General features: G+C 32.4%; 1 protein-coding gene and 2 pseudogenes across 3 annotated transcripts; 2 read left to right on the top strand and 1 right to left on the bottom strand.

Moving 5' to 3' along the window:
* The first annotated feature begins 55,824 nt into the window (after positions 1-55,824).
* Positions 55,825-125,011, top strand: LOC141543514 (solute carrier organic anion transporter family member 1B3-like). Of its 3 annotated transcripts, XM_074268877.1 has the most exons (15): positions 55,825-55,890; positions 62,890-63,021; positions 74,458-74,599; positions 77,555-77,687; positions 82,239-82,360; positions 82,555-82,701; positions 86,354-86,452; positions 89,666-89,911; positions 91,726-91,890; positions 97,809-98,004; positions 103,979-104,144; positions 107,197-107,381; positions 113,280-113,344; positions 119,073-119,190; positions 124,001-125,011. In XM_074268877.1, the coding sequence occupies exons 2-15, from the start codon at positions 62,893-62,895 to the stop codon at positions 124,215-124,217; spliced, it is 2,130 nt and encodes a 709-aa protein (XP_074124978.1). In that variant the 5' UTR covers positions 55,825-55,890; positions 62,890-62,892; the 3' UTR covers positions 124,218-125,011. The 3 variants fall into 3 exon arrangements, with proteins under 3 accessions (XP_074124978.1, XP_074124980.1, XP_074124979.1); XM_074268879.1 differs by lacking the exon at positions 113,280-113,344 and having other exon boundaries at positions 124,001-124,292; XM_074268878.1 differs by lacking the exon at positions 62,890-63,021 and having other exon boundaries at positions 55,843-55,890.
* Positions 113,608-113,976, bottom strand: LOC141542706 (large ribosomal subunit protein eL34-like; annotated as a pseudogene).
* An 8,679-nt stretch (positions 125,012-133,690) lies between the features above and the next one.
* LOC141543919 (ataxin-3-like) lies at positions 133,691-137,024 on the top strand (annotated as a pseudogene).
* The last annotated feature ends 7,155 nt before the right edge of the window (positions 137,025-144,179 follow it).

Here is a 144,179-nt window from a genome sequence, read left to right as displayed (position 1 = left end):
TTGATAATTTTGCTAAAGAAGGACATTTTTTTTTAAAACGAGGTAATGTATATATTGTGATCTTTGGTCCCATTGTGCCTTTTTATCCATTTCTTTTAATCCAGGAATAAATCTCCAAATTAAACCCCCATTGTGATTAGCTCATTTCTGTTTTGTTTGAAAAGTACAGCTTTCTTCTTTTCCTTATCCCTAAAGATAGAATATTTTTTGTAGAAGGAAATCATAAATATTTAAAGTATTTTATGATCATATAACATGAAGAACAATATAGATGGTTAAACATATAAAGGACACAATAACAATTCTGATTCTGTATTCAGGCCCTGTATTGCAAGTCTTATATTTAGAAAAAAACTTATTCTTCCTAAATTCTTTCTTATCTTCCTCCTTGATCCATCTTCTTGATTTTATCTGGCATTAGCAAGTCCAATCTTGTTTCATAAGATTTATACTAAGTTTCTCAATGAAGATAGACTTCTTTCTTGAACTTTAGCTTTGGGTATGTAAGCCATAAGAATCTGAGAGGCTACTTTTAAAATCTGTCTCATCTTACTTTTCTTTTCCTTCTTGCTCCCAGATAAATGTTTCCTTGGCCTCTAGCCTGTACAAATCTACCTTCTTATCCTTTATCCCAATTAAAACTTTTAAAAATCATATTCTTGCCCCTAATACCCTGGATGAACAATGGAATTAAATACTTAAGTCAGAACCTTCCTGACTTAATTTTTGATAATCATCTCCAATATCTTCTGAAGTTGTTAATGTCAGATACGCAGGATCTTTCCCTTAGCTTGATCCTGATTGAAGCAAATAACAAAGCTAGTTAAAAAGGTGATTGCTCACTAAAAACAATTTCTTCTTCTGTTTTCTATTGTAGATTAGTCCCCATATTCCTTATTCTCTAAAGGTCATGTAGCCTAAGGCCATAATGTAAATCTAGTGATGATTTACCATCTATATCCTTACCTGTGTCTTTTTTTAAATCTCAAATGCTTATAGAAATAATTGTAGAGTAAATAAGACAGATGAATTCTCACACTAATCATTTGAATTTAGAGTCACCATAGTAAAATGTATGATAATTATCACTGTTTTAAATTTATTCATACCTTAATTCCCTTTCCATCAATGTATTCTTTTGATAATTAAAGAATTGTTTTGAAGGAACAAAGAAATATTTTAAAGATTTTCAGTAAATAATAATCTAGCATTATATCCACAAAAATGATCTATTTACAATAAAGTGAAAATATATTACTTGGAATGATTTAATTATCTATAATTTTTCAGGTATTTTACATATTTTTGGAATGATGGGCCCAAAAATAGGAAATATGCTGGCATCTTTATGTACAAAACCGTATGTAGATATTGCATTCATAGATCTAAGTAAGTACAAGTGGTTAAATCAACAATTCCAGAATTTTATTAAATAGCCATCATTCTTCCAAAGAATTAATTTTCTTAACCTACTTTACACTATCTCAGAATTGTGATATAAGTACATATTATTGTTTTTCTATTTTACCATTTTATTTTTAAAAACCATGGCAAATGGTAACAAGAGTAAATTTTCAATTCCCTTTCTGTATATACACCTCTGATATGGATAAGTCCCTTGGTCTCCTCCCAATGTCTTTAATATTTAGAATGTGTTTTCCTCAAAATAATACTTGTAGCGAGCTGTCGTCTCTAGAAGCTGCCGGATCACTCTCTGGGAAGAGATCTGCTGTGTCTTCTACTCAAATCTCTCCGACAGATTCTTCTTCCTGTAACGAACCATTGTCTCCAGGCAGTTGCTGTTAACTCTTGTCCAGAGAAGTGACTTCCCTTCCTGCAGGGAGCCCCGTCAAGCCTGATGCAATGCAGAGTCTTCTTCTATCTCTGGGTGTCCTCTCTTTTATTCTCCCAGAGAATGGGCGTGGGATAATGCAAGGGCTTCTGGGAAGAACCACTTCAGCCAATGAGCTTGCTCCTTCTATCAAGTCAACCTGAGTTCTCACCTTGTAATTGTCCAACCTGAATTTTCACCTTGTCACTATCCAGACAACCTGAGTTCTCACCTAGTAATCCTAACATCTCCCCCTTTCTTTTGATTTAGAACATAGGACAGTCATGATCTTGAAACATAAATCCATCAATATGGGAAGTATTACACATAATTACATAAATTACATAAGCACATAGTAACATAGTAACATAACACATGCTAGAAGTATATGACAAATAACATAATCAAATAATCATAAATTGAAAATTTATAAATGTCCATAAGTCCATTGTCCGTTAGTCTCATCTTGTGTTAGGAAATCCAATGATTTCTGCTGGTTTTAAAGTTCTTTAACAGTCTTTTTATTAGCCATGCTCTTTCGGTGTAAGATGTTTCTTAGATCTTCTCCTTTATTTTGAGGTCTTTCTCTTTTTCTGTCTCTCTCTGATGGACAAGGCGAATATGACTCGTTGGCACCCATCTGATTCCTTCTCCTGCTGAAGAAATACAAGCAAACCCTCTCTCCCAGGCAGTTAACCTATCTAATTACCTTCTATTTACCACTTTCTAAATCTCTTCTCATCATCTGGCAATTACATTGGAATTGTTTGCACTGGACACAGCCCTGTTGGTTTAAAAGGCCTGTATTCTCCCCAAGTGTAATCCATTTTTGCAATCTGATTGCCTTTTGATTCACTTATCAGGTAATCCCTTTCTGCCATGTGATTGCTTTTCTGCTGGTTGATTAAATCAGAGTCCTGGCCTTCTAAAGGTTCTTGGGTGTAACATCAGCTGCCATCATGCCCCAAGTCTTTTTTCCTGGGGCCCTGGACCTGGGCCCCTCATCCCATTTCCCTGAATTATTCTACACTCTGATGCCCAATGGAATCCTCTGTTGCATTTTGGACATGGAGTTTTAGGTCTTCTCTCACCCCGTCTTTTCACTGTATCTCCATATCTACACTGAGCTCTTAGATGCCCAATTTTTCCACATTGAAAACATCGCCGAGTTTCTCTAGAAGGCCCTTGCCAGGAGGGACCCTGTCTTTCCACGTTCATCATTGTCCGGGTGTAAAAAGCATTTGTTCCCACTGTAGCACAGCGTCTTATGATCTCCTCTAAAGGAGCATCTTTGTCTAATCCCCATATAATTCTTTTGCAAATCTCATTGGCATTTTCCTTAGCCAGATGTCTGGTCATTATTTCTGTAGCTGCATTTTCTCCAATAGTTCTTTTGACAGCAGTTTGCAAACGTCCCACAAAATCTGCAAAAGGTTCATTGGGACCTTGCTTTATTTTAGTGAAAGCCTCTTCGCGATCTTTCTGTCCAGGGAGGACACCCCAAGCTTTTATTGCAGCCTTAGCAATTTGCTCATATATTGTCATGGTATAATTAATCTGTTCCGAATTCTCTCCATACTGACCTTCACCAGCTAAGTGCTCAAAAGTAAATTGTGTGTTAACTCCTATTTCCAAATTGCATCTGACTTGAATTTTACATAATTCATGAAATTCCACAAGCCATAATAAATTTTCTCCAGGTTCCAGGCATATCCTTGCTATGGATTTCCAATCATTTGGGGTTAGGACTTCATAAGACAAACCATCTAGTAACATTTTAACATAAGCTGATGTAGCCCCATAAAGGGTACAACCTTTTTTCAAATCTTTAATTTTATTCAAATCTAAAGGTGCATATCTTCTCCTTTTTTGACCTACAGAGTCAATATTTTCAATCACAGGATATGCATGTATAAAATCACTTATATCCTGTCCTTCTCTCTTAGCTTTAACCAATGCTTTTTCTAATCTTGTCATAGGCTTAGGCTTCTTCACAGGCAATTCTGTTTGTGTTTCTGCCTCTTCCCCTCTTTCTTCCTCCATCTCTGAAGGTGGGGTTGAGGTGGGCCTGTCAATAATCTGTTCTCTAGGCAGGGTTGAAGCTTCTTCAAGAGAATCATACCATAATTCCTCATTTAAATCCTCTTGCTCTAGGGAAAGATCTTGATCTTTCCTTTTTTCCTCACACTTCCTCCTCTGTTCATTTTTAGAACTTTTCCTTCTCCTACAACTTGCTTGATAGTTTAAGGCTAATTGAACTATGTTGTAGATATAAAATACTTCTGCAGAAATTGAACGAGGCCCATTTTTTGCTTGAAATTCTTTCATTTCATATCCCACTAGCTTCCATTTATCTACATCTATCTTTTCTTCCTCTAAGAACCAAGGGGATGTGCGTCTTAATGCAGCCAAGAGTTTAGCAATCTGTACCCAGGTTAGAAGTAAACTCTGCTCCTCAATTATCTTGATTATACTCTCTATAGTACCACTCCTGAATGGGGGTGGAGCTGAGGTTGCTTCTGGGGCTGGGGTTGAGTCAGCTGAGGTCCAGGGATTGAATATAGCTAACATCTGCCCCATTTCAGCTATAAGAGATTCCTGGTTTAGCCCTTAACAAGTTAAGTTCCTTATTTATCTATTAGCACTCTCACTTAATCTTTAACAAAGTTTCCTTGTTACTCACGGTTCTGGGTCAGAGAGACTGAGATCTAGATCGGAAGCTTTTCCACTGGAATCAGGACTGTGTCTGTCCCTGTTCGGGCGCCAAATTGCAAAGGTCTGGTCTAGCTCCTCTTGTCAGGATAAGCAAAAGTCCTTGCCCCACGTGTGGACGCCAATTGTAACGAGCTGTCGTCTCTAGAAGCTGCCGGATCACTCTCTGGGAAGAGATCTGCTGTGTCTTCTACTCAAATCTCTCCGACAGATTCTTCTTCCTGTAACGAACCGTTGTCTCCAGGCAGTTGCTGTTAACTCTTGTCCAGAGAAGTGACTTCCCTTCCTGCAGAGAGCCCCGTCAAGCCTGATGCAATGCAGAGTCTTCTTCTATCTCTGGGTGTCCTCTCTTTTATTCTTCCAGAGAATGGGCGTGGGATAATGCAAGGGCTTCTGGGAAGAACCACTTCAGCCAATGAGCTTGCTCCTTCTATCAAGTCAACCTGAGTTCTCACCTTGTAATTGTCCAACCTGAATTCTCACCTTGTCACTATCCAGACAACCTGAGTTCTCACCTAGTAATCCTAACAATACTTGCACAAATATCACTATCCTCAATTTTTTAAAATAATTTTTAATGACATATTCATGGGCAATATTTTACATTATCCCTTGCACTCACTTCTGTTCTGACTTTTCCCTTCTTTCCCTCCACCGCCTCCCCTAGATGGCAGGCAGTCTTATACATGTTAAATATGTTATAGTATATCCTATTTACAATATATGTGTGCAGAACCAAACAGTTCTCTTGTTGCACAGAAAGAATTGGATTCAGAAGAAGAAATAAACTGAGAAGAAAAACAAAAATGCAAACAGTTTATACTTGTTTCCCAGTATTTCTTTTCTGGATGTAGCTGATTCTGTCCATCATTGATCAATTGGAACTGAATTAGATCTTCTCTTTGTCGAAGACATCCAATTCTCTCAGAATACATCCTCATACAGTATTGTTGTTCAAGTGTATAATGATCTCCTGGTTCTGCTCATTTCACTCAGCCTCAGGTCAGGTAAGTCTTTCCAAGCCTCTCTGTATTCATCTTGCTGGGCATTTTTACAGAACAATAATATTCCATAACATTCATATACCACAATTTGCCCAACCATTCTCCAATTGATGGGCATCCATTCATTTTCCAGTTTCTAGCCACAACAAAAAGGGCTGCTAGAAACATTTTGGCACATACAGGTCCCTTTCCCTTCTTTAGTATTTCTTTGAGATACAAGCCCAGTAGTAATACTGCTGGATCAAAAGATATGCACAGTTTGATAACTTTCTGGGCATAATTCCAAATTGCTCTCCAGAATGGTTGGATTATTTCGCAACTCCACCAACAATGTATCGGTGTCCCAGTTTTCCTGAATCCCCTTCAACATTCATCATTATTTTTCCCTGACATCTTAGCCAATCTGACAGGTATGTGGTGATATCTCAGAGTTGTCTTAATTTGCATTTCTCTGATCAATAGTGATTAGGAACACTCTTTCATATGAGTAGAAATAGTATAAATTTCTTCACCTGAGAATTGTCTGTTCATATCCTATGACCATTTATCAATTGGAGAAAGGCTTGATTTCTTATAAATTAGAATCAATTCTCTATATATTTTGGAAATAAGGTCTTTATCAGAACCTATAACTGTAAAAATGTTTTTCCAGTTTGTTGCTTCCCTTCTAATCATGTTTGCATTAGTTTTGTTTGTACAAAGGCTTTTTTATTTGATAAATGTTTCTATTTCATGATCAATAATGAACTCTAGTTTTTCTTTGATCACAAATTCCTTCCTCTTCCACAAGTCTGAGAGGTAAACTATCCTATGTTCCTCTAATTTATTTATAATCTCATTCTTTATGATTAAATCATGGATCCATTTTGATCTAATTTTGGCATATGGTATTAAGTGTGTGTCCATGCCTAATTTCTGTCATACTAATTTCAAGTTTTCTCAGCAGTTTTTGTCAAATAATAAATTCTTAAATCAAAAGTTGGGATCTTTGGGTTTGTCAAACACTAGATTGCTATAGTTATTGACTACTTTGTCTTGTCTAAGGTCATTAAAATAGTTTCTTGGGAGCCTGATTGGTATAGCACTAAATAAATAGATTAGGGAGTATTGCCATTTTTATTATATTCACTCAGCCTATCCAAGAGCACTTAATATTTTTCTAATTATTTAAATCCAACTTTATTTATGTGGAAAGTGTTTTGTAATTTTGCTCATATAATTTCTGACTTTCCTTTGATAGATAGATTCTCTATGATATGGATAGTTTTTTTGGATGGAACTTTTCTTTGTATCTCTTGCTGTTGGATTTTGTTGGTGATATATAAAAATGCTGAGGATTTATGTGGATTTATTTTGTATCCTGCAACTTTGCTAAAGTTGTGAATTATTTCTAATAGCTTTTTAGTAGAATCTCTGGGGTTCTCTAAGTATACCATCATATCATCTGCAAAGAGTGATAATTTTATTTCCTCATTACCTACTCTTCTTCTGTTAATCTTTTTTTCAACTCTTATTGATGAGGCTAGAGTTTCTAATACAATATTGAATAATAATGTTGAGCAACCTTGTTTCACTTCTGATCTTACAGGGAAAGGTTCCATTTTATCCCCATTACGTATGATGCTTACTGGTGGTTTTAAGTATATGCTACTGAGTATTTTAAGGAAAAGTTCATTTATTCCTACACTCTCAAGTATTTTTATTAGGAATGGATGTTGGATTTTAATAAATGGTTTTTCTGCATCTATTGGGATGATCATATGGTTTTTATTAATTTGGATATTGATGTAGTCAATTATGCTAATAGTTTTCCTGATATTGAACTAGCCCTGCATTCCTGGTATACATCCTACTTGACCATAGTGCATTATCCTGGGGATGATTTTCTGTAATCTTTTTGCTAATATTTTTTTTGAGATTTTAACATCAATTTTCATTAAGGACATTGGTCTATAATTTTCTTTCTCTATTTTCAACCTACCTGGTTTAGGTATCAGTACCATGTCTGTGTCATAAAAAGAATTTAGTAGGACTCTTTCAATCCCTATATTTTTTTCAAATAGTTTATATAGCATTGGAGTTAATTGCTCTTTAAATGTTTGGCAGAATTCACATGTAAATCCAACTGGTCCTGGGGATTTTTCTTAGGGAGTTGATTAATAGCTTGTTCTATTTCTTTTTTTAAATGGGATTGTTTAACCAATTTATTTCTTCCTCTGTTAATCCGGGAAAGCTATATTTTTGAAGGTATTCTTCCATTTCATTTAAGTTATCGAATTAAGTTAAGTAATTGTCATAAAGTTGGGCAAAGTAACTCCTAATTATTGCTCTAATTTCCTTTTCATTAGTGGTGAGTTCTCCCTTTTCATTTTCAAGCCTAACAATTTGCTTTTTCTCTTTCCTTTTTTAAATCAGGTTTACTAAGGGTTTGTCTATTTTGTTGGTTTTTTCATAGAACCAACTCTTAGTTTTATTAATTAATTCAATAGTTTTTTTGACTTTCAATTTTATTAATCTCACCTTTTCATTTTAGAATTTCAAGTTTAGTGTTTGACTAGGGGTTTTTAATTTGTTCCTTTACTAGCATTTTTAGTTGCAAGCCCAATTCATTGATCTTCTCTTTTTCTATTTTATGCAAATAGGCCTCTAGAGATATAAAATTTCCCCTTATTACTGCTTTGGCTGTATCCCACACATTTTGGTATGATATCTCATTATTGTCATTTTCTTGGGTGAAGTTATTAATTATGTCTATGATTTGCTATTTCACCCAATCATTCTTTAGTATGAGATTATTTAGTTTCCAATTATTTTTGGTCTATTTTCCCCTGGCTTTTTATTGAATGTAATTTTGATTGCATTGTGGTCTGAAAAGGATGCATTTACTATTTCTGCCTTACTACATTTGATTTTGAGGTTTTTATGCCCTAGTATATGATCAATTTTTGTATAGGTTCCATGAACTGCTGAGAAGAAAGTATACTCCTTTCTGTCTCCATTTAGTTATCTCCAAAGATCTATCATATCTAACTTTTCTAGTATTCTATTTACCTCTTTGACTTCTTTCTTATTTATTTTGTGGTTTGATTTATCTAATTCTGAGAATGCAAGGTTGAAATCTCCTACTATTATAGTTTTGCTGTCTATTTCTTCTTGCAGTTCTCTTAATTTCTCTTTTAAGAATTTAGATGCTGCACCACTTGGTGCATATTGTTCATTATCTATACTACCCTTTAGCAAGATATAGTGACCTTCTTTATCTTTTTTAATTAGATCAATTTTTGCTTTTGCTTGATCTCAGATCAGAATGGCTACCACTGCTTTTTTGACTTCACCTACAGCCTAGTATATTTTGCTCCAGCCTTTTACCTTTACTCTGTATGTATTGCCCTGCTTCAGGTGTGTTTCCTGTAAACAACATATTGTAGGATTCTGGCTTTTAATCCAGTCTGCTAACTGTTTCCTCTTTATAAGGGAGTTTACCCCACTTAAATTCTGTATTACTTACCATCTTGTTAACCCCTGCTTATGCTTTTCTCCTTTCCCGCCTCTTTACCCCCTCCCCAGTATTAAACTTGTGAGCATCACTTGCTTCTCACAGCCCTCCCTTTTTAGTATCCATCCCTCCACCTTAGAGTTCCTCCACCTATCTTTCCCCTTTTCCTCACAATTTCTGCATTCCCTTCCACTTAGTTTACTTCTTCCCTTTTCACTTTTCCCCTCCTACTTTTCAATGAGGTGGAAGAAGTTTCACCATAAATTAAATATGTCTAATATTTTTCTCTTTAAGCTAATTCTAATGTAAGATACACACTATGTTCATCCCCCTCTATTCTTCTCTCAGATATAATAGGTTTCCTTTCCCTCTTTGTGAGATGTAGTACCCTCACTTTACCCTTTTCCAGGTACAATTTCCTTTCCACCTCTAGTTTCTAGAACAAAGCATATATGTGTTCTTTATATATCTTTTTAGCAGAAATATATTTCACAAGATTTCTTTTTTTACCTTTTTAGGTTTCTCTTGAGTTTATTTTATTGGGTTCAGTTTATTTGGAGATCAAACTTTCTTTAGTTCCAATTTTTTCATCAAAAATAGATGAAATTAACTTATTTCATTGAATGTCCATCTTCTTCCCTGGAAAAAGATGATCATTTTGGCTGGCTAAGTTATTTTTGGCTGCATACCAAGTTCTTTAGCTTTTTAGAATATTAGAATCCAGGCCCTTCTATCTTTTAATGTGGAAGCTGCTAGATCCTGGGTAATCCTATTGTGGCTCCTCCATATTTGAATTGATTTTTCTAGCAGCTTGTAATATTTTTTTCCTTGGTTTGATGTTCTGGAATTATAGGGTTATGGTCTTTACCTCCTATATTTACAGCTCCTATGCTGATCCACTGGATTGCTGCCAAGGCAAAGTAACTACACTGGTAAAAGATCTCCCCGCAGAAACGGCTGAGATCACACCCCTCCCCCCTCAATCAGCTCCTTACTCTCACTGTCTGCCATGCTCTCGCTGCCTGCCTTCAGTCTTTGCCCAATCTAACCATCCCCACCCACAAGCAAAAAACAGACCTTTTCTGGCGAATTTCAAGGATGTCTTCTGTTGGTAATTATTATTTTGTTTGTTTGTTTGTTTGTTTGTTTTTCGGTCAAGCACTAATTCCCAGGCCTTGTCATGAGATAAATTCTGAGAGGAAAAAAACGAAGATTAAGTAGATGTGTGTGTCCTCTCCACCATCTTGGCTGGAAGTCTATCCTCAATTTTTATAAGAAAATTTATGCAGGTAAAACTATATGTGTGTGTGTGTTTGTGTGTGTATAAACAAAACCAGTTTCAAGCAAAACATTCAAATAATCATTTTTTTTAATATGTTCCCACAATTTCAAAAGTTTTATTTTTTTTTTTATGTTGAACTGACTTGGCATTTGTTTGAATAAAAGTTCTTTTCATACAAACTGAAGGATTTTATTAATGAATAGAAAATAAATTTGCTTAGATAATTTTTACACTTCCTGTGCAATTTATAGTTGACTATGAAAGATACATCTCTCTTTCTTTTTAAGTTACTATGAAGAGAATAGCTTCCATAAGTTGATTAGGGAAATTTTTCTGATTCTGGTTCTGAAATTTTTATGACTAATCCCATATTACTTGGGGTGGAAGGCATTTATCAACAAATTGTTTATTTCAGGATAGTTAATTTCAGTATTATTATTATTAACCCCTTCCACCGATCAAATCTTAAGGACAGCATTCTTTTCTTTAGGGAAAAAATAGCTTTAAATACTTTATGAGGAGGAGTTTATCAATCAGAATCCTATAAATTGAGTAGTGGAAGATGATCTGAACTGAGGAAAAAATGGATTGTAAACCCAGTTCTGACACTATGTATGAGAACTAGAATTACTTGTTTCACCTCCACAAATTTTCTCATATAATTTGAAGATAGTAGTATTTGTACAAGTATTATTGTGAGGAATGTATCTTATAACAATTAAAGATATTGGGAGGGAAGCAAGAAAGTTACCCATCCCAGAGGTTAAATTAGTGCTGAGATATTCCAGTTAACATAAATCTGACCTTTAAAAAAGATCAGGCATCAAATACAGCATGATATATTATATTTCTAAAGTACATCAATGTATTATTAAATTTTAGTTAATTGATATAGATATATTAAATATTAAAGATTCATTAAGAATATATATTTCCTATAAGAAATGATCAGGAGGATGATTTTAGAGTGGCCTTGAAAGATTTACATGAACTGATGCAAAGTGAAATGAACAGAACCAAGAGATCATTGTAAATGGAAACATCAATGTTATACAACATTCAATCCTAATTGACATGATGCCAGTTCCAATGATGTGATGAAGAGAGCCATCTACACCCAGAGAGGGCTGTGGGAACTGAATGAGGATCAAAACATAAGATTCTTACTTTATTTGATGTTGTTCACTTGAATTTTTGTTTTCTTACTCATTTTCTTTCCTTAATGATCTGATTTTTCTTGTGCAGCAAGAGAATTGTATAAATATGTTTACACATAAAAATGTCTTTAAAAAAATATAGAATTCTATGCCGTAATTTGGACTATATTCCCCACCCCCAGACATTTTTAAGAATGAATGGTTTGGCTTTCAATAAGACTGAATGTCAATATTTGAAAACAGGGTCAAGCACTAATTTCATCTTTGTATTCTCAAATTTAATAAATTGTTACTTATACATAGCAGAATGTCAATATTTGTTGCTCTATGTGGTGCTGAATTTTGTAAACAGAATTACTCCCTCCTATTGCCACAAAGTTTTACTAGTATCAAATATTTCTCATTGATTACATTGCTTTTTATATTCCATACTAATCTATTTTTAAAATTGAATTTGTTTTATGAATAAGTTTACTCATAGGATTAAGATAAATGGAATGATTTAAACTTCAGTGTAAGCAAATGCCAGGAAATCTTAAAATAATATATGTTCATGTTGTAATTTTAATGGATTTTAATTTTTTTTTTATCATAAGCACTATAACAATTAAGCCAACTGATTCCCATTGGGTTGGTGCTTGGTGGCTTGGCTTTCTTATAGCAGGAATACTTAATATTGTTTCTGGGATGCCATTCTTTTTCATTCCTAAGCATCTGAAGAAAACAAGAAGGTAAAGTATAGGATTAACACCTTTGAATGTACCTAATACCAATGACGATAAAGGCCAAAAGTTGAATTTTTTAAAGTCTGAGCAACCAAAGGAGCCTACAGATTTGGCAGATGATTAATTCACAAATGGAAATAACTCTTATTGATTTGTGCAAACTAAGAAGAGAAAAGAAACTCTTCCCTTACACTTACTTTAAATATCAATAAAAACTCAATGTGCAAAGCCCAGTATAATAATGATTTCCCAACTTAAAACTGGCAACAACAGTTTCCTTTAGGCAACTATTGAAATATTAATTTGAATGTGTGTGTGTGTATGTGTGTGTGGCAAGTAGAAGGAGAAAGGGAAAATACAAGTTTTCATTGAATAGCTGGAGAATAAGAAAAATAATTATTCCTATTTAATGTGTGATATATATACATAGAATGGAACACAATCTTAAAACTGAAAGAAAGTTAAAGATGATCTAATACATTCTTTTAATTTCATAAGTGAGAAAACTGAGGCAGAAAGCGTGAACTTAATTCTTTTTTTTATAATAATAACTTTTTTTTTTTGACAGTACATATGCATGGGTAATTTTTTACAACATTATCCCTTGTACTTACTTCTGTTCAGATTTTTTCCCTTCCTCCCCCAACCCCCTCCGCCAGATGGCAGGCAGTCTTATACATGTTAAATATATTACAATATATTCTAGATACAATATATGTGTGTAGAACTGAATTTCTTGTTGCACAGGAAGAATTGGATTCAGAAGGTAAAAATAAGAGTTTACACTCATTTCCCAGTGTTCCTTTTCTGGATGTAGCTGATTCTGTCCATCATTGATCAATTGGAATTGGATTAGCTCTTCTCTATGTTGAAGATATCCACTTCCATTAGAAAACATCCTCATACAGTATCATTGTTGAAATTTATAATGATCCCCTAGTTCTGCTTGTTTCACTCAGCATCAGTTCATGTAACTCTCTCCAACCCTCTCTGTATTCCTCCTGTTGGTCATTTCTTACAGAACAATAATATTCCATAACATTCACATACCATAATTTACCCATCCATTCTCCAATTGATGGACATCCATTCTCCAATTGATGGACATCCATTCATCTTCCAGCTTCTAGCCACTATGAAAAGGGCTGCCACAAACATTTTGGCACATACAGGTCCCTTTCCCTTCTTTAGTATTTCCTTGGGATATAAGCCCAGTAGTAGTATGGCTGGGTCAAAGGGTATGCACATTTTGATAACTTTTTGGGCATAATTCCAGATTGCTCTCCAGAATGGTTGGATTCTTTCACAACTCCACCAACAATGCATCAGTGTCCCAGTTTTCCCACAGTCCCTCCAACATTCATCGTTATTTGTTCCTGTCATCTTAGCCAATCTGACAGGTGTGTAATGATATCTCAGAGTTGTCTTAATTTGCATTTCTCTGATCAATAGTGATTTGGAACACTCTTTCATATGAGTGGAAATGGTTTTAATTTCATCATCTGAAAATTGTCTGTTCATATCCTTTGACCATTTATCAATTGGAGAATGGCTTGATTTCTTATAAATTAAAGTCAATTCTCTGTATATTTTGGAGATGAGGCCTTTATCAGAACCTTTAACTGTAAAAATGTTTTCCCAATTTGTTACTTCCCTTCTAATCGTGTTTGCATTAGTTTTGTTTGTGCAGAAACTTTTTAATTTGGTGTAATCAAAATTTTCTATTTTATGATCAATAATGGTCTCTAGTTCTCCCTTGGACATAAACTCCTTCCTCCTCCACAAATCTGAGAGGTAAACCATCCCATGTTCCTCCAATTTATTTATGATTTCATTCTTTATGCCTAAATCTTGGACCCATTTTGATCTTATCTTAGTATGTGGTGTTAAATGTGGGTCCATGCCTAGTTTCTGCCACGCTAATTTCCAGTTTTCCCAGCAGTTTTTTGTCAAATAATGAATTCTTATCCCAAAATTTGGGATCTGTGGGTTTGTCAAACACTAGATTGCTATTTTTATTCACTATCTTGCCCTGTGAACCTAACCTATGCCACTGATCAACTAGTCTATTTCTTAGCCAATACCAAATGGTTTTGGTGACTGTTGCTTTATAATACAGTTCTAGATCAGGTACAGCTAGACCTCCTTCACTTAATTTTTTTTTCATTACTTCCCTTGAAATTCTCAACCTTTTGTTGTTCCATATGAATTCTGTTGTTATTTTTTCTAGGTTATTAAAATAGTTTCTTGCAAGTCTGATTGGTATAGCACTAAATAAATAGATTAGTTTAGGGAGTATTGTCATCTTAATTATATTTGCTCGGCCTATCCAAGAGCACTGAATGTCTTTAAATTATTTAAATCTGACTTTATTTTTGTGGCAAGTGTTTTGTAATTTTGCTCATATAATTCCTGACTCTCCTTTGGTAGATATATTCCCAAATATTTTATAATATCGACCGTTATTTTGAATGGGATTTCTCTTTGTATCTCTTGCTGTTGGATTGTGTTGTTAATGTATAAAAATGCTGAGGATTTATGTGGATTTATTTTGTATCCTGCAACTTTGCTAAAGTCCTGAATTATTTCTAATAGCTTTTTAGTAGAGTCTTTGGGGTTCTCTAAGTACACCATCATGTCATCTGTGAAAAGTGATAGTTTAATTTCCTCATTTCCTACTCTAATTCCTTGAATCTCTTTCTCGGCTCTTATTGCCGAGGCTAGAGTTTCCAGTACTATATTGAATAGTAATGGTGATACTGGGCAACCTTGTTTCACTCCTGATCTAACAGGGAAAGGTTCTAGTTTATTGCCATTACATATGATGTTTACTGAAAGTTTTAAATATATGCTCCTTATTATTTTAAGGAATAGTCCATTTATTCCTATACTCTCAAGCATTTTTAGTAGGAATGGATGTTGGATTTTATCAAATGCTTTTTCTGCATCTATTGAGATGATCATATGGTTTTTATTAATTTGATCATTAATATGGTCATTTTTACTAATAGTTTTCCTAATATTAAACCAGCCCTGCATTCCTGGTATAAATCCCACTTGGTCATAGTGTATTATCCTGGGGATGATTTTCTGAAGTCTATTTGCTAATATCTTATTTAAGATTTTAGTATCAATATTCATTAAAGAGATTGGTCTATAGTTTTCTTTCTCAGTTTTCAATCTACCTGGTTTAGGTATCAGTACCATGTCTGTCTCATAAAAGGAATTTGGTAGGACTCCTTCAATCCCTATTTTTTAGTTGTTCTTTAAATGTTTGGTAGAATTCACATGTAAATCCATCTGGTCCTGGGGACTTTTTCTTAGGAAGTTGCTTAATAGTTTGGTCTATTTCTTTTTCTGAGATGGGACTATTTAGACTACTTACTTCTTCCTCTGTTAATCTGGACAAGCTATATTTTTGAAGACATTCTTCCATTTCATTTAAGTTATTGAATTTATCAGCATAAAGTTGAGGAAAGTAGCTCCTAACTATTGTTCTAATTTCCTCTTCATTAGTGGTGAGTTCACCCTTTTCATTTTCAAGACTAACAATTTGCTTTTTCTCTTTCCTTTTTTTAAATCAGGTTTACTAAGGGTTTGTCTATTTTGTTGGTTTTTTCATAGAACCAACTCTTAGTTTTATTAATTAATAATCTCACCTTTTATTTTTTGAATTTCAAGTTTTGTGTTTGTCTGCGGGTTTTTAATTTGTTCCTTTTCTAGCAATTTGAGTTGTAAGCCCAATTTGTTGGCCCTCTCTTTCTTTATTTTATGCAAGTAGGCCTGTAGAGACATAAAACTTCCTCTTATTACTGCTTTGGTTGTATCCCACACATTTTGGTATGATGTCTCATTATTGTCATTTTCTTGGGTGAAGTTATTAATTATGTCTATGATTTGCTGTTTTACCCAATCATTCTTTAGTATAAGATTATTTAGTTTCCAATTATTTTTTGGTCTATTTTCCCCTGGCTTTTTATTAAGTATAATTTTGATTGCATTGTGGTCTGAAAAGGATGCATTTACTATTTCTGCCTTACTACATTTGATTTTGAGGTTTTTATGCCCTAATATATGATCAATTTTTGTATAGGTTCCATGAACTGCTGAGAAGAAAGTATACTCCTTTCTGTCTCCATTTAGCTTTCACCAAAGATCTATCATATCAAACTTTTCCTAGTATTCTATTTACCTCTTTGACTTCTTTCTTATTTATTTTGTGGTTTGATTTACCTAATTCTGAGAGTGCAAGGTTGAGATCTCCCACTATTATAGTTTTGCTGTCTATTTCTTCTTGCAGCTCTCTTAATTTCTCTTTTAAGAATTTAGATGCTGCACCACTTGGTGCATATATGTTTAATATTGATACTGCTTCATTATTTATGCTACCCTTTAGCAGGATATAATGCCCTTCCTTATATCTTTTAATTAGATCAATTTTTGTTTTTGCTTGATCTGAGATGAGGATGGCTACTCCTGCTTTTTTGGTTTTGCCTGAAGCATAATAGATTCTACTCCACCCTTTTACTTTTAGTTTGAAGTATCATCCTGTTTCAGGTGTGTTTCCTGTAAACAACATATAGTAGGATTCTGACTTTTAATCCAGTCTGCTAACTGCTTCCTCTTTATGAGGCAGTTTGCCCCATTCACATTTATGGTTAGAAGGACTAATTCTATATTGCTTGCCATCCTATTAACCCCTGCTTATGCTTTTCCCATTTCCTTCCCTCTTACCCTCCTACCCAGTATTAAACTTGTGAACACCACTTGCTTTTCACAGCCCTCCCTTTTTAGGATCCCTCCTCCACCTTAAAGTTCCTCCCCTTATTTTTCCCCTTTTCCTCACAATTTCTTATTCCCTTCCCCTTAGCTTACTCCTTCCCTTTCACTTTTCAATGAAGTGGAAGAAGTTTCACCATAAATCGAATATGTCTATTGATACACACTATGTTCATCTCCCTCCTTTCTTTCTATCAGATATAATAGGTTACCTTTGCCTCTTCATGAGATGTAGTACCACCACTTTACACTTTTTTATGATATAATTTCCTTTGCACCTCTAGTTTCTAAGACAAATTGTACATATGCTTTTTACATATTTTTTTGGCAGAAGTATAGTTCTCAAGATTTCTTTTTTACCTTTTTAGAAATCTCTTGAGTTCTGTATTTGAAGATCAAACATTTTATGTAGTTCTGGTTTTTTCATCAAGAATAGATGGAATTCATTTATTTCATTAAATGTCCATCTTCTTCCCTGGAAAACGATGCTCATTCTTGCTGGGTAAGTTATTCTTGGCTGCATACCACATTCCTTAGCTTTTTGGAATATCATATTCCAGGCCCTTCGTTCTTTTAATGTAGATGCTGGTAGATCCTGGGTTATCCTTATTGTGGCTCCTCCATATCTGAATTGATTTTTTCTAGCAGCTTCCAATATTTTTTCCTTTGTCTGATGGTTCTTGAACTTGGCCACTATATTTCTTGGTGTTTTGATTTTAGGGTCCCTTTCAGTAGGTGATCAATGACTTTTTTCAATGTCTATTTTACCCTCTGTTTCCAAAATGTCTGGGCAGTTCTCTTTGATAATTTCCTCAAAAATGGTGTCCAAGCTCTTTTTTTCCTCACATTTTTCAGGGAGTCCAATTATTCTCAAATTGTCTCTCCTGGATCTGTTTTCCAGGTCTGTTGTCTTTCTAATAACGTACTTAACATTCTTTTCAATTGTTTCCTTTCTCTGGTTTTTCTTGACTACCTCTTGGTTTCTCCTTGAGTCATTCATTTCTACTTGTTTGAGTCTAATTTTCAATGATGTATTTTCTTCACTCACTTTTTTTATATCTTTTTGTAATTGTCCAATTGTGTTTTTAAGTGAGCTTTTTCCTTCTATGGAATTTTTTTCCATTTTATCCATTTTATTTTTTAGAGAGCTGATTTCTTTATCCATCTCACTAATCCTGTTTTCCTTGGAGTTGTTTACCTTTTCCAGCTCACTAATCCTGTTTTCCTTGGAGTTGTTTGCCTTTTCTAATTCACTAATTTTATTTCTCAATGATTTGATCTCTTTATCCACTCTGGATAACTTCTCCAGGCTCTCTTTCCAACCCTCCCTTTCCTTTTCCAATTTCTCTTCTAGCTCTCTTGTGAGAGCCCTCTTGATCTCCTCCATGAGATTCTTTTGTATTGAGGAGCAGCTCATATCCCCCTTAGGGGATTCCTCTGGGGACAGTCTTTTTAGTCTCCTCAGTATTTGAAGTCTGCTCTCTCTCCATACAGAAGCTGTCAATGGTTAGAGCCCTTTTGAATTTTTTGTTCATTTTGTCAAGAGCAGAATCGAAGAAAACAAATTGACAAGAGAAACAATAGTTCTGTTTTTGGAGGGATGGGGCTGGATGGTGTTAATGGGCTTCCTCTACAGACTGGGGGTAGGGCAGCAGAGAGCCACTAACAGGACAGCATTGGCTGCACTGAGTCTGCACTCTGAGGCTCTGAGAACACACTGAGTCAGTCCAGGTTGGGGTTGGGGTGGGGGTGGCCGGTTCCAAGACACGCTAGCTTTCCCAGGTTTTAATCTTCACCTCCGGTGTTTACACCCTCTCCACTGCTCCTGTCTTGCTGCCAGGACGGAACATCCACACTGGGGTAAAAGCCTTTTCACAGCAATGGCAGAGATCGTACCTCTCCCCACTCCAGTCTGAGCTGTGTGAGCTGTCTGTCTCACTCTGGCTGCCTGCCCTCAGTCTGTGCCCAGTCTGTTCGACCCTCCCCCAAGCAAATACAGACCTTCTCTGGCGAATTTCAAGGATGTCTTCTCTTGGTGATTATTTGTGGGTTTCTTTTCTGGTCAAGCATTAACTCTGAGGCTTGTCATGAAGTAAGTCTTGAAAGAAAGCTCGGAGCTCAAGGAGCTGTCTGCCTCCACTCCGCCATCTTGGCCGGAAGCTGAACTTAATTCTTTAAAGACACAGAAAATAAATAACTAACCGAATTAGAACCCAAGTCTCCTGATTCAAGATAAAATAAGCTGAAAGGAAAAACAGATCTCAAGATATAGATTGCCTTAAACACTGTCAAGAATTTTATCCCTTCCCCTGCTCAAATATGTTTCTCTTTTATGTAAATTTGTCAGGCAATATATTTTGTTTAAGATATATAAAGCATGTTGTCTTCTTTGGACCATATGATTTAGAGTTTAAAAGGACCTAGTCCTTCCTCCATATACTTAGAGATTAGGAAGCTGAGATCCAAGGAAGACAGTGATTTGCCCAAAGTGATACATGGTCAGGCACTCTTACTCCAAATCTAGGTGAGATTATCACAACTTCCTAGATACAGTCTGGTTTAATTTTAAATTTTAGTTTCTCTGAATATGTGTGTATATGCATATATATATACAGTGATACATGTATGTATATATGCATGTGTGTGTATGTTTGTGTATGTGTATATTATGTGTATATGTGCATGTATGTTTATATATGTATATGTGTGTATTGTGTGTCTACAAGTGTATTATGTATGTGTATGTATATATGTGTATTTGTATGAATGTATATATGTGTATTATGGATATTTATTTATTTATTTAATGTCTATGGACAAATATGGGAGCAGTTATTGGTGCAACAGGTAGAATGTCTCCCTAGAGTCAGGAAGACTCATCTTCCTTTAGTATAAATCTGGCCTCAGACACTGAAGAGTTGTATAAGCTTGAGCAAGTTAATTAGCCCTATTTGTCTCAGTTTCCTCACCTGTAAAATGAGCTGGAGAAGGAAATGGCAAACCACTCCATTATCTTTACTAAGAAAACCCCACACGTGGTCATGATGAGTCAGACATGACTGAAATATGACTGAACAACAACATGGATGAATTTTCCTTGTTCTGTATTATCATTCCTTTCCATGAACACCAATACCTTTTTACAAAATCAGATCCCATACTCCTTGTATCTTATTCCAGTTGTAATTATTTAATGGATCCCCCACCTCTTTTGCTCCTTTCCCTCTTCTCCCCAACACACTCCTTAACACAGAGAAACATGCACATTAGACAACTGTATTCTTTGGAGAGGATACTGTGCTACACTTCATCTGTAAAAGAGCCTAAAAGCACGTGGATGTTTATAATAGTGGATGCACGGCAATGAACCATTTGTATAATCACTATGGTCAGGCAACAGTATATTTCCAGTGATCAATAAATAAAATAAGGAATATCATCAAAAGAATTTATACACCTAAAATAAGGGGAACCAGTCATATGGTGAGCACAAGGTATAGTATTTAAAAAGCCAACATGCTATATTAGGATCCACAAAATGAAAAATGGTCCAGAGGAAAGGGAACTAGAAATGGATATGACAATCTCACAGAATAAGAGTTTCCAACTATAGACATAATATTCTTAACAATATCAACATCAACAAAATCATAGAAATTTTAATGGGAGTATTACCTATCTTCCAAAATATTTAAAACAACAATATGATGTATCTCTATCTAAATCTAACTTTCTTTTTGTTAAGTCTTGCTATTTGGCTTTTATCATATCATACAAAGTAAACCATTGCTTATAGAGTAAATGTTAACTTCTTTCATAGTATTCAAAGTTATCCAAAGTGTGTCACCACCCTCGCTCTCTAGCGTTACCTTATGTTATTTCTTTCCAAAAAGTTTTATGTTCTAAATCAAATATGTGATTCTCTTCCTAACATTGCTTATGTTACCTTTCTTTTGTTTCTTTGCTCTATCTCTTCTTTATACTTGTAATATTCTTTTTTCTCCATTTAAATACATTAAATTCCAATTTATCCTTTAAAATCCAACTCAAATGCCTACAGAAAGCTTTATCCCTTTGGTGAATAATGACTTCCTAGTTCCAATGCCACATAGTATTCATTTCATACGTTTTTTTGGATTCAAGCACATAATATACCATATACCACTTATATTACTGTCTCATTTCTACAGTAGACTTTTTGAAGACTCATAGAATAGTGTATGAAGGTAGGGGCTTCATTTTGTCTTCAGTGTTGCATAGTTTTTTCATATAGAAAGTGATTAAGAAAATGAAACAAATTGCTATCACAATCAATCCCCTTCACTTTTCTATATCTTTATGTCTACATCTATTTCACTAGAGTCTATAGACATACCTGAGATCCCAATGTCTTTGCAAATACCTGCCATCTCCTCAAGCTATTTGTCTTGCAACTTTCTTCCCTTTCATAGATAAACTCTTAGGAAAAAGGAAAAAAAAGTGCCAACACTTGTTGAATCCATAGCCTCTCCCCCTCAAACCTCTGCAGTATGGTTTCTGATTATATTATCTAGCTAAAATTGCCCTCTACAAATTTATCAGTGATGTTTTCATGACCAAATCTGGTAGCCTTTCCCCTATCTTCATCCTGCTTAGCATGTAGCACTTTTTACCATCTTAGACTCTTAATGACTCCCTTCTTTTCCCCTTCCCTTCCCTCTAATTGTCTCAATCAGTCCTCATTTTTCTTTGTTGGTTCATTATCCATACATTCCCTCATTTGTGGGGACAGCCCAAAGTTTACTTGGATCGTATTCTCTTCCCTGTATATAAACTGGATTTAATTATCCTCTCCATGTAGATCGCTCCCAGACCTATACATCAAGTTCTAGTCTCTGTCTCAAGCTTCGGCTCAATATCTCCATTTATCAATTGGTTGTCCTAAACTGATTATATCATGAGGACTTTAAACTTAACAGGAACCTTCTAAATTATATATTTTGAAGGCATGGAATACTTTAAAAATGAAGAGCTTCCAAAAGTTGCATTCTTTATAACATATTACCTATATTCACATGCACACAGTATTGAGAATAATGTAATCAAAACAGAAAACTTAATTCAAATGTCACCTCTTTCCTTTCCCAATTCTACCTGGTTTTAGCATCTTCAGTTATAAAGTTACTTTTACATAATTTTCAGGTACATGCACACACTTACAAATGTGCATTATATATGTGTATATACACATATATAATGCACATTATATATGTGTGTGTATGTGTATATATATATAAAATGTATATCTATATATACATATAAAGATATGCATATATGTATATATCATTAATCATGTAAGCTCTTTGATGATAAAGACTGCTCTCTTATTTTTTTCTTTGCATAACCATAAGGAGCTAAGGGATGGTACATAGTAAATACCTAATAGATGTTGATTGAGCAATTGATTTATTAGGTTTAGAACCATATATTATAAAATAATTAGGTACATTTATTTCATCATTTATATTTATTTATTTCAGTAATAGTGCAAATGTGCTGGTGTTTCCTCTACCCCCAACCCCTTTTTAGCTTCTTTTTATGAGTGATCATCATCTAATAAAATGTAAAATCCTTGAAACCAGAGGCTTGTCTTTCTTTTTTGTTTATATTGTTTATAATTGCTTATCACAGTGCCTGGCACATTAGAAATGCTTCATGCTTGTCTTTAATTGACTTATGATAACTAGTAATTTAGGTCTTCTCTAAGAAATAATATTGGAGTATCAGGCTTGAGGTTTAGATAACATGAGAATAGGTGTACAGGGCCACAAACAGTGGGGAACCCTGGATGGGGTATAAGACCCTTTATTCCAGTAAGAAACTGTGCTGACATGTCTGATTTGGCTCCCCATTCCCCATAAGGGTGTCTCAGCCTTCCTGAGAAGTCAAGGAGCATGACAACCTGTATTGTATTTGGAACAGAGTATGTGGATGTGACAAGGCAACATCTGTATAAAAAAGCAAGTTGTTTATGTGATGCACATGCAGTACCCTATGGTTATGTAAGTGTATTACATAAGCATATGGTATATAAGGTTGAGGGTTTCTTTGAGAAAATGGACTCCTGCTTGACTATCTTCCTGAGTCCTACCTCTTCATTCCTCATCCAAGATTAGGGCTTGGGCTGATACTGAAGTCTTTCCTTGAGCAGATCCGGAAAAATAGGAAATAATGAAAATGGGGAAAATAACTGTATGTGGTACACAGAGCTTAAAGAACAGTTCAGGAGCAATATCAATATTACTGTTCTAGTTTAAACCTTTTTATTGGAAGAGAAAATAACCCCTTCCCACCAACTTGTTATTATCAAATATGAGTTGATACCACTATACCTATATAGAAAAGTCAATTAAATTAAAGGCTCTTACAGATTTTCAGAGAATAAGCAAATGCATTAGAAAATAGCCTGTATTGATTAACATCAGAGAAATATATTTACATAATCTTGGGTCCTCTCCCTTTTTATCTTTTTCAGGAATAACATCAATGCCTACTGCTGCAATTTCAGTTTTCCTAGGAGGATATATTTCAAAAAAAAATAAATTGAACATAATTGGAATGGTCAAAATATTCTTTATTTCCAGAATTATCAGTATAATTTTCCAAATACCATTTTAGCTTTTACATACTGAAAGTCAACCAATAGTTGGCTTAACAGTAACCTAAAATGGGTATGTAGCTATTACTAATCAAATGTGTAACAATCATATGTCCATCGTGACAATGGATTGTACAGGAACTATGGGGAAGCCTTTCTGTTTACTTAAAATATTTAAAACCAAAAGGAATTTTAAAAGGATCCATTTCTTAAACATTTAATGATAGAGATATGTCTTTGATGGAACATTCATTGTATTACTTACCTTTACAATTTTCATTTCAGTCACATGAATCACTGCCTTTGTTTTAGACACATCAAAAGGAAATTATATGGCCTAAATATCAGTCCATTCTGATGTGTAGCAATTTCTATTATAAGGAAAATCTTCATTTTAGTGAAGCAAATTCCCAAATTCTATTCTAGATAATTCTATTTCAAGTACTATTTTTATTAAAAGAGATAATAATACATATCTAACATTTATATAGCACTCCAAAATTTACAGAGCATTTTATGTTTTATCCCATTTATAAGCCTCAAAGGAAGAAACAGAAATCGAGGTTTCAATGTTTTGTGTAGGGTCACACAGCTAGTAAGTGAACCATGATGCAAACTCAGGTCATCGAGGCTATAATTCCTAAATCAAGGTCTCTGGAATGTATCCCAAGTGTCTTCATGAAGGTTTAAGCTTTAATAATTTAACTCAGTTATAACTATCCTATAAACATCTGAAAATGATTCTTACCTTCTCAGTCTCCAATTTAGGCTAATTAATCCTTTTGTTCCTTCCTCAATCAGGAATCAGCCTCTAGCCTTCTGATGCCTAGGAATCCCCCCACAAATTATATGTAGAATCATAATTGACTTATATTCTTTTATACATACTGATTCTGTGACTCATTACAGTAGATTATGGCATTTTTATTCCTTTTGGCTATTCAAACAATGGGGGAAATTGTCTGTTGAGAAGTGAAGAATAAAAAACTGGGGGATGATTTTAGTAGCACCATGAAAGTGGAGCAGAACTTTAGTGAGAAACAAGGACTTCCTAAATTTGTTTTTACTGGAAGCTGGATAATTAATGCAACAACAACAACAAAAAAAAAGAAATTATTTCATTATAACCTTCACTCTCTGAAATCCTATTTCAATATTAGGTTGGGAGTTGCCATTTCAACATTTACTTATTTTGTGATTGTTTCCAGCCATCCTCATCCCCTAAGAGAGATAATTGGCAAGATAACAGTATAAATATTCTTCTTAACATATGTCTGCTGTGAAAACCATTGCTTTTTCAAAGTTTTACAAATGATTTCTAGGTTCCCTGATGTGATGCTATATCTTGATTGCAGAACCAAGTGACATTACCAAAAATCATCCAATTTTCTTTTTGAAACTCGGAAAGGAACGATAATATGACCATTTTCAGAAACAAATTAATCATGTATGGTATAGTGATAAGTACTATATCAAGAGAATCAGTGCACACATGTGTGGGATGTAGAAGACCCTTACAAAATGACTGCTCAGAAATCACTCAAAATAGAAAGCAGAAAGGTTATTTATTAAACCTCCAGAGGATGAGCCATCCCATCATGAGATAAGGGAAAGAGAAAGCTTGTGGCAGGAGGGCTACAGAAGTAATAAAGATACACAGCTTTTATACAAGAGATTACATCACAAGTAAGAGAACATTGAGAAAGAGGGGAGGCATCTAACTGGTTGTTACTATCTGGAGAGATTGGAATGGAAGGTTTCTGTTTCCCCAAAATTACCTGATTTCTAGGAAACAGAAAATGAGGGCTTCATGTTTCAGATAATTAAGCAAACAGTGGTCAAGCTAATAGACTAAATGTTGATAAATGTCAAATACTGATAAATGTCATCAACTCAGGTTAAGTAAATATGTTTATACTGGCCAAGGCTCAAGTACATATGGGCCTGCACATATTATACAAATCATAGGGAAAACACAGAAATAATGAAAATAAAATACAGAAAAAGAATTCACATAGTCCTATAAGTTCTTCACCTTATCTCTCTATCCACACATCCCCCCCTTTAATGTGAAAATGATTTTTATCATATTTCTATGAAGAACTTACATACTGTTCAAAATCAGTTAACATAACTATACATTATCTGTTAAGTTCACCATCAAGATCATCCCTCTCTAATACATTCCAGCCTTTTCTCTGAAGAATCATCATTTTATAGCATCTTCTGTATGCAATATTTCAATAGGGACTATTGAACTATTCTGGTTATTAATGTAATTAAACAGGGTAGACATAATGGCAACAGAATAATACTGCTGATTGCAATAAGTTCTTACCATAAAAATTGCTTACACTGTCTTGGAAACAGTTATCACAGAACAGATTAGCTTTTGGCAGCCATAAAAATACAAAGATAAATTAACAAAGATGACAATCTAGGGAAACTGAAGCACAACATTACATACTCTCCTTCTGAATATTTGAATTATTGAATTATCTCCCCTAGATACCTGGGAGGCCTCAGCATCATAATTCTGACCAACCCAGTATGAAGCAAATAAATTAAAATGAAACTAGAAAATGCAAGGACTTATGGCAAGGGCAAATCTCTTCCTGACAACCCTCATCTCAGTCAGAGCATCCAGTTTGAGATGGACAGTTCACTGTGTTAGGTGGTCTTCAGTCATTTGTGCACCTAACTCAGCTTCTGCTTATATAGGGAGTAGCAGTGCTCAAGACAGTCATGCTGCCCATGCTAGGAGTGGCACCCCACTCCAGGGGAGAAGGGTGAGGCTTGAAGTGCTCCACCTGTTCCCACCCAGAGGGACAGACAGCACTGCTACTAGGATACAGATTTCTGAGCAGAGCTATCAGAGTATGCACAGTTAGATCATCAAGGCAGGCAAACTCTGAACTTTTAGAGGCCTGAAACATCCTTTGAGAATGCTGACATACCAATAAAAAAGTTGGGGTTACAGGGCTGAAGATTGCCAATCCCAAGAAGGTATCTATATCCTGAATATTTCCCAAAAACAGGCAATCAGAGAATAGTTTGCCAGAGCAATTCCAACAGAATAAGGGACTTCAAAGCTAAAGCATCAAATAAGCATCCCACATATAAAGTTCCTATATATCCATAGCAGCAATAGTTACATAATTTAACAATTTTCATCCCAAATTTTAATCACACAGTAATACAGTTGTAATTGTAACAATAATTCATCAATCACTTTCCCACTTCCCCCCATCATTCCAAATTATATCAGGAGTAAGGGCAATGGTCTCAATCTAAGCTGCTTCAGATTGAGAAATGCAGGGGGTGGGTGTGGTGTGCTAACAGCTACCAAACCTTCAGATGGGCCAATCCATAATCCAGAAGAGGTTCAATAATCTGTAATTTGGCCAAGATCTAGAACAACAAAAAACCAAATCTAACAAGATTAGAACAGTCTGAGATAGAAAGACTTGATTCACCCAATTGCTGCCAAATGTGAAGAGCCAATAGTTGAGTTTGCTTTACAAGGTACACAAACATCTGTCATCTATATTCCCAATAAATAGAATAGCAGTTAGATTTCACAAACCATTGTTAATTGTCCTCTCATTAGTTGGAAACTTTTTAAAAACAAAAGACAAAAATCCAGTAACATACAGATGACCAGGCTAAACACTTATTTGCCTAAGCATTTAAGATATAATGACTACATATAATTAGATTGGAAACAACAAGGTATGATATAATTGAATTGCATTAACAATTTCTATTGACCATTGCTCTGATCATAGCAATCAGTCACAGGGGGGAAAAATGCAAGAACATAACTATACCATAACTTAAGCAGTTAAAAGTCAACCTTCAGCACATCAGAGAGTGGAGCTTTAAAACACCCAAATAGTATTAACTATAAGCCCAAGAGATTTTATCTCCAAAGTTTCAGATAAATCCCAAATAGTTATTTACCATGACCTTATATCAGTAACAATAAGAAATTTATCCCAGAAAATTCACACAATTCTTACATACCCAATGTTGAATCTTGAATAAGTTGAATACTATACCAATCATTTTGCTTTTAAAATACCCAATACCCAGAAAAATCCCAAACTACATATTGTCCATAACAAAAATATTTTCAAAAAGACAAAGGCAAAAACTATTATTCTTGGAGTCCCTTTCAGATAACTGGCATCAATACAGTTAATTAAAACTTCCTATTTTCACATAAAAGAATCTGAAAAGTTCTTGAAAACATCAAATAATCTTTTTTAAATAACCCTTTCAAACTATATATCACATTTCTGATCATATTCTTTAATATTGATAACCATTATGTGTCTAAAGAAACAAATGTTCAATCAAATAACATCTTGTAAGTGCAGCCTGTCCCTTTAAATCACAGTTTGTTTTCTTCAGCCAAAGGAACCAAGAGGCTACAGCACCTTTCCACTGCTACTCCCTCCCCCCAAGCCCCCAAAAAACAGATCCCGTCTTACAGCTGTCTCTCTGTGACTACTCTTTCCAACCAGTTCCTTCTTTTTCCCACTGATTTATTCTTGAAATCATTTGCTCCTACTAATCAATCCTTAAATCACTTTCATTCTCCTATCCCATCTCTCTGTCTCTCTCTCCTCCCAATGCCTACTTGCTGAAACCTTCTCTGACATACCCAAACCAATAACTCTTCTGATTAGATGCTCCATTTAAACTATTAATTGTTTTTGTAAATCAATCTTTCTTTTCACTTTTCGTTAAATCAGTTGTAAAGGCCACCATATTCAAACAATTCTTAAGATTTTATCCTCTTAATAAATCTAACATGAGCAAGGCAACAGTAAACTTAATTCCCCCAATTTCAAAATTATAGTACCTCTTTAAAATATAGTAAGTTCCCAAAACTTTTAATAAAATGTTGCAGACAAACAATTACCAAGTTTGTCCTTCTTAAACTTTCTGTTCTCTAATTCCATGAAAACAAACTTGCTAATAATGATTTTTCTTTCTTCTCCTAGGACAATTTTTTTCTTTTTAGAAGTATGCCTAGTTTTCCCACAGGTCCAACAGGTCAGAGAGCCTGCATGTTCAGCTATTTACCTTTCTTACTCTATTTTTATTCCTCCCTTCCAATATCTGCAATTTCTTATTTCCAATCTTAAGTTTCCAATCTTAACACACATACCAATTTAAAGTTATTTTAAAATTAATCAGTACTTTAGTTTGTGAAATTTCCTAAAATCTACCTAGATATCCCATTCAAACTTCTTTTCTTTAGTAATCCAGGAAAGAGTTAAGCACCAATCCTTGCTTTTTCACTGGCAGAATTCCACAAGCCTGAGTTCTGACAACAGGCTTCTTCCTTACAGGAGTTTTAACTCTGAATTAATTCCAATATCAACAATTCAGCCTGATATGTTTCTAAGCCTGTAACATAGAGGCTAAATTCTTATCTCTACAAGCTTGCTAACTTTTAACACAGAACAAAACAGACATACACACACAGACAGATGCTAATTTTACCTTTTATATACACATTAAGTCTGATATACCGAAATAGTCCTGTGAACATCCTCCCAGTTTTCTTCCCTTTTATATCTGGGAAGTTCATCCCAGTCTTGAATTCCCTAGATAATATCCTGATACAAATTCTTGGACTGAGTCTATCCCATTTTACCACCTTGGACCCAATCCAGGTGTTGGCAGAGGCCCTTTGTTACCCTCACACCCCACAGTCACCCAAGAGCTCCCTCAGAAAGTCCTTTCCTTGGGGTCTAAAGCAATCCCCACACAAAAACAAACTTAGGAGGTCTAATCCCTCAGGGTCTCCCTCGACCAAACCAATAGACCCCCAGACTCCCAAGATCTTTACCTCGAGTTTACATGTGTAAATATCTTTCAGACCACAATGCCGGCCATCAGGACTCTACTTCCTTCAATATTCAATTCTGCTTTCCACTGACTATCTCTGCCTTGGGTAGTTGTCTAAGAGGGGAGGAAGGCTGCTCACCCAAAGCCAGAGACCATGAAGAAAACTACTCCATAGGCTCCTGTCCTTGTCCAAGGTGCACACAGCCATTTCCCCTAAAGACCCCATTCCTGACAAGCCCCTATCTGTGAGGGATGTAGAAGACCCTTACCCAAAATGACTACTCAGAGATCACTCAAAATAGAAAGCAGAAAGGTTGTTTATTAAACCTCCAGAGGATGAACCATCACAAGATAAGGGAAAGAGAAAGTTTGTGGTAGAAGGGCTAAAAAGTAGTAAAAATACAAAGCTTTTATACAAGAGATTACATCACAAGTAAGAGATCATTGAGAAGGGGGGAGAGGCATCTCTCTATCTATCTGCTATCTGGAGAAATTGGAATGGAAGGTTTCTGTTTCTCCAAAATCACCTGATTTCTAGGAAACAGAAAATCAAGCCTTTAGGCTTCAGATAATTAAGCAGACAGTGGTCAAGCTAATAGACTAAATATTGATAAATGTCAAATACTGATAAATGTCATCAACTCAAGTTAAGTAAATATGTTTATAGCTGGCCAAGGCTCAAGTAAATATGGGCCTATACATATTATACAGGCTATAGGGGAAACACAGAAATAATGAAAATAAAATACAGAAAAAGAATTCATATTCTTTCACTTATCTCTCTATTCCACACACACAGATCCCTTACATGCTATTCAGAAATATTTTGCCTCATCCAATCTTCCTAAATTTTTGAGATTGCTATAAAGTAGGAAGCTGGTACAGAGTGCTGGACCTGGAATCAGAAGACAAGTTCAAATCTAGCCACATAATTAACTCAATGTATGGGTTGCACAAGTCCTTTAATTTATGATAACCTTAGTTTCTCATCTGTAAAATACTACTAATAATAATAGCACCTGTCCCTAGAATTGTCATAGGATATAGTTAGGTATTTGTGAATTTGCATTGCAAACTTTAAAGTACTATAGAAATGCTAGCTATTATTTTGTTATTAATGATATCTAATGGTGTTTCAGCGTGTTTACCTATATAATGCAATGCTATATATGCTGAATACTACATACATATATATATATGTATATATATATATTTCCTCTATGTGAGTAATATCTATATAATTTTAACTAAATATGAATAAATTGAATCTCTGAAAAGGGAACTGAGTTGTGTAGGGTGACATGACCAGTCAGCAGTAGAATTAAAGCCTAAACCTAAGCCCATGACTCCCTTCTCTTTTGGTAAAATGCCACCCCCCAACAATTCTTAACTAATGTTTGTTTTCTTCCTTAAATTTCACTTTTCAACTATTGTAAATCCATTTTTAAAGGTAGAAATAAAATCAATTTTTAATGTTACCTTTTTGATTCTTTATCAGCTTTGTTTCTTCATCAGTTTAGAAGCTATTCTTCTTTATTCTCTGATAAATGTCTATGTTTTGACTGCAGAAATGGCCCAGGGACACTTCAAAACATCTGATTTTCTTAATGAAACTTAGATTATAATTGTGATGTCAATGAATGGGATCCTGTCTGTGGGGATAATAAACTCACTTACATGTCCCCTTGTTTGGCTGGATGTAAATCTTCAGAAGGCCATATAAAGGACTTGGTATGTATGATGATTGTTCTCTCTTCTGCATCTTAATCAACACAGATTTAACTACTTAGTTGCATTCATGTCAGTCAAAAATTCATCAGTACAGTAAAATGCTCAAGTATAAAAGTAGTATTATTCAGAATTACATTGTTGCTGACTAAAGGGACCTATTTAAGTAGTCCAAAATGAGGTTAGCCTTCCTATACTTAAACTTCTAACCCTCAGGTCACTCTACCATACATATCCTGATTTTGTGAGAAATATAATTATGATATTTAAAAGTTACATGTAGTTCTAAAAAGACCAACAAAAATGGAATTAATATGTTCACATAACTAAAAGTAAAAAGTAATCTCAGAGCAAAAAGCTATTTTCTCTAAATAAATTAATAATCACAATGATAATAGTAATAACAATAATACTGATAGCTAGAATTTATCTACCTTATCTACCTTCTTCTAGGAGTGAGCTAAGCCTTTTACAAATAATATTGACAGTACATGAGAAGTTAATGCGTAGAAAGGAAAGAGACACTAAGTTCTTCAACTCTACCTTTAATGAAAGTGTCAAGACTGTCTTTAAATTATTCTGTACCTTCATAAGAGGTTTCTGAAAATACGCATAGTTAAGTGAATGAAGCAATTAAATCATGATTTATGTTGAAAATAATGACTTAAAAAATACATTCTCCTCCCCATTCCCATTGAAATCCCTCTGTGTAGAAACTCATGGGCAGCTAGGTGGCAGAGTAGATTAAAGTAGTGCAGTAAGGAAGACCTGAGTGCAAATAGCATCTCCAGAGACTAACCAGCTATGTGACTTTGGGCAAATCACTGAAATTCCATTTATTTACATTTTCTCATCTGCAAAATAATATTCACCACAGCTATTGTGAGAATTAAATAAAATATTATATGTAAAAAGCTTAGCTATGCTAAGATCACAATTTAGTTTCAGTGGTGCCTGAACATTCATGCCTTTTTCATTGGTTCTTTGACCTCCCAGAGTCTAGATCTTACTTTTATGAAAATATGTTCTGCCTTGGTTATTTCCTTGGATTCCATTTTTTCTTTACAATACAGGCAATGTGGCAGAAAATAATCTATATGCTTAGGAGTCAAAAGAACTAATATGATATTTTATTTAATTCTCACAATAGCTTTACATTTACCTATAGCATAGTTATAGAGGAAAAGAGTAATGAATTTGAATTAGAGGATCTAAATTCAAATTCCATTTCTGTCACTTATTCTTTGATCCTGATCAATTCATTTTTCTGTATGGGATTTTAATTTTTCTATCTATTAAATAATCATCTCTAAACTCTAAAACTGTGATCAAATAAAAGATTGTATCTACCAAAGGATATTTTAGAATTCTCTAATATTTAATTTAGTCAATAGATACTTCATTCTTTAAATATAAAGAAATGTTTATATTGCTTAATGCTTTGAAAATTTATTCTATAATAATTCAAAAATTATTTTAAGTGTTCCATTACTGTAGCTGTGTTGAAGCTAATAATTTCCAACATAGGAAAGCCTCAGCTCATTTGGGCAAATATCCAAAAACAGATAATTCTTCAAAAAACCTTATTTATCATATGATACTATCATCTTTGATTTCCTTTGTCACTGGATTAGGAAGTACCCCTGCTATAATTCTGATTTTTACATAAGATGACAATCACTATTGTATGAGAGTACACAAATAATTATTTTATTAAGAATCAAACAGACAAAAATGAAACAATGACCTTATGTATTTACCTAATAATAATGAAAATTTGAATTAATAGAAACAAATGATTCCTCAAAGATATATATTGGTTTATTTATACATGTAGTTAACATTTTGCTTTTATTTTGTTTTGCATTTTTGATTAACAATATTTGCACTAATGTCAACATTAGCTGGTGAAATTTCTTGATTGCTTTCCTTCTAATATATTTGATAGTTATATTATCTTCCTGATATGATATCATTATTATATGTATATTTATGTATATATAGGTGCACCTATATATGTATAAAGGTATGTATATATATGAAAGAGTAGTGATGAAGCTAATATATGTGAGTATATGTGTATGTATCTATTTATTTATCCACCCATCTACCTATTTATATATGTATAAAACTTCTATTCTATTTATATGATATATATCACTTACTATGTGTCAGGCACTGTGCTGAGTGCTTTACATGATCTCACTTGATTGTCACAACAATCCTGGGAGATAAGTACTATTACTATTCCATTTTACAGATTAAGAAATGTAATATTCTGGTTAGCTTTCTGGAGGTCTCAGGACCTGTCTTGGTTTCAGCAGAGTAATCACCATGAGAATACTCAGGGATAAAGTCCAAAGTCTTTATTATCTCCTTCACAGTCTGTCTCCTTTGCTTGGAGTCTCCAGAATGGGTTTTAGTTTCAATGCAGGAGGCAGGAGAGCCACTAGGACTGTCTCTGTCTTGAAGCCTGTCTCTGGCTGAGTTTGTCCCCAGTTTATATATTCTATTACAATTACATCATTACATAATACCAAGTACAAATCAATCATTATCTCACTAGGAAACAATTATTTGTTGTAAGATTAAATCAATCATACTGAACTAGAGAACTCACTTGCTAAACTAGATAACCATTGTCTTATCAATTCCACTGAGTTAACACCTTGTTGTAGGATTAAAACAATCATACAGAGTTCCGGCCTTTACTTGAGGCAAACAGATTAAGTGACCTGCCCATAGTAACATACTGAGGTTAGATTTGAATTAAGATCTTCCTGACTCAAAGTCAACTGTCCATCTTCTGTATCAGTGGTCCTTACCACTAGATAAGATGTCTTCTTTGCTGACCTCTGCTATGCACAGTATCTATGGGCATTCCATTTGATGTCCAGCAGGAAGCAGTAGCACAGATATTATTATAATGATTTATGATCTCCTGGTTTCGCTTTAACATTATAAATACATTTCTGAGTGGCTTTTTTCTATCAATAAAAACTTAATCCTGCTCCTACAGTAGTCTTTCAATATTAGTTTCCTTTATGTTAATTTGGTCATCATGTCAATTGTTCTAGTTCCATTCATTAAAATTCATATAAATCTTCTCAGATAGTTTTAAAGATATTCTTATGTATTATGTCTTATGCTACACTAATAATCCATTATATTCATAAGTTATCATTAATAACATAATCTTCAATCATAAACTGTAAGTGACTTATATATTGTCCAATTGATTGGTAACCACTTTGTTTCCTGTGCTTTTCTACAAAATTAACTGCTGCTATGAATATTCTTGCACATATGTGTCTATTTCTTTTTCTTTGTTCCTTTTGAGGAAATACTTTTGGATTAGAATTCCAAGTTCCTTTCCAGAATGGTTGTACTATTGCATACCTCCACCACAATACATTAATATGAATAGTATCCCATACATTATCCTTACAATATGGGATTTTCATCTTTGTCATCTTTACCAATTTGATGTGTGTGAGCTAAACCTCAAACTTGTTATACTTTACATTTCTTGTATTGTAAGTAATTAAATTTCATCCTAAATTTGCCTATTCATATTATCTACTAGATAATGGACCCCTTTTTGTTTATCTGGATCAATTTCCCAGGGTCCTGAGATGTCAGGCTTTGGTTAGAGAAAGCAGTAACAAAGATATTTTTCTCAATTGTTTCCCTTCTAAGTCAAACTAAATTTAAGGTGCCATAGGGAAAAAATAATTTTATATCATTGAAAATTTTTCTTTTATGTTCTTGCTTATTGCTCTACCTTATTTAGTCAAGGACTCTTGGCCTACCCATAGTTGTGAATGATGTCTCTTTCTATTCTCTTCCAAATTTTTAATGATATAATCCTTAATACTTAATTTATTGTTCATTTTTAGCTGATTGTGGTATGTTGGTTGGTCATTGAGCAACTGTATTAAGAAATAGGGATAAAATGACAAAAAAAAAATTATCTTCCCAAGGAACTTATGATCTTTCAAGGGAAATGTATATATATATATTTTTTTCCTACATTAATTCACTTAATTTTTTTCTTATTTCAGTAAGTATTATTTATGGAACAAAGAACATCTTTGCTTAATCTCTTATTTTATTAAAAAGGTTTCATTTATCCATTACAGATACTAGCTCAGTTTTAGAGAGATACTACTCACCACATTCAGGAAAAGATCATTTATTCTTTCTGGCTAAGAAACATTGTATTTATTTGATGTCATCATGTGATCCTTATTATTTCATTATAAATATGTTCTATAATTGTTATATTTTCCCTAAAATTGAACCAACCTGAAGTAGGCTGATATAAGCTATTTGATATATATCATAATCTCTTTGAACATATTCATATAATCATATGTTTAGAGCTCAAAATGACCTTACAGGCCATTAAGTTCAATATCTTCATTTTACAGATGACAAAATGGAAACATAGAGTAATTAAATTATTTTCTCTAAGTTACATTAATAAATATCTGAGGGAAATTTAAACCCAATTCTTCCTGATTACTTATCCAGTAGTGTGTCTACTATAACATCCTTCACTCTTTAATATTTCATTCATTATTTTATATGAATATTCAGTATTCTTTCTCTATTTAATTATTTTTATCTCATAGAGTTTGTTATTATGCTTTCCTTCTCTGTGATATATATGCAAACAATTTATATAATATTGGAGTTAATTGTTCTTTTACTATTTAGCAATTCAGACATAAATGCACATGCACTTGAGTTTTTAAAAAATACTTATTTCATGCTGCGAACAGGATTCCTCTGTCTTCTGCAAATAATAATTAAAGAAATCATCCATTTTATTAACCAACATCCCTGATATGTTATAAATTTAATATCAAAACAAATTTTGCCTCTCCAGAATAAATTGATTGCTTTCCATTATTTTAGATTCTTGGAAAGTATGCAAATGAAGCATCATCTTCTATATGAAAACTCATATTTTTTTTGTATTTAAGTACTTTGAAGTTATGTTATTTATCTTTTTAAATTTTTTTTAATTTGAATTATAAGAATGTAATTGCTGCTCCTCCATTAGAATATAAGATCCTTGGAATTAGGAATAATTTCATTATTTTCACTTATATTCCCCATATAATAATATTTGGTCCATAATAGTTATTCATTTAAAACTTGTGGATTGAATGTTTTTGTCAGTGCCTATAATTGAGTATGCATATCTTTTTATCTAAATATTCAGGAAGTTTAGAGTAAATTTATTGCATAATAGAGTTATTTATAACTCTATATAGTGCTTAAAAACATTTCTTGCTCTGATGCTTTTATTTGGCCTTATTCTCTAATAATTAGAATTGCCTTTTGAACTGAACTTTTATAATAACAGTTAAGTAAAATGGGACAATAAAATACCTTTATCAGACAATATATGTAATATTCTGTTCACATAATGTTTTAAATTAACTAAGAATAAGGAAGTGTTTAATCATCTTCCTTTCCTGAAACAAGTTGTCATCTCTTCCTATATTAGTAACTATTTTCAAAAATTGCTAAGACAAAACTAATGCATTTTTACAACAATCATATCTATTTTTAGATAAGCTAATCTTTATATAATAGTCTATATCCTGTTCTCTACTTAGCCTTTACATTCTATCTTCTAGTTCATATTAAAAATAATTTATAGTTGCTAATGTTGCCAGACTTATTTATAGCTATTGACATAAATGTCATTGACATATTGATACAGCTTTCAATTTCTTTAAAAAGTAGACATTTTTAAACCTTGGTGAATACTTAAAAACTTGGGTCATGTTCTACAAATACCAATGGAATTGGAATACTTTAAAACATTTTGTAGTCAGAAGATTTGCCATATCACAAGCATATTATTAAAAGTACTAAGAATAATGTGATATTATGCAATAATCTGGTGATGGCTTAGTGTTCTTTACCTTTATTTCAGGTTTGTCAAGCCTGAACTGAAATCACTTTCAATGGGCATTCATTCATTGGTCCTACAAACATTATATATGAGGGGATTTTTTTTGTTTTTATTTTTTCTTAAACTTGTCAGTTCTGGGCGGAGCCAAGATGGAGGAGAAGAAACACACTTCTCTGTGAACGTCCTCACTCCCTCACAACCAATTAGATAAATTAAGTCTCAGAATTAGCTCAGGACTGATAGATACCATAAGGACTGGAAGCACGACTTACCAGCTGAAGAGAATCTGGAGTTTCAGCAGGAAAGGTCAATTCACAGGGGAGGAATAAGAGAGACCAGCACAGACGGTGGGGTAGTGGCACACTGCACCCATTGCGCTGGGAAGGGCTCTGGGATCAGAGAAGCCACTGAGGTAAAGGAATCTGGCACAGGCTGTTAGCTCTTCTCTGCTAATTATTTAGCAGTTCAGAAGAGAAAGCCAAAATATTTTAAAACTCAGATTAGATTTTCCCCGGACCCTGGAGGTGACTCAGCAGATCTCGGCACCAGGGGGTGTGGCCTCAGCTACCTCCTGAGAATAGTTAAGAGATTGACAAGTGGGTGGATACGGCCCAAGGCAACACACACTGCCTAGTTTAGCTGGAGGGAGTGGAACTCAGCTCCAGGAAGTCCCAGAGAAGCGGAACCTTTGAACTAGGGACCGCGGTTTCTGGCAGACACTTCCAGTTTGAGCACAGGGGCTTTTCACGTCACCTGCTGCAGACATCCACTCCCCACCCGGACACATAGGCTGGGCTTTGTGCTGTCTTTACTATTCTACGCCCTCGAAGCACAGTAGTGCTAATCACCTCTGAGGCACTTCCAGGGAGGGGGTGGGGAACTCTCTCCCAGAGCTCTATCTTAGCTCAGGCGCAGGAGCCTCTGCATCCATCTGGTCTGGGAGGAAGCTGGTAAAGAAGTAAATAAATAATTTCCTACCCCAGGGACAGACCCCAAAAGATTTTTTTTAAATATGAGCAAAAAAGCTAGAAAAACCATAGATTCCTTCTACACAGAGAAAGAGCGGATATCCAACCCCGAGGAAGTTAAAAGCAGAGAGTCAGCAGATAACAACCCAAAGGGGAATGATCCCTGCCCCCCATCACATAACTCTCTCATAGAAGAAACTCTTAAAAAATTGAGGGAGATTGAAGAAAAATGGGGAAAGGAAAGGGAAGCTATGATAGAGAATAACAACGTCCTGAAATTGGAGTTGGAAAAAATAAAGAATTCACAGGAGATGCAGGGAAACAAAATTTATGAATTAGAAAAGGTTAAAAAAACACAGGAAAGTAGGATTTCTGAATTGGAAAAGATAAAAAAGTCTCAAGAAAATAGAATTTCTGAATTGGAAAAAGAAAATAATTCTCAAAAAAAAAATTAGGGAAATGGAAAAAAATTCAATAGAGCAAAATAATTCATTTAAAAACGAAATTGGGCAATTACAAAAAGAACTAAAAACTGTGAAAGAAGAAAATAACTCCTTAAAAGTCAGGATGGAACAAATAGAAATGAATGATTCACAGAGAACCCAAGAATCAGTCAAACAAAACAAAAAAAATGAGAAGCTGGAGAACAACGTCAAATACTTACTGGGAAAATCTATAGACCTGGAAAATAGATCTAGGAGAGATAATCTGCGGATTATTGGACTTCCAGAAAACTATGACCAAAAAAAGAGCCTAGATTCTATTTTACAGGAAATTATCAAAGAGAACTGTCCAGAGATAATAGAAACAGAAGGGAAAGTAGATGTGGAAAGAATTCATCAAACTCCTTCTGAAATAGACCCTAAAAAAAGAACACCACAGAATATAGTGGCTAAGCTGCAGAATTACCACACAAAGGAGAAAATCCTGCAAGCAGCTAGAAAAAAACAATTTAAATACCAAGGTGCCACAATAAGGGTCACCCAAGATCTGGCTGCCTCCACATTAAAAGATAGAAGGGCCTGGAACCTGATATTCCGTAAGGCAAAAGATCAAGGACTGCAACCAAGAATGAACTACCCAGCTAAGTTTAGCATCTTTTTCCATGGAAGAAGATGGTCATTCAATGAAACAGAGGAATTCTATATGTTTCTAAGAAAAAAACCAGACTTAAACAAAAAATTTGATCTACATCCACAAGACTGAAGAGAAACAGAAAAAGGTACACAGAACCCTTGAGAACTGTAACTCTGTTGTGGGTATATAAAAAATACTCAAGGATAATTTGATTTTACTGATATAAAAGAAAAAAAGGGGGGGTGTAGTAAAGGGAAGGAGGTCGGTTCAGAAAAAGGGGAAGGAGTGATAAAAAGAGGGAAACTACATCCCAGGAAGAGGCATAGAAAATACACCATATCTGAGGGAACTTAGTGAGGGGGAGAATCATTGTGTGAATCTTACTCTCATCAGGAGAGGCTCAAAGAGTAAATAATTAACATATTTGTTTTTCAGAGAATTTTCTCTCACCTCATTAAAAGGGGGGAGAGGAAAAGGGAAAAGGAAAAGGAGAATAAGTGAAGGGACTTGGAGGGAGGGGGGAGGGATCCTAAAAAAAAAAAAAAAAAAGAGAGAGGGTTGCGCGTCACAAGGGGGGTCTGTAAATTAAATATCGGGGAGGGGGATCAGGGTCTCAAGGGAAAAAAGCATAATCTGGGGATAATACGATGGCAGGAAATACAGAATTAGTAATTTTAACTGTAAATGTAAATGGGATGAACGATCCCATCAAACGGAGACGGATAGCAGATTGGATCAAAAAGCAGAGCCCTACAATATGTTGCCTACAGGAAACACACTTAAAGCAGGGAGATACATACAGAATAAAGGTAAAAGGTTGGAACAGAGCCTATTATGCTTCAGGTAAAGCCAAAAAAGCAGGGGTAGCTATCCTTATCTCAGATCAAGCAAAAGCAGAAGTAGATCTCGTTAAAAAAGATAAGGAAGGAAACTATATCCTGCTGAAAGGTAGCATAAATAATGAAGCCATATCAATACTAAACATATATGCACCAAGTGGTATAGCATCTAACTTTCTAAAGGAAAAGTTAAGAGAACTGCAAGAAGAAATAGACAGTAAAACTATAATAGTGGGAGATCTCAACCTTGCACTCTCAGATTTAGACAAATCAAACCACAAAACAAACAAGAAAGAAATTAAAAAAAGTAAATAGAATATTAGAAAAACTAGGTATGATAGACCTTTGGAGAAAACTGAATGGCAATAGAAAGGAATATACTTTCTTCTCAGCAGTTCATGGATCCTATACAAAAATTGACCATATATTAGGACATAAAGATCTCAAAATTAAATGTAGGAAGGCAGAAATAATAAATGCCTTCTTCTCAGATCACAATGCAATAAAAGCTACATTCAGTAAAAAGTTAGGGGTAAATAGACCAAAAAGTAATTGGAAACTGAATAATCTCATCTTAAAGAATGACTGGGTGAAAGAGCAAATTATAGAAAAAATTAACAATTTCACCCAAGATAATGACAATGATGAGACATCATATCAAAATCTTTGGGATGCAGCTAAAGCAGTAATAAGGGGAAATTTTATATCTTTAGAGGCTTATTTGAAGAAAATAGAGAAAGAGAAGATTAACGAATTGGGCTTACAACTTAAAAGGCTAGAAAAAGACCAAATTATAAACCCCCAACCAAAAATTAAACTTGAAATACAAAAATTAAAAGGAGAAATCAATAAAATTGAAAGTAAAAAAACTATTGAATTAATAAATAAAACCAAGAGTTGGTTTTATGAAAAAGCCAATAAAATAGATAAACCTTTGGTAAATTTGATCAAAAAAAAGAAAGAGGAAAATCAAATTGATAGTCTTACAAATGAAAAGGGGGATCTTTCCACCAATGAAGAGGAAATTAGAGAAATAATAAGGAGTTACTTTGCCCAACTTTATGCCAATAAATTTGATAACTTAAGTGAAATGGATGACTTCCTCCAAAAATATAGGCTCCCTAGATTAACAGAGGAGGAGATAAATTGCTTAAATAGTCCCATTTCAGAAAAAGAAATAGAACAAGCTATTAATCAACTCCCCAGGAAAAAATCCCCAGGGCCAGATGGATTCACATGTGAATTCTACCAAACGTTTAAAGAACAATTAGCCCCAATGTTATATAAATTATTTGAAAAAATAGGGGATGAAGGAGTCCTACCAAACTCCTTTTATGACACAGACATGGTACTGATACCTAAACCAGGTAGATCGAAAACTGAGAAAGAAAATTATAGACCAATGTCCTTAATGAATATTGATGCTAAAATCTTAAATAAGATATTAGCAAAAAGACTTCAGAAAATCATCTCCAAGATAATACACTATGATCAAGTAGGATTTATTCCAGGAATGCAGGGCTGGTTTAATATTAGGAAAACTATTAATATAATTGACCATATTAATAATCAAATTAATAAGAACCATATGATCATCTCAATAGATGCAGAAAAAGCATTTGACAAAATCCAACATCCATTCCTACTAAAAACTCTTGAGAGTATAGGAATAAATGGACTATTCCTTAGAATAATCAGGAGCATATATTTAAGACCTTCAGTAAGCATAATATGCAATAGAAATAAACTGCAACCTTTCCCAGTAAGATCAGGAGTGAAACAAGGTTGCCCACTATCACCATTACTATTCAATATAGTACTAGAAACGCTAGCCTCGGCAATAAGAGCCGAGAAAGAGATTCAAGGAATTAGAGTAGGAAATGAGGAAATTAAACTATCACTTTTTGCAGATGACATGATGGTATACTTAGAGAACCCCAAAGACTCTGCTAAAAAGCTACTAGAAATAATTCAAAATTTCAGCAAAGTGGCAGGATACAAAATAAATCCACATAAATCCTCGGCATTTTTATATATCACTAACAAAATGCAACAGCAAGAGATACAAAGAGAAATTCCATTCCAAACAAATGTTGAGAGTATAAACTATTTGGGAATCCATCTACCAAAGAAAAGTCAGGAATTATATGAGAAAAATTACAAAACACTTGCCACAAAAATAAAATCAGATTTAAATAATTGGAAAGACATTCAATGCTCTTGGATAGGCTGAGCGAATATAATAAAGATGACAATACTCCCCAAACTAATCTATTTATTTAGTGCTATACCAATCAGACTCCCAAGAAACTATTTCAATGACCTAGAAAAAATAACAACAAAATTCATATGGAAGAATAAAAGGTCGAGAATTGCAAGGGAACTAATGAAAAAAAAACTCAGAGGAAGGTGGTCTAAATGTACCTGATCTAAAGCTATATTATATAGCAGCAGTCACCAAAACCATTTGGTATTGGCTAAGAAATAGACCTGTAGATCAGTGGAACAGATTAGATACAAAGGACAAAAAAGGGTACATCTATAGCAATCTAATCTTTGACAAACCCAAAGATTCCAACATTAGGGATAAAAATTCATTATTCGGAAAAAACTGTTGGGAAAACTGGAAATTAGTATGGCAGAAATTAGATATGGATCCACACTTAACACCATATACCAAGATAAGATCAAAATGGATCCATGATTTAGGCATAAAGAGGGAGATAATAAATAGATTAGAGGAACAGAGGATAATCTACCTCTCAGACTTGTGGAGGAGGAAGGAATTTATGACCAGAGGAGAACTAGAGATCATTATTGATCACAAAATAGAAGATTTTGATTACATCAAACTAAAAAGTTTCTGTACAAATAATACTAATGCAAACAAGATTAGAAGGGAAGTAACAAATTGGGAAAATATTTTTAAAAACAAAGGTTCTGACAAAGGTCTCATTTCCAAAATATATAGAGAACTGACCATAGTTTATAAGAAACCAAACCATTCTCCAATTGATAAATGGTCAAATGATATGAACAGACAATTCTCAGAGGAAGAAGTTGAAACTATATCCACTCACATGAAAGAGTGTTCCAAATCACTACTGATCAGAGAAATGCAAATTAAGACCACTCTGAGATACCACTACACACCTGTCAGATTGGCTAAGATGACAGGAACAAATAATGATAAATGTTGGAGGGGATGTGGGGAAATTGGGACACGAATACATTGCTGGTGGAGTTGTGAAAGAATCCAGCCATTCTGGAGAGCAATCTGGAATTATGCCCAAAAAGTTATCAAACTGTGCATACCCTTTGACCCAGCAGCGCTACTACTGGGATTATATCCCAAAGAAATACTAAAGAGCGGAAAGAGACATATATGTGCCAAAATGTTTGTGGCAGCTCTTTTTGTTGTAGCTAGAAACTGGAAGATGAATGCATGTCCATCAGTTGGAGAATGGTTGGGTAAATTGTGGTATATGAAGGTTATGGAATATTATTGCTCTGTAAGAAATGACCAGCAGGAGGAATACAGAGAGGCCTGGAGAGACTTAAATCAACTGATGCTGAGTGAAATGAGCAGAACCAGAAGATCACTGTACACTTCAACAACAATACTGTATGAGGATGTATTCTGATGGAAGTGGAAATCTTCAACATAAAGAAGATCCAACTCACTTCCAGTTGATCAATGATGGACAGAGGTAGCTACACCCAGAGAAGAAACACTGGGAAGTGAATGTAAATTGTTAGCACTAATATCTGTCTGCCCAGCTTGCATGTACCTTCGGATTCTAATGTTTATTGTGCAACAAGAAATGATATTCACACACATGTATTGTACCTAGACTATATTGTAACACATGTATAAAATGTATGGGATTGCCTGTCATCGGGGGGAGGGAATAGAGGGAGGGGGGGTAATTTGGAAAAATGAATACAAGGGATAATATTATAAATATATATATATATATATATATATATATATATAATAAAAAAATTAAAAAAAAAACTTGTCAGTTCTTAATGCATTTATGAAATTGAATGGAACAAATTTCTATTAAGTGAGATAAATTGTGTTAGAGATAAGAGATTTTAGGATTTAAAAGGACATAGTTCCTTCCACTAAGAAACATATAAACTAATGTAAAAAAGGAAGTACATGTACATAAATGTCATGCAAGATACAATGTAATGGTCTGGGATGTAAAATATTGTTTTTAAAGTGTTCTGGGAAAAATCTGAAACTTTGGGACATTACTATTTTAACCCGGGTAAATGAAAGAGGGCTAGTGAAAGACATGATTTCTGAGCTTGGTCTTGAAGAGTGATTTTAATAGTTTTATGAAGTGAAATTGAATTCTAAGCAGGGAGGACAGTCTAGTTAATATATGGAGGTAGGAGAAAGAAAAGTAAAACAGTGGCTATATGGGCATCAAACTTAACTAAATCAGAAAAATGTACAAAGAAAGTGAAAGTGTAGAGAGTTGACTTCAGATCATAACATTAGAAGTCTTAAAATTTAGACTGAGGATAGTATTTTTATAATAGAGTCATTAATATTTTTTGGGCAGGGGAGCAACATGGTCAGAGATTTGCAGTGAGAAATGCAGTTGTAGAATTTATTTGATGGATGTTCTAGGGGAAAAATAATCTGGAGGCAGGGATACCAATTAGGAAATTTTTATAATAGCCCAAGCAAAGGTGAAAAAGATCTGATGTGAGAGATGTAGAGGTCAAGTCAACAAGACTCACAGCTGGTTAAAAGTGATACTGATAGAAATGGAAAAATCAAAAAAATCAAAGAATCAAAAATCAAGATTTTTGTACCTGGAGACTTCAAGGAAAATGAATGGTAAAATCAAAAGAAATAGTGAAAATGGGATAAAGGGGAAGATTATAGAATGACAGAGTTAGCATGGTCCAGTGGAATCATTTGAATGAGCTCCTTAATTATTTTTTGGAATAAATATCCCAATTGCTCTTCCCTAACAACAACTACAGAAACAACACCTTTTAACAAAGAAGTAAAAGTAAATCAAATCAATGCATTGACTATAACTGAAAATGTTATGCCTAATTCTGCATTCATACTCTTCTGAGGGAGAAAAGGCAAGAAGTTGCAGATTTATTGAATCTTAGAATTTCATCATTGAAAGGAACCTCAATGGCCTAATAATAATAATAATAATAATTAGATAATGTTATCTAACTGATACCCAAAGAATTACTATCTTGCCAATATATTTTTTGAAGTTGACATCTACTTGAAAATATGCTGTGAAGAAAGACTAGGAATCTATTTTAAGTTAAGATATTTCAAAATGTTATTTAATTTTCCACATAGAGTTTCAATTTTTATCTTTGCAATTTCTGTTTTTGCTTTCAATTCTGCCATTTGCAGACAAAAATAACAAATCTATTGTCTCTTCCCTGATTAGTAGAAGATAGCTATCTTTATCCACCCCTTTGCCCCCAGACTAATTATCCCCAAGATCCTACATCATAACTGGCCATTGAATTGACTAGAATTCTCAGATGTTTCTATATTTCCTTTCTCCTTTATGTTATTTTGGTAATTGTATAAATTGTTCTTCTAATTTTGCTTACTGTACAATGTATCATTATATAAAAGTCTGTCCAAATTTATCTTAATTTTTTCATTCTTAGTTTCTTATACTACAATTATCTTCTATAGATCAATATACTACAATATGTTCTATTATTCCCCCAGTCTTTCCCCCAATTGTACTATAAATTGCTATTATAAATATTTATTTACATTGTATATCATTATATGACACTTTTCATTTACTTTGTGAGAAAACTAAATTTTAGGAAGCGAATTTAATTGCTCATGAACATGAAGTTATTAATATGATAGAGGTAAGTTCTGGAACTAAGATATTTTAATTGAAGTCCAGTGATTTTTTACATTATGCCAAACATGTCAGGAAAAAATAGTGAAAATTTTATATTATTCTTTCTAATACTGGATAGTTTTGACTATGAGAAAAGGCATAAAAACAGCACACAAAGGCACAAAAAAGCTCATAGAATGTGATATCTATTGGTTATTATTTGAATAAATGAAAACTTAAGATTACAAAATAATTAAACTGAAGTACATATAGAGAGGTTATTTTTAGTTTTGTTAATATCATAGGGAAGGGGAAAAGACCAATGATTTCATGAATACAAAACTTCCACTTCAGGAAATTCTCTCTACTAACAAAGATTGGCCTTCTCTACAATGTATATTCTTAGCACATTATCTAAAGAACTAAAAGGTTAAATTATTTGCATAGGGTCACACAACTAGCATGCATCAGAAACAGGGCTCCAAAACCAGATTCTTATTTACTATGTAATGACTATTTCTTTTTTGCTAACATTAACTTGAGAAAAATTAATGACCATTTCTTTATTAATTTGAAAAAGTTATCAACTCCCTAAGAAAAAAATCCCCAGGATCAGATGGATTTACAAGTGAATTCTACCAAATATTTAAAGAAAAATTAACTCCAATGCTATATAAATTATTTGAAAAATTAGGGAATGAAGGAGTCCTACCAAACTCCTCTTATGACACAGACATGGTATTGATACCCAAATCAGTTAGGTTGAAAATGGAGAAAGAAAATTATAGACCAATTTCCAAATTGAATATTGATGCTAAAATCTTAAATAAGATATTAGCAAAAAGACTACAGAAAATAATCCCCAGGATAATACACCATGATCAAGTAGGATTTACAGCAGGAATGCAGGACTTGTTTAATATTAGGAAAATTATTAGCATAATTGACTATATCCATAATGTCCTGTCATCTCTCAAAAAAAACATATGATAATATCAATAGATGCAGAAAAAGTATTTGATAAAATCCAACATCCATTCCTAATAAAAACACTTGAGAGTATAGGAATAAATGGACTTTTCCTTAAAATAGTCAGGAGCATATATTTAAAAACCATCAGTAAACATCATATGTAATGGGGAAAAACTGGAACCCTTCCCAGTAAGATCAGGAGTGAAACAAGGTTGCCCACCATCTCCATTATTATTCAATATTGTATTAAAAACACTGGCCTTGGCAATAAGAGTTGAGAAAGAGATTAAAGGAATTAGAGTAGGTAATGAGGAAACCAAACTATCACTCTTTGCAGTTGGTATGATGGTATACTAAAGATTCTACTAAAAAGGCTATTAGAAAGAATTCATAACTTTAGCAAAGTTGCAGGGTACAAAATAAATCCACATAAATCCTCAGCATTTTTTATACAAACAAAATCCAACAGCAAGAGATACAAAGAGAAATTCCATTTAAAATAACTGTGGATAGCATAAAATATTTAGGAATGTATCTACCAAAGGAAAGTCAGGAATTATATGAGCAAAATTACAAAACACTTTCCACAAAAATAAAGTCAGATTTAAATAATTGGGAAAATATTAAGTGTTCTTGGATAGACCAAGCAAATATAATAAAGATGACAATACTCCCTAAACTAATCTATTTATATAGTGCCATACCAGACTCTCAAGAAACTATTTTAATGACCTAGAAAAACTAACAAAATTCATATGAAAGAACAAAAGGTCAAGAATTTCAAGGGAATTAATGAAAAAAAAATCAAATGAAGGTGGCCTAGTTGTACCTGATCTAAAACTATATTATAAAGCACCAGTCATGAAAACCATTTTGGTATTGGCTAAGAAATAGATTAGTTGATCAATGGAATAGGTTAGGTTCACAAGACATAATGGTCAATAACTATAGTAATTTAGTGTTTGACAAACCCAAAGATCCTAACTTTTGGGATAAGAATTCATTATTTGACAAAAACTGCTGGGAAAACTGGAAATTAATATGGCAGAAATTAGGCATAGACCCACACTTAACACCATCTACCACGATAAAATCAGAATGGGTCCATGATTTAGGCATAAAGAACAAGATCATATATAAATTAGAGGAACATAGGATATTTTACCTCTCAGACTTGTGGAGGAGGAAGGAATTTGTGATCAAAGAAGAACTAGAGATAATTATTGATCACAAAATAGAAAATTTTGATTGCATCAAATTAAAAAGACTTTGTACAAACAAAATTAATGAAAACAAATTTAGAAGGGAAACAACAAACTGGGAAAATATTTTTACAGTTAAAGGTTCTGATAAAGGCCTCATTTCCAAAATATATAGAGAATTGACTCTAATTTATAAGAAATCAAGCCATTCTGCAATTGATAAATGGCCAAAGGATATGAACAGACAATTTTCAGAAGATGAAATTGAAACTATTTCTACTCATATGAAAGTGTTCCAAATCACTATTGATCAGAGAAATGAAAATTAAGTTAAGTCTGAGATACCACTACACACTTGTCAGATTGGCTAAGATGACAGGAAAAGATAATGATGAATGTTGGAGGGGATGCGGGAAAACTGGGACATTGATGCATTGTTGGTGGAGTTGTGAAAGAATCCAACCATTCTGGAGAGCAATCTGGAATTATGCCCAAAAAGTTACCAAACTGTGCATACCCTTTGATCCAGCAATGCTACTACTAGGTTTCTATCTCAAAGAAATACTAAAGAAGGGAAAGGGACCTGTATGTGCCAAAATATTTTTGGCAGCCCTTTTTGTAGTGGCTAGAAACTGGAAAATGAATCGATGCCCATCAATTGGAGAATGGTTGGTTAAATTGTGGTATATGAATGTTATGGAATATTATTGTTCTGTAAGAAATGACCAGCAGCATGAATACAGAAAGGTTTGGAGAGTGATGCTGAATGAAATGAGCAGAACCAGGAGATCATTATACACTTGAACAGCAATACTGTATGAGGATGTATTCTGAGAGAATTGGATGTCTTCGACAAAGAGAAGATCTAATTCAGTTCCAATTGATCAATGATGGACAGAATCAGCTACATCCAGAAAAGAAATACTGGGAAATAAGTGTAAACTGTTTGCATTTTTGTTTTTCTTCCCAGGTTATTTTTACCTTCTGAATCCAATTTTCCCTGTGCAACAAGAGAACTGTTCAGTTCTGCACACACATATTGTATCTAGGATATACTACAACATATTTAACATGTATAAGACTGTTTGCCATTTAGGGGAGGGGGTGGAGCGAGAGAAGGGAAAAGTCGAAACAGAAGTGAGTGCAAGAGATAATGCTGTAAAAAATTAACCAAGCATATGTTCTGTCAATAAAAAGGTATAATAAAAAAAAAAAAAAGAAGAAGAAGAAGAAGAGAAGTGAAAAAAAAAACACAATACTAAATAAGTTTATGAAGGATAGTTTAGAATGGGGAGATATATCAGGAAGTTAGATAAACTATCAGCCTATGCCATAATCTGAACCAGATATGATGAGAGCTAAGGCAGTTTCTGAGTAATGGGAAACGTAAGAGAATAAAAATCTCTTTAATAAGAAAAAAAATTGAAAAAGTTATTCAATTTGTGAATTTTTTTAAATTTCCTTTACATAAATCCTTACATTTTAACCTACAGAATCTTGTCTTTTATCTCTGAAAAAATTTAAAAGTTAACTTCTCTGTAATATCAGTAACTCTTTGTGACCTTCAAGAATCAATTATTTATGTAGGCACGGTGCCAACCAATAGCAATACAATATAAAAATGAAAATTCATGACCTCATGATACTTATATTTTATTTGAGAATATATCCATCAATCCATCCATCTATTTATCTATTATCTATCTACTTGTTTTATACATAATAAGTATGTGAATGTGTGTGTGTATATGTGTAGTAGTAGTAGATTTAATTGAATAAGACTAAGAGGAAGAATACTACCCACTTTCTCTTTAATAAACACCACTTTTAGAATATGAGAATCATAGGTTTTTTCTTGTCACTGTTTTTTTTTTTCCTTTTATCTGGTATAATCTACAATATAGTCCTGACATCTGTTTCTACAAAGGAATTACTCTGAGCATTAAGGCTACTTGCTCTAATAGCCTAAACCTCTATCATGAAGCCAACTGTTTTTTTTTGTTTGTTTGTTTGTTTGTTTGTTTTTGTTTGCTTGGGTTTTTTTAATTTACTTTTGTCTAACAAAAAAAAAAAAAAGAGAGAGAGAATGGCCTCATTTTTTGTTCAATCCATTTTGGAAAGCTGATTTTAAAAAATGCCAACTAATAAGATATATAATTCAAATATATATGATATATATATATATAATTCAAAATCCCCAATTTACACTCCACTTATTTTCATTTGAATACTTTTCCCTTCATTATTATTGCCTTTTTTTTTTCGGTTCTCCATTCAGAAAAAATGAAATACACAGATTATAATAGTTATGATAAATAAAACTTTTTGAGCTGGTATTCAAACTAATTAAATAAAATTATAAATATCACTTTAAAGAATCTATATGAGCTTTGGGTAAGATCTCACCCTTCTTCAGAGAAGCAGAAATAAAATGAAAAAGGGGTAGGATAGATAGAATTAACATTCACCATCCTAGGCCACTAGGCAAACTAGGTTATTTACAGTCTTTGTTGCTTCTACCCTAAATGAATATTAATAGCATGTAAAGTCTTTGACCACAATAGAAGTGAGTAATCTTTCCATCTTTACAACCCTTTGCTTTAATCACTCATCAGTAACTTTCTCCCATCTATAAAATCTCTCTATCTCTTTGTCTGTCTTCTCTCTCTGTGTGCCTCTTTTTCTGTCTCTCTGTGTCTCTTTCCCCTTCTCTCTCTCTACTTAATTCTCTTTTCTTCTTTCTTTCCTTTCTTTTTCATGAAAACTACTTTACAAATGCATAATACTAAGATATTGGGATATTTTTGTTTGTTATTAAAATGTATACATTTACCATGTAATCCGGTCATTTCTATATTTGATCCTTTAATTCAGAGGTCCCTAACCAGAGAGTTGTGATTTTTTTTTTTTAATTTAGATAACAACTTTTCAATATACTTGGTTTCTTAGGTATTTTTTTTTGTTTTTAAAAATATTATTCTGAAAGAAATTCATAGACTTCACTAGACTGCCAAAGAAGTCCATGATACAAAAAACTCCTTTTTTGTAAGAATGCCTACTTTAGTTTGACATTTGGTTGTTTGATATTACAGAAGGAATTTTAGCTCCTATTTATTATGGAGCAGCAATATATGTGACATGTCTCAAATGGGACATCAATAATTGTGGGGATCGAGGAGCTTATAGAATATATGACACTGATTCATTTAGGTAAGTTGCTATTATATTTTATAAAATGATATTTCCATTGACTATGCTGATTGCAAAAGAATAAAATGGTCTTATCTTTTGATATTGAAAAGCCACACTCAAAAGCTCACTCAATCAAAGATTTGTTAGCTTGTACCCTGTCCAGAAATCACAGATGAAAGGAAAAAAGATAGTAGTAATAGAATACTCCATTCTAACATTCATTCCTCAACATTTTTGATACATATAAGGCAGATTATTAATATTCTGCTTTTTTCTATGACACAAAGAAATAATATCTTCCAATGAAAAGGTAGTATGTAGAGCAGTTTCACATCAGATAGATCATCTCATTTAAAAACCCTAGAAAGAGGATAGCAACAAATCCATCAGAATTTTGTTCTGTATTCCACCAGCTATATGACCTTAAATAAATTATTTAACCACTCCATGTCTAGTTTCTTCATCACTGAAAATGGATGCATGTGATGTACATAACTTGAAGCATTGTTAAGAAATCAAATTAATTCCATAAATATTTTAAAATATTTTTGAGGATATGAAGATGAAAAATGATAGGTCCTTGTCCTTATATTTGTTATAGAATAGAAAAAAGGTTGGGATGGTTGAACAATCACTATAGTCCAAATAAGAAAATGAGGTACACAAAGTCAAGGTGAATACTAAGACAGGAGCAGTTAATCATAATCATAATCAAACAAAAAGAAGTAGAGCTGGAACAAAACCTTTATAGAATCGAAAGATTTCAGTTATCCAGGAAAGCAGATAGAGGACTGAATGAATGAATGCATGAATAAGCAAAAATGTATTGGGTACTTTTATGTATCAAGCAGAAGGTTAAGTGGCAGAGATACAGAGCACATACTTTACCTAAGAGAAATAAGATATTTAAAAAGTTCACCTACAGGATAGATGTATAGTCCTGGAAGTTCTAAGGGTACAATGGCAAGGTAAAGAAGTTCAGAATTCATTAGCAGGCCCAATGACAGAGTTGGGTGAAGACTACTATCAATAGATAAAATGATAAATCCTGGAGAACAGTAGAGTACAATGACAGATAGTAAGCCTGATGGTACTCCATATTCTACTGGAATTATTGGTTCCATTTGAGTGGCCCAGGAATCAGAGAGGGTCAAATGAGGGCAAGAAGGAAGAATGCCATCTTGAAGACCTTCTTAGTGCTGGTGGGCAAAATGAAGGCCACCATTAGGGGAGACTTTTCTCTGTACCTATTTAGGTGGCAGAGGTCATGACAAAATCAGGAGAAATGAGTTGTTCCAGGTTTTCTAGAATATTGAATGCAACAGATATGCTGAACTTGAAGCTTTCTGCCTTATTCAGGCTGCAAAACTCCTGACAATGTTAATTTGTAATTTTCTAAGTCAATATGTGGTGCAAATTTGAAGTACTACTGAAGTACATATTTATACATTGTAGAAGGCAAAACAGCTTTATACTTACATAAGATCCTTAATCCTGAGATTGTCAGATTCAGTAGTTTAAACTAAACCTATAAAGAACAAGAAAATCAGACAGAAGATTTTCCATACTTATAATGCAGATTAAATTTCTCTTTGTGGAAAAAAATAAAAATGACTCAGGAAAAATAGATGATGCAGAGACTAGAATATGGAACCTGAAGTCAGGAAGACTCATCTTTGTGAGTTCAAATCTGATCTCAGACACGTACTGACTGTATGCCCTGAACAGGTCATTCTGTTTGCCTCAATGTCCTCATCTGTAAAATGAAAAGGAGATTTCTGCCAAAAAAACTCCAAATGGACTCACCAGGTATCAGACATTACAGAAATGACTGAACAACAATAAAGAAGGCACCTGAAATGATGACAGCAGAAAGCATTCCTTAGGATAAAAAGATGTCCTAAATCATAAAATCAAAAGCTTTCAATAAAAATGCAAAATATAAAACCTCTGCTAAATTATGGGACAAATAAGTATTCATATAGATCAGTGATAATAAGCATATTTAAGAATTTTTAAGCAACACAATAGACATCTCCTTTACAAAATATGATAAGTGGTAGACTCCTCTCTAACAAATGAGATATCTTACAAACAACCAATTAAGATGTGAAAAATTTGATGGGAAGAGCCTTTGGTTTAGCAATTTGGATAAATACATAAATAAAAAGTATAGGTCATTGATACTAGCTTTCAGTAAATCTATGCTCTGACTCTTACACACTGTGAAAGCTGTGAAATATGGAAGTTTTAATCTTGTCTTTGACACTACCTATATTAATGTAGTGATATAATTAATTCTCTCTGAGCTTTAATTTCCTTATCTATAAAATTGTTCTTATTTCTTTCTTCAAGGATTTTCACATAAAGGTTCTCTACCTGTAGTTCATAGCTTTTCTCACATAAGTAATACCACCCCACAACTCTAATTTGTTTTAAAAAAAAGGAAAGCTTGATGTGTTGACCCAAGCCAAACATCCTCTCTGCCTTAACTCCCTAGGCTACAGATACAGAAGGCATCCAGAATCTATCAAATTCTGAGGCAATCATTGTCATTTTAGATGTTTAAGAGGGATGCAAAAGCAGAACCCCACAGAGCCACAATGCATGACATTCTTTACCTATTCAGGTTTTTCCAAACAGCCACTGTGATCTACTGAACAAACTGTTGCTGGAATTTCCTAGAGGAAGTCTCTGTGAAATGGAACTAATCTCTGGCTCACAGATAACACAATTGTGATGGATGAAGGGGAAGGAGATGGGGAAGGAGAACAACATTAGATAGATAATAGTTAAGTTCCAAATACAATATCACAAAGCTTATACTTCTTTTAAAAATCCACTTAAACTGCAAAGAAATAAATAAATAAGGAAAATAAAATTTTAATGTGCTAAAAAAAAAAAAAATTTCTTAACATTTAAATAGAGTCCAAATTGAAATTCAGAGTTAGTATTTAAAAGTAGAAAATTACACTTCCTGGAAGGAAAAAAAAAACATGACTAGTTTAAGTATATTGTAAATTATTTAATTTTGGCAGGATGTATGAATTTATATACATAACAACTTATGTAAGCATTTCCTATTTATTTAACATTTTATTTATTTATTATTCATATTATTTTAAATTAGATACCATACCAATACCAGACAAAAATAGATACAAACATAGAAAAATACAATATTTTGAACATAGTAGAGTTCACACTTGCAAAACAAATCTAGATATGGCTCCTGATGATAATTTTGACATGCCCAAGTTATTTTTGACATATTGTTTTTTACTTCTTCTTTAATAATGGGATTTTTAAAAGATATTTTGCAACTAAGAGGTTTTAATGATTTGATGGTTTTTGTGGGAAAGGTAGGACCTAGGAAAGATACTTTTTAGTTTTCCCTTTTTACCACTCCTTTTTTGGATATCTCTTATTTTAGGTGTTGATAACAGGAAACAAAGATGCTGTGTTTGTTATATATTTAATATTTAATTCAAAATAAGTGTGTTCTGGGATCAGTTCATTTTGTCCCATTTGTAAACCACTACTGTGATGACTGAATAATTGTTTCTGTGAAAGAATATTATTCATATTTTAATAATAAATAATAGTCTCATTGAAAATTGAAAGACAGAAAACTGATGATAAAGACTTAGAAGGTATCCAAATTTTTACTTTCCATTTATTCCCATTCCATAGTATAGCAAATCCATAATGCAAAGGTCTCTTTATTTTGGCCAACTTCCTTAACTTGGTCTTTTGGAAAGTCAATTGAATAGATAAACAGCCTTTTAGTTTTATCAGAGAATTCAATATTTATCAGCACTGGATTAGCCTTTGGAACTGAAGAATACTTTAAAGCATAGTTTCTAAAGCTGAATTTTAAAAACCTTTAAAATGTATTTTAGTAAATGTATTTCCCTATAACTGATTTTATGATTCTATTTATATTATTTTAAGCAATTTAAAAGATTGTTCTGAGAATGATCTGCAGGCTTCATGACACAAAAATGGTTAAAACTCCTTCTCTGTGTGGAGAAAAATGGAATGACTTTGATCTTCTTAAAAATGGAGGGAACTTATGGAAATAATTTACTTAATTATTTTGAGTTTTTTCTATATCAAATGGTTCAAAATGCTTGTGTTAGTCTTAATGAAGTAATGTCTAGTAGAAGAATACAAAGTGATTATCTAAACTGAGTAAATATACAAACCAGTATAATTTCCAAATCATTCCCAGAGCTCAAGTGTACTCAAGAAAAGTCAACAAGTATCAAATAAGCTGAAGTGGAAAACTTGAATATACTTGAAATAATTTCAAAATTCAGTGAATATATTAATGTTATCTGTTTATTAATACAAGCATATAAGAAGTGGAAGATGTACAAAATGAAAGAAATGTCAATTTCCTGAAAGTTTACATTAACTCAGCAATTATTTCTGTTTGACTAGCATTGTGGCCAGATAAGATAGTTAATCATCACTAGAGTGATTAAAATTTAAGGAAAAACAAACAAACAACAAAAAAAAAAAAAAAAACACTGAGCTTTTTACTTAAAGACAGTCCATTCAATATCAACAGAAAAGGGGATGGATGTACTGCTGCTGAAGTTGAATTCTAAATCTAGGTAAGAACCTTCTAGATTTACTAATTTATTTTTTTTATTCAACCAGATTTCGGTAATTTTTATGAATAGTCATGAATATTATTCCAATTTTCCAAAATGAATCTCTCTCTTTTTTTTTAAGATATTGCTCTATTTACTCAACTTTTATTTAAAATGTAGCTGTGCTTTGCTTTTACTTTGTGCTTAAGATAAAGTTGAGAATTATACATAGATCAGTTTTGATGTGGGAAATACTGTTTCTATTCCTTAAGTCCCAAACAGATATGGTAGATAAAGTAGAATGTTTAAGTAGAGTTCCAATTCCATTTGTCCCATTCCCAATATACTCTACCTCATTCCCTAAGTATATTTATTTTATTCAGATGTCCAAATAATGTATAAGGGAAACTTACCTTACAACACTCTAACTAGATTCTCTATGAGTCCCAATGATCATAAACATTGAAGGTAAATGAGGTAATAATAAGTGGCAGAAGTAGTTGAATATAAATAAAGATTCAATTCTGCAGGAAAATTATTTAGCTTTGACAGCAGTTGATGTGAGCATAAGAATAATTAAAATTTCAAAGGAAACCTGAGACAACAAACAAGAATAGCATCTCTGTTTCCTCTTCTTCATTTCCTTCAGATCCATGGAATACTCTTTTCAAGACAAAAAAAAAAAAAAAATTAAACTTCCCATTCAGTTGCTCTGAGGGTCTCAAGAAGGATTTGGGGGAGAGAAGAGACATGCAGGTTTAACAGGGGTTTGAGAAGAATTATGATGCCTTAGAAAGTTTTGAGATTCCTAGATATAGTTTCAACCATACTAACTATACAAGATCAGGGCAGTCACTTAATCTTGGATACTTCAAAGGAGAGTAATTTATTTGATCTCTAAATTCCTCTTCAGATTTAAAATTAAATAACTCTACCTTCTCACTCTTGGCTCAGCTAAAGGAAATGCCAAATTCATACCATTACCTTTGGATTGTCAGTTAAAGCTTGGAGAGAACTCAGAGATAATTCGATCCAACTCCCTAACTTTATAGATAAAGAACTGAATACAAAATATTTAAGTAACTTGTATAAAGTTACATAGATAGTTAATATCAGACCTGGAAATGACACAGAAGTCTGAAAATATCTGGGATTTTGGTAGATCATAAGGTCAATGTAAATGAGCTCACTAAATTCGGCATCTTAGGTTATTATTAAGTGAAGTATAACTTCTAGAAGGTGAGAAACCCTCTATATTTTAACCTGGTCAATCACAACTAAACTTTCTTTAGATCTGGATCCCACAGATTTAAGAAGGCCATTAATAAACTGTAGTGCATCCAGAGGAGGTAAATTTAAATGCTTAAGTATATTTTACATAATAAAGAATGGAAAGAACTGAGAATGTGTTGCATTTAGAATAAAAGATTCATGAGAAATATAGTGTCTGTGTTCAAGTGGAACATTTCATTTGGAAGAGAAACTTGTTGGCTTTTCCTGAGTAGATTTGAGCTCTGAGAATGATTTAGAAATTACCACTGGTTAATAATATATTTACTCAGTTTAGATAGTCACTTTGTATTCTTCTACTAGACATTATTTCACTCAGCCTATCACAGGCATTTTGAGCCATTCAATACAGAAAAAACTCAAAGTAATTAAGAAAATTATTTCCATAAGTTTCTTTCATTTTTAAGATCATTCTATTTTTCTCAACACAGAGAACCTTTAATGTATAGGGTTTTAACCATTTTTGTGTCATTTGGAAGACAGCTTTTTCTGTTTGGCTCCAGATGGCAGTACCGAGAGCAAAGTGTCAGAGTTGTAAAGAGATAAATTTAGGTTTTGTATCAGGAAAAATGAAAATAAAAATAATTTCTAGCAAGTAGAACTCTCCAGAAGCAGAAAGGGTTGTTTAGAGAGATTTTGTAGTTCTGCTAATTAGGGAACTTCACAAAAGACTGAATTATCTTTTGGGGGGTCTATAAAAGGACTTCTTTTTAGGAATGAGTTGGACTAGATAGTCTTTTGAGTCTCTATCATCTCTAAAATTTTTTGCTTCTAACACAAAATCTAGTTTTCCTTGTTTTTTTTTTGTTTTGTTTTGTTTTGTTTTTGCTATCCTGCCATATTTGTACTAATTATGACTAAGGGAATACTTATCCCAGTTACAATCCAGTATGATAATTGTTTTTTTTCCTTTCAACAAACATAACCTCACAAAAGAAGGCTTGAAAATTCATGCTATTTCAACAAAATATGGGCAGCCATTGTTGTCTGTTGTTTTCATTTGTATTCATAGAGAACAAATTTTATTCTTCCATTTTGAATAAACAAAGAATGAAGCTTTTAAATTCTTATTTTGATATGGTGCATATGTGATATATCCATGTACATGCATACAAACACACACATATATACATATATTGTTACATGTAATATAAAAAGCAGATGAGTTGTTAGCTAATTTTTATCTACTTCATTGAAATTACAAATAAAATATATGTTTATCAAAGTATGTGGATATAAATACCATATATTTCTAGGGTGTCTATATGTAATGGAATTCTCCTGAAAGTTTTCATATACACATGCATTGTACTCAAAAACATACATATCCAGTCACAAATTATAACATATTGGCATATGAAATCATTTCTCAAACCAATATAGCATCAGTTTGGGTACTTACTCTATTAATTCAGAGTACTAGCCACCTTGCTACTAACAGTGAGAGGTTCAGTGGTTGACCTTTTGTCACAGAGATAATATATGACTGGAGTAAGATTTGAACCCAAGTATTCTAGACTCTAAAAAGTTTATATCTATGGTTGTTGAACTTCTATATGCCCTTCAAAATATAACAAAAATGCTATCTCTTCATGACTTTACTAATTTAGACTTAAAATTATCTAGTTCAATGTCTCTTTATGATGATGAAATTAAGGCAATTTGTACAAAATACAAAAAATAGTACAATTCAGATTCTTAACCAAACCCTTTGATTCCAAATCCATCACTTTCCAATATTCTAGATAATTTCTTTTTCCTCTGAACTTCTTTAGAATGTCATCCAAAATTCTCTCTAAGTATGGAAATATCTTCTTATTCATTGTGTGACTTTATTGGTTCTTCCCAGTGAAGAAACCCTATTTTAATACTTCAGATCAGCATTAGAAAGAGCTGGCTAAACCACTGAGCATTTATAAGTCACATAGCCAGTATATGACAAGGGCAGAGCTTGAATCCATCTAAATCTTAATGGATGATTTCCAAACCAAAAAGATTTATCTGCTAATGGGCAGTTTTTCTGGTGTCCACTACTATGTTGCTAGATGGCACTGGAAGAAGTGGAGAAAACATGCTTATTGTAAACTCTATAAGCAAACACTAATCTCAACAGGGACCTTACTATAACAAAACAATCTTACAGCTTTTCCCTAACTGATTCTCTAAACTATTCAAAACATCAGTTGTTTCAATTCTTTTCTTATTTACTCAAGCTCCTATGGCATTCCTTCACCCCAACCCCAACCATCTCTGTTGAAGACCTTTATTATTTCTTCATGAGCAAAATGAAGTTATTCACCAAGGCCTCTCTCTTCTCCCTACCTCATCATTTCATTTAACATAGACATCCTTCTCCATTATTTGTCTTTCACTTCAGTCTCTTATGAGGTGACATTTCTACTTGCCAAAGACAACTCCATTGCAGGCATGCCTCATTCTACTCCTGTGTGTTTTCTCCATTAAATTGCCTTCCCCATTAAACTCATTATCTCTCTAATTTTCAATCACCCCTTACATACTGTCTCCTTCTCTGCAGCCTGTATATAAACAAATATTCTGACCTCTGACCTCATCATTCAATTAAAGCTGGTATTAATAAAGGTATTAATGATCTCTACCAACTCTAACAGCCCTTTCTCAATCCTATTTCTTTACTTTGCTGTTGGCTATTTTCACTCCTCAATAGCTTTTCATAACTTTTCTTACTTTTTAAATCTCCTTATATGGGTTTTCATAACTTTCCTTCCTTTATCTCCTTCCTATCTGACTAATTCTTAGTCCTTTTTCAGGATTTTTATCCATGTTTTGCTTGATAACTGCCAGTGTCTCTCAAAGCTTTGGAGTTGTTTGTTGTTGTTGTTGTTGTTGTTGTTGTTGTTGTTGTTGTTGTTGTTGTTGTTGTTGCTTTAAGCAGTTTTATGTTTTTCTCTCTATGATTTTTTTCTCTTGGCAATTTTTTCAGCTCCTATGTTCTTAATTATCATCTCCATTCAGATGATTCCCACATCTATTTATTCAGCCTAAGTTTTTCTTCTAAATTCCATCTAATTGCTCTACCTGCATAAGTTCTTTTACATTCCAATCCACCTTCTACCTAGCTGTCAAAATTTTTCCTAAAGTTTAGATCTTCCCCTATTCAGTTAAGCTAAAGTGGTTTACTCTTACCTCTAAAATCACATTTTAAAATTCTTCTTTTGAAATTTTAATTCTATACTACTTAGTTCTTTATCCTTTTCCAACCTTTTTATAGTCTCCCTTTTATAAATTCTTAGATCCAACCATATTGCCCTATTCACTGTTTATCACAAACAACACTCCATTTTCCATTATGTGATTTTGCATTATCTCTTTTATGCCTAGAATTCTTTCTCTTTCAACCTTTCAGTTTTGACTTCCTTTAAATTTCTTCTTAATATTCCCTCTAGAAAAGCATTTTGGAGTCATTTGGTTATAGCTTGTGGGTAACTTTGAATATTTATGACTCATTTTGTACTGCTATTATTACTCATTTTCCTCATTAATAAGCATAAAGATAAGCTTATCTTTAATTTCTCTTTTATTCCTAAATACTTTGTTCTTTGCTTCCAACTTCTCCCCTATTCCCCAAATAGACTAGGAAGGGAAAATAGCATGTACTTTTAGAACTAAGAAGGACTTTAGGGATGATCAAATTAACCTCCCTAATCCCATAGATGGAGAAACTAGGGTCAGATGATTTCCCCAAAATCACAAAATTGTGAATATGTTTGTGTCTTTCCATATGTATGTATGTATGTATGTGCATATGTATATGTGTGTATAGATATATGTGTATATATATGATATATATGCATATATATATATACACACATATATGTGGGTACATGCACATTTAATTCAGTTCAATTCATTAAACATTTATTGGGTTTAGAGCCAGAAAGGAGAAAAAAGTTTGGAGAAGACAAATCCTAAATTTAAAAAGATTACAGTCTAGTATTCATTTGTACATGCATCAGAGAAGTGATTTGTTTTGAAAGATCTAAGGTGTAAAGCTTATTATTAACTAGGGGCTGTCATGAACAGCTTCAGAAAAGAGGTGAGTGGATAGATAATTGTGGCTTTAAAGGTTCAATAAGAATTAAAGAACTAGAAAAGTGTTTCTGTGTATATATTGCATCAGCACAACAGGCACAAAAGAATGACATATAAACAACATATAAATAAAAAGAATGATGTTCTTTCTTATGGTGAAAGATTGACATTCTTAATGAATTAAGGGTGTCAAAGTAACCAAGATAGAGCAAACATATTTGGGCTTGAATTTGGGCCCATGATGGAGAGGACTTCAAAGGAAAATCTCCAGCTAAGGAATGTTCATAATGTCCTCCCTCTTTTCTGCTTATCCAAATCTTACTCAAATGTCAAGGATCAATTCAAATATCGCCTCCTCCATTAAGTTTCCTTAAGCTTACAATGATCTCTCTGTGAATTCTTATAAGATTTCTAGTCTTCACTCTGCAAGCTAGTATCTATAATCATGTATTGTCTTCCTTTTATTTCTTGTGTAATATTGTTCTTTAGATAATAAAGTACTCACAAACAAGAATATCATCCTATAACTCCTTTATATTCATCAATACGTAGAATTTAACAGTTAGATATCAATTGTACTAAGGAAACAAGTTAATTTTGTTTAGTCTGATTCTTTATGACTCTACAAACCATGTTGTCCATGGGGTTTTCTTGGCAAACATACTAGAATAGTTTGATATTTCATTCTCCAGTGGATTAAAGCAAATAAGAGATTATGATTTGCCCATCACACAACTAGTAAGTGTCCAAGGTGAAATTTGAACTCAGATTTTCCTGACTTCAGGCCCAATGTTATGCTGTCTCCTAAGCAAAGAAATATTAGCTGCCTACTATGTGCAAGTCACAGTGTTGGGAAATGAGCTTTTAAAAAGCAGGTCACCATCCAAAGGAGATAAAATTCTATGCAGAAATAACTTTAGAGATAAATTATTTAATTCAACTCCATATTTTGTATTTTAGGAAACAGATTCAAAGAAATGAAGTATCATAAAGTATAGTACAAGGTCACCTAGTAGTTAGTAGCAAATTTGGAAGTGAAACTCAGTGCTCTTTTTCCAGGGTTTTTTCTATATATCTGTGGTGGGGAAAATCCAGGACATCTACCATGTTAAGGCTGTTAAGATCATTTGGTCTGGTCCTGCAAAGGCAATCTCAGGAGCTGAAAGCTAGGTACAATAACCTCCTACTACTTGAGTTTTCAAGTTGATAATCTTGTATGGGCTGTGACTGATTTTATAAATATCCAAATGTCTCTGATCAAAAAAAAAAAAAAAAAGCAGGGGGTGGGAGTTCCCCACCCCTGCTCTATATCATTTGGAGATCCAGGAAGGTAGTAGACAAACAGAAGATTTTCCAGAAATTCTTGATATTTGATTGGTGTAGAGATAATAACTACAGAAAAGTACAGAATAGTGGTTTCATTCCAACTCATTTACTAAAACTATGCTATCTCATCAGTTATCTACTTCCTTCTGGGTTTTAATTTTTCATTTATAAATGAGAGGTTTGACTAAGAAATCTCAAATATCTGTCCCAGTGAGAACATTTACAGTTTATTTGACATAGAAAGATGTAAAGCAAGCTTGGTTTAGGGAAAGTAAGAAGGCAATAATCATTTCACACATTAAAATAAAGAAAAATCTGATCTTCTCTCTCCAGCTAATGGCTTCAAGACAAGAAAACATGGCAGCAAAAACAGAACTCTCAGATTCCAGGAAGAGCTCAAATAAATATTCAACAGATGTACCTTCATCAGTCAAGAAGAAAACTAAGTGTTGCAATGGTTTGAAGGTTCAGTGAGTTACATTGTTTTGGTATTTGAATAATTAAATTAGTAATTGTAGTTAACAGGAAAAAGTTTCTAATTTAAGAGGGAAAACATTGTTTAGGAGGGAAAGTGTTACAAAGTAGATTAAAAACTAGTCTAGGAAACACAAATTTCAGGGTTCAAATTTTAGCAAGCACACATACTTCTTACGTAATCCTGGTAAACCTTCTAAGACTAAGTTACAAAGAATGTCCTGATATATAGAGAATTCTTCACTCAGAATTGTCCAAAAGAATAAATAACTAACCTAAATAAAATTTTCTAGAATATTCTTAATTTGAAATAAATATCCAACACTATAATTCTCCTTCACATCTCAGTTTAATTTTGCAAATTTCCAGAATCTTTAAACAAACCTGGGAATCTCTCAGTCATGGTTTCTTGGTGAAATTCCAGCTTTAAAGCTACCAAAAGTGAAAATCTGAACCTAAGAATTTTGGTTCCTTCATTCTGATATATGGTAGATTAACAAATGTCTCTCTCTGTGTAGACATATCTCTATTATGGTAAATTACATGATACTTCTCATATTATTAGATCAAGTATGAGAAAGAGTGTCAGGATGGATTTATATAGGCATCTACAGGAACTTTCCCCATTAAAATACTAAGGACTACATATGAAACTTTATCAAAAAGAAGAGGCATTGGATGATCCCAGAAAAATGCAGGTCATAGGTTTGAAAGAACAGTAGCAAAAAGATGATAGCAGAGGGAAAGTGACATATAGTATTTGTTGCGATTCGTAGCACAGTACCAAGATTATTAATGACCAGAAAAATCTGACTTTCTGTCTTACTGAGATACATATTTAAAAGTATTAATGAGTGGAGGATTGAATGAATAAAAGAAAAAGTACTTACTAGGGGCCAGAAATCAGGCTCTTACTATGTGGCAGAAACTGTAATAAGTGGTGGGCATACAAATACAAAGTGAAACCAATCCCTATTCTCAAATAGGAGTTTTTCAAATTCAAATAATTCAAAATTATGTTCAAATAATTTTGAATAAGGAGAAACAAAACAGATTGGACAGTGGTGTCTCAGGAAAGAAGTTCTGGTCTAGTGATCACTTTAAGGAAAGTTGCAAAATAAGCAGGGTGATTGGTAAGACTAGATATAATACATGGCCTTTTCTAGGGTTAGTTAAAGGGAATGGGTTAGGTGAGTTTACACACAAGAATTGGAAAAGTGTGTGTATGTACATATATGGAAGCAGAATTACAGGCTCCAATCAAGATTGCCCAGTTTCATAGAAGGAATTCAGAGCTTAGTGTATTGACTTCCCCAGGGACTGGAAGCATGACTTCTGGAAGGTTAGTGATGGAGTACTGTTCCAGATGATGTAAGACCTCAGAAGAAATTCATGTGCTGGTAAGAATTCACAGTGGAGTCTCCAAGCAGTAGATGGACTTACAACCATAGTAATAAGGAACTAAAAACTACTAGAAGGAGGACTCAATGGATGTCTCCAATCCAAAAAATCTATAGCATCATATGTGAAAACAGAATATAAAGGTTTATACTTCCCCACTTGAAAGTTATGTTTTAGCACTATCTCTACTCATCTTCTTCAGTCACTCATGCCATTTTTCAAGGTCCTTTGGCTGCTTCTTCTCTCTGAAGACATTACTATTAGGTGAATGGAACCATGTTTTTAATATGAAATTTGATAATCCTTCATCCCATTGCTTAACCTTTGACTTTTACCCATAGGCTAAGTGAAGAGTTGAACAAAGTTTTCCCTGTCTCCTAGTTCACATGTTCATATTATACAGCATTAATTGTTCTTTTTCCATGTTGTTAGCATCTGCTATCCTAATCTTCACTGAAAAATCTCCTTTACTTTCAAGACAACAATCTGTTGTAATCATCTAAAAGGAAAAATTAACATAAGATTGAGAAAACAACTTGAAATTGAAAAGTCCATATTCAATATCAGGCCAGAGAGTCCCAATAAAGATGAACTGGGGATAATAAAGAGCATAAATAGTGCCTGACTTTCTCCACAACATTATTCCAGTTGGCCAAAAGCCTATCCTTTATGGTTGAAAGGGCCATAATGTCTTACCTTAACAAGCAAAAGCTAGGGTGAATCAGCAAAGTTTTACCATGGGAGTTGCAGATGGGCATTCTTGACTGTTCCTGACCAAGAATCAAAGAGTTGAGGTAAATGTTCCTTCTACCCACACTGAATAGCCTATAGTACTATCCAGGTGGCCCAAAGTTCAGCCTGCTAGACACATTATTCAGATCCACTGTACAACAGGAACTCATTAGGAACTCACAAAAAATTGTTTGGAGTAACAAAGAGCAGCTAGAACTATGCCCCTAACACTTGAAGCCATCCAGAACCAAACTATAGGGAAAGTCTGAAGTGTAAATCTTCAAATGTAGAATAGCAGGGAGCCCTACCCTTTTTATATCTACTATAGTGATGGGAAGTTCATCAATGTTCCCAGAAATGTTCGACTACTTGATTTTAAGGTTACAGAGTGGTTTTGGCAAATGGCAGGGCATCCAATGAGCTTCCCTATTTTAACAGGGTAAAAATGATAGCCTGAACTATCCTCTTATCTTCACAAATCAACAAATCCATCCCTATTGTATATGTCAGCTGATTTATGACTTTGGCAGGGGCATATACTGATGGTATTCTTACTATTTCTATCCAGATATCTTTGTGCTTTATGTGTAGTTCTCTAAAACATCTCATTCACATAGAGCTCCAATTCTCAATTAACTGTGGTCCCCAGGGATGATGATCACCTGAAATCTTGTATCCAAGAGATTCTTAAGATCTGAAAGTTTTCAATAAATCTTCTCTCAGGCATAGGACCTATTATCCCCCTCATGTCCACTGTGAAGAATGGAGATTTAGGGTAGATGACCCCATGTGACCCTATGGTTTTATTGGAAACAAAAGGGGGAAGATGATGCGTGGTCCCAGATTACATTTTCTTCTTTTCTTTGTATATTCTAATCAGACTACTAAATGGCTAACCAACTATCTCTCTTTTAATGATCTCATCTTTTGATAACCAGCTTCATCATGCTTTTTTTCACAAGGCACCTTTTCCTTTTGATCCTTATGAATGGGCTAATTAGAAGGGCAATACCAGTAGGATCTGCTTAACATTATGTATGGAAAACCATCTTATCCTCAAACTTTAGGAATGTATTTGATCATATCAAGAGAGTAACAAATAGGGAAATCTCCATAGGAAAAAGTTATTTTCAGGAAGGAAGGTACCACCCAGGAATTCAATTCTAATGGTCTATCATTATCCTTATCCCAATAACCCCTTTCACAGGAATTCTCTTGGGCTGGGTTGTCATAAATCAGCATTCCCTTTATCTTGACCCAAGCCTTCAATTAATTTTCAATCTGTTATTTCCAAATAAAACCATAGCACAGGTATACCATCTTCTGACCATTTTCATCTGCCTTATTTATATTCTTTTGTTCACTAAAATGTAAGCCTTTCAAAGTTAGGAACTGTATGCTTCCTATTATCTGTATCCCAAGTGCTTAACACAGGTTTGGGCACGTAGAAAGTGTGACAATAATGCTGTATTTATTTCTCTTCCATGAACTTTTCTTCTTTCCTCCTTCCCCTCTCCTTCTCCTCCTTCTCTTTCTCCTTGTCTCTCTTCTTTTTATTATAGTTATCACTTTGTTTAGAATAAATATCAGTAGAAAATAAATAATAAAAAACTTTGAACTAGATTATTCTTCAACTAATTACTGGGAATGGAGGGAATGAGAACTCGTTAAACTCTTTCACCTGCAAAATGGTTATAAAGATTATCTGCTCCACTTCCTGACAGAGTCTTGTTCTTTTTGAAAAATCTCCAAATAATTAGCCCATATTTATCAAATGACAAAATAGGGGCTAATTATTTGGAGATTTTTCCAAAAAAACTTTGTATAATGCAATCAGTACTCTTTTAGCCAAAAGTTGTTCTTCAATTTTGGCTAGACAATTAAGAAAAGATCATAAAGGTCAGAACAAGTTCTAAATAAATGATGTGTAACTCTGATCTTTTGTCCAGAATAAATAAAGTCTATTTGTTTATGGTTAATGGAAAAACCTTTAATATGTAAATACTGAAATACTATTTAGAAATTATGATGGTTTATCACCAGGAGCAGGAGGGTGGTGGCCATGGAATGTGATGTACTATGATGTTATTAAACTATTTATTCCTTTTGCTGTGAAGTATACATTATTATACTTTCTTTTAAAAAGACAAACTCAAGCAAGTAGAAATCAGGGAAGCAAATAAACTCCCCAAGTTTTATATATAATGTATTAAAAAGAAGAGACTAGGACTTAGGCATTCAATCTATTAGAAGTGTCTGAAGAAAATATTAGAACTAAGCACAGTAACACGGTTATTCAATGTATTTGTAGTCACTGTTTATCTATTACTCTCTGTTCCCTGCCTCCGTATATCAAGGACTTCATTAGATAATCAGCTGCATGTATTTCTATCATTAGCAAACCTATGGCAGACATGTAGTTCCAACTTAGCCCTAGCTGCTGGCCATTCTATTCCTATACTAAACCCCTGTCATTACTACAGGAGAGACAGATAAATTGTCAAGTATTTGTTCCTCACCAGGCCCCATCCCAGGCACACGGTCAGATTTACATAAAACCCTGTTTTACTTAGAAAAGAATTCCATTTTCAAGAGAATTCAGTTAGAAAGCATTTTTTTAATTAAATATTGGGAGAACAAGTAAAGACATAGCTTCTGAGAAATCAGCCTTATAAACCCAAGAGCATTATTTAAAAAGGAAAGAAGAAAATATTGAAAGAAAAATGCTATTAAAATAGCAAAATGCATTATTTGGAAGTTACATACAGGACTTACATAATTATACTACAGAAAATTTTCCAGAAGTATGTAAAAATACCTGAGTTACTAGACAGATAAAGCCTGTCTACATATTGTACTTTTACTTCTCTTACATCTCTTTAATCCCTTATAATCCAGCCTTATTATTCTACTAATAATACACTCTCTAAAAAATTGATCTGTTCAATGATTCCTTGTTGCTCTTGACTCTTATGTACTTTTTGACATTATTAATCACCCCTCTCCTTTTTGATACTCTTTTCTCTCTAAGTTTTCAGGATACCAATCTGTTTTCTGGTTTTCCTTGTATCTATCTGACTATAACTTTTGTCATCTTTGCTGGATCTTTCTCCAGATGATTCCTTTTAACTATAGCTGTTCCACAGGTTCTTTTCCTGAGCTCTTTCTTCTTCTTCATGTACTACTTTATTTGGTGAGCTCATTAATTTGATTATTTGGATTTGATTTTATCTCTATGTTTGTCCCCATTACCTACTTTGCTTGAACCTCTCTGCTCCCATACATTCTTGAATCTACAGCTACTTTTCAGACATCTCAAAATAGATATTCCAATAACATCTTAAACTTAATATAAACCAAAATAGAACTCATTATCTTTCCATACCTTTTCTCTTATCTACCTTCTCTATTACTGTAAGGGCAGCATTATCATCCTAATCTCTTACACTCATATCCTCTGGATCATTCCCAATTTCTCATTATTTATTACCTTCAATGTTCAATCAAATGCTAAGTCTTTTGACTTCATCTTTATAACATCTCTTGAATACATCTCTTTTCTTCCCTGAAACCACTAAAATTCTTGTATAAGCCTTCATCACCTCACACTGTGCTATTGCAATAGCTTCCTAGTGGCTCTGTCTGGCTCAGATCTCTCTCCCATCCTAATCAATTCTTTCTCCATTTAGCCAACAATGTGATTTTTCTTAAAATTAAAGTCTTACCATGTGACTCCCTCACTCAATAAATGGCAATAGATCCTGGCTTTTTTCTTGACTTCTTACATTTACTACCTGCAATACATTCTTGGATCCAGTGATAGTGGCCTCCTGCCTGTTCCTCAAACAAGATAATCTTTCTTTCTGTTCCAGGTGTTTTTCTGGCTGACCCCATAATTCTCTCTTCTCATTCCATATACTACTTTCCCTGACTTCCCCAAATCTAAACTAAAATTCCATTTTCTGAAGGAAATCTTTCTCAATGCCTCTTAATTCTAGTATTTCTCTCTACTAATAATTATATAATTATTTTCAATTTTATGAATATAAAATATTTGTATTTATACTACATTCATCTTGTTTTTACATATCTGTTTGATTGCTGTCTACTCTATTAGACTGTAAAGTCATTGAGGACATGCACTGATGTTTGCCTCTTTTTGTATCCCCAATGATTAGAAGAGTGCCTGAAACTATTTATTGAATAACTGGCTTATTTATTAAAAGCTTATGTGGATAAGTCTCCAGAATTTTTCTTTAGATTAGAGATATATCCCACTCATAATGTGGGAATACAAACTGAGTACATAATTTGTCTCTTTACACACTTTTTCTGCTTCTGACAAGTTCGTAGATGTAGTCAATTACATATATCCTTTTAAATCTAAATCCAAAAAGTTTAAAAGCAGTAACTTGTTAAAAAGAGTTATCTAGGCTTAGATAGGATTAGCCAAGAATGCTTAGCAATTGTCAGACAGTAATCTTGGGTTTGGGTCTAAAAAACCCTTTATTTCCCCTATATCTTTAGGTTATAAAAAAGCTTAACTTTACACACACCACACACACACACACACACACACACAAAGAGACAGAGAGACACAGAGAGAGAGAGAGAGAGAGAGAGAGAGAGAGAGAGAGAGAGAGAGAGAGAGAGAGAGAGATTTATTAACCCTCAAACTTTAACTTTTTTGGAGAGAGAAAGATGCTTTCAATTATGAACTCATGGAAAAGAAGAATAAAGTTAACAGTAGCTATTGAGCTTATAAAACCCCCTAACCAACATATGTCTATATATGTGTATATCTAATGTAAGTGCTTGTATTCTTAAATATCAATCCAGAAACAATCAATCAATCAACATTTGCCAGCATGTGCTAAGCCCTGAAAATACAAAAAGAGGCAAAAGTGCCTGCACTCAAGGAACTAACAATCTAATGGGAAAGAAAACATGTGTCTGTTTATAAAGATAGTTAGACATAGATGTAGATACATACATGTACACAGAAAGGCAGACAGGCAGACAGAGAAGACAGAGAGACAGAGACAGAGAGAAAAAGAGAGAGAGAGAGAGAGAGAGAGAGAGAGAGAGAGAGAGAGAGAGAGAGAGAGAGAGAGAGAGAATAGAAATAAATAGGAGATAATTAAAAAAGGGAAAATATCTGAATCTTAAGATAGGTTAGGAAGACTTTTACAGAAAATGGGATTTAAGAAACTTAACAAAGTCCATGGAGATCAGTAATCAGAATGGAAGGGGAAGAGCATTCTAAGTATGGAAGATAATAAGAGACAATGTCCCGAACTAGATGAATATAAAAATGAAATAAACAAGAAATTAAGGAGGTAAATAGATTTTTAGAAAAGTTAAATATGATAGAACTCTGGAAAAAATTCAATGGGAATAAAAAGGAATATACCTTTTTCTCAGTGGCACATGACACCCATGCAACAATTTACCATATATTAGAGCTTATATCAATTAAATTCAGAAAATCAGAAATACTAAATGTACCCTTTTTAGATTATTTAGATAAAATTATGTATAATATAGAGCCATGTAAAAAGAGACATAAAGTTAATTGAAAACTAAATAATCTGATACTGAAGTATGAACAGTTAAAACAACAAATCATAGAAACAATCAATAATTTCATCCAGAAGCGACAATAATGAAATAACATATCAAAACTTATGGATGCAGCCAAAGCAGTTTTGAAAGGAAAATTTATATCTCTAAATGCTTGCATGAATAAAATAGAGAAAGAGATGACCAATTAATTGGCCATGCAAGTAAAAGAGAATAGGAACAAATAAAAAACCTACAATTAAATACCACATTAGAAATTTTGAAACTCAGAGATTAATAAAATTGAACAAAAGAAAATCATTTAACTAACAAATAAAATAAGTTAATTTTGTAATAAAAGTAATAAAATAGATAAACATTTGATTAATTTCATTAGAAAAGAAGCAAAGAAAACCAAATTGCCAGTATCAAAAATTTAAATGGTGAATTAACCAACAATCAAGAGGAAATTAAAATAACAATTATAAACTACTTTGCTAAACTGTATGCCAATAAATCTAACAATCTAAGTGAAATTGATGAATATTTTCCAAAATGTGAATTGTCCAGATTAATAGAAGGTAAAATAAAATATTTAAATATATTAATTTTAGAAATAGAAATTGAATAAGCCATCAATGAACTCCCTAAGAAAAAATCTCTAGAGCCAGATGGATTTATGAGTGAATTTTACCAAACATTTAAACAACAATTAATTTCAATACTGTATAAAAGATTTGGGGAAATAGGCAAAGAAATAGGCCTGCCAAATTTCTTTTATGACACAAATATGTTGCTAATACTTAAACCAGAAAGAGCCAAAACAAAGAAGAAAAAAAATTAGACCAATTTCCTTAGTAATACTGATACAAACATTTTAAATAAAATATTAGCTAAGGTATTACACGATTTAGTACAGAATATTTTGACTAAGTGATATTTATTCCAGCAAAGCAAGGATGGTTCAGCTAGGGAAATGAGCACACTAATTGACCATAGAAATCAAATGTCTACCTCAATAAATGCAGAAATAACTTCTGACAAAACACAGCAACGATCCCACTAAAAACACTATGAAACATAATAATGAATGGAGTTTTCTTTAAAATAATAAAGAGAATCTATATAAAATCATAAGCTAAAAGCATTCCCATTAAGGTGAGGAATGAAACAAGGATTCCTGTTATCAGTACTATTTTTCAATACTGTACTAAAAGTGTTAGCTTAAGCAATAAGAGGAGATGAAATTGAAGGAATTAGAATTGACAATGAGGAAATAAATTTTTTATTCTTTGCAGATGATGATATGATGGTATACATAGAAAATTCTAGACAAGCATTTTTAAAAATCACTTAAAACAGTTAAGTTTAGCAAAGTTGCAGGTTACATAACAAATCCATATAAATCATCAGCATTTCTATATATGACCAACAAAGCCCAGCAGCAAGAGCTAGAAAGGAAAATTCCATTTAAAATATCTGTAAACAATGTAAAAGTGTAAGATGTAAAATGTAAAAACTGTAAAATACTTAGAAGTCTACCTAGTGAGACAAAGCCAGGAACTAAATGAATACAATTATAAAACATTTTTCATACAAATAAAGTCATATGTAAACAATTGAAAATATATCAATTACACAAGGAGGGGAGCTAATATAATAAAAATGAAAAAATCTACCTAAATTGATGTATTTATTTAGATTCATACCAATAAAACTGTAAAGAAAATATGGAGCTAGGAAAAAATAATAACAAAATTCATCTGGAAGAAGACGAAGTCAAGAGTATTAAAGGAATTAATGAAAATAATATAAAGGCAGATGGCCTAGCCATACCATACCTAAAACTGTATTACAAAGTGGCAGTCATCAAAACTATTTGGTACTGGCTAAGAAACAGAGTGGTAAATCATTAGAATAGTTTAGCTACCCAAGAATTGACTGTAATAGTCTACTGTTTGATAAATCCAAAGACTCCAGCTTCTGTGATAAAAACTCAATATTTGACAAAAAGTGCTGGAAAAATTGGAAAGTAGTCTGGCAGAAACTAGCCATAAACCAACATTTCACACCTTATACCAAGATAAGATCAAAATGGATTCATGATTTAGACATAAAAGCAAATTAAAAGAGCAGAAAATAGTTTACTTGTCAGATCTTTGAAGAAGAAATTATGACCAAATAAGAAATAGAGAACATTATGAAATGTGAAATGTATAATTTTGAGTACATTAAATTAAAAAATACTGCATAAATAAAACCAATGCAGCCAATATTAGAAGGAAAGTAGAAAATTGGGAAACAATTTTATAGCCAGTGTTTCTAATAAAGGCCACATTTCTCAAAAATATAGAGAACTTAGTCAAATTTGTAGGAGTACAAGTAATTACCCAATTGATAAATGGTCAAGAAATATGAACAGACATTTTTCAGGTGAATCAATTAAAGCAATCCGTAGTCTTGTGAAAAATACTCTAAATCAATATTGATTAGGGAAATATGAACTAAAACAACTCTAATGTATCATCCCATACCTATCAGATTGGGTAATATGATAGAAAAAGAAAATGATAAATGTTGAAAAGAAAGCAGAAAAACTTGTACATTAATACATTATTATTGGAGTTGGGAATTGATCCAACTATTCTGAAAAGCAATTTGGAACAATGTCCAGAGAGCTATAAAACCATGTATACCTTTTAATCCACTACCAGGAATGTCATTACTGGGTCTCTACCCCAAAATTATCATTTAAAAATATGCAAAAGTTGAATTCAAAATCTTACCAAAATGAATGTTGAAAAATATCTATACATATAAATGGAAAAAATGAAATAATATTAAGTGAAAAAATTATTTGTTGCTCTGGATTATCTTTCTTCTTTCTAGTAATCTTCTAGGTTGAATTCCATTTCTGGCTGTTACTATCTGTATGACCTAACAATTTGTCTATGACTTATATTGTTCATTTGCAGAACGAGGGAGCTAAACCAACTAGCCTCTCAAATCCCTTCCAGTTCTATGTCTCTTATCCCTAATTGTATTTTTTCTTCTCATCCAGGAATCTCATCCATCATTTTGAATAAGCCAATACTTAGGCCTTCTTAAGATCTTTTGCCTACTCCTTTGGTAGGAAAATATGATTACAGTTATTACATATGCCATCCCTCAAATAGAAAAACAAAAAACAGATATGTTGAATAGCACTGAGAGTTCCTTCAGTGTACACATCTGATTTTCACATTGAAATGTAACATTTTGAAGTTTCCCTAACAAACTTTCCCTGAATAATCCCATAGACAAATATCTATTTGCCTCTCGGTTCTTTGTTACTTATGTGATTAGAACTACTGTCTTTAAGTTAACTTAATAGCTTCTCTCCCAAAAATTCACTTATGAGCTTCTAATAATACAGTTGGTGTTAGGAAGAAAATATTGCTTATGTCCTGGCTGCTATAAGTCATTTAATGATAGGCTTAGGAGTTGATAATTAGTTGATTTAAACAATGCTGATGACAAGGTTAACATTCTTTCATTAAGATTTTATTCCAAAATTGAAAATTATGAGTAAGATAAATATAATAACCTATGGAAGTTGAATACATTTTTGAGAAAAAAGTAATGCATATTTTGAGAAACTAAATATTATCTTAAATTCATGTATATGAATTTAGAAACACTTCTGCCTTTTTATTCAACTATGTTTTCTTTTCCATTTTGTCTCCTGAATAGATGTTTATGATAGCCCTGTCATTCAGTTATATTTGCAAATCACTTTCAGGAGTTGTTATGAAAAGTACTATCACTCACATAGAAAGAAGATTTGGTACAACATCATCTGAGGCTGGTTTAATTGATGGAAGCTTTGAAATGGGTAATTTTATTTCATTAACATCAATACCTAGTCTTAGGTATTTAGAAGAAAACTAACTTCCCATTTCTAACCTCCAACAAATTAATTCCTGTTTAGTTTCATAATCAGTCTTTGATACTACTATTTCTGTGTCTCTGTCTTCTCATCTCTCTCTCTCTCTCTCTCTCTCTCTCTCTCTCTCTCTCTCTCTCTCTCTCTCTCTCTCCTACCTCAGGGTGTATGTGTGTGTGTGTGTGTGTGTGTTTCTTCCCATCTTTCTTTCCATTAACCTTTACTACTACAACAACTACGAATTTCTATGAATGACCTTACCTAATCTTTCTGTTTGTAATTAAATTCATATTCTTTGTCTATAATTAAGTCAAATACATATATTGTAAAACCATGACACAATGTAGGTAAATGGTGCCATGTAAAATATACTAGACCTGGAATTAGGAAGACCTGTGTTCAAATCTAGCCTCATCATTACTGGTAGTATGATGCTGGGCAAAATTGGTCTTAATTTCCTTATCTGTAAAATGGAGACAATTTTAGCACCTACCTCTTTTACAGGATCGTTGTAAGGATAAAATGACATATTTATAAAGTGCTTTGCAAACTCCAAAACATCATAAAAGCTATTATAACATTATTTCATCAGTTATTAACCTAAACGTTTTCTAATTTTTCATGTTAATATCACTGAAGCAGATTATATTCTCCAAACACTATATTGTTCTTTCTACTACTTGCCATATAAAAATGAGCAACTGCTATCTCAAAATTTTATATCATACATAAGCCAGTAACTTCATCCATAGGCACTTACAAGTACTTATGTTCCATAGGACTCCATTAGAGTTAAATTTAACTCAACAATTACTTTTCACAGAATCAGATTTAAATCTCTGCCAAGTGAACTATTAAGGGTTTGCCCATTAAATATCCATTAAATATCCATATATATTCAACCTGTTTAATTTTTGCTTGACATTTGAAATTGCTGAGAAGGTATCTCATTCCTAAAAATTAATTAGTCATATGGCATGGTTAATTTGTCACTGGCAATCAGATCTAGGTTGCAGGCAAATTTTTGCCAGAACCAAATTCTGGGACTTCAAGTAATATTTAAATTCTGTTGAATTTCTTCAATTATAAGCTAAAGCTGTTGATCTAGATGACATGTAAAGAGACTACCAGCTCTAGAATTCTAGAAATTTATACTACTCTGATTTAGCTCCTATCTCTCTGATCATATAATTATGGTCTACTTCATTTTTTCTCTTGTCTTTAACTGCAGACTTTCCTTATCAGTTGTTGCTTATTTATTCTGAAATAATATAAATATCTAGTGCTTCACTAATCTAGATAACACTTGATTTTCATCTTTATATTACAATTACCACCTATACATCTCTATTTCAATGTCTCACTCTATCTGAAACTCATCATGTTCAACTAAAGACTCATACACTAAATGAAAATTTGCTCTTCAAAAATCATTCTTTCTTCTTCCTATATTCTCTATTTCTGTCAATGATATATTGATTATATAATAGAATATAATACTTCAAGGTTCAGAATAATGTCTGCTGTATTAAGTATTTGGAACAAAGCAAATGAATTACTTGTTTTACAAAATAAATCTTATAGAGTTTTATGTCTTTATAAATGTTTCAGCATACAATATGTTTTATCTTTCCAGTAATCACTTATTTTACATGATTTTGTAGTGACAATATGTTATATAGTCTTCAATTCTTAATTACAAAATTGTATTTTTATAATATCAGATATCAGGCATGCTTTTAATAAACAGACCACTTTTTTCTAAACCTAATCTTGATTATAACTCATAGACTTTTCAAATGAGTATAAATCATATGAGTTCCCAGTCCACTGAAAATTTATGTGTAACAGCATTCCATTTCCATTTAGAAATCTGTGATTTTTTAAAATAATTATAATTCTCGTATATCAATATACTTTTTAAAATCTATCACCCTATTAATAGGGACAAAAATTTCAGGAACACTGGATACTTTACAATATAATGACTATGTTCAGATCTTCCATTTTTTTTAATATAGCCATGAATACAAATGTGAGTGTTACTAGAAAAACAATTTTTTTTCAATATTCAATACTTCAGCATTTATAACTTTTGGCCCGAGATTAGCATTTTTTTCCTTCATAGCAATGGTTAAAAGCCTTTTTTTTTTTTTTTTTTGTCTTTTAAAATTGTTGTTCTGGTTGGTTTTTCTTACTTTAAGAAAACTGTTATCTTATACAGGACTTAGCAATAACTTCTCCAGTTATTAAATCCCTTAGAAAGATTTATTTTTATTCTAAAGATTAAAGGAGCTCTTTTAACCAATTGTCCAATTGGGGCTTTTTTTTTTTTTTATTTTCAACTACACTTTCCTTCTGCTTTGGTGCTACTAATCCTGTGGATTTTTCCATAATAAATTTACCAAGCATATTAGGCTTTCCTTGGATATGAGCTCATTTTTGTCTTGGGATAGCTTGTTCATTTCCAATCAGTTAAATCATTTGATCACCATAAATAACAGATTATATTCCTTCTCACACTTTTCATGAATCTTTCCTGATTTTCTTTTCTCTCTTCTCTCCAAATAAAACCTATTACACTTTTAATATCCAACTTAAGTCTCACCTCCTCCATTAATCCTTCATTAATTATTCTTTCTCTTACTTGGATTCTGACTATTATAATCTTACTGTTAAAAGTAGGACCACACAATTCACCATTTTTTATATTTCATATATATTCATTTGGTATCCAAAGATTCTAAATTCTTTGAGAACAGAGATAATACCTGTAATACTTTGTTTTTCATTTGTACTTCCTTCAGTGACTACCAAATACAATGACCTCATATAACAAGTGGTCAAGTCATCTTGTACTTAGAAAATTAAATTATACTCAAATGTAATTTTTTCTTCTTCCAGGAAATTTAATATTTGTAACACTGGTAAGTCATTTTGGAGCCAAATCACACATTCCACGAATAATTGGAATTGGGTGTTTCATTATGGGAATTGGAAGTATTTTAACTTGCTCACCTCACTTTTTCATGGGATAGTAAGTATTTAATAATCGCTATTGTTACTGTTATTGTTCAATTGTTTCAATCATCTCTGACTCTACATGACTCTGCTTGGGATTTTCTTTGAAAAGATAATGGAGTAGTTTGACATTGCTTTCTCCAGTTCATTTTACTTCCCTAAATATTAAACAGTAATTATTTAAATATATAGCAATAAAATTCCACATTGTCAGATTTGTTATAAAACAATCTCTCTTTCAGTAGGTTCTCTAAGTTTTCTAAAATGTGGGGTGAACTTTCCTCATATATTTTATAGATAACAGCTATGAACAGCAACAAAAAAGACTTGAGAAACCATAAGAAAGTGAATTAAAATTTTATGAATTTTCATCTAATGTATATTTGATGTCTGTGTCTATGAATTCAGTAATACCAGTAGAATTTATCATTCAGGTGAGGATAAAAAAGCATTCGTTGAGGAGTTTAATTGGCAATTAACCAAATTAACATTTTGCTTGTATTAGAGAGAAATAGCAATTTGGGTGAGGTTGTTGGATAATTTCTAAGATTATTGCCATATCTAATATTCTATGCATAAAATTGAAAGCAACATCTGTGGTGACAATTTCACATTTTCTTCAATGTAGGTTTTGGAGAAGACATTTAAATCTGGGATTGCAATATGTAGAGATTTACCATTTATTTTTCACTATTACTTGCCAGGAGTTCCTGACCCCAAGGAGCTTATATTCTATATAGGGAAACAACATGTACAAATATAAATAATGCAGAATAAGTTTGATGTAATTACACAATAGTTTGAGAGTAAGACCATTAGCAGTAGAGGGAATCAGCAAAGGCATTGTGTTCACAGTGATGTTTGAGTTATAAGTTAAACTGAATGAAAAATTCTTTAAGATGGATATGAAAAGTTATACATTCCAGATATAGAAGACAGCCCAGAAAAGGAGATAGAGTGCCATCTATGAAGAAAAGTTTACTGTTATGGATAGGAGTGTAATATATAACAAGATTAGAAAGAAAGATCCAAACCAAGTTCTAACAGGCTATAAAAATCAAACATAAGAGTTTATAGTTTATCCCAAAAGTCCAGGGAGCTCCTGGAGTTTACTGGATAAAGAAGTGACAGTTGTTTGAAGAATGGATTGGTAAAGGAAAAAATGAGGCAGTAAAAATCAAATATGAAATCATTGCAATAACTACATCACTAATGAGATCCTGAACTAAGATGGTAGCTCAGTGAGTTAAAAAATGGTTGTAGAAATAAAAATAGCAAGATTTTATAATTTATTAAATATAGTAACTAAAATTTTACATAGCACTTTAAGGTATGCAAAGTACTTTAAATGTTAACTCATTTGATCATCACAATAATCCTGCAAGTTATTATAATTTATATTTTTGTAGATGAAGTAACTGAAGCTCAGATTAAGTTTTAAATGGCCTACCTAGGAACAAATAGCTATAAAGTTTCGAGGCATGAATCAAACAGTTTTCATTTAAAATATAACAGTCTCTCAACTATACTGGAATATGTGGGGAAAGGAAATGAGGAGTCATAGATAACATTATGAATCTGAAAGATTCAAAAAATGATGACCTCAACAGAAATAAGGAAGTTCATTAGAGGGAAGTTTTTGGGAAAAGTTAATGCTTTTTATTTTGAATTTGAGATGCCTTGGTGACATTCAGTTTGAAACATCCAATAGAAAGTTAGTAATGGAGAGCTGAGTTGAGCAGAGAGAATGAACATTTTTATCTACCTTTGGCATATAGATGACAAACATATAGTTAGTATTTAGAAGCTATAGCTAATGTGTAGCATATTTTAAATTGGACTACCCTTCTGTCTATGTGATTTTACTTGATAATTAACTAATTCTCATCTTGTATTCTAAAGAAATAAAAAACCATCTTACATTTCCTTATAAATTGCTCCAAGACTATATACTTAATTTAATAATTTGGAGAAACCATTTTTCCTACAAGCTTTTGCTCATCTTCACACATAGGAGGTTTAGAATAATACAGGTTAAGAAAAATATCAGTTATTAAATATGTATGATATTTATTTACAGTTTAAAGCAATAAAACAAAGATGTCAATCATTATAATGTAACAGATAGAAGAATGATTATATTAAGATTATCTTTAAACATTCCCTCGAGAAACAAAGTCTTATAATTAAGCTCTTTCAAGATGTCTTAATCTCTTTCCCCTTGACAATTAAAGCCCTCTGTTTCTCAAGAAACAAGATCTTTTAGTCCCTTCTCTTTGTCCTCAAATAGTGTCTTTCTCCATCCAAAGCAATTCAAACAGATTCAAGAATAAAAATTAATCTTCAACTTTCATCACATACTGCTCACAAATGACAGGTAAAGTGTTAATTCCCCAAGACTTCATTCCCTCCTACAGATATGCTAACAATATCTATAAACTCTTTGTGCAGGATTATTGAAAGGGGAGATACAAACTCTTGGACATTGATGATTGTATAAAGAGGAAAATTATAGGAAGAGAAAAAAGAGAAATATATGGATGATCAAATAGTCACAGAGGGAGGATCATACAATTTAAAAGAAAAGCTGAAAAAATAGTTCTATGAAAACTAAAATAGAGAATATCCAAGAGGAGTTGTCAACAGGATCAAAGTCAGATAGATTAAGAAAGAAGATTTGTGAGGGAAACATTCCAGATTCATTATTTAAGAGATGATTACAAACTCTGGGAAAAGCAGCTTAATGAGTGATGAAGTCCACAGACTATGTGTGGGAAGTCTAAAAGTGAATAAGAATAGAAAACTGAAGATACAAATTATATATAGTTCCTTCTAGGAATCGGTTTGAATAAAAAGAAGAGAGACATAGAAGTAGACCTCAAAGGGATGGTATGAGGTTTAATGAACTGTTTTTGTTTGTTTGCTAGTTTTATAATAGGACAGATATGGTCATATTTAAAGATAATATAAGGGATCCAAATGATACAAGTTGAACATTTTAGAAATTAGAGATGAGTAAAAAGGAGTTAGAGTAAGTGCAATGTAATATTTTATTTCTTTTAATATATGGTAGTACTTAAACTTCACCCTAGACTCTATAACTGTCTTTAAGTGAAAAGGGATTACTGAATAAATACTTTTTAGGGTAAAAATAGCCAAACCTACAAACACTTAAATTATAAAAAAAATTAAAGTTGTTTGCTTTTTCTTTTGGATGCAGCCCTCTACATAAATACCATAGAAAGCTTTTGACAAAAACATTTTACTCAGAGACTCTAAATATAGAAAAAATAAATTTAAATTGGAAGACATATCTCATATTCCATCCCTTGTTTCAATAGACACTAGAATCTATTATCAAAGAAATTTGAGGAGTGTCTCTTTCAAGACCCAGAACATGGTTCCAGATTATGCGTATGTGTGTGTGTGTGTGCGTGCGTGCATGTGTGCATGTGTGAGATGCATATATATTACCCTGGCTGATAAATTTAATCAAAAGTTAAAAACTGTCTTGTATTAAGCAAAATGAGGCATTGTTCTAAGGGAAATAGTTATTACATTGCATGATATAAATTATGTGAAAATAAGAATGAATCTATTAGTTGGCTTGAAGGTTTCAAGGGACATAGACAATCATTCTAAATATTTTTATCAATAGCAAACCTAATTTTATAAGATGAATATAAAATGTGGGCTCACTACCATCTCACTTCCATTACAATTCTTCTCATAGATCCTCCATATTATTGAAGGAAATAAAGTCAAATATGTTTGTTAAATGAAGAGAATTGACAAAAGGTACTGGTGCCTTTCTTCCCACTTCACAAGTACCTTATGCATACCTTGTATAGATTTTCATATACTTAAGTGTACTTATGTGTACATGTTGCCTTCCCAAATGGAATGAAAGATACTTGAGGACAGGAATTGTTTCAATTTTGTCTTCATACTCCCTATACCTGACATATAGTTGGCCTTAACAAACATGTGCTAATTAATTGAGTAAAATATCCATTAATCATTCTTGCTGTCATTCTGAATATTCTCTGCTGTGAACTCTTGAACAGAAGATATCAAGTATAGTTGGCCTGTACCAAATAAAGCAAATTATAAGTATGTACTTTGCCTTTTCTTTATATGGTTTTGCATATTTTTGTTTATTGCAAAATCTACTCAGGACCACTGCCTCTTGATGACTAAATCACTATGACTTGCCTTTCTGGGCAGATTAATGTTTAAATAAGAACCAACATATTTCCTATAATAAGTCTTTGATCCCACTTTCATATATTCCAAGTAGAATATGTATATTCACACATAACACAAACACAACAGGAAACTGAATTTTTTCATTCTTTTAACAGAGTGTAAGTATTTCTTTTAGCCTTTGGTTGTTGGTTCTATTTGGAAAATATTAGATTGTTATTTCTAATGGACGTTCCTAATGCATTATTATCCATTTACTAAAAACAGTGCATTATAAAGCTGGTCTATAGATAATGGCATATTAAATATGAATAACTTATTTATCAATACTTCCATTAATACTACAATTATGTTATTATAGTTACAAATATGACTCAGCATTAAATGTTAAGCCACTTGAGAACTCAACAGGAATCTACACTCCTTGCTCAACTGATCTCAATTCAACAGGCTATAGCGAATCATCTATACTATCAGAATCAGGTAAGAATTAATGATAACTAATGTAAAAACAATTAGAAAATTCTTCAAAGAAAATTTACCTTTATCCCAAGGTAAATTATTTAGTTGACTATGAAAAGACATCTGACACCTAACTGAACCAATAAAATTAAACAGAACAATAACATAGGTGTTTAAATATATTATGCTAACAAACCAAACTTCTTATTTTAAAGGCTGTAAAAATGAATCTGGTTTACCCATGTGGATATATGTGCTTTTGGGAAACATGTTACGGGGGATTGGTGAAAGTCCAATTACACCCCTGGGAATCACCTACATTGATAATTTCACTGAAGAAGGACATTCTACTTTTTACATAGGTAATGTACATTTGTAATCCTTAGCCACATTATATTCTTTTACTTTATTCCTGTCTTATAGGGACAAATTATCAAAGATTCATTGGAAATTTCTATTGTGATTAGCTCACTTCAATTCAGCTTTAAAAAAGACAGCTTTCATCTTACTTTAGTCCCTAAAACCTGGTCTCTTAAAAATAGCACATGAATCCTTTTTATATATATATAGTTTTTGTTTACCAGATATATGCATGGGTAATTTTACAGCATTGACAATTGCCAAACCTTTTGTTTTAATTTTACCCCTTTCCCCCCTCCCAGATGACCAATACATGTTAAATATGTTAAAGTATAAATTAAGTACTATATATATGTCCAAACAGTTGTTTTGCTGTACAAAAAGAATCAAATTTTGAAATAGTGTACGATTAGCCTGCGAAGGAAATAAAAAATGGAGGTGGACAAAAATAAAGGGATTGGGAATTCTATGTAGTAGTTCATAGTCATCTCCCAGAGTTCTTTCACTGGATGTAGCTGGTTAAATTCATTACTGCTCTATTGGAATTGATTTGGTTCATCTCATTGTTGAAATGGTCACATCCATCAGAATTGATCATCATAGAGTATTGTTGTTGAAGTATATCCTGGTCCTGCTCATTTCGCTCAGCATCAGTTCACATAAGTCTCTTCAGGCCTTTCTGAAATCATCCTGTTGGTCATTTCTTACAGAACAATAATATTCCATAATATTCATACACCACAATTTATTCATCTATTCTCCAATTGATGGGCATCCAAGTAGTTTTCCAATTTCTGGTCACTATAACAAGGGCTGCCACAAACATTCTTGCACTTACAGGTCCATTTCCCTTCTTTTGAGATATAAGCCCAGTAGTAACACTGATGGATCAAAGGGTATGCAGAGTTTGATAACTTTTTGAGCATAGTTCCCAGTTGCTCTCCCGAATGGCTGGATATAGTCACAATTCCACCAACAATGCATCAGTGTCCCTGTTTTCCCACATCCCCTCCAACATTGTGCATTATCTTTTCCTGTCATCTTAGCCAATCTGACAGGTGTGTAGTGATGTCTCAGAGTTGTCTTAATTTGCATTTCTCTGATTAATAATGACTTGGAGCATCTTTTCATATATCTAGAAATAGTTTCAATTTCTTCATTTGAGAATTGTCTGTTCATATCCTTTGACCATTTATCAATTGGAGGATGGCTTGTTAATCCTTTTTTTTTTTAATAAAAGAAGAGGAATATTCAAATGATTTTACTATCAAACAAGATGAAGAACCATTTAGGTAGTTAAAATATTGAAAAGCAAAATTATACAACTATCAATATACAATTATGCAACTATCAATTTTTTTCCCATATGCATAACTATTAAAAAGAATATTCTTTATAAATTCTACTTCACCTTCTTCCCTGACCCATCTTCTTTATTTTATCTGGGATCAACATATGGGCTGGACATTTGATACAGTCCTAAGCTATATTTGATGGAGATTTCATTAGGCTCATAGCCTTTCTCCAACTGTAGATATGGCTATGAAAGTCCCAAAACTAAACGAGAATATATTTTTAATCTCCCTCACTTTGATCTTCCTAAATAAATATTTTTGTCCTGGGCCTCTGGCCTATAAGGAACTTAAAGTAAACTTCTTATCCCTTATTTCTATACTCTAGATATAGCCCTAAAGAAAATGCAAACTTGACCCTAGCTCATTGAATGAAAAAGACTTCTCATATTAAGACACTAAGTTTCAACCTTCTCACACTAACTTCTGACAATCAACTACAAGCACCTCCTAGAATTTTGATGACAGAGATGCAGGATCTCATTCTTAACTTGATCCTTATTAAAACAAATCTTTAGGCAACTTGTTAGTAGGTGACTCTGCCCATTGAGAACTAATTGTCTCTCATAATTACTGTTGTACACTTGTGCCTAACCTAAGTACTTCCTAAAGACCATTGAAGTCCCAGACCATAAGATGAAAATAGTATCCTCAAGATCCAATGGAATTTTAATTTACCTTCCCTTGCATTTTTCATCTCCAGAATTCATATCACTGTTCAGAGACTAAATAATGCTATAAAGGGTTGGGAGAAGTTATCATCATGGAATTAGAATGTTTAAAAGTAATTATCATTTTAAATATTTTCTACCATAATTACCCTCATAATAAGGAATTTTAATAATGTTTTATTTTTACCAATCACATGTAAAAACAATTTTAACATACTTTTTTTTAAGTTTTAAGTTCTAAATTATATTCCTCCTTCCCTCTCCTCTCCTCACCCCTTCCATAAATGTTAAGGAAGAAGAGAGAGACAGACAGACAGAGAAAAAGAGAGAGAGCGAAAGAAAGAGAGAGAGAGAGAGAGAGAGAGAGAGAGAGAGAGAGAGAGAGAGAGAGAGAGAGAGAGAACAAGAACATTATCAGTTCCATTTCTGGAGATGGAGATTATTTTCCATTATCACTTCCATGAGTCTTAGATCATTATATTGCTGAGAATATCTAAGTCAATATCTAATTCATCATACGATATTTTTGTTTGTGTACAATAGTATTCTAATTTTGCTTACCTCAATCTGTATCAGTTCAGGTCTTTCCAATTTTTTTTTTTCTGAAATTGTCCTGCTCATCATTTCTTATAGCACAATAATATCCATTACAATAATATATTTGATCATTCCCCAATTTATGGGAATTCCCCAAATTTTTAAATCTTAACCACTAGAAAAATATCTGCTATAAATATTTTTGAACAAATATAGGTTATTTTCCTTTTTTTTATCTCTTAAGAATACAGACTTAGTGGCATCTCACACTTTAAAATCCTTTAGGTATAGTTCTAAATTGCTCTACAGAAAGGTTGGATCAGTTTACAACTTCACCAACAGTGCATTAGTGTTCCAGTTTTCTTACAATGCTCAAAAACTTATCTTTCTTTTCTATCATACCAACCATTCTGAAATTTGTTTTAATATGCATTTCCCTAAACAATAGTGATTTAGGGAAATTTTCATATGACTATAACTAGTTCTGATTTCTTTGTCTGAAAACTCCTGTTCATATCTTTTCCCTTTATCAATTGAGGAATGACTTGTATTCTTATAAATATAATTCAGTTCTCTGTTTATTTGAGAATTGAAACCTTTATCAAACATTTTTACTGTAAAAAATTTCCCCAGTTTTCTTTTCCTTCTAATTTAGCCTGCATTGGCTTTGTTCATGTAAACAACTTCTTTTCATTTTATACTTATAATGCTCTCTATATCTTCTTTGGTCCTAAATTTTTATCTTATCCCTAGATATGACAGACAAACTATTCCATGATCTCCTAATTCCATATTATATCACCCTTTATATTTAAATCATGTCCCAACTTTGACCTTATTTTGGTATATGATGTGACATATTGGTCTATACTTCATTTCTGCCATCCTGGTTTGTTTGTTTGTTTGTTTTTGATTTTTTTTTTTAATAAAAATAGGACTTTTTGTCCTGCCCAAGAAAGGAATTGTTTTAAAGATACTTATTTCTTTAGTGGATGATCATATAGTGTTTCATTTGTAAACAATAGCATACTAAACAAAAAATCAAACTGGGGTGAGTTTTTAATAATGACAACTATTTCTGTAAATTTTTTCAGGCATTTTGCATTCATTGTCAATGTTTGGTCCACTATTTGGTTTTCTCCTGGGATCATTATGTGCAAAACTGTATGTGGATATTGGATACGTGGACTTAAGTAAGTGCAAAATCAATTTATAGAATATTGTTCATTGATCATCATCCTTCTGAGGAATTTATTTTCTTGTCTCATATAATAATATTGTGATATAAGATATAAATAGGATAATATGTTTTTCCTTTTTTACAAATTGTTAAAACATAGCAATTAATATCAAAAATAAGTTTTGTGCTATGTATATAATTCTAACAATGCCAATTAAAATGAATACATTCATGTAATTATTTGAGTGCTTTTTATATATGATCCATTAACTAATTTGGACAGTTTTTGCTATCCTGAACCCACCAAGAATTTGTTGGAATAAATCCTTATTTTGGAAAAATGCTATATGAAAGGAAAAATCAATGTGAAGTTATTAATTTGGAGGTCGACAAGATGCCCCAAATATTTTACTTCATTTGGAACTAATTTGAGCAATTTCATCTAATTCAAACTGAAATATGTATCTACATTGGGGACTAAAATTGTTTTGATAATTTTTATCACCCAATGCACTTTCTGTGTGCTCTCTAGTTAATTAATAGCTTCATCTTATAGATATATTTCTTACTTTTAGAGGTACTGTGAAGAGTAGCCTCCAAAGGCCAGGGAAAAATAGGAGACATATCCAAAGTATTACATGTTAGAATTATTTGTATATCTGTTCCCTCTGAAGCTCTTTATTTAATCACTTCATTTATAATTGTCTCTAACACAATTCTACTTAGACTGTGTAGTGATCACTCCTGATCAAGTCCTCAAGTTTAGAATTAAAAGCCAGAATCCTTGGAATAGAATTTCCCTCCCAAAGGTCACAGTCTAAACTGTAACCTCATAGACAGGTTCCACAGGGTATCTCTGCATAAGAGCCTCAGAAAGATTGTTTTTAATACTGACTTCCCTAAAACACTGTAAAAAATACTTGAAACAAAAGAAATATTTTTTAAAGTTAATTATAAAATTTTAGACAAAAATGAGCTTGTTGAACATTCCCATCTGTTGACTTCAGGATACTGAAATTCAAAACTTTACCACATCCAAAAAAAAATCATTTGCTATTCCAAAAGCAATCTAGCTTTTGGGTTTGTTTTTTTTTTGTTGTTGTTGTTGTTGTTGTTGCTCTACAAACAAACACACCTTTCCTCCAAAATCAAAACAAACAAAAAACAAAAAAAAAAACAAAAAATCGACTATTGATCAAGTTGTTTTAGCTGTGTTTTGTTTAATTGTTCTTGATGATTAAGTTGATCAAGGATCCCAATCACCTTCAACTCATTCAATTCATTTCAATAAATTCAAAAAATATTCTTAGGCAACTATGTACATAACACAAGATAATGGGAAAAATACAAAGGTGAATTAAAATATTGACTTTGTGGACATTATAATGAAGTTGCAATAAAAATGATTAGCTCATGACTTTTTTTTTTTTTTTTTTGTGAATCTGGTCCTTAGAAAGCAGGGGGAAAGTTCTTCAAAAAAGTCTTACTAGAAGACCTTCCAGCATAGTAGAATCCACCAGAGATGGCATGTGCCACAATATTAAGTCGAACAAAACTAAATCTGTCTATCTAATATGGTATGAACCAGTCTTCAAATTGATATAGTGTAGAATTAAGTTGTATTTCCAGAGCCAATTAGTGTCCTTCCCTCATAGTAAGAACCTGATTCTTCCTTAAGAACAGATCAAACATATAATGAGATCATAAAATAATCTATTGATATAATCAGGAATTTTTTGCTTCACTTTCTACCCCAGGAAAAAACAAACAAAAATATGAGTTTTGAAAAAAATTCCCAGTCTACCATTATGAGCTTCAGTTTCCCCTAAGATCTAAGGAATTAAACTAGATGGTCTCTAGGGTTCTCTCTCATAATGAAAATTCTTATAATTATTTCAACATTTTAGGAGAAAAAAATATATCTTTATAAGTAATTTAATTTTAGATAAATAAAACATTATTTATATTAAAAATGAATTTATTTGAAATAGACATTTCACTCATGTCCAACACTTCATAACTGCATTTGGGGTTTTCTTGGTAAAGATAATGGAATGATTTGGCATTTCCTTCTCTAACTAACTTTACAGATGAAAAATTAAAGCAAAGAGGCTTAAGTGACTTGTCCAAAATCACACAAGTATTAAGTGTCAGAGGCCAGATTTGATCAGTAAAATGAGCATTCTATCCATGGTGCTATTCAATACACCACCTAGCTAAATATTTGAAAGGAAAAAAGTGATATAGTCAACTGAGCCTGGCTCATTTTAGTCATGTGTTCATTAAGCTTCATAAGGATAAGTGTTTTGTCAACACTTAACAAAAGTATATTTGCATAGCCACAGAATAGAAAGGCTATTCAAAAAAGATACTATAATACATAGTCTGGGTAAACATGGGTCCTCCATATCTACTTGAAGAAATGTATCTAATTAGGAGGAACAGACCTGTGAGCCTCTGGACATTTGCAAAGTCTCAAGGGTGTGGATTCCACATAGGTGGGCTTTTTATACCATTACAGGAAGCCACATTTAAGCATAGGGCACCAGAAAATTGCATCAATGAAAATATAGCTTAAATCTTAGTTGCCTGAATTAATCAATTCTTAATCAAACCTTAATTCTTAATAACTTACTTGTCTTCTAATCCTCAAATATACTAAATATACTATGTCACACTACATTTCTGATGAAGTATATAAATAGGTTAATATTTAATTAAGTAAACTAGAGATATTATATTTTAGAGGTATATTCCTTTTTGGAGACTGTATAATTTTATCAATTATTTTGGATTTATACAAATCCAACACCACATATGGATTAAATGTTTAGCCTCACACAGCCTTAAACTCAACAATTGAAGATAATGTCTGAGCCTTATTTCACCTTTGTCAAATAATTATTGTAGCAGAATCCTTTACACATAGCAGGTATTCCATATATGTTTGTTGCATTGTCTTATTGAATTAAATTTAATTATTTGTTCTGTTTCCATATGGTTTTGATAAATTGAAGTGTTCCTACTATCAATATTTTCTCATTGATTTAGTTGCTTTTGTATTCTTCATTAATCTATTTTTCACATGAGTTTTTTTGTTTGCATGAGTTTTTTCATTTGATAAAGATAAATGGGGCAATTTGAATTTCAATAAAAGAAAGTGATAGCAATTCTTAAAATGACAAATGTTTGCATTGTGAAGTTTTTGAAATTATTTTTGTCACAGATACTATAACAATAAAGCCAACTGATTCCCGTTGGGTTGGTGCATGGTGGCTTGGCTTTCTCATAATGGGAATCCTTAGTATTGCTGCAGGGATACCATTTTTTTTCATACCCAAGAGTCTGAAGAAACCAATAAAGGAAAGGAAAATTTCTGCATCTTTGGATATATCTAATACCAATGAAAATAGAAGTCAGAGGACAAATTTTAAAAATCCAAAACAAAAAAAGGAGTATAAAAATTTGGCAGGTAAATATTCCACATTTTGAACTAACTTTTGTTTGTCTATACAAATTAAGGAAAGCAAATTAGAGTCTATATGAGGGTAACAACAAGGGAAAGATTCAAATTTTCACTGAATGGTAGGTTAGTTTTGTGTTTGTTTTTTTAATCTCTGACATTAAATGTGTAATCAAGAAAGTGAGAGACAGATATGGAGAGAGGAATGGAGGAAGGGAGGGAGGGGGAAAAGAGAGGGAGGGAGAAGAAGAAGGAGAGGGAGAGAATGGAGTCTTAGAACTGAAAATAAGTTACAACTTTCTTATTTAACAAAAGGGAAAAGTAAGGCCCAAATTAAATGGTTTCTACAAAGGTCTACAGAATTTATTGCAAAGTCAGAACTAGCACCTGCAAATTCTTATGCTAAAGTAAATTAAAGAAATTTCAAAAATCTCATAGTCTGCAATTTGCTTTAGATGGTAACAAGAACTTTGTCATGTATTCTCTAGTAAGTATAGCAATATATACTTATGCAAATTTCTGAAAGCTAAGAGATATATTTTGTTTAATATATGCAAAGAATATTAGCTATTTACTAGATCATAGGATATAGTTTGGAAAAGTCATCTAGTCTTGCCCCATGATTTTATATGTTAAAAATTAGGGATCCAAGGAATAGAGAAATTGCCCAAGGTAACATATTCATTTGGATTCAAATTCAGGTATTCTGATCTGACAGGATATATTTCTAATTACACTTTTTTTATTTAACCTCTAATTTTTCTGTCCATATTCCAATGTAGAATTAGACACATTCAGACAGAGTTTACTTAGTTACATCATCATTCTTTTTCCCTTTAAGTTCCCTGAATACTAACAGTTTTTTATTAAAAAAAAAAAAAATTAGTTCCCATACTCTTTGGACTTGCTCCATTTATAATGGTGTAATGGGTCTCCCTATTCCTGCCTGCTCCTACATACACACACACACACACACACACACACACACACACACACACACACACACACACACCCCACTGGGCAAATTTGTCTGCAAAAAATAACTAAAAATATCTGACTGTTTATTAGCATGAGTATATTGATCATATGGCAATAAATCATTCTACAATGGGTATAATTGTGCCACAGTGTATTTTCAATCATCAAAAAGTGAATGAAGATATATTACCAAGAAAATGTATAGCTCCAAAATAAGGGAAATTGATTATATGGTGGGCATAAGAAGTAATATATGAAAAGCAACATGCTGCCCTAAGACCCATAAAATAAAAAATGGCCCAAAGGAAATCCACCTGTATATTGGCTTGAGGAACTATAAAAGGATAGGCCCAGAAACTCACAGAATCAAAAACCTCCTCCAATCCCTACAGTATGCACTTTATCTATAGCCACAGTATCAAGATTGACATGATTATAGATGCTTTGAAATATTTAAGATAAAAGTTATATAAGGTTCAATGCATTGTCACTATCCTGAAAAATACTCTCAAGGAATGACAGAACTATCTAATGATATAACATCTTGTAGCAGAAAAAAGAATGAAAGTGTTTTCTCTGGAGCAAATCAGAAGAACTATATTTTAAAACCATCATACCATTAGCTAATATTATGAGCCTAGGCAAACTATCATCTCTCAAAGCCTCAATTTTGTAATTGGTAAAATGTAATAGCTTTGGTATATTTTCTAAATCTAACATTATATGATTCTTGGATTCATTGTTTAATCCCTGTTTACCCTGAAATCTCCCATAAAAGGAAAAAATGGCTATTTCCTGAATGTGTGAATAATCCTTTTCCAACAAAGTCTTATTTTTTCTTCTAGGCTTCTTCCACTCTTTGAAATGCATTCTTAGTAACTGGATGTACATTATCTACTTGATTCATTCATTGTTTTCCTTTAGTAGTTTTATTGGCTACATTACTTTTATGACAAAGTTTTTAGAACAGCACTTTGGCCAGTCAATTTCTAAATTGAATTTTTTCATTGGTAAGTCTTATTTTTTGACTTTGCTATATCATGTACAGTGATACCATTGCAAATTGAGTAAAATTTAAATTCTTTTCTCTGTATATAAGGTCCTCCTAAATCTGGTACCATCCTTTCTCTTAAGTTTATTTATATTACTCATTATTATTCCTCCTAAATTAAAAATTCTTGCACTGTTCTACATCTATATCTTTATTCTAGTATTTTCCCTATGCCTATAATATCCTCCTATCCCCCTCTAAATTTATTCAATTATTGCTGGTCTTTTATTTTAGTGTTCTTTCTTGATATTTTTTCTAAATTTTATGTGAATAAAAAATTTTACATTTGCTTTTTAAAATTTTGAGTTCTAAAAATCTGTCACACTGTGCGTGTGTGTCTCTCTCCTTCTCTCTCTCTCTGTCTCTCTTTCTGTCTCTTTCTCTCTGTCTCTCTCTCTCTCTCTCTCTCTCTCTCTCTCTCTCTCTCTCTCTCTCTCTCCCCCCTATCCCATTCTTGAAAAGGTAACAATTTAATATAGATTACAAATGAAAAATCATGCAAAACTTTCGATATTAACCATGTTGCCAAAAATGCAGACAAAAATGAATAAAGAAATTTTTAAAAGTATGCTTCAATTTGCATTAAGATTCAAGTTCTTTATCTGGGGTTGATAGCATTTTTCATTATAAGTGTCTCAGAATTATCTAGAATAATTGTATTGTTGGGAATAACAAGTACTTTACAACTGATCATAGTACAATGTTACAGTGATTGTATACAACATTCTCCTGGTTCTCCTCATTGTATTTTGCTTTGGTTCATGTAAGTTTTTCCAGGTTTTTATGAAAGCATTTTAGTTGTCATTTCTCATAGCACAATAGTATTCCATCAAAATCATATACTATAACATGTTCAGTCATTCCCCAATTAATGGATATCTCTTCAATTTCCAATTTTTTTGCCACCACAAAAAGAGACGCTGTAAATGTTTTTGTATTATAAGTCCTTTTCCTTTTTTATTTTTGAATGTCTTGTGATATTTCTGGGTCAAAGGATATGCACAGTTATATAGCCCTTTGGGCATAGTTTCGAATTGCTCTCCAGAATGGTTGGATCAATTCACAACTCCACTAAAAGTACATTTTTCCACATCTATTCCAACATTTGTCATTTTCCTTTTCTGTAATATCAGCCAATGTGATTGGTATAAAATATGAGACTTTTATCAGAAATACTGACTGAAAATTTTTTTCCAGTTTTGTGCTTTTTAAAATTTTGTTTGCATAAGCTTTGTGTGTGCATTTTTAAAAATTTAATGTAATGAAAGTTTACAACCTTTTAGGCATAGTTCCATATTGCTTTCCAAAATGGCTGGATCAGTTCACAACTCCACTAACCAAAATTAGTGTCCCACTTTTCCTGCATTCCTTTTCTTATCATCTTAGCCAATCTGATAAGTGTAAGGTGGTACTACAGAGTTATTTTGATTTGCATTTCTCTAATAAATAGTGATTTGGATCATTTTTTTCATATGGTTTTAGATAGTTTTAATTTCTTCATCTGAAAATTATCTGTAAATAGCCTTTGACCATTGATAAAGAATACAAGTAATTCCCCAATTGAAAACAATGTGAATATTTTATAGGAAAAACAACTAATGTGGACAATAAATTCAAGAGACGTGATTTAAATTTTTTGGTCTAACTGAAAACCATAAAAAATAGATTAAAAAAAAAGAACTAAGACATCATCTTTCAAGAAAACTTGTCTTGGTATTCTAGAATCAGAAAGTAAAATAAAAATTGAAAGAAACCAGTCACCTCCTGCAAGAGATCCCAAGATGAAAACTCCCAGGAATAGTATAGCAAAAGTCCAGAACTCCCAGATTAAGTAGAAAATACTGCAAGTATCCAGGAAAAAAAAAAAAAAAAAAACCACAATTCAAGTATTGAGGAGCCACAGTAAGGATAACACAAAATTTGGAAGCTTTTATGTTCCAAGATTGGGAGAACTTGGAATATGATATTCTGGAGAGCAATAGAGCTAGGATTACAACTAAAAATCATCTACCCAGCACAACTAAGTATAATCCTTCAGGGAAAAAGGTGTGTATATTCATCAAAATAGAGGACTTTAAAACTTTTGTGATGACAATACCAGAGCTAAAAAAAGAAAATTTGATTTTAAAATACAAGACTCAGAAGAAGCATAAGGAAGTAATCAGGAAATGGATTTCACAAAGAACTTAATAAGGTTTATCTGTTTATTTTCCAACATGGAAGATTATATTTATAACTTATTAGAGTTTTTTCATTATTATGACAGTTAGAAGGAACATATATATATATATATATATATGTGTGTGTGTATATATACATATATATATGTATATGTACATACATATATATATATGTATATATACATACATATACAGAAGGCAAATTGTGTGACTTGAATAGGAAGGAATACTATTGTTAAAAAAAAAAAAACTAAGGGGTGAGAAAGAATGTACTGAAGAATAGGAAAGAGAGAGCTATCTGTTTTTTACACTGGAAGAGAAAAGGGGAAGAGATGGAGAGTGAGTGAACCTTACTCTCATCAGAATAGGCTCAAAGAGAACATAATATACATACTCAATATAGGTATAGAAATCTACCTTGTGGCAGCAAGATGGCACAGTGTATTGATAGAGCATCAACCCTGAAGTCAGGAGAACGTGAGTTCAAAACTGGCTTCAGATGCTTAATATTTACTAGCTGTATGACCCTAGACAAATCACTTAAACCCAACTGCCTCAGGAAAAAAAAATGAAGAAAGAAAGAAAAAGGAAAGGAAAGGGAAAAAAAAATCTATCTTACTCTGTAGGAAAATTGGAGGGGAAAGGGACATGGAAAGAGGGAAGGGTAATAGAAGTGAAAGCATATTTAGGGAGGAAGTGCTCAGCAAAATACTTCTGAGAGCCAGGATGAAAGGAAAAAGAAGAGAATAAATAGGGGGAAATATGGTTAGCAATAACAATTAGGAAAAGAATTGTGAAGTAAATTTCTCTATTGAAGGCCTTATTTCTCAAATGTATAGGAAACTGGGTCAAATTTTTAAAATAAGATAAAAAAGCCATTCCTCAACTGATAAATGATCAAAAGAAATGAACTGTGCCCATAGGACCATAAAATCATGTATATCCTTTGACTTGACAATACCACTCCTAGACATGGCTCTCAAAAGATATTTTTTAAAAATGAAAGGGCCCTATATGTACAAAAATATTTATAGCCGCTCTCTTCTCAGAGCAAATAATTTGAAATTGAGAGGATGCCCATCAATTGGGGAAAGGCTAAATAATTTATGGTATGTAATTAGATGGAGTATTATGAAATAATGTGCAAGATGCTCTCAGAAAAACCTTAAAATCTTCTATGAACTTAAGCAAACTGAAATGTATTGTGTACAAAGTAATATTAATATTATTGGATGATCAGCTGTAAATGACAAGGCTATTGTCAGCAATACAATGATCTATGACTGCTCTGAAGAATTTATGATGAAAAATTCTGTCCATTTCCAGAGAAAGGACTGATTATATTTGAATATAGATTGAAACATATTTTTGAGAGTTTTTTGGAAAGGTTGAGGGAGAGTCATGTATGCTTTCTTTCACAACATGATTTTTATGGAAATGTTTTACATAACTTCACATGTATTTTTTTAATGGGGTGGAGAGGAAGGGAGAAAATCTGAAATTTGAAGTTTCAAAAGCAAAAAATTGTTTTATATTAAATTTAAGTAAGACAAAGATGTTAATTATTTCAAAAAAAATTTTCAGTGATTAAAATGATATTTCCTTTCTTTGTTTTCTTTTTGCCCAGCTTAGGTTTTAGGATCATATTTATTTCAAAAAAGAATTCCAATGGGGTTTTTTTCTCAATTTTTGAGAATTTATGAAATATAAGTATTAACTGTTGTTTAAAATTTTAATATAATTCTTCTGTGAATCTTTCAGGTCCAGGAAATTTTTGTTTTATTTTGGTAGTTCTTTTCATTTTCTCTTTTTGAGTATGGATTATTTAAGATCTCTATTTGGTCTTCAGGTAGTTTGGACATTTTATAATTTTGAATTTCTTTTGTGTCTTCAGTTTTGTCAATGTAAAACTCTGCAGAATATGCTTTATTCTTTTTCCTTCATCTGATTTTGCTGTGACTTCACTCTGATCATTTGCTATTGTATTTATTTTTTTTTGCTTTTCTGCTGTTTGTAATTACATTAGCCAAGTGCTTACCAATTTTATTGATCTTTTCAAAGAATCAGCTTTTAGCTTTATTTTTCACATTAATGGATTTTGTTTTTGTTTTTGTTTTCAATTGATGTATTTCCCCTCTAATTTTTAATCTTATCTCTTATGCTGATTTTAGGTTTATTTTTTATTTTCTAATTTTAATGCGTATTCAGTTAATTAATCTCTTTTTTTGATTTTGCTAATGTATGATCTAAAAAGATGGTTTTCCTATAAAGAATTATTTAGCTACCTACCATAAATTTTAGTTCCTTATTTTATCATGATAATTATTAATGTAACTTGGAACTAATTTCCATTTTTATTGCATTGTGCTATATAAAAGATGTGTTTACTGTTTCAATCTTTTTTTGCAATTGTTTATAATATCCTTGGACCCTAATACATAATCATTTCTATAAAAATTTCATCTGGTACAGAGAAATATTACATATTCTTTTGATATCTTATTTAAAGGACACCAAAAAGTTTTTTAACTTTAGTTTCTCTAGAAATTTTTGGTTCCATATTTTCCCTCTGATTTATCTTTTTGTTATATTATCCAAAAGTAATAGAATAATATTGGAGTTTTCTGTCACTTTTTGTAATTGTATTTCTGAAGCTCAAAATGTTTCCTTTTTGAATTTGAATAACATTTGAAGCATATATGTTTATTACTTCTATTGATTTGTTGTCTGTGGCTACTTCCAGCATTGTATAGTTTTGAGGGATTGTGGGTATCAGAGAAAGTGACTAATCCACCATTTTGTAAGTCATGTTATCTAAAAGTCTCATACAATCATTTTACCACATTTACTACATTTTACATTTATTATACACTGAAAAGAAATTTCCCAACCTCATTTTGGAATATTAATTTGATATTTATATATACTAAACCAATAATAAAAATAAATACCAAAAAACACTCTACCCACACACAATCTCTCTGTTGTACTTGCCTGAAGATTACATAGGCCAGCAAAATAGATTATCCAGCTCAAATGTTACATATTGTCCTCCTCCATCTCTAAGCTGTTGATATCTTCTTCTATAAGGTTTTATTTCTAGTTTTCACCTATCGCATAAATATCTGTATATGTATATGTTGCTTTCTTCACTGGAATGCAAACTTCTTGAGGACTGAATCTGTTTTCATTTTTTTTCTTGGCATAGCAATGGGTAATATAAGGATGACATAGTAAATGCTTAATAAATATTTGTAAATTGATCAATTTATTAATTATATTTTGGACCACATAGCACAGAACAATTAGGGACCTTCAAATCATAGAATGTATTTAAGTAATTTGTGTTAGTGTCTCCTTCATCATCCTCAAATATATTTATTTCAAATTTGTTTTGCCTATTGTCATCCCACATTAATATGTAAGCTCCATGAGGCAAGGTCTGCTTTTGTTTCTCCTTAAGTTTACATTCCCAGGATCTACCTCAGTGCCTGGCACCTAGGAAATGCTTAATAAATGTTTATTGACTGAGCTCAATAAGTATGAACTGAAGTAGTTTAGGTCTTGATTAAAGAATGCTAGTGGAATAGACCAAAGCCTTTATCTAGAGAGCATTATTATCTAGAGCCCAATATGTATCAGAGAACTATGATTACATCTCTGCAATTAATTTTTTTTCCTCTTCTCTTCTTTCCAGGAATAATAATCATGCCTGTTATTAGCTTTTCAGTTTTTTTGGGAGGATTTATTTCTAGAAAACTGAAATTGAAAATCCTTGGAAATGCCAAACTATTACTTATTTCTTATATTTGTGCTATTGCTTTTCAAGTACTACTTTTTTCATTCAATTGTGAAAGAAGATCAGTAGCTGGCTTAACAGTAACTTACAATGGGTATGTAGCTTTTATTGATCATTTTGTATAATAATATAAACATATTGTGATATAATAATATTATTGATAAATTTTAATTATGTAATAACAATTATTCAATTATAAAATTCTGTAGCATATATTACTGTATAAATATAATGCTTTCATGTCATATATTATATAATATATATCATATCATATAGAGTGAATCTTATATAACATGTATAATATAATTTCATTTAACATATGATACATAAAAATATAGCCTATCATTATACATTACATATAACATATAATTAAGATTATATTTTATAATTTTATGACATAGTTTATCAATTATGCAATGATATAATAAATGGACAATTAAATGGTACAGTAGACATAGCACTGGACCTAGAGTCAGCTTAGTCAAGTCACTAAACCTGTTTTCCTCAGTTTCCTTAATTATAAAAAATGTAAAATATATTTATATATATTTTGTATATATATAATATAAAATATTAAAAAATTTAAAAGTTCATGATATTAACAGCATCAACCTTCTAAGGTTGTTGGTAGGGTCAAGTGAGATAATATTTGTAAAGTGTTTAGCAGAAAGCCTATGTAAATAATATCATTATTTTTAAAAATAAAACATACACCATAAAAAATTAAAGTCCCAAATGTAAATAATCAATGCTTTCTACCACAAAATAGGAATTCTGGGGCAGATTTTATACTTGATTAAGACATTTAAAATTATATGGAATTTTGAAAGGACACCTCTGTTAAACATTCAATTATAAAAATGGATGGGGCTTTGAAAAAGCATTTATGGTATAAATTCACTCTCAAGAATTAAAAGTGTTCATATGAATCACTGAGATTTTTTTTTAATCTTTAAAAGACGCTATGACCACAGTATTAGTCCATTTTGAAACTTAACAGTTTCTGCTATAAAGAGCTTTGTAATATTAAACCAAATTTTCTAATTTTGCCAACTAATAGCATTTTCTAATTCATTTTCAATAGAAGAGGTAATAATAATAAATATATAAAATTTACTATTTTATGGTTTGCAAATCACTTTACAGCTGGCACAATAGATAGGACACTAGAACTGGAACCAAGAAGAATCATCTTAGTGAATTCAAATCCAAGTAGCCACTTAGTAGCTAGATGATCCTAGGCAAATCACTTAACTCTATGAGTCTAAGTTTCTCATCATGAGCTGGAGAAGGAAAAAGCAAATTATTCCAGTATCTTTGCCAAGAAAACCCCAAATGGAGTCATGAAGAATTGGACACAACTGAAACCACTCAACAACAGCAACCACAAATGTATATGCATATATTGTGTGTATATAAATACATATAAATGTATAGTATCTGTGTGTGTAGATATGTATGTATATTCACACACATATGCATATAAATGTGTATGAATTAATATCTGTGCATAGATGTATATGTATTATACAGATATTACATATCTGTGTGATTTCATTTGATTCTCATCATAACTTCGTGAATTAGGTAAATTACAGAAAAGAAAGCTGAAGTAGAGAGTTCAAATAATTTACAGAAGTTCATATAACTAGTAAGTGTTTGAAACGGTTTGAGCCCAGGTCTTTTTGAGTCCAAATCCTATACCATTAATTACTAATTTCTTTTGATGCCCAGGATTTCCCACAATAAACATGTATAGGACCAGAATTGACCTGCTTAGTATTATTTTCACCCCCTAGAATAATTCTCTACAATGAACTGTTCCTTTTTACATATTGAGACAGTGAAGGAAATTGCATAATTAGAACTGAAATCTGAATAGTGATTTTAACAGCATCATGAAAGCAGAGCAGTACTTCCATGGAAGGCACAGATTTTGTATGTTTGTTTTTCCTAAAACCTGAATAATAACCAGCACAAAAATGAAGCAATAATTTGCATTACAATATCCACCATTTCATCTCCTAATCTTACTAACTCAGTACTTACTTGTTTTGCTATTATTTTAAGCATTCCTCTTACACACACCCCATCATAGGCCACTGGTTATATATCATTAGTATAAATGGTCCTTATGGTTTCGTGTCTGCACTGAAAACTAATGCTTTTAAAAGATTCAATAAATGTTCCCTGATATTGGCCCTATAGTTTGACCCCAGAAATAGTCATGTGGCATCTTAACAAGGCTGCTAAGAAAAAGGAACATTATCTTTTTTGGAATGTATTATTGGGCATGGTAGTGTAACAAATATTATGCTAAAAGAATTACCTCATGCTGATCCAGATCACTTGCATCAGAAAAATTTGAACTCACTCAACTCTCTCTTGAGCAAATCTATATAAAATATTATGTGATGAAAATGCATAATATAAATGTATGTATGTATATATATATATATATTTCATCTGTATGATAATTTTCATAAAGTTTTTGAGCTGGATAAATAAAGAAATTAAGGTCTAAAAAAAGGAAATTAGTTACTTCAGGATGATATAGCCAGAATGGAATGGAACCCACAGCACAGATCAGAAAAATAGTAATCATCTCTTCTTAGAGCACACCATCTTAGAAAAATGAAAACTTACAGATCCCTGGAAGTATTTCTGAAAACAGCTGCATAAAATCCCTAAAGTATGGGACAGTGCACTCTTCATTATGAAAGCAGAGTTCTACTTTAATAGAATTAAAAGCCAAGTAATAGACTAGGAAAATGAGCAAATAACAAAAAAAAAAAAAAAAAAAAAAAAAATTTCTGACCATAGAAAGTTAGTATGATGATAAGAAGAATCAAAACACTCACTTAGGAGAAAATAAGAAAGTCAAAGCTCCTACATCCAAAGCCTCTAAGAAAAATATGAATTGCTCTTAGGCTATGGAAGGGTTCAAAAAAACCCTTTAAAATCAAATAAGGTAAAGAAAAATTGGAAAGAGAAATAAGTGTTAACAAAAAATCATAAAAAATGAATCAACAACTTAATAAAGGAGACATACTAAAAAATACTAAAGAAAATAACATCTTAAAAAACATACTAGACCAAATGGCAAAGAAAGAAGAAGTCTGGGGAGAATGCCTTAAAAAACAGAATTGTCTAAATGAAAAGAAAGGTACAAAATTTCACTGAAGAAAAAACTGTTTAAAAAATAGAATTGGGAAAATAGAAAAGGGGCTATTAAAAGCTCAATGAAGAATGTAATTCCTTAAAAATTAGAATTTAACAAATGGAAGACAATGACTTTATGAGAAAAAAAAGAAATAATAAAACAAAATCAAAAGAATGAAAAACAGAAGACAATGTAAAATATGTCATTGGAAAAAAAAAAAAAACTTATCAGGAAAGCAAATCCAGGAGAGATCATTTAAAAATTATTAGACTACTTGGAAGAAATGATCCAAAAAAGAGCTTAGACAACATTTTTCAAGAAATTGTCAAAGAAAACTTTCCAGGTATTGTAGAACCAGATGATAAAATAGATATTGAAGGATCCACTAATCGCTTTCTGAAAGAGATCCCAAAATTAATTCCAAGATCATTAGTCAAATTCCAGAGCTCCCAGATCAAGGAGAAAATATTGTAAGTTGGCAGAAAGAAACAATTCAAGTATAGGAAAGTCATAGTCAGGATAATACAAGATTCAGCAGCTTCTACATTAAAGGATCAAAGGACTTGGAATATGATATTCCAGAGGGCAAAGGAGCTAAGATTATAACCAATAATCACCTATCAGGAAAAACTGAGTATAATACTTTGGAGGAAAGTGGAGAATAAACATTCAATGAAATAAAGAATTCTCAAGCATTCTAGATGAAAAGCCAGAGTTGAATTGAAAATTTGACTTTCTAATACAAAATTCAAGAAAAACATGAAAAAGTAAATAAGAAAGAGAAATCTTGTGGGACTTAATGAGATTAAACTGTTGACCTTCCTACATGGGAAGATGATACTTATAAGAACTTTCTTATTATTAGGATAGTTAGAAAGAGCATTCATAAACAGAGGGCATGGGTGTGACTTGAATACAAAGGGATAATACTTAAAAAATAATAAGGAATGAGAGAGGAATGTACTAAGAGAAAAAGAAAGGTAAAAGTAGAGTGGAGTAAATTATCTCACATGCTTTTCATATGGTAAAAGCAAGAAAAAGCTTTTACCATGAAGGGGAAGGGGGAAGATAAGGGATATTGAGTAAACATTTGTTTCATTAAAATTGGGTCAAAGACGGAATAACATACATACTCATTTGGTATAGAAACCTTACTCTTCAGGAAAATAGGAGCAGAAAAGGATAAGAAATGGGAGTGTGGGAGTAGCTAAGTGGTATAGTAGATAGTGCACCAGCCTTTAAGTCAGGAAGACCTGAGTTCAAATTTGACCTCAGACACTTAACACTTCCTAGTTGTGTCACCCTGGGCAAATCATTTAACCCCAATTGCCTCAGGGGAAAAAAGAAATGGGAATGTGATAGCATATGTAAGGGGTCAGTCAGAAACAAAACACTTTGATGAAGGACAGAGTGAAAGGAGAGAAAACATAGAATGGGGAAAATACAATTAGCAATACTAATGTGAGAAATATTTGACGCAAGTTTCTCTGATAAAGGCCTGCTCAAAAATAGAACAGAGTCAAATTTGTAAAAATAGTCATTCCCCAATTTGTAAATGATCAAAAGATTTGAACAATTTTTAGTTGAAATAACTGAAGCTATCTATAGCCTATGAAAAAAAATGCTCTAACTCACTACTAACTGTAGACATGCAAATTAAATCAATTCTGAGGTACTACCTCATACATATAAGACTTGCTAGATATGACAGAAAAGAAAATTCACAAATGGTGGAAGGCATGTGGGGAAAATGAGGGGGAAAATGAGACATTAATGCACTGTAGGTAGAATTGTGAACTGATTCAACCATTCTGCAGAGCAGTTTTGGAACTATACCCAATGGTCTATAAAATCATTTTACCTAGCACATAATCTCTAGGTCTATATTCTAAAAGAGATTTTTTAAAAGGGGGGGGGGTGGGAAATAACTTACAAGTACAAAAATATTTATAATAGGTCTTTTCTGAGAGCAAAAAATTGAAAATTGAGGGAATGCCCATCATTTGAGGAATGACTAAACAAATTGTGGTATGTGATTGTGACAGAATACTATTTTGCTATAAGAAATGATGAGTAGAAGGCCTTCAGAAAAACCTGGAAAAACTTCCATGAGCTGATGCAAAGTGAAATAGACTCTGTACTAAGTAAAAGCAATAGTGTAAGATCAGCTGTGAATGTGAATGACTTAGCTAGTGTCAATAATACAATGATCCAAGACAACTCTGAAGGACTTATAATGAAAAATGCTATTCATACCAAGAGAAAAAAAACTATGTGTGTGTGTGTGTGTGTGTGTGTGTGTGTGTGTGTGTGTGTGCGCGTGTGTGTGTGTGTGTGTGTATCTGTATAAAAACTATATATATCTGTATAAATACAGATTGTGACATACTATTTTTGGGGGGAGGGGGCAACTGGGGTTAAGTGACTTGCCCAGGGTCACACAGCTAGGAAGTGTTAAGTGTCTGAGACCAGATTTGAACTCAGGTCCTCTTGATTTCAGGGTTGGTGTTTTACCCACTGTCTCACCTAGCTGCCCCCATGCACTTTTTTTTTTTTTTAAACTTTATTTTTCTTAGAATTTTTTTTGGAGAGGACTATGTTTTCTTTCATAGCATGACTTTTATGGAAATGTTTAGCATGACTACATTTGTATAACCTATATCTAATTGCTTGCTTTCTCAATAAGGGGGGTGTGATGGAAGGAAGGAAGGGAAATAATCTAGAACTCATTGTTTTAAGAATTAATGTTAAAAATTGTTTTTACATGTAACTGGGGGAAATAAAATACTAAATTAAGAAAAATAAAATGTTGCCTTTGTGATAGCTTTACCAGTTTTGTTTCTTTGTCAGCTTAGAAGACTTTTTTTTTCCTTATCTCTGATAAATGTCAACATTTTGACTGCAGGAATAAGCTAAGGACACATCCTCAGAACACCTCATTTTCTTTCTGCAACTCAGAGTGTAATTGTGATGCCAATCTATGGGATCCTGTTTGTGGGGATAATGGAATCACTTACATGTCCCCCTGTTTGGCTGGATGCAAATCTTCAGTAGGTCATGGAAAGGATTTGGTATGTATGGCCGTTGTTATGACTTCTGCATCATAATAAGCACAGATTTATTCAAGCAGTTACAATCAATTCAATCAGCAATTGACCTGTTCATTAAAAAGCTTAGTTAGAAGAGGTGGTCCCATTTGGTTTATTTCTGAATACAGAAACATATATAGATAGAAGCAGGCCTTACTGTAAACTCTAAATACTAAACTCTAAGGTTACATTGTCATACATTTCTTAAATTTATAAACACATATAAATATTTATATATATATATATATATATATACACACACCCACACCCACCCACACACATGTATATATATATATATATATATATATATATATATATATATATATATATATATATATATATACACACACGTGTGTATATATACATATACACATATGTGTATAGGTGTGTGATATTATGACATTTGAAGATAATATGTAAATAAATGACCTTCCAGAAAATAAGAAGCCAACAAAAACAGAATTAATATTTTGGTAATAGCAATCTTAGAACTGGGAACTATTTCACCTAAGAAAGTTTCTACACAAAAGAATTAATTACAGATGATGAGAGGAATGTATTTAGTTAAATCATGACTGTCAAAATCACTGATTATTTTTTACTATTCTATTCAATTTTCTATGGATTTTTCATAAACCTATTTTATAAGCATGGTATTAAAGAAAAGCAATCTTCAAACTTTAATTTATCATTGAGTTAAAGAGCATAAATCATATGCATGTACTAATAATGACCTATTATTTGAATGACTGCTTACTTCTACTGAAGAAGGAAATAGCAAACTACTCAAGTATGTTTGTCAAGAAAGCCCTAAATGGGGTCACAAAGAGTCAGACATGACTGAACAACAATTGCTCCTCACGTAAGTCTGAACCACTGAGAGAGCACAATTTGAATCTTCAAGTGATTACTATCTCTTTGTGTATCCTAGTCAGTATTCTTTCTGATTTCAGGTAACATACATAGGTGTAAAAGTGTCAATGTCAATCTAAAAGTGTAAAATAGAGCAGAAAATAAGCAATCTGTGCCTTGGCATCACAGCAAGACTTAGTGGGACCTGAGCCCTGGTGTTTTTCTTACTGACCCTCAAATCTCTCAGATCCTGGGTCTTGTCTTCCTGGTAGGCTTCCTTAGATTATTTCCTTATACTTCCCTGATTACTTAAAGCAAAGGTAATATGGTGGTGTAAAAAATGTAAACCTGGTAAACTAGACATTTGCTGTCTAATTCCTGTTCTTCTATTGACTAACTGAAAATTCTTTGAACAAGTATCTTTATCTTACACAATATCAGATTTCCTATATAAAATTAACAGGTTTGCACTACATGATATCTAAAATTATTTCCAATTTAAAACTTCCAAATTTCTATAAATGTTAGTAGTTACTATATCATCCTTGACTTGACTACCTCCTTGTTCTAGCCCCTATTTGGATAGTCTTAGTTCTATTGCTTTGTCATCCCCTGTGTAGAACAATCAATATTAAATCCACAAATATTTATTAAACATTTATGATCAGCTTCTTTATTTGGTCCTGGAAATATAAATATAAAAACATAACAATTCCTGTCCCCAAGTACTGTCTAAGAAACAATATGCATGCTTTGTTCCAGATCAGAAACTGAGTCCTAAAGGGTTTTAAATTATCCTTTAATCCTCTCTCATTAAGCTCTTATCCAGGAGCCACTGGTCTTTAATTTTTGTTTCTGCTTTCCATTATATCTAACTCTGGCCCCAATCTTGTTTTACTTCACTCCCTGGACTTCAGGTGCCTAATTGTCAAGCATGCACCTTTCCCTATACGTTCTACTTCTGAATAATAATCAAAGCAACTTTGCTATAGTTCTAAGAATGGACATATCAATGTTTTGTTTTGTTTTTTCTATATCTATATAGTTCCATTCAAGCTCTCTATAACTTCCAAAACCCTTCACCCTAACTCTTATGGTATCACCTTTTAAAAATTTTATTTAATCCCCAGTCCTACCACATTGCTTTCTTAACACATGATAAATGATCAACAAATGTTTTATTTTCTTTTTTGTTCCATATAACTATTTGAAAAATATATTTTAAACATGTTTAATATTATTATATTAATAATTGTATATTGATATATAATATATTATTACATTAGTATTATATTATATTATACATTATATTAATTAGTATAACATATTTGAAATATATATTTAGTATTATATATTTAAAATATATTTAACATAAAAACAAGATCATTTTAAGAAAAAGAGGCTCCATCAACCGGTAAGTTTAGATTGCAAAAAGCTATTGTGTGTGTAAATTTAATAAATCTCTCATTTGCACAGTCATAATTATATATACTAATATTCATATATACATATGTATATTTATATATAAACATACATAAATGCTAAGCAAATTTTATTTGAACAATGTATATACACACAGAAGTAGGTAAGAATGGATAGGTAATAAATGAGTAGGTTACAGTGAAGTTAGCAAAAGAGGGCATTAACTGTGATTTTAAAAAGTATAGAAATTTAGATTAAAATGATCAAGTAAAGGTGTTTCATTTGCATTTTAGACATTATACCATAAATTGTTTTTTATTATAATCAGTAAAAATATAATAGTTGCTTTCATATGTTTTTCAATAACAGTTCAGGCTATAGAGAAAAAAGGGTTCTAGGAAACCTTATTTACCTTTCAGATCATTATAGCAGTAAGGGAAAGAGCATTGAATTGGGAATTGAGGAATCTAAGTTCAAATTCCAGTACTGCCACTTATTATTTCTATGATCCTGTTCAAGTTAATTCCCTCTGCGAATTTCAGTATCTTTATTTCTAAAATAAGGGTTTAGAAAATTTTTATGATAATCTCCAAATTTTAAACCTACAATTAGATGAGAGACTCTTATCTATGAAAGGAGATTTTAGAATTCTCCATTATTTAGTTTAATTGATGGATGCATTTTTATGTACAAAGAAATGTTCTAACCCAGTATTGTGTTTTGTAAATTCATTTTATAATAATTCTTTAAATTATTTCAGGTCTTTCATAACTGTAGCTGTATTGAAGCTCACAATTTCCAGTCCAGCACCACCTCAGCTCATTTGGGTCAATGCTCAATGTCAGATGATTGTTCAAGAAATTTTATTTATTTTATGGCAATGCAAACTTTGAGCTCTTTCTTTCTGGGATTAGGAGGTTCCCCAAAAATGGTGCTGATTTTTAAGTAAGTAGTATAAAATTCACCATTGTTTATATCATTCCACAAATAATTCTACCTTTTATCAAATTTTATTGAATTCTATATTTCATTAAAAATCAAACAGATGAAAAATATATATTGACCTTGGTTATTTTCATTAAAATAAAGAAATGCTGGATTAATAGGATTCAGTGTTTCTGAAGAGTTATATCCTGTTGTTTTTTTCTTTCCTTATATACATACTTAATAGGTAGAGAGGCAGGGGAAGGAGGGGGGGGAATGATAGGGGAAGGACAGTTGGTTGGTTGTTTGCCTAGTTGATTTGTTTTGCCTTTTTTTGTAATACTGGGAAAGTTTTTGCATTATTGTAAAAATTCAAACTCTGATGCCAATATTAGTTTATATAATCATTCAAAAAGTTTTGGGGAATTATTTTTACTATTATATACATCATCATTATACTTCTTAAGAAATACAAATAACTCAAGACATATAGGTTTTCCAGAAGCTTCTCATTTTCACATCATAAATATATCAAGAAAAAAGATGTGAAGGCACTGACCATGTGAAGCACCAAACATCATCACTAAGATTAAAACTAAATATGTCCTACCAGAAAAGAAGGGATTGTTTGGGAGTCTCTTTGAAGTCAGATCATATAGGAACTGGGATATGCACTTTAGAGAAAAGAGATTAAGAATAAATAATAATTGTTCTTCAAGTATTTCAAGGCCACGGTATGGAAGACTGACAAGACTTCCTAACCCTTAGGATGTAGAGCTAGAAACAATAAGTGATAGCTGCTGACCAGAAGATTTAAGCTTTATATAAAAAACACCTTCCTAATCATTAGAACTAGAACAATTATAACAACTACTAAAATTTGAATTGGCTGCTTTAGCATTCTACAATTTCCTTTCTCTTTAAAAGAACACATATTGGCAAAGGAATTCTTTTGGTTGGACAAAAAGAGGCACCTATGATCCTTTCCAATTTTTATTCTGTGAGTCTGTATAAAAATATATCATTGCTTAATATAAAAGTAAAAAATTATTACTAAATTCATTGAAAGCATCAATCAATTAAAGAACATTTACTAAGCACTTATTATATTCCAGATATTGTAAAATTTCTGGGGATATAGATATTGAAAAAGTTCTTGCCCCTAACGTATTCACATTTTAATGGAAAAGGCAATACATCAGACCATATTGAATAAATATAAAATTGATGGAAGCTAATCATATAGACATGGCACTGGAGGCTAGAGAGAAAAAAAAGAGAGAAAGATCTCCTGAAGACTCCAGGCATCAAGAAAAAAGAGTGAAAAATCCCTGAGATGGAAGAGAGTAGAAGAGAGGAGCAACAAAGAAACCAGGGTGGCTGCATCATAGAGGGCAGAGAGGAGACAGAATTTAAGAAGACTGAAAAGTAAAAAAAAGATCAGCTGATGAAAAATTTTAAATACTAAACAAAAAAAAATGGTCCTAAAAATAATAAAGAGCTTCCAGAATTTACTGAGTAGAGACCTGAGGGGTGTGTGTGTGTGTGTGTGTGTGTGTGTGTGTGTGTGTGTGTGTCTATGTGTCAGCATGTATGTCTATGTATGATAAAACCAAACCTGCATTTTAGGAGAACCACTTTAGCAGATGAGTGTGGAATGAATTTTAGTGGGAAAATACTGCAGATAAGGAGACCCCTTTGAAGTCTAACATGATATTCTAGGGGAAAGTTATTGACAGCTTGAATTAGAGAGATTTTTATATGAGTAGATAGAAAATGTATTTGAGATATATTATAGAGAAAGAAATTACAACATTTGGCAGTTGGGTGGGGCATATAGGGTAAGAGTTTGGGGATAACAGTGAGGTTCTGAACCTAGGTAACTGGAAGAACACGATGCTGACAATTGAAATTGGGAAGCTCCAGTGAGAGGAAGGCTTTGGAATAAAGATAATGAATTCTGATTCAGACATGTTGAGTTTGAGATGCCGACTGTGAACCAGTCTAAAATGTCCCAGAGACAACTGGTATTTCAAAATTGAAGTTCAGGAGAGAGAACATAAAGAAATTGGTTTTGAAATAATCTGCATAGAAGAAACTGAAGAGATTAACAAGAGAGCATAAAGGAAAAAGAAAAGAAAAGAAAATTTAAAACATTGAGATACATCCACATTTAATTGATGTGAAGGAGTGAAAATCTAGAAAGAGAAAAAGTAGAGAAATAGAGACAAAGACAACAAGAGAAAGACAAAAATACAGAAAGAATCAAAGAAGGAGGAAAATAGAGAGAATGTCACAAAAACTTTGGGGAAAGAGTATATCCAGAAGGAAGTGAAGATTAGCAGTCAAATCTACAGAGAAGTTAAGAAAGATGATTATCAAGTGGAATCTGTTAGATATGCACAAAGATTATCATTAGTAATTTTCAAAAAATTACTTTTAATTGAATGCCAGATTTCAAAGGATTTATAAGAGGATGAAATAATAGGCACTGATTATATATTGCTTTTTCAAGATCTTTAGCTGAGAAGAGGATAAGGGAAAAATTAGAGAAGAGCAGGATCTAGGAAAGTTTTTTTTTTGTTTTTTGGGGGTTTTTTGCTTGTTTGTTTTGTTTTTAAGGATCAAGAAGAGTTGGTTTAATTGTAGCAGAGGGAAGAAGGAACTAACATATAGGGTGAGATGTAATATTAAAGAGTGAATGAGGAAACAGTAAAAGCAACCTGCTAAAAAAAGACAAAAGCAAATAGGATGTAAAAGGGTTGACCTTGGTAATCAGAAGGAACATCCCATTGTCAAATATTATAGTAAGTGAATAGTTATTGTGAGATGATGTCAGAGAGTTTTTCATGAGGAGGAGAGCATAAAATAAGCTTCTGGTGACTGCAGTCATTAGTTTGGTGAAGAATGAATGATATGAGAGGCTTAAGAAAAGGTTGTCAATAGCTGCGATATTAAGTGAATGAGGAAATTCACTAGAACAATTATTGACTCATTTCCTATAGTAATATGGCTGTTTAAATTTGCAAGTAAGCTGAAAATTGTTTATTGAATGGTTTTTAGTGTTTTGCTTCCAGAATACTTTACATGTATGTGTATCTGGTGTGGTTTAGACATTTCCCAAGATTTTATTTTCTTACCTGCTGTGACTCTTTTTCACATAGGACATTTGGAGGCTAATAAGACATAATGTAGGGGGATGAAGTCAAGATGGTGGGGTGAGAGTCAGCATTTTTGCCCAGCCTACCCAACATACATCAAAAAAAAAAAAAAAAAAAAAAAAAACTAGGAAATTCAGTATGCTGAATTGTGATTAGAAAATTAAAAAAAAAAAAATTCAAAGTGAGGTTTGTTTGTTTTTTCAGCCCAGGGAAGCTTAGGAAGATAGAATTTCTGTGGACACTAGCCAGGAATACAGCTAACATAGCAGCAACAAAAGCAGTGGTACAGAACATTTTAGTGCCTGGGAGCAGTAAGGGGTTTAAGACTGAACACCAAGTCTTAAATCACCAGGGCAGATAGAGATCCCAGGATTTCCTTCAACTCTTGAAATTCATAGTTTAAGAAATAGGAATGAGTGCCACCTGGTAACTCTGTAACCTGTTATCCTGTTCTGGGTCACAGTTGCAAGGGAGGGAGGGAGTGATCATGATACTAAGCAAGAGAAGCCCTACCCCTGTAGAGAACAAGGAACAATTTCCAAAACTTTAGCTATATGTTTAAGAGCAAAGAGGGGACTCTAACCTTTAGTCCCATACATGAGCCTATACTAGGATAATCTAGAGAGAAAACTAACACTAAAGGAGAGTCAAGAATTTCATTCACTCTAAATATGCAGAATCTTACAGTGAAGCTAAAAGCAGTTAGTCTATTAGTACTAAATATACATAATCCAATAGACCCAAACCAGAGTCAGAAACTTGCAGAGCTTGTACCAGGAAGCAAGTGAATAAACCTCTCCTCAGAAGCACTGAAGCTTGCAAGCACTGAAAACATACATACCCCCAGACTGAGCTATGAAAACAACACAAGGATATAAAAAAGATTGAATCTTAGGTCAGACATCTCTCCATAAGTGAACACACTCCAACACTAACATAAAGATCAAAGTCAATAGTAGGGTAGAGGAATAAAAAAAAAAAAATGACAACAACTAAAAGAAGTCAACCATAAGAGGCTCAAAAACCCAGAAAAATACAAAGACTAAAAACATCCATTAGCAAAGACACAAATATAAATATAGATTGAACACATGTTCAAAAGGAATTCTTAGAAGAGTTAACTATATATTTAATGTGTGCATGTGTATACAGCAAAATATGATTTTTAAAACAAAATACAAACAATAAGAAAAACAGGCAAAAATATGAGAGTTGTGAAAGAAAAATATAAAAAGAATCATCATCTTAGTAAAAGTACAAAACATTATAAAAGAAAAATGATTCATTAAAATTACAATTAGCAAAATGATAAAAGAGGTTCAAAATCTTACTAAGGAAAATAACTCTTTAAAAATTAGAATTGGACAAGCAGAAGCTAATGACTGCAAGAAATATTAAGAAATTATTTTTGAAAGCCAAATGCTGAAAAAAACAGAATAAAATATGAAATATGGGAAAAACAACTAACCTGGAAAATACAATATAGACATATAATTTAAGAAGCATTAACCTACCCAAAAGCCATGGACAAAAAAAGTGACTAGGTTTCATATTTCAAGAAATTTAAAGGAAAACTGCTCAATTTCAGAGAAGAAATCAGTTATCAATAGCCATATGAGAAAATGCTCTCAATCACTAATTGAAGAAATAAAATTAAAACAATTTTAAGGTACCAACACACACATCAGCTTGGCTAAGATGACCAAAAAAAAAAAGGAAAATGATAAATACTGACAGAGATGTAGGAATACTAGAATACTACTACACTTTTGGGAGAGCTGTGAATTAGTCCAACCATTTCAGAAAGTAATTTGGAAAGTATTTGCAACTATTAAAAGGATATTAAATTGTATATACTCTTTGACCTAATAAGACTGCTATTAGAGCTATATGTTAATAACATCAAAGAAAGGAAAATGGCAAATACAAACAAAAATATTTAAAACTGCTCTATGGTAACAAAGAATTGAAAACTGAGGGACATCCATCAATTGGGGAATGGTTAGACAATTTGAAATAAAAATAGAGATAGAGATAGATAGATAAAGCTATTGGAATACTATTGTTCTATAATAAATGATTAAAAGGATGATTTCAGAAAAACTTGGGAAGATCTAATGGATTGATGCATCATCAGAACCAGAAAAAATATAACAAATATTATATATATATATATATATATATATACATATATATATATATATATATACATATATATATGAGCAATACTGTAAAGATAATCAACTTTGAAAGACTTAGTAACTTTAACACAATGATCTATCAAAATTCCAACAGACTCATGTATACAGCTCTAGATAAAAAGCTAATTGACTCAAAAATACTTTTCTCTCTCTTTTTCTTTCTCTTTTAATTTTTGGAATTTAGTTAATGTGGAAATTTATTTTGTGTCATTACCTGTTAATAATATATATCATTTTTCTTGTCTTTTACTTCAGTGAGGTATGAAGAAGAAAATAATTTGAAACTTTAAAAAGATGATAAAAATATTTGGACCTTAAAAAAAAAAGCATAGCAATGAGGCAAAGAGATAATAACTTTTAAAAATAGACATTCTTAGTCCCTGTGGAATGCTTAAATGTTTTACAAGTCCTGTCTTAAATATTCCAATGGCAGTTTTTTACACCAATGTAGTAAGAAGATGTCTATATAGCATGTATGTGAAATGCTTTGAAAATGTGTTTTTATTACCTAATTTGATAATCTGGAATTGTCTTATTCCTCTTTGTTTTTATTTCAGGAATGTTGAGCCTGAATTGAAATCACTTGCAGTGGCTTTTCATTTACTGATTTTGAGAACATTAGGTATGAGATACAAACATATATGTGTGTAGTTTACACATATTATAAACTCATAATCTCTTAAAATGTTTATGAAATTGAATGCAGCAAATAATGTTCAATGGGAGAAATTGTAGCATTACTAGGACTTAATAAGACATAGTTCATACTCTTATACATAAATATAATGCAAAATAGAATGTGAGAGAAACAAAGTATAGCTCCAAAGTATTTTAGGAAAATTTGTTTTGTTTTTGTTTTTCTCACATTTTCATTTTCTTTATCATTCAAAAAATCCCATGTCCTTTTGATTTATTCTTTTGACTATGTGCTTGTGCTTTCAACAACTTCACAACAATTTTCTGCTCTTCAATCAAGAAAGCATGCTTGATCTTTTCACACATATACATTTAGCACACATGGAGTCACTCTAAGCCTTGCTGACATGTTTTTGGTCTTTGATTTTCTCATAAGAATTTTAGGCCTCATTTAATGAACATCTTGAAGTCTTCCTGGGAATGCCCCACAGGTTGATTTTGGTGCTTTTTCAATTTTTTTTGGTATTAGTATTGGTTACCTGGGGTTCATGACAGCTGAGTTTTATTGAAAGCTGTATTGTAGAACAATCTATAATTATATGTCAGGTGTTGAACCATTTTAAATTTCTGTTAAATCTGTTCCTGGAAAAGTTTTAGGAAAATTTTAAAGAGAAGAAGAAAAGTTATTGTTTTAAAGTGGTGAAATTAATGAGGGTTTTATGAAAGAGGTAGCTTCTGAAGTTAGCCTTGGAGAATTATTTTAAAGTTCTTATGAAGAGGAGAAATTGAATTCCCACCAAGAAAAATAGCTTATTATATACACAGAGGTTATATATAGCAAGATTGAAAGACATCTACTGATCTAACTTAGCTGAAACAACAAAAAAAAAAAGTATGCAAAGAGAAGCAGATGGCTCTAGAGGGAAAAGCGAGATAGATGACTTTGCATAGCCCGCCCTCACTAAAATCCAATTCACTTGTACGTAGTGCCATCACTTCCCTGATAACATACGGTCCTTCTAGAGACAGAAGGACAAACAACAACCTCTGTGAGTAAAGTTGGCCTACTAACTGGACTTGGTCAATTGGAAGACTGCCTCCTTCCTCCCTCCCTAACTTCCTTCCTTCTATTCTTCCTTCTTTCCCTCTCTCTCTCCCATCCTTTCTTCTTTTTTTCCTTCCTCCCTCCCTTCCTTCTCTCCTCCCTCTCTTCTTCCCTCCCTTACTTCTGATATTGTGCAACTTCTAGGGTAAATACCACAGTACTCCTGAGGTCCCCTGACCTCAGAGTGCTAATCTATCTGTTAATGATCGTAAAGTCTTCCTCTAAACTTTAGGGAAGATATAGCAGTAATCCTGAGGTCCTCTGACCTTTGAGTGCTATCAATCTAACAATCTGACTGTTAATGATTCTAAAGTCTTCTATCCTTAGAACAATTCGTTTACAAACATTGATGACTGTCATGAATAGACCACCCCTCAAACCTACCTGTAAACCATAAAATTTGCAAATAAGTAACATGAAGCCCTGGTCTCTCTAACTTTGTCCTATAAATCTTTCTTCTTCTGAGTCTTTGCTAAATCATTTTGGAACTTAGCCCACTTCAATTTGCATTACAATTATAATAAACGTTGCCCCTTGACTTGGAGATGGTTTCAAGCCTGCAAATTCTTTTGAGATACCTTGCAACACCAGTCTGTGATCCCTACCTTTTGGAGTCTCTCTTTTGAACCTCAACTCTTCTTCTCTCCCTCTCTTCTTTACTTCCTTCCTTCTTTCTTTCTTTCTTCCTTCCTTTCTTCCTACCTTCTTTCCTTTCTTCCTTCTTTTACTTTTTCCTTCCATCCCTCCTTTCCTTCCTCTGTCCACATAGGATATCATACCCTTATTTTTTTTCTCTTTTGCACCTATGAATCTTCCCAAGATATCTCAGGGTTTACTGGCTAGATTTCTTTCTTTAAAATCCAGATTTTAAACCAAAACCAATCTGATTCTAATTGGCCACCAACAGGTTCCATGCAGAGACTCATTTGGTCATGGTTTGGGTTCTAATTGACTCAGAAGGAATGTAAATAAAAGTCATTTCTGCTTCGGCCAGAAACCCTGAGAATTTTCCTCTCCCAGATTCATTCATTCATTCAGTTACTTACTTGTATATTTAAATTTGTTTTATTGCTTCTTTTTTTATAGCTAACATTTCTAGTACAATATTGAATAACAGCAGTGATAATGGATATCTTTAATTTGCCCCTGAATTTGGAGAGTTTATAGGTCATTTCAATTATAGATAATGCTTGCTTTCCATTGTAGATATATATCACTTATAATTTTCAAGAAATTTTTTTTTATTTCTGTGCTTACTAATGTTCTGATAGTAATGGGTGTCAAAAGCTTTGATCAGTGTAGCTAAGACTTTTATAGTTGATGATCATTACAAGGTACATTGTACAATTTACAAAGATCTTCTATTTCTGCTTACTCACTTTGCATAAATTCATACATCTTCCCAAATTTTTCTAAAGGCATCCCTCTCATCATTTCTTTTAACACAATAGTATTCCATCGTAATCATATACTATACCTTGTTCAAAAATTCCCATTTGATGGGTATGTCCTCAATTTCCAATTCTTTGCAACCACAAAAAGAGCTATTATAATTATTCTTTTACATAAAGGTCCTTTTTCTTTTCTTTTAATCTCTTTGAGATATAGACTTAGCATTGTTATTGCTGAGTCAAAGGATGTACACAAATTTATAGCCCTCTGAACATTGTTCCAAAATAATTTACAGAATAGCTAGGTCAGTTTACAACTATACCAAAAATTAATGAGTGTACCCATTTTCTTAGATCCCCTCCAAAATTTGTAATTTCTGATAGGTGTGAGATATGAACTCAAAACTGTTTTAATTTACATTTCTCTAGTTATTTTTATATTGAAGTGGGAAGAAAACTGTTTCCTTTACTGAAATTGTGTTCCCTTTAAGATTATCACTCTGAAACTGTGTTCCCTTTATTGAAACTGTGTTCCCTTTAAGATTATCATTCTGAAACTATGTTTCCTTTTGATCTGTGATCCATTTTGGAGTCTCAGCCCCTCCTGGGGAAGGCATATCCTCCCCAGATAAGTTATCTTCCAAGGATACCACACCCTTTGATTCAATTACAAATCCTAGTCAAAAAGCACCCCTTTGAAGTGTTGTTAATTCAATAGGAGATCTGGGCTAGATACTGATAAGCATCTAAACTTGGGAACCTGAGTCTGGAAGCCTGAAAACTCCTTTTAAAGGGCAGTTTCTGGACTCACTCCTTGCAGAGGCCCAAGCAATTTGCTAAGACCTTCTGCCCATTGAGAAGACATTTTCATCTCAGTTCCAGCCTCCATTTACCTTGCAGAGGCCCAAAGCAGAAACATTCCAGGCCAAAGAACCTCTCTCTCTCTTTCTTTGGCATAACTGTCTGCAAGGACCCTGCCCACTCAGAAGGCATTCTCTTCTCAGTGCCAGACTCCATTTCCCTAATAGGACTTTGCCACTATAGAAGTCAGTATCTTAGCAAACTGGCTTCTACCCAAGAGTAATTTTTGCCAATTTTTCATTTTTACCAATAATATTTCAGAATAAGTGAATCCTTTCATTTTTGCCAGTAATATTTTAGAATAAGTGAATTCTTTCACTTTGAACCCATGAGCCAACCAAAAGAGGATTTTAGCAATCTCTTAGTGCCACTAACCTTATGACCACTGGGAATAAAGGGTCTACAAACTCATCATTTTGACTATAGATAGCTTTGATTTCATGTTTTGAAAGTTACTATTCATATGATTTGACCATTTATCAATTTGACAATGGTTTTTATTTTTTATAAATCTGACTCATTTCTCTATGTATTTGAGAAACAAGGCCTTTATTTAAGAAACTTGCTGTAAAAATTTTTGGTATTACTACATTATAATATGATACTTTTTAGCAAAATGAAGTTTCCCCAATTATTTCTTTAATTACATCTGCTTCTGCTTTTGTTTTCTTTGTCTGAGATCATGATTGCAATATCTGCCTTTTTTTTTTACTTCAGCTTAAATTTTATATTTATCTTTTATAGATTCTGCTCTAGCCCTTATTTTCACTGTTTCTGTATGTCTCTGTTTCAAAGGTGTCCCTTGTAAATAATGTACTGTTAGATTCTGGTAATAATATCATTTTTAAACTCTTGAATAATTTCTAAGAATTCCAATTGATCTTGTGAACAAGCTATGATTTTCTCTGAGATTTTACTTATAGACATTTGAGTTATTTTCTTCTTGATTTTTATCTGCAGTATCTAGGCCTCAGCATATTTTATTTTGGTTAGTCATTAATCCTGTTCTCTATTGCAAGGATTTCCCCATGATTTTATATTCTTCACTTTATCACATATTTGTATTGATTTTTCAATGTTCATATTATTATGTCTATAGTATGAATTTCCTCTAAACATAGTTGGTCCAAATGTGTCTGTTTTCCCACTTTCTTATTTCTACTCCCATTTCTTCTTTTTCTATTAATAATCTGAGAGTATGTTGGTCCCATGATTTTTAATGTAGAAAATTTTGTCCAAAGTTTTTTTTTAAAATATTGTTCATTTTTCTTCTGTATTTACTCCTTCAAATTTCATGCTTAAATGTCCTTTAGACATTTTTTCTTAGCTAAATATTTTGCAAAATGTTTCTTTAAAACTTTTATCATCCTTGTATTATTCTGTTTTATAAGATGATATTGCTCATAATTGTCCATCATTCTTCATAAAATTTTATAAATGAATTTATATTTTAAAATGTATGGCCTCTGAGAACCATCTCTTCATTTAGCAAAAAGTAAAACATTTTCTAGGGAACATTTTGAGCTCCTTTCTGGTTTCATTATTATAGAAGTTAATTACAATTGTTAAATGGGTGCTTGAAATTATTAGTCATTGTGGATGTCAATTTTTTTGTCCTTTTTCCACTTTAAATTTCCAACATTGTATTTAAATAATATGGGATATTTAAAGAAATTTCAAGTGTGAGAAAGCACAAGGAAATGGAAGCAACATAAAAGGTCTCATGTAGAAGAATCAGAAAACTCTAAATATTCACCACCTGTGTTCTCTGTCTCTTTCTTTTTCTTTCTCTTTTGCTCTTTCTCTTGTTCTTTCTCACTCTCTTTCACTATTTCATGCTCTCTCACTTTATTCATTTGTACTTTTTCTCTTTCCTTCCTTTCTATTTTCATGGATGAAATGTCCTAATGGCACAATAACAAGATACTGACTTTTTTTAGAAGGAAAATATTTTAATACTATTCAAATCACACCTTATAAATAAAAATCTAGTTTCTGACATAATATTCCAGAAATAATTCCTGATACTTTCAATGCAAACTAAGTTGTCCTAGTTTTTTCATCTATTTGGGAGTGAAAGGGGTGTAATCAAGAAATTTGTTTGTTTTCTTATTCAAATTTAACCTTTAAATATGTCCTTTAATTCAGAAGTTAGTAACCAAAGGTCTGTGAATTTATTTTTTTAAAAATGTTTTGTGTTTTAATAAAATTGGTTCCATGTAATTTTATTTATCTTATTTTATACTTTTTAAAAATTGTGTGAAAATTGATCCAAGCACTTCAAAAGGTTGGTAAAGGGGTACATGTAACAAACAGTTACATGCTTTAGTTTGACATTTGGTTGTTTGTTATAACAGGAGGAATTTTAGCCCCCATATATTTTGGAGCAGCAATAGACTCATCATGTCTGAAATGGGCTACCAATAACTGTGGAGGTAAAGGGGCTTGTAGAATATATGACTCCATATCTTATAGGTAAGTGGATATTAAGAGGTTCCATAAATCACTTAATTTTTTACCAGTGATTCTATTTACTTCAAAGAACTGAAATTATGTCATCTTCTAATATTGAAGGATTTATTTAACTTGTTGTCAGTGTCTGAAAGGGCTGAGAAAGGTAAAGTTGAGTATAGTTTACACCCTTGCCAACAATCTTGGATGAAAGGCAAATAAAGAACTGGTAGCAATAAAGAATTCCATTTAAACACTTTTGTCCTCAGAGCAACTGATTCATAGAAGTCATGATAATGGATATCCTTATTTTTTTTACTCTACAAAAAGATAATGTTCTAATGGAAAAAAATAATTATAATTGAGATTTATATGGTACTTTATAGCATACAAAACACTTTTATATTAGATCATCCTCTCACTTTAAAAATTACTAGTAAAAGGCTAGAAATGAAAAGATCTGCATTTTTCTCAGTACTCCAAAAAATGTTTGATGTTGGATAAATTACTTAACCTCTCAACTTCATGGTTTTCTTACTGAAAATGGAATATAGGTCTTGCTCTACATACCTCAGAGCCTTGTTAATCAATTCAATTTAATTCGATAAGTATTTATCAAGTATTTTAAATATGCAAGATATTATATTAAGTTCTGGGGACACAAAGATGAAAAAATAACAAGTTTTTGCCGTTCCAATGGTTACATACTAGGAGGGTTGAAATAACACACCAGTTTTTATACATATTTTAAAACTATATATTGAAGTTTAAAAACTATATACAGAACTACATATTATACACAGAGGTCAATCAGGATATGGTTGGATATTCCAGGATATGGAAGGATAGATCAATTATAGCTGAGGGTAACTGAAGAGATGAAAGTAAACATCAAGAAGGAAGTAAAATTGGAATTGAGATTTGGCAGAGATGAAGGATTTCGCTTAACAAAGACTGAGCATCTATGTTAGCTTGAAGAATGAATGAATGAACAAGAATTTCTTGAGTGCTTTTTATGTACAAGCATTAAGAAAAGTACTGGGGGTACAAACAGAAAAAATTGAGACAATGCCAGCTTTCAAGGAACTCATACTTAAAAGAGTATGAGTTAAAAGAGATGCTTAAAAGAGAATTCATCTACAGCATTCATGGACAATTCTGGCAATTCTAAGGATAAGAAGAGTAAGACACATAAGTACTCAGGAGTCATCAACTAGCCAAATAATTAGAGGGAATAATGACAAAGGGTGAGGTTCAATGGTCCTCAAAGTCCCATTAAATTTATTTTTTCCCATTGTTCAAAGTAGCCAAGAGTCAGAGGAGGGGTAAAGGAAGGTCAAGGAGGAAAGGTGTGCTTTTACAAGTCTTCTTGGAGCTGGTAGGTAGAAGGAAGACTCATCATGAAATGAAAAGGGTAAATTAAGATCAGGATCAGGAAATAAGATCCAGTTTAACTAGAACAATAACTATACAATTGCATATTTTAGAAGGCAAAATACCTTATATAAAGGTGTTATCAAAAGACACTTAATGATAATAACATTGTGTCAAAATTGGTATTCCCCCCTCCCCCAGAAACTGTAAGAAACACGATATAGAGTATTTACAAATCCATAACAGCAAACTGAACTCATCTTTCAGGATCAGTAATGCTGATGGAAATTCTGTAATCCTGAATGGAAACAAGGATTCTTTACAATAAATAGGCATCTACTACAACTATAAATATAAGGATTTTGTACCTATCTAGTTTGCAGCAAAAAAAAAAAAAAAAAAAAAAAAAAAAAAAAAAGTAGCATGCCCAAACTCTCGGAAACCATATGATAACAAAGGAATTCTCTAGAGGAGCTTGTAGAAAAGATATATTAGAAGTATTTTTTTCTTCAAAGCAGCAATACAGATGCTCATCTACAAAGGATAACAAGTAATAGATAGACTGCTTTCTAACGTATTTGATCTGTTACAAATAACTGATCAAGAAGTTAAAATTTTGATGGGATAAGCCAATGATCCATCTATTTGGGAAAAAAATGTAAACACCAAATATATCATTAATTCTGTTTTTCAGTGGATTTAGATGCTCCTTATGGTAAATCATAATAGATTTGAATATATATATATATGTATATATATATATATATATATATATATGTATACACACACATATGGATTTGAATGTTGCTTCTGACTAGTTTTATCAATATGGGAATGTCATTTAATTTAATTTATTTAAGTGTCTCTCTTTGAACCTCAGTTTCCTCATATGTAGAAGAGTAAAAACAATACATTTACTAAACTGTTGTCAAGATCAAATGAGATTATGCACATCAAGTGCTTTGTGAACTCTTAAGAGTTGTATAAATATCAATTTTCCCATGCTCCTGTTTTTTTGGGAGGGTTCTTCAGTTGTCTATCTGATGGGACTTATATTTTATACAGTAAACTCTTAAATTATTTTCATTTTTATTGAATTGGGGTAACTGAAGATTTACTGGAATTCAAGGGACACTAAGAGCGAACAGTTTGGGAACAATTGTACTACATTGGGGGTAGGGGGTAAACAATATTAACCTTCCCTCTGGATTTGCCAACAGGTAAGCTCCATCTTCTATGCAATCCTATGCAAGTCATACAGTCTGAGTTTGAAGGCTTCCAATGAGGAAAAAATCTCCAATTTTCTGAAACATCCAATTCACTTTTGAATAGCTCTAAATGTTAAGATTTTTCCCACCTAATATCAAATCTAATTTTGTCTCTGAAATTTCCACTAATCTTCCCTAATTTTGTCTTTGAGACAAGATAGATCAATTCCTCTTTCACAACATATCTTTTTTTCAACAAATAGATGTACATTCTCATATCATATCTTCCTGGATGTACCATTGACATCTCAAAATGTAATTCCTCTCCTTTGATCCTATTCTCCACTTCCCCAACCCCATGTCTACAACATACTTCTTTTATTTTATTTATAATTTTTGACAGTATATATGCATGAGTAAATTTTTTAAAATAACATTATCCCTTGTATTCATTTTTCCACATTATCCCCTCCCTCCCTCTACTCCCTCCCCTTGATGACAGGCAATCCCATACATTTTACATGTGTTACAATATAACCTAGATACAATATATGTGTGTAAATACCATTTTCTTGTTACACATTAAGTATTAGATTCCGAAGGTATAAGTAACCTGGGTAGATAGACAGTAATGCTAACAATTTACATTCACTTCCCAGTGTTCCTTCTCTGGGTGTAGTTGTTTCTGTCCATCATTGATCAACTGGAAGTGAGTTGTATCTTCTTTATGTTGAAGATATCTACTTCCATCAGAATACATCTTCATACAACATTGAAGTGTACAGCGATCTTCTGGTTCTATTCATTTCACTCAGCATCAGTTCATGCAAGTCTCTCCAAGCCTCTCTGTATTCCTCCTGCTGGTCATTTCTTACAGAGCAATAATATTCCATAACCTTCATATACCATAATTTACCCAACCATTCTCCAATTGATGGACATCCATTCATCTTCCAGTTTCTAGCCACTATGAAAAGAGCTGCCACAAACATTTTGGCACATACAGGTCCCTTTCCCCTCCTCAGTATTTCCTTGGAATAATAAGCCCAATAGCAGCAATGCTGGATCAAAGGGTATGCACAGTTTGATAACTTTTTGGTCATAGTTCCAAATTGCTCTCCAGAATGGTTGGATTCTTTCCCAGCTCCACCAACAATGTATTAGTGTCCCAGTTTTCCCACATCCCCTCCAACATTCATCATTATTTGTTCCTGTCATCTTAGCCAATCTGACAGGTGTGTAGTGGTATCTCAGAGTTGTCTTAATTTGCATTTCTCTGATCAGTAGTGATTTGGAACACTCTTTCATATGAGTGAATATAATTTCAATTTCATCATCTGAGAATTGTCTGTTCATATCCTTTATCATATCATTTATCAATTGGGGAATGGTTTGATTTCTTATAAATTAGGGTCAGTTCTCTATATATTTTGGAAATGAGACCTTTATCAGAACCTTTAACTTTAAAAATATTTTCCCAATTTGTTACTTCCCTTCTAATCTTGTTTGCATTAGTATTGTTTGTACAGAAACTTTTTAGTTTGATGTAATCACAACATACTTCTTTATTCCTGTTAGGGGAACCATCTTTTTTCCAGTCTCTTGGACTACCTCATTCCTTATCTCTCCATGTGCCTATCCAATCAATTGCCAAACATTATGGATTCTCCCTTCAGAATATTATTTATATCATTTCCTTTCCTCTCTCTCACTTTTTAGCCTTCATGCTTACTTCATTTTCTCTATGACATTTTCTCTTACCCTTATTTAAGCCCCTAATCATCTTTCTACTAGACAACTATAATAAGCACGTAATTGATTTGCCTTCTGTCAGTCTCTTCCTTCACCAGTCTGTGATCCTCAAACAACCACTATAATCTTTTTAATACTAACAATATCAATGACTGATAACTCTAACAATGTCAATTCTTAACTTAGGGTACAGAGAGAAACAGACAGACAGACCGATAAGCAGGCAGGCAGGCAGACAAGCAGAGAGGCAGAAAGATAGATAATTGAACTTCAACACAATTTCTTTCTCCTGTAATCTTCAATATGTTATTAATTTTTAAAAATATTCTGAGAAGATTTATAGGCTTGATTAGAGGAAGAATACAATTCTAATTTTTATCATATTTTAATTTTATAATGTCTATATTTAGCAATCCATTGTAAATCTTTTTGAATACTTCTATATGGTACATAAATTGTTCCATTTAATTAAAATTTTAAAGTTTTTTTTTCTTTTACAGAAACATCTTCTTTTCCTTGTGTTTAGGGTTAAAAGTACCATCGATCATCTTATTAATCATATTATACATGGTTATGAAGAAAAAATATGGAAAAAATAATACTGCCCAATCCAGTAATGAGGAAATAAATGTGGATGAATCAAATCTTAGAGAGCCTTTAAAAAATAACAAACAATTTATAACCTCTGCTCATGAGGACAACGAAACACACGTTTAAAAAAGGAAAAGTTGTACTATTATTTGTTTACAACCAAGATACCTTTGCTTCCTTTTTTAATAAAATTCAAAAGCATAATGTCAGCTGGTAGTAGCCAGTTTATTCTTTTTGAGCTGAAACTGTTCTTTTTCACTGAGAATATGTATACTTTAATTAATTAGGGATACAGAAATGTTAATAATATAAAACTTAAATGAAAAGAAAGGCAATGGAACATATTTTGCTGCTGTGTAGTTCTGATCATGATGAAAGTCATATTGTACACATATCATTATTTACATATCATTGTAAGCAAAAAAAAAAAAAAAAAAAAAAAAGGACTTGTGAGATTTAATAGATAATTAGAGGAGAAAGATTTGTTGAGTTAATTATTCCCTTAAGTTACTCAAATAGGTAGATACTCTGGACATGGTTCAATGAAAAGATGAAAGAACCACCTATGGTAGAAAAGAAAAAGATGCTCATTTGTTTGACCATCTTAACCCATATGTCAATGTACAGAGTTGCCATTCAATGTGAAACTATTAATCTTTTGTTTTCTTGCACTGGGGAAAAAAAAAACATATCAAGGCATGAGCATTGGAAAAAAAAATGTGATAGAAGGAATAAATGCATCTAAATTGTTTTATCTTCATTGCAAATATGAGGGCAAAAATGTTTGCAACATTTTTTGAATTGTCTCCCCATTCCCTAATTAAATTGTCTTCCCAATTCCTTGATTCAACATTACTCACTTCCTGATATATAATAATTTGAATTTGTTTAAAATTAATGTGAATAAAATATTAATAAGATTTGTTTGACTCTGTCTGCATTCCAGGCCTCTCATACTTCATTTATTAATGTCTAAAGTTCCCCCACATAATTTACACCAGTACTTTACTCCTCCTGCTGTTTGTCAAGTGATTTTTTTCTATTTTGACATTGCTTCATGCTATAGTCTTCTTAGCTCATCTCTTTAAAGCCATTTAAGCTAAAATTTCCAGTCAGTAGGTCATGGGTGAGGCACCAAGAAACAACATGTGTTTAAACAATCACAAGTCAGGTAATTTATTAGGTACAGGAATGCAAGTTTGCAACTTCTCAGATTCCCTGGACTCATGGGCAAGCAGCGATAGTGATATAAGAGGACTACAGTGGGATCAAGATCCCAGAGCTCTGGCTCTCTGCCTTTATATCAGATTGCTAGTCCTGGACAGATTCACAGGAAATGAATTGGAGAGGGCTCTTAGGAGCAGTCAGTGTATTGTGACCCAGACTGGGATCCTTCTCTCTTAATTGATTACATGAACATCACTAGGAAAGTTTATCAACCTTATGTGCCTAGATTAATGGAGTTTGATAAACTGACTATATTGGAGTGCTTTCATTCCTTATCTAAGTGAAGCTCAGTCTATTATTGAGTACTTCGGATTTTTCTTAATGGTAAGTTCTTTACTATCCTATTAAGGAGTCAATTAGTGATCAAACTTGAAACCATTTCTGACTAATCCTCTCATGTATGGTGGAGAGAACCTTAGTAAGACAGTCTGAGAGGTCTTTAGTCATAATTTATATACCTAGCTAATAAAATCTAAATTAAGGTGTGTAGCTGATATTAGGTCTTTCCTTTTCCTAACCTTCTGTCTTCATAGAGGTCAGTCTTCTGTTATAGAGAAGTTGAAAAAATAGCAAGATTATTTCTGGTTTGGCTGAATATGAATTAGAATCAAAATAAAAGAATTCTGAAAAAGCAACTGCAGTGTTCTCCACTTGTCTTGTTCTGTCTTTGTTATTCAAATCCTAAGTGCTTCCATGTTCTATTTGACTGCTGTGAATTATTGTTATGACTTAAAGCTTTAAATGTGATAGTACAGCATGGTACAAGATATTCCTGTACTTCTGGCTGACTGCTTCTCTTTTTTCTTTTCTTTTTGCATGTCTGTGTCTCATAGCCATATTTTGATGTCCCCACTAAACATTGCTTTTTTTCTATCATTGCGTTGAAGAAAATTCTTGCTATAAATGTTACAAAAGTTAATACTTTTTCCTTACTTAACAGAGAATATAGCTATGTATATTGATCAAAGCAAAAGAATCCTAAAACCTTACTTTTCCACCAGTTCTCACCATCAGAAAAAAAAAAAACACCCTTATTTAGTAACAACAGAAAATACAAGATAGTAAAATTAAATCTGATCTAACAAAAATTTCTTACATGTTACTAGATAAGGTAAGATAAACATTTATTAAGCATCTGCTATGTGAAAGTTATTTTACTAAGTTTCTTACAAAAATGCATTTCTCATAACACCAGAAGGTATAATAATAGGATTTACCTATTATCCTATTATTATCCCCATTATACAGTTTAGGAAACAAACACATTAAATGACCTGCTCAGTGTCACAAAGATAGAAGTCTTAGGTCAGATTCAGAATTCTGGTATTCCTAATTCTGGGCCCAGTGCTTCATCCACTGCATCACTTAGCTACCTTTGTGTAGTTATCACCTACAAGACTGATTTGATTAGAATTCCTAGACATGTTATACAAGCAACAACAACAACAAACAAAAAAAAAGTAGATTCTAGAAATGAGACAAAGTGATAGTGCCACACACATAGGTGTGGTAGAAGCTTCCATTACAGGTTATGCTTCCATTCTATCCTTCAAATCCTTCATCCAGGGAGAGACAACATTTGTAGAAAAAAAGGGTCAATCATGCCCATAAACTGTCAATCAACTGCCAATCATAGGACAGGAAAGGCAACATCTGAAGCAATTGGGTACCCTGAGGCAGAAGTAGGAGTTAGGATATCCCAGGAAAATTGAACCACCAGCACCATCACCACCATTATCACTTTGAACAATATCTCTCTTGTAATCCTGATGGAGAAAGTCTAAAACTCTGAACCTGAAAACCTTGAAAATAATAATGCTTATATCCTAAATCTGAAAATTATTATCCTGTTAATCACTGAGAATCATCATTGTCACTATGCAGTCTGACAATTAATTTAGCAAGTTTTGCAGCCATATCTATTGAAGACGCAGAAAAGAAATTTCTAATCATTAAACTCTGGCACAATAGCATGGTACAATATCAGAAACAGCTATGATTCTAACAGAGTAATTTTAAAACTTTTCTATTTGTATCCCTAAGACTTAGCATAGTATTTTGTATATAGCAAGTGCCTAATAAATGTAAAGAATAGGGAAGAGGATTTAATAAGTACCTATTTAATTGTCAGATACTGTGCTATATGCACTTTTACAAATATTATCTCATCAGGGAGCACAGGCAAATTACAGAAATGTGGACATAGATACAAAAAGATATAAAAGTGGGAAAGACAAGTGTTACACAGAGAAAAAAGAATAATCTAAAGTGGTTGTATCATTAAGTACATGGAAGGAAATTGAATAAGTTAAGGCTAGAAATCAGAAATGATTGTAAAAGATCTGGGGGGGGGGGGCATGTAATAAGGAGCCACTGAAGATATTTGAGTAGATAATTGGCTAGATCAATGAATATGGAAGAATATTCTGGCAGCAGTGTGAAGAATATATTAGAAACACAGATGTAGAAATAATCTAGGTTAATCTATAAGAGTGCCTATAAGGAGATAGTATATGTGGAAATAGAGACAAGGGGACAAATGCAAGAAAAAAAACTTGATGACTGATTCAATGTAAAATATAAGGCATAGTACCAATATAAAACCAAAATTTCCAAATGGCAAACAGGATGAGGTGAGTACATTGATAGAAATAATGAAGTTGGTAAAAGGATCAGTACTAGGGGGAAAGGGAATATACTGACTTTAGATATGTTAAGTTTGAAACAATGCTGGATAATTCCCCTAGATAGTTGAAGAGGCATATTTGAAACTCAGTAGGAATGGTCATTGCTGTACATAAGTATTTAGGAATCTTCAACAGAAATCAAATTATGATCACAAATGAAATTTTCAATAAAATTATATAAGGAGGAAAGAATTCAAGATAGTACTTTGAAAATCACCCAAGAAGTCAAGAAAAGGATGAAGAATCAGAGCTAATAGAAAAGTAGGAGAATCATAACACTGTGGAACATAAGAGGTGAAAGAAATTTCAGGTATCATTTAAGCCAACCCTCTCACTTCACACATAAAAAAATTGAAATCTGAAAAGAATAAATCACTTCCTTTGGGTCACACAGCATTTAATAAGTTATAAAGTTGGAATTTCAACCTATTTGTTGGGACTTCAGGGTCTTTCCAATATCCCAGACTATCTTTTAAAAAATTAGCTTTTTGTTACATTTTGAGTTCCAAATTGTCTCCCTCCTTCCTTTCCAATCTCACACCAGAGAAAGCCAATATTTGACACAGATATGTATGTATTTATGCATATATGCACATATATACACATATACGCAATAAGTATGAAACTATATAATAAATACTTTCATATATATCAGTTCATTCTTTGGAGGTATATAGCATCTCTCTTCATAAGTATTCCATATTCTGGAATGACCAAACAAAAAAAAAAGACTAAAAATTAAAATTCATATTAATAAAATTGAAAGCAAAAAAGCTGTTAAGCTAATAAATAAGATTAAGGATTGATTTTATTAAAAAAAATCAATGCAATAAATAAACCATCAGTTAATTTGAACAAAAGAGGGAAGAAAATCAAATTAGCAGTATCAAAAATGAAAAGAGTAGATTCACCACCAATGAAGAGGAAATTAAAGCAATTATTAGGAACTATTTTGTCCAATTATATGTCAATAAACCTAGTAATCTGAGTGAAATTGATAAATATTGCCCCAAATATATATTGTCCAGATTAAGAAGAGAAAATAAAATATTTAAATAACCCTATCTTAGAAAAAGAAATTGAACAAGCCATCAACGAACTCCCTAGGGAAAAAATCAGGGCCAAACAGGTTCACAAGTTGATTCTACCAAAAATTTAAAGAATAATTTTTATAGCACTATAGTAATATATAGCACTATATAGCAATATAGCTATCTATATTATTTGGCAAAATAGGTGAAGAAGGATTTCTATCAAAATCATTTTAAAGCACAAATATAATGCTAATACCTAAACCAGGAAAAGCTGAAACAGAGAAAGACCAATTTCCCTAATGAATATTAATGCAAAACTGAAATAAAATATTATCAAGGAGATTATAGTAATACACTATACACTATACACTATAACTAGGCAGGATTATACCTGGAATGTAAAGATGGTTCAATGTTAGAAAAACTAACTGTATAATTGACTATATAAATAGCAAAACAAGAAAAATTGTGTAATTATCTCAATAGATACAAAAAAATCTTTTAATAAAGTACAGCAATCATTCCTATTAAAAACATTAGAGAGAAAAGGAACACATGGAACTTTCCTTAAAATAATGAAGTAGTATCTATCTAAAATACATCAACATCAGCAAGTGTCATCTGTAATGGAGAAAGGCTAGATAAAAGTTCCTAATAAGATTAAAGGGGAAGGAAGAATGCCCATTAACACCATTACTATTCAATATTATACTAAAAATTTTAGCTATGACAATAAGAGAAGAAAAAGAAATTGAAGGGATTAGAATAGCCAATGAGAAAACATTTAACTCTGCATCAGTCCAATGAAATCTTTCCTAGTTTTTCTGAGAGCAGCTTGTTCAACATTTCTTATAGCACAATAATTCCATCATAATTCCATACCATAATTTATTCAGTCATTAACCCATTGATGGACATCTCCTCACTTCCCAATTCTTTACCCCCAGAAAAGACATGTTGAAAATATTTTTGTATGCATGTGTCTTTTTCCTTTTTGTTTTTTATCTCTTTGGAGATACATACCTAGTAATGGTATTGCTAGGTAAAAGGGCATGCATTTTATAGTCCCTTGGACACATTTCCAAATTGTTCTACAGAATTGTTAAATCAGTTCACAATTCCACCAACAGTGAGTCAATATCTCTTTTGTCCCACATTCTCTCCAAAATTTTTCATTTTCCTCCTCTGTCATATTAGCCAATCCAATAGGTATGAATTGTTTTAATTTGCGTTTTTTCAAATCAAGACTGAGAGCATTTTTTTTTTCATATGGCTTTAAATAGTTTTGATTACTTCATCTGAAAACTGTTCATATCTTTGCATTATTTACCAACTGGAGAATGGCTCTTATTTTTAGAAATTTTACTCATTTTTCTACACAGCTGAGAAATGAGGCCTTTATCAGTGACACTTCAATTTTTTCACAGTTATTATTACTAATTTCATCCCCTCCAATTTATTTTATTCTGTCTCTCCTTATACACTGTCTCTTCTCAAAAGGATTTTGCTTCTGACTTCTGCCTCCCCCAATCTGCTCTTCCTTCTATTACCCCCTTCTCTTATTCCATTTTTCTGCTACTTTCCTGTAGTTGAAGATAAATTTCTATACCCGATTGAATTTTTATGTTATTCCCTCTTCTGATGAGACCAAGGTTCATTCACTTCCAGTCACTTTCTTTTTTCATCTTTTCCACTGAAAAACCTTTTTCTTACCTCTTTTATGTGAGATGATTTACCCCATTATACATCTCCCTTTCCTTTTCTTCCAGTACATTCCTCTCTCATTCTTTTGTTTTATTTTTTATGTGTTATCTCTTCACATTCAAATCACACCTATATTCCCTATCTATATATATTTATACTAAATCACCTAATAATGAGAAAGCTCTTATGAATTACAAATATCTTCCCATGTAGAATGTGTACAGTTAACTATACTAAGTTGCAAATAATTTCCCTTTCCTGTTTACTTTCTTCTGCTTCTATTGAATCTTTTATTTAAAGAAAATTTGACTTCACCTCTGATCTTTTCATCAAGAATGCTTGAAAGTCCTCAATTTTATTAAATATGCATTTTCCCCCAAAGGATTATACTCAGTTTTGCTGCCTAGACAATTTTTGGTTGTAATCATAACTCTTTTGCCCTCCAGAAAATCATACATCAAGTCCTCCAATCCTTTAATATAGAAGCTGCTAAATTTTGTATTATCTTGACTATGGTTCCACTATGCTTAAATTGTTGCTTTCTGGTTGTTCGCAATATTTTTTCCTTCACCTGGGAACTCTGAGATTTGGTTAAAAGATTCTTTGGAGTTTTAATTTGAGTATCTCTTTCAGGAGGTGATCAGTGAATTTTTTCAATTCTATTTTACCCTTTGGTTCTATAATATATGGGCAAATTTCCTTGATAATTTCTTGAAAGATGATGCCTCAGCTCTTTTTTTTGATCATGGCTTTCAAATAGTCTAAAAATTATGAAATTATCTCTCCTGGATTTATTTCCCAGTTCAGTTATTTTTACAATGAGATATTTCACATTGATTCTATTTTTTCATTGTTTTGTTTTATTGTTTCTTGATTTATCATAGTCATTAGCTTCCACTTGCCCCATTATAATTTCAAAGTAATTATTTTCTTCTATGAGCTTTATCCCATGTTCTACTTTCACCCCAGTGAGACAGACCCTTCCTGCTATCCCTCTAAGTTGTTTTCTTTCACTCCATCTTTGTGTGCATTCTAACATTCTACAATTTGTTCAGAGACATTATTTATAAGTATTTGAAGGAATCTGGGAAAGAGCTCAGGCAAATCACTGCCTTTACTCTGCCATTGTGGCCTTGCCTCATGGTCCTCAAGATAGTTACTTCCTGATGAATCTTCATTAAAGTTATTAGAAAACTTCTCTTTTTTTAAAATTGAAATTATTTCTCGTTAGATTGTTTTCACCTGGGGAATTTTAGAACATGAGGTTCTTATTATACTTTTCTTTCCTGAATCCTTTGGAATCTTCTTCCTCAAAATCTCAGGATCATATGACACACAATGTGGATTCCAGGCAACTTTAAAGCCACCTAACTTTCTCATCCCTCCTAATGTACGTCTTTTTGACTTCAAGGTTTCAGTAGCAAAAAAAAAAAAAAAAAAAAAAAAAAAATTCATTTTTTTAAAAAGAAAATATCTCTTTCTTTGAAAAAAATTGGAAAAAAAAACCAACATGCTCCTAAAGCAATTATTTGTCTATTAAACAATTTTCTCCATGGGCAAAGCCAAGATAGTTTAGGGCAACCAGAAAAATAAGAATTGATTTCAGGGCATGAAAAAGATCAAAAAGGATTTTGAAATCAGGTTAGAGAATTAGAGGAAATATTGGAAAGAAAAATTAGAGTGATACAAAAGGAAATAGAAAAAATTAATGAGAAGAATGCCTTAAAAACCAAAATTAGCCAAATGGGAAAGGAGATACAAAAACTTCTTAAAAAATAGAATTGATTCTATACCAATCATACTGCCAAAAATTATTTTGTAGAACTAGAAAAAATAATAACAAAATTCATCTGGAAAAACAAAAGTTCAAGAATATCAAGAAAATTGATGAAAAAAAAAAAATGCAAAGGATGGTGGCTCAGCTGTACCAGATCTAAAGTTATATTACAAAGCAGCAATCATCAAAACCATTTAATACTGTTTAAGAAACAGAGTAGTTGATCAATGGAATAAATTAAATATATACAATACAATAATCAAGGTCTATAATAATCTAGTATTTGATAAACACTCACATCCAAGCTTCTGGGCTAAGACCTCACCTTTCAACAAAAATTGCTGGGAAAACTGGAAAATAATATGTCAGAAACTCAGCCTAAACCTACATCTCACACCCCTATCAATATAAGGTCAAAATGGATACATAATTTGAGCATAAAGGGTGATATCATAGGTAAATTATCCCTAGATCTCTTAATTTGCGAGGAATTTGTGACCAAAGAAGAACAAGGGAACATTATGAAAGGCAAAATGGACAACTTTGATTACATTAAATTAAAAAGGTTTTGCACAAACAAAACCAACAAAAACAAGATTAAAAGGAAAGCACAAAGTTGGGGAAAAAAATGTTGTAGCCTGTGTTTCTGATAAAGTATCATTTCTAAAATATATAAAGAATTGTGTCAAATTTATATGAGTACAGATCATTCCCCCATTAATAAATAGTCAAAGGATATGAAAAGGATATGTCAAATAACAAAATGAAAGCCATCTATAATCATATAAAAATACTCTAAATCACTGTTGACTAGAGAAATACAAATTAAAACAACTCTGAGGTACCACCTCACACCTCTCAGATTGGCTAAGATGACAGGAAAAGACAATGATAAATGTTGGAGGGCATGTGGGAAAACTTGGACACTAATGCATTGTTGGTGAAGTTGTGAAATGATTCAACCATTCTGGAGTTCAATTTAGAGCTTGCCCAAAGGGCTATCAAACTGTGCATACCCTTTGACCCAGCAGTGACATTACTAGGTCTGTATCCCAGAAAATCATAAGAGAGGGACAAAAACCCATATGTGCAAAAATGTTTATCTCAGTTCTTTTTGTGGTAGTACTAATAATACAATAATAAAGCAAAATCAAGAAAAAATAGCAGAAAATGGAAGATATCTTATCTGAAAAACAACTGACCTGAAAAATAGATTGAGGATACATAATTTAAGAATTATAAGATTATTAGCCTATAATGTCCAGGCTAGCTCCCTGAAGACCTCAGGATCAGCCAGAGTCAGAATAAGTAAAAATCCTTGTTCTTCATGGGGAGAAAGTCAAACTGCCAGGATTTAGCCAAAGATCTCTTAATAATTCTGAAGTCTAGAATATCCATCTTTCTCCTTCTCCTCTTGCTGCCAAGTGAAGTCTGGCCTCTCTCACTTCACCTTCTAATTCTTGCTACAATTATCTTTACACCGAACATTGAGTCAGCATCAGTGGTGAGAAGGGCCATTTATCCAAACATATGCTAATAGAGTCATTGTTTAATACTGAATAGGTAATTAGCCTTAAGTGCTTGGTTGTCTGATTCAGGCACACCTTTTCATAGTTTCAGCCCTTTACAGACAACCCTGATCAAAGAAATAGTTCAGACATCATATTTTTAATAAATTATCAGGGAAAACTGTCTTGATATTTTAGAACCATAATTTCACATGTATAATTGTTATATTGTTTGCTTTTTCAGTGCATAGAAAAGGATGTAAGAGAGAAAAAGAATTCAGAATTAAATATATAAAAATTAAAAAGTTAAAATAAATATAGTTATATTAAAATACATTACTGAAAGATAACTTTAAATGTTCCACATTAGACATTCTTTAGGATGAATTACATTGTCTTTGAGAAGAAATTTATATGACATATGGAAGAATTAGAAGGATTGTTTGTTTCTTTCTTTGGGTAGTAAAATTTACTAATGCTCCTTGAGATTGATGAGAGTTAGGAAAGGGGGAACCCCTTTTGGGTTGGTGCAAGGATAGTCCTGTGATGGCGCAGAGTATCCTGTAAAGGAATTTACAGGCCTGAAAACCTAGATTGATTAAAAGGTTTATTATAAGGATTTGGAAGTAAAGTTTAGTCAGTAAAGTTGAGGGTAGAGATAAAAGGACACCAGAATAGGTCTGGTGGGCAGAAACCCTTGACATGACCGAAATAAGGATGCCATGCTTAGGACTTCTGCAAAATGTAGACTCCAAAGTAGCCCCTTTTATAATGGGGGTTCTTGGAGATCTTTAAGGTGGGTGGAGTCCCAGGCTCCTGGAGGGTTTTTAGATAAGGAAGAAACTGTGGGGTTTGGGAAACCTGAGCAGATAGTGGGGGGGCTGGGAAAACCCAAGCCAACTCAGATTCGCTGGGGGCTGGGGAAAGCCCAGATGTCTTAAAGGGACCTCAACCCTCAAAAAGATCAACTGTATAAATTTCTAATATAATTTGGACTTCACTTCACTAATTACTACACCTACCTCTTTAGCATCTTTGAACTTTAAACTTTTTTTGCAGAACAGGATAGTTTGGAGTTCATTGCTAGTTCTGTAATTTAACAATTTGTCCTTTCTTATGGTAAATCCAACCTGTATTAAATAATTAAATAAAGTCTTACTCTGATGCCTTATCATAGTATATATAGTAAAGGTTATCATACCAAAGCATAATTCTGCCAGATAAAACCACACATCAAAGACCTAACAATGAAGAAACATAGCTGAAACCCAGGAGATTTGTAGATGGTGAATTTATGTTCAAAACAAAAGCAATCAAGTCATGGAGAGATTATGATCAACCATGAAAGTGCTCACACTGATGAAATAATGAATCCTTGGACCATGGTCAAATTATGTTCAAACACATTGTTCAATTCAGCAAACATTAATGTGTTCATTAGATTCAAATCACTGAACTAATCACTGAAATAGCTTTCAATCTAGAAAGAAAAATAAAATACACATACAGAATTAAAATGCAAACAAGATGTGTTATAGCAAAACATTTTTGACAGTCCAGAAAATCATGAGGTCCTGGTGGAGGAATATGCCCAATTTTCATAGAGAAAGAAATATCTGATTAGATTCTTAAAGCACAGATATGATGTTAATGGGCAGAAATGGAAGAAATACAGTGCAAGATAGGCAATATCACATAGGAGGAAAATCTGAGTAAAATTCAGATTCTAGTGAAATTTCTATTTTTCCAGAGAACTTGTATAAATAAACTTTCATGTTTGAATAATTGAATGGGAAAGGAAAAGCATATTTGTTTGCAGAAAACTAATAAAATCTTCCTGGGAAGAAACATGTGGAGATTATTATGAAAATCTGCTACAGAATTGTTTCAGATGAACCTACTGAGAGGACCTGCTTGAAAGCAGAGAAATGACTACCAATAATGGGACATTGTGATCCATTAGTTCAATTGTGTGTGCTTTAAAATTTTGATATTTGGTTTAGAGGTGATGAAGGGGACAGAGCTGAATACTGAAGGAGTGGAGGGCCATTGATGCCAGACAACATAAAGTCTATTTCCCATGAGAAACAAGAAGGCTCACTCACTCCACATTGCCTGAATAATTTGTTCCAAGAAGAATATTTCAGACCTATGAAATTATTCTCTATTGCTTATCAATAGATGATCTCATCAGCTAGATGAAAAAGAGCAGATGAGCATGGCAGAGGAAGAAATCACTAGTGAAAACTATCAAACATTTTTATAGCAATCTTCAGGAATTGTGAATGGCAGTGGTTTCTTCTCTATTCGAGTTATAAGCAATGCCTTGAAAGTTTGAAGTTCAAAGCTAATCTTCTTCAATAGCCCAAATTATCAGAGGTTCTGGATTAATCCTATAAATGAAAGATCATTTATATGCAACTATAAAGAACATTGGTTTACAATTTGAAAATTAGGAAAACAGTGGCTCAACCTAAGCTCTCTCAACAGGTCTAAAATTATTATCATAAAAAAGAAACAATACAAAATTATTATCAGATCCTTACCTTGTATTTTAATGGCTCAGTTATAACAGGAAGGTTATTCCATTGTTGAAAATGGTGATCTACAAGACTGTGAAGCTGACCAGCTCCTGCCCATGACTTCCATACAACAAATGCCTAGACCAAAACTCATTAGAGAAGAATTCGCTCAACTTAAAGTCAAAGAGTACATAACACAGACTTAGAGCAATCTTAGAAGTAAGTCATTCATATGATGGAATAGAAATGTTAGAGGAAGATAAGAGAATCTACAAAGAACTCTAGCACTGAGTTGACAGGAAATTGATATGGAAAATGAAAAAGCAGATCTGCTTAGAGCAATTCAACTTAGTATGCAAAGTGGTTCTAGATATTCCACAGACTTCAAGTACAAATTTATCAACATCTCTTACTTTAGAAGAACTATGACAGAGAAAAGAAGCCTACTTTGAAAAACAACAACAGTCAAAATAGATATTGCATCTACATGAAGAGCCAACAACAAAAGCAGATGCACTTCAAGGGACAATGTTGTAAAAAATTACCCATGTATATGTTCTGTCAATAAAAAAGCTATAATTAAAAAAAAAAAGGCAAATGCACTTGAAATTAATCCAGGTGACAATATGACTGAAGAAGACATGCTTCTATGAATGTTTTTGGAAACTTAGTAATAATTTGAAAACTAAAGAAAAAATAGTAAAATGACTTTCAAAAAATATATCAAAATATTCATATTCCCCAAATTGACTCCTTATGCAAGTATCTTATACAGAGTTCATTTCACAGATCATTTCATAGGTCAGAGTAGTATAGTACTCAGAAAGAAAGTATGAGGAGGAAGTTTAAAAATAAAAATGATAGAAAATATATCTAGTTTGGAACTAAAGACCATCTCTCTCAAATATAAGCCAAAGGCACATTCAACAATTGGATAAATACACAATAGTTTTGTAAATAACATTTATTCCCTTTTGGGGGTGGATGGATAATAACGTCTCAAAATAATTTTTTAAAAAAATCTTTTGCAGGTTAACTAATAAAATCTAGATATATTTTGTGTGTTCTCATTTTTTTCTTTATTTTTATTTTCTCTGACTTCAATTCTTCTTCTATATAGCTTTCATTCCATCTTATTTGAAATTATTTTATGATAGGAATCATTTCCTATCATTTCAATATGCCACAAAGTGATTGTCTATGATTGGTGCATTCTGAGATTTGAAAGGAACCCTACAAAAGAACATTGAATTTGGGGAGAATACAACTATTTTTCAAAGGGCTTTTCTGTTATGTCAAAATGTTACAGTTTTATATGAACCTCCCTATATTAAAAATCTCAATGTCAAGTAGTTTCCAAATTTGTTAAAGAAAGTGAGAGAAATATAGTATGCAAGTCAGCTTGTGTTAATTGTAAGACTTAAGGTCCAGGATAGTCATATAATGAACTAAACTGGACTCCCTCTTATCCTGCAGCTATTTTTTTGTGAATGGTGCTTTCTGTTTTACACATATTTGAAATATATGCAAATGTAAATAAATGTTGCTTGACCTATATTCCATTTAATAGAAATTTCACATATATAATATATAATAATCTTGGAACTTATGGAAAAAAATTGCTTACTAAATTATATTTAAAATTATGTTGTTACTCTACTATTTAGCTATAAATACAGTGAAATTGTATGGCTCAATACCAAGTGAGGTTATAAATAAAATATTTATCAAACAAAGAAAAAAATTGATATTCATAATTAACAAAATGATAAATAAGTCAACTGTTGGGGAACTGTAGGAAGATCAAATAAGCAATGTTGAGTTCATACCTGCCAGAAAAAAAATAGATTTCTTGAATTTACATAAAAATGAATCACATTGCTAAGAGGTTCTGATTTGAGACATTAAAAACTATTAAGAAATCAGCATGACAGTAAGTCAGCATGAGATAGAAAAAGGAGCAGGAGAAGTGGCGTCAATGAAGTTGAAAGAATGCAAAGGACACGTAAGTCTTTAGTTGCTTTTGCAGAGAGCTTGCTGATGGAAGACAATTTTGCTTTGTTGATTGGCTGGAGTAAAAGCTGGAGCAGCTGTGGAAGCTCCCTGGCTGAAACTAATTTTTGATGGTATATCAAAAGCATAGGAATTCATTGCTTTCTGGTGCCACCTAGAGCTGCAGAAAGGAAAGTTTGCTTTCCACTGCAATCTCCAAAATGGGATTAGCTTGTGGTTTTTCTGTAAATAAAGAAAAGTCCTGGAGCTAGATAAAGCAGAATCCTCTCCTATATCCTTCTCTGAGATGCCTGGCAGTTTAACATATACATAAACTCCCCATGAATCTAAACATATAAAACCAAATTCTAAGCCATTTTTTCCCTAGACCAGGACAATTTAAAAGGACAAAAGGAGATGTATGTGAATATTAGAGTGGGGGCTGGCCAGAAGTACAGTGAGGAGGAAACAGTGTTTGAAAAAGAATAGAACATGTAAGAAACAACCAGCAGGATGATTTCAAAGTCTTGGAGAGACCTACATGAACTGATGCAAAGTGAAATTAGCAGAACCAGGAGATCATTATACACGGCAACAACAAAACTATATCTGATCAATTCTGGCAGAGGTGGCTCTCTTCAACATAGAAATGATTCAAACCAGTTCCACTTATGCAGTGATGAAGAGAATCATCTACACACCCAAAGAAAGAACAATGGGAAAAGAGGGTAGAACACAACATAGCATTCTTATTCTCTGTTTTTATTTGCTTGCATTTTGTTTTTTTCCTTAGTTTTTTTTCCTTCCTTCTTGATCTGATTTTTTTTTGCATAATCAAATAACTGTATAAATATGTAAACACCTATTCGATCTAACGTGTCTTTCAATATATTTAACATGTATTGGACTACCTGCCATACAGGGGAAGGGGTAGGGGGAAGAAAGGGAAAATTTGCAACAAAAGGTTATGCAAGGGTCAATGTTGGAAAAATTACCCATGCATATGCTCTGTAAATAAAAAGCTTTAATAATAATAATAAAAGAACAGAACCAAAAGAAGTTAAGGTCACAAGGGAGCAGAACCCCAACTTGAGTAAGAACTACAGAATATACCAGTAGGCAATAATCAGACTACTCCACTTTGAAAGCACCAAAATAGTTTAGATCCCCAGACCTAGCTGTGAAAGCAACAGAAGGACTTAAAATATTGAAACTCAGGGAAATAATCCCCATCAAAAGGTAAGCAGTGTCCAACTCTAACATAAAGTCTTAATTCAAGAAATAGTTTTGAAAAATGAGCAAACAACCAAAAAAAGAACCTGATTATAAAAAAGCTAATGTAGTGAGAGGAAAGCTCAAGAAATAAACTCAGGAAATGTTGTCTAAAAAAAACATTTGCAAGCAAAGCCTTAAGTAAGGAGAAAACCATACAGCCTAGAAACAAGCCCAAGATTTCTAGAATAGCTAAGGAAGAAGTTGATTTTCAAGCCCCCAAAATGATTTTTAAAATCATATGAGTAGTAATGGAAAAAATAGGGAAAGAAATTAAAACAATGAATAAAATTATGAGAAACTAATCAATAGTTTGATTTAAAAGGCACAAAAAATACTGAAAATAGCTTCTTAAAAAAAGAGTTGAACAACTGATTAAAGAAGTACAAAACCTCACTGAATAAAAGAAGTTCTTAAAAATTACAATTTACCAAATGGAAGCTGAAGATTTCATGTGACATCAAGACACAATGAAACAAGGAAAAAAGACCAAAAAATAGAAGAAAATGTAAACTACACCATAGGAAAATTAACTAGACTAAAAGATAGATTGAAGAAAGACATTTTTAAAAGCATTAAATTACTTGAATGATATATTATAAAAAGAACTTGTACATCATATTTAAACTAATTATAAAGGAAAACTATAGAGGGAGCTTAGAGGGGCAGCTAAATGGTGCAGTGAATAAAGCACCAACCCTGAAGTCAAAGGACCTAAATTCAAATCTGATTATAGACACTATGTGGTCTTGGGCAACTCACTTAACCCCAATTGCTTCAGCCAAAAAATAAGTAAATGAGATAGCTTGAAACTAGAGGGCAAAGTAGAAATTAAAAGAATCCGCCAATTACCAAATAAAAGGAATTATAAAATGAAGACACTTAAGAATTCTATAGAAAATTCAGAATTTTTAGTAAAGGAGAAAATATTGCCAGCAGTAGAAAGAGAAAATTCAAATATTGTTGAGTCACAGCACAAAATTTAACAGCTATCACTATAAAGAACTGAAGGGTTTGAAATGTTACATTCTGGAAGGTAAAGGAGCAAGAAATACAACCAAAATTAATCTGCCAAACAAAACTGATATCTTAAAGAAAGAAAAAATATGAATATTTAATGAAAGAGAGAATTTTCAAGCATTCTTGATTAAAAAAAATTGACATTTAAACACAAGACTAAATAAAAAGTTTTTAGGAAGAGGAAGGAAAAATAAGAATGGAAGAAATTATCTCATATATAAAGGAGGCATAAAGGAATGAGGGGTTTGGTGGGGGATTGGTAACTAGAACATAACTCCCATCTGAACTTATTTAAAGAAAGATTTTACACACACACACACACACACACACACACATACACACAAACTGTTTCATAAGTCTCCCATCCTAATGTTCTAACTTTCCCAAGTTTTCATGATAATGCTGTTCCTGAATTTTTTTTTATGTGACTATTCCTCCTTAATTTCTTTTGGATTATAATCTATGCCTCACCCCTCTACTTCTGAGTGTCCTTCAAGGCCATTATACTTTCTTCTCTTCTCTCTGTACCTTTTTTTCTTGGTGATCTCATTCAGTCACAGGATTTTAATTTTCTCTATTTGCAGATGACACTAAAATATCCAGACCTAGCTTTTCTCCTAAACTATATTCTTGAATTACTCCATTCCTGATGAAGATTCCTAATTAGATATCCCATAGGTATCTCAAATTCAACATTGCACTATGCAAACTATTTGAAAAAATAGGGAAAGAAGATGTCCTACCAAATTCCTTTTATGACATAGATAAGGTGCTGATACCTAAACTAGGTAGGGGTGAAAAAAATTATAGACCAATTTCCATAATGAATATTGATGCAAAAATCTTAAATAAAGTATTAACAAAAAGATTACAGAAAGTATTTCCCAGAATAATATACTATGATCAAGGTAGATTTATACCAGAAATGCAGGGCTAGTGCAATATTAAGAAAACTATTAGCACAAATGACTCTATCAAGAATCAAACTAACAAAAATCATATGATTATCTCAATGAATGCAGAAAAAGCATTTGACAAAATCCAAGACCATTCTCAATAAAAACACTAGAGAGTACGGGTAAAAATGGAGTTTTCCTTAAAATGATTAGTAACATCTATTTTAAAACATCAGTAAGCATCATATATAATGGAAATAAACTAGGACTATTCCCAATAAGATCAAGGTGAAAAAGGGTTGCCCACTATCACAAATATTATTCAATATTGTATTAGATATGTTAACTTTGGCAATAAGAGAAGAAAAAGAGACTAAAGGAATTAGAGTAGGCAATGAGGAAACCAAATTATCATTCTTTAAAGATGATATGATGGTATACTTAGAGAACCCTATAGAATCAATTTAAAAAACTACTGAAACAATTCATAACTTTAGCAAAGTTGCAAGATACAAAATAAGTTCACATAAATCATTAGCATTTTTATATATTACCAACTAACTCCAGCAGCAAGAGATGTAAAGAGAAATTCCATTTTAAATAACTTCAGTAATATGAAATATTTGGGTGTCTATCTTCCAAGACAAACTCAGAAATTATATGAACACAATTATAAAACACTTCCCACACAAATAAAGTCAGATCTAGTCAACTGGAAAAAATCAAGTGCTCATGGGTTAGTCAAGAAATACTATCTAAATTAATCTATTTATTCTGCCATATCAAAATCCCCAAAAAAATATTTTATAGATCTAGAAAAAAATAAACAACAAAATTCATCTGAAAGAACAAAAAAAAAAAAAAAAACAAGAATTTCAAGGGAATGAATGAAAAATTCAAATGAAAGTGGCCTAGCTCTGCCAGATCTAAAACTATATTACAAAGCGCTGATCATCAAAATCATTTGGTACTGGCTAAGAAATAGTGTAGTCGATCAGTGGAATAGATTAGGTTCACAGGGCAAAATAGTCAATGCTTATACCAATCTATTGTTTAACAAATCAAAGACCCCAGCTTTTGGGATAAAAACTCACTAATAGACAAAAACTGCTGGGAAAATTGGAAATCAATATGACAGAAACTAGGCATTATACACAAATAACAATAAAAAATAACATCACATACCAAAATAAGGTCAAAATAGGTTCATGATTTAGACATAAAGAGTAATATTATAAACAAATTAGAAAAACAAAGGATAATTTACCTCTCAGATCTGTGGAGAAGGAAGGAATTTGTGGCCAAAGAAAAACTGGAGTTCATTATTAGAAACAAAATAGATAATTTTGATTATATTAAGTTAAAAAGGATTTGTACAAAGAAAACCAATGGAGACAATATTAGAAAGGCAATAATAAACTAGCAAAACATTTTTACATTCAAAGGTTTTGATAAGACCTCATTTCTAAAATATAGAGATAATTGACTCAAATTTATAAGAATTCAAGCCATTCTCCAATTGATAAATGGTCAAAAGATATAAACAGACAATTTTCAGATAAAGAAATTAAAACCATTTTTAGTCATATGAAAAGATGCTCTAAATCACTATTGATCAGAGAACTGCAAATTAAGACAACTCTGAGGTACCACTACACACCTCTCAGATTGGCTAAAATGACAGGAAAATATAATGAAAAATGTTGGAGGAGATGTGGGAAAACTAGAACACTAATACATTGTTAATGGAATTGTAAATTGATCCAACATTCTGGAGAGCCATTTGGAACTATGCCCAAGGGCTATCAAATAATGTGCATACTCTTTGATCTAGCAGTGTTTCTACTGGACTTATATCCCAAAGAGATCTTAAAATGTCTGTGACAGCCCTTTTTGTAGTGACACAAAACTGGAAATTTAGTGGATGCCCATCAGTTGGAGAATGGCTGAATAAGTTTTGGTATATGAATGTTATGGGTTATTATTGTTCCACAAGAAATGACTATCAGAATGATTTCAGAGAGGCCTGGAGAGACTTAAATGAACTGATGCTGAGTGAAATGAGCAGAATCAAGATGTCATTGTACATGGCAACAAGATTATACAATAATTAATTCTGATGGACATGGCTCTTTTCAATAATGAGAATGTTTCAGGCCAGTTCCAAACATCTCGTGATGAAGAGGGCCATCTGCACCCAGAGAGCACTGTGTATGAATCAAAACATAGCATTTTCCATCTTTTTTGTGTTGTTTGCTTGCATTTTATTTTCTTTCCAATTTTTTCTTTTTTTGTTTTGACTTTTTGCAGCAAAATAATTTATAAATATGTATGCATATATTGAATTTAACATATTTTATCATGTTTAACATATATTGGATTGCTTGCCATCTAGGAGAGAGGGTGGGGAGATGGAGGGGGGATTGGAACACAAGCTTGTGCTGGAGTT

Source organism: Sminthopsis crassicaudata, chromosome 5 (assembly GCF_048593235.1).
Source record: "Sminthopsis crassicaudata isolate SCR6 chromosome 5, ASM4859323v1, whole genome shotgun sequence".
Taxonomy (NCBI): Eukaryota; Metazoa; Chordata; class Mammalia; order Dasyuromorphia; family Dasyuridae; genus Sminthopsis; species Sminthopsis crassicaudata.
The sequence above is the reverse complement of the archived record's forward strand: the minus strand, read 5'-3'. Positions and strand labels throughout refer to the sequence as shown.

Bases quoted from the DNA above. Each gene is read 5' to 3' on its own strand.
- LOC141543514 (XM_074268877.1), top strand. From the start codon at position 62,893: ATGGCTTCAAGACAAGAAAACATGGCAGCAAAAACAGAACTCTCAGAT. The intron at 82,702-86,353 runs GTAATGTACATT...AAATTTTTTCAG, and splicing joins ACATTCTACTTTTTACATAG to GCATTTTGCATTCATTGTCA. The intron at 104,145-107,196 runs GTATGTATGGCC...AAATTATTTCAG, and splicing joins TAGGTCATGGAAAGGATTTG to GTCTTTCATAACTGTAGCTG.